The following is a 120,921-nucleotide window of genomic DNA, read 5'->3' on the forward strand; positions in this document are numbered from 1 at the left end:
TTATTTTTCTAATATCCTTAAAAAAGATTTAATGATATTAATTATTTTTCCTAAATGATATCGACTAAGAAATTTAAGATTTTAGCAAGCAGCGTAATTTTAAACATATATTAATCATAACGAAGGAGGGTGTTACGACATTCATAATCTTTTTTTTCACAAGATGGGATAAAAAAAAGTTTGTTTGTTGATATTTTTATTATTCTTTTTATCGTGAAAGTTAGGGTCGAAAAAACAATTATTCATATTTAATTGCGTTATTCTCTCATGACATTAATTACGTGATTTTTATATTGTTTAAAGATGTATCATGATGGTCGCGGTATGGATCGCGAAAGTCACGATGCATTGTGAAAGTCGACCCCACAATGGATCGCGACCTTCACAATGCTAAAAAATTTTACAATCGCGACAGCATCGTGAATCGTGCGCGACGCACATGATACGCGATCCACGATGTTAGGTGTCCTGATTCCAGTACTGTAGGCCGATAATTAGGGATCGTCTCCACGATCGTTTCAAAAATAATTTTTTCAATTCGTAAAATTTTTTTTTGAAACAATCTCTTTACGGATTTGAAACGATTTTTGCGGAGAGTAGCGGAGTGCGCGCTAGCGCACGGAGCGTAGCGAAGCCCATCATCTCATTAAATAAGCCAAATATAAGTGAAAAGTAAGCACGGTGGAGAGCATATAGGATTTCTATACGATTTCGTCCCTATACATCAAATTTATAAAAATTTCTGCCATTTTATCAGTGTTGCCCAGTAATTTTATCTGGTCATTTGTTGGTAAATTTTCGTAAATATCTGATTGAGCGAGACAACGTGTTTTTAGCACGGCGATGGAGTTTTTGTTGTGTTTTAAAGATGGTGCTAAACGTAGTCAGCCAGCTAGAAGCGAAATGATGAGATTTTTCAAGAAAGAAGTGGAGGTTATGATCACTGTTTTTTAAAGGTTGTGAATACCCCTTACATACACCTAAAGCTATCTAGCACAACAGTAGCAGCTAAGCTAGCATAAAACTACTGTAAATAATGACGCCATTATTATTTTTTCGGGGTTTCCCCGCATTCTTCTTTTTTGTTGTACAATTTTTCTAGAGAGTATAGTTGAGAAAGATAACGAGTAGAGTACACGAGGTACTTGATTTTGATATTTTATGAATCTTTAAATGGCGCTCGATTGATGGACTTTTGATATTATTTTTGGATATTTACTTGAATTGGTGGACTTGTGATGTTGTGTGGATATTATTTGCTCGAATTGGTGGATTTATGTTATGAACTTTAACTTAGCTTAGACAGTGTTTGTTATTCTGAAATCGTCTTATTGTGTACTGCACGTCAAATTTCAAAAACTTTCATTTTTCATGCTTCCAGTTTCATTGGTTTTATTTTTTGCATTACATTAAATTTCATTATGTCTACTGCGACTACGAGGAAGAGTGCAAGGCGAAAGGGGTTGCGGTCTATTGCGAGCACTTTGCGCGAGCGAATTGATGTCATAGTTAAGGACTTTTCGGAGGAGAAACGAGCAGAAATTATTTCTTTACAGACCAATTTAATTGACACTGTTAAACAGTTAAAGGAGTTAGATGAAGAGCTATACGGTGTTTTATCGGCTGAAGAGATCGAAACCGACGTTATGGAGGCTACAGAATTTTATCTATTAGTGAACATGAGTCTCGCGACTATTACTACCGCTACCGGACCACATGTTTCAACCACAGAATCGACACGGTCTGTTGAAAAGAAATCGATGAGACTACCCAAAATAGAACTGAGCAAATTTAATGGGAACCCTTTGAATTGGCCCTCGTTTTGGGACCAGTTTAATTCAGCCATTAATGACAATGACAGTTTGAATGCAATTGATAAATTTAATTATTTGAAGAGATACGTCGAAGGAACCGCTTTATCAACTATTTCTGGGTTAGAATTGACGAACAGTAACTACGAAAATGCTATAGAGTTGCTTAGAAACCGTTTTGGCAACGAACAGGTGCTCATTAACGCGCACATGGAAGCCCTGTTGAAGATTGAGTCAGTACGATCAATGGATAACACCCAACAATTGAGAAAACTTTATAATGATGTTGAGAACTGTATTCGAAATTTGAAAAATTTGAAGTATAATAGCGAAATGCTGAGTTTATTGATTCCGGTTCTGAACGAAAGAATTCCCAACGAATTACGAATGATTATTTCTAGAAATTTTGGAGAGGAGAAGTGGTCCGTTGAAAAGATGCTGTTTTTTATCAATAACGAACTGCAAGCTCGAGAGAGGTGCACTGTAACCGCGAAAGGCAAGGGACAAACTCCCAATGAAAATTACAAGAGAGGAGGAATTTCTACCACAGACTGCTTATTGACTTTGGACAGAAAAAAATGTGTTTTCTGTCACGATTCTCACTCTCCGTCGAGGTGTTCAAAAGTTACCAACGTACAAACACGTTCGCAAATTATGAAAAAGGAAGGGCGTTGCTTTTTATGCTTGCAGCATGGACACATTTCAAAGAACTGTTGTTCAAATTACATATGCAATAGATGTGGAAGACGTCACCACATCTCTTTGTGTATGAAAGAAAAACGTGCCGAAAGAAAAGATAAAGACAACAATGGCTCGGAGGAAAACCCTTCTAACGAAACCAACGCGAATCACATCAGCCAAGGAAACAAAGGAATTCTTTTGCAGACGGCTAAAGCTTTTGTTTCGAAAGAAAGGGAGAGCAGGAACATACAAACGAGATTCATGTTTGATTCAGGTAGCCAGAGAACATATGTCACAATTGAACTGAAAGAAAAACTGAATTTAGAAACAATTCGAAAGGAAAAATTAATTATTAACACTTTGAACCATAGCAACAGCCAATCGAGAGAGCTACCCGTTGTTAAGTTGTATGTAAAAACCGCTGACCGCTCATCTACCGTACCCATCGAAGCCATTGCCGTACCAAACATTTGCGCTCCTCTCTCAAATCAGAATGCGAAATATTACGCTGATAATTACGAACACTTGAAGCGGTTGAAATTAGCAGATTTTTCAAATGGTGAAACGAGACTGAATGTTCACGTTCTGATTGGTTTAGACCATTATTATTCATTCATTACCGGCGAAGTTGTTCGAGATCCGAGAGGCGGTCCTATCGCTATCAATTCCAAACTTGGCTGGATTTTGTCCGGAGGTGAACAGTCGAAAGCGAACGAATCAAGCTGCATGGAAGTACACGCCTGCCGTGTTGATACCGAAAACACAATTCTTCGTGACGAGTTGAACAAGTTTTGGCAAATTGAGTCGATCGGTGACGGAGAAAACGAAAACGTATTATCTTCTTTTAAACAAACTCTTGAATTCAACGGTGAACGCTACGTGACCGAATTACCATTTCGTCCTGATCATGATAAACTTTCCGATAATTTTGCAGTTTTGAAACAACGCTTAGATTCTCTTGTTAACAAACGATTACGAAATGAACCTGATTTAGCTGTGCAATACAACGACATTTTTGCAGACTACGAATCGAAACAGATTATAGAAAAAGTTCCAGAAAGTGAGATAGCTTGCGAAAATGCTCACTACCTTCCGCATCATCCGGTTGTACGCCAAGATAAAAGTACAACGAAAGTTCGTCCTGTTTTTGATGGATCTTGTGCCGTTCACAAACCATCCCTCAATGACATTTTGAACTCTGGTCCTAATTTACTTGCTAAGGTGTTTGACATTCTGCTGAGATTCCGTACGAACTACGTCGCTTTAGTTGCTGATATTCAACAAGCCTTCTTGAATATTGAAATCGCTGAGAAAGACCGTAATTATCTTCGTTTTTTGTGGAAAGAAAACCCTACCGAGAACGATTCAAAGCTCATTATCTATCGATTTCTGCGTGTCGTGTTTGGGTTAACGTGCAGTCCGTTTTTGCGAAGCAATTGAGCTTTGCGAGCGAAGCGAGCGAAGCGAAATTGTGGAGCACGTTTGCTACACGCGAGGTATACCAAGAGAATTATTGAGATTCTCAAAATTTCGATAGAAAAAAAATCATATAAAATCAGCGTAAAGAAATAGGACTGATATTTTTGCACATAAAGCTAGGGTATTTTTTTTTCTAATAAAACAAATAAGTTTGGACCGAGGGGTTAAAGTATAAGTTTAGTAAAAAATGCAATAAGTACGGCTCGTACCCCCCCCACCCCCGGATTTTGACCCCCCCCCGTCTTTTGGTCCGGATTATACGTCCGCCGAACTTGAACACACAAAGAGGAATATGCCGTGAACAAGAAACGGTAGTCGGCATTTTAGACACGTATATTTTACAGACCCAAAATATGCCTTATTTCTTTGTATTATAGCTAATTATGGTATAAATAATTAATTAATTACTTTGCAATTTTGCTTCTAATACTATTATAGTTGTATTTTAATGAAATATAATAGTATTAAAACGGTTTTCTTCTTTTGAAAAAATTTATTGCTAGTCCTGTTTCTAATCGACTTTACTTGTGTATTTTAAGCTTTTTTGTTGCTGTGCTTTTTCTGGAGATTTTATTTGGATTGGAAAGCTCCTGTGTAAGGTACCCTTTCCTAAAGAAAAATTGAAGTAATTTGTACAATTATAACGCACCGAGCTGTGTTTTATTTTATTGTTTCTAAGAAGATGTAAGAATACAATATTATCAATTTTAATTGGTTTTATCCAAATCAAGGTAAGGCTTAATCACACGAAAGGTAGCTAGCTAGCTAGAGCTCAGTTTTGTATAAAAGAATTGAAAGTAATTTGTAGAATACATATGGAGAAGCTGTATTACTACCTAACTGATAGCCAGATATAGGAAAACCTGTAGCTAGGGCGCAGACAAAACAAATAGCTCTGGGTGCTAGAGTGAGCTGACCAACCGTTTTTTATCATTTTTTATTTATTATATAAGTAACCTGTTACAGTAATTAAAAAAATATCCACTTTTGCTATCAAACCAACAGCAATGTAATAGTCAATAGGAATTAGTTTTCCGTACACCCTCCCTGAGAACAAGGTTTAAAACGACATTAAAACATTAAAACTGTCATTAAACAGAACTTCAAGGATGCCCAAGCCGCACCACGTCCTCTAAAAACGGCGTGGGCATCTTCGAAACTGCTTGTAATTTTAGAACAAGGGTGCTGATAAGCTGCATACGCCGTATAACGTGCAGGCGTTTTTGGGCAAGTTTAGCGTTTTGCAAAAAAATTGAAGTATTCACCCGAAAAAACCTGCATAGACCATAAAGTAAACTATGTGGTAGTAAAGTTCTTAAAAGAACTGTTTTTGATGGTTTTTGATAAAATTTACTTGATAAATAACTTTTAATTTTTATTAACTTCTTTCTCTTAAAGCATCTTTTTCCAACTATCGTCCACAAGGTATGTTACAAGGAATTGAATTTTGAAAATGCTCCAGGCAAGTTCGGGAAAGTGCGGGCGGTTTTGGAAGACAATCACTAATTTAATTGGAAAAGTTGCCCGAACTTGCCCTTATATATGTGGCTGTTTGCAGCTTATTGACACCCTCTTATTTTAGAATATTCTCAGGAATAATAGACCAAGAGAAATTACATCACAGTTTTTTGTCCACCGCCCACGTGTGTTTGAGAACAACCCACATAACAAAGTTCATTATTTTTTAAATTATTTGTGTAAAAATTACTATTTCATTCACGATAAACCATTTGTCAGTCATTTTATTCGCCCAACAAAGAATCCTATCCAAGGTGCTTTTCTATTAGTGCTGAATTTAATAATTGACATGGTTCAGCATAGTTTTTAAAAGGGTCTGATTGCAAAATATGATTGCCAAAGTTCAGCACTTGTAATATTTGTGTATTTGTGTACTCAGCTTCTAAAACACACACAAGAGACATTATAATTTCCTCTGGGTGATTACATTAATGTTGGTTGAAAAAAAACTGAATGATGAGAAGCATATGTTTTTAAATGGGTCTAGGACAATAAACTTATTTAATTTCCCTTGGCCTTGCATCAATCAAATTCTGAAAAAATAAACACTTCTAAAATGATTTTGTCAGATTTGGAAACTGTTGGTATGGTTGGAACTTTGCGTATAAAATTAGTAAAGTTGCCAAATTGTTTAGTTTTTTTCTTTTATACTTTTCCGAATTGCCTTAATTATTTATAAGATGAAAAACAGTGCTTTTAATTCCATTGACTTGGCCATTCCTTAAAGGCACTGGAAGCTTCACTATATGAAAATGTTTTCTTTTTCTTTTAGATTGTGTACAATGGGAGTGAGTGATGTAATCTTCTAATGCGTGTGGTGAAAAGAAGGCGAATCCGTTATTGTTTTTCTGCCCAAATTTGAAGCTATTTAATAAATCTTGATAAAGTTAAAAAACTGTTTTGATTTGTTTGTTTTTGTTTTAATTGTTTCCCGTGAGTTTTCGAAATTCGTTCCAGCAGATTCTGTGGCTTCTACTGCCGGTATTTTTACGTGAAAAAAATACTGTTTTGTTGTGAGGTCATTTACGAAATCGTTACGTTAGGACCAACTTCTGCGGGTTGTACAACTCGATGTATCACATATCTTTCGGAATACTGCTAAAAGTGTAATTTTGTATTGCGCTCTTTACTTTTACCAATCTGTGGGAAAAGGCGGTACAAAATTTTAACACGCGTTATTCGTTTTTGTTAGTTTCGCGTAATCTAATTTTCTCGCACATTTTGAAAAGAATATCCCACGCACATCAAATACTCGCGCAGTCTATTCGCAAAAACAACTGTTTTTGAGCAACGAATTGTTCCGCAGAGCGTTCATTTTCCTACCTCGTCCCCAGGGTTCTTCTATATGATATTCAATTTTGATGTATTTCGGAAGATGTTAGCGCCAAAGAAACAAGAAGCGCTAGGGACAAAGTATTGGATAGTTTAATTTTGCTTGCAACTTGCGAAATGCTTCGCAACCTTTTTTTTAATTTCTAGTTACTCAATGGGACAATCCAACACCACTTGGAGACTTACGAAATTATCTGCCCCGAAATTACTGATGTTTTGAAGGATGACTTGTACGTCGATGACCTAACAACCGGTACCGATACCGTAACTGAAGGCAAGAAACTTTACGAAATTAGTAAACAAATCATGAAAGAAGGAGGGTTCAATTTGCGAAAATGGGCTACTAATAACAATGAATTACAAACTTTTATCGATAAAATTGAGAACGTGAATTCTGAACCGAATAGCGACAAAACTGTTAACCCCAAAGTATTAGGGGTCGAGTGGGACATCGACAGAGATATTCTAGTGTACCGATTTGACGAGTTATTGAAACGAGCGAAAGAACTGTTTCCAACAAAAAGAAACATTTTACGTATATCTGCTTCATTTTATGACCCGTTGGGCCTGATCGCACCAATCACCACCAAAGTAAAGGTTCTTTTCCAGAAATGTTGTCAACACAAGTCCGACTGGGATGATCCACTGCAAGGGGAACTGTTTAAACAATGGAGAGATATATTGAACGATTTTGCGAATTTACAAACTTTTGAGATACCACGTTATTTATTCTGTGAACCGCGTCATGAAATTCAATCAATTGAACTGCATGGATTTTGTGATAGCTCGACGATTGCCTACGCTGCTGTGATTTATGCAAAAATACGAACTAACCTCGGCGTAAGTGTTTCGCTAGTGACTGCTAAAACGAAAGTTGCGCCCCTAAAGCCGCATTCTGTTCCACGTTTAGAATTGCTAGGATGTGCTCTCTTAGCAAAGTTGATGAGCCATGTGCTTAATGCGATCAATGGTAGATTGAAAGTTGATCGTTTTTTCGGTTGGTCAGATTCGGAAGTTGCCCTTTGTTGGCTAAAAGGCAAATTGAAGCAGTGGAAGCCATGGGTAGAAAACAGAGTTGTTTATGTTCGATCAGTCATTCCATCGGAATCATGGTTTCACGTTTCCACCATTTATAACCCCAGTGATATACCTACCAGACCAGACAAAATTGGTGACTTCAATCCAAATTTGTGGTTAAACGGTCCTGAATTTCTGTCTGATTCCAGCTTTGTTCCACCTGAGTTTCATGTCAACAAACATTCATTCGATGTTTTGTCAGAAGAGAAGAAAAGTCATGTCACTACTAACATTAGTCATTCCACTCATCATTGTCATTCGCAGTTACATGATATTATAGACGAGACTAAGTTTAGCTCACTGAAAAAGCTTATAACTACCATTGGATATGTTTACAGATTTGCGAATAAATTGTTAAATCGAATTCGAAAAAGAGACTTATCAGTATGCAACGATCGTGAACTGTCGACTCAAGAATACAAAAGTGCATTTGATATTTTGATTACAAACAATCAACGAAAACTTCGAAACAACCAAAACTACTTCAACAAACTTTCGTCCGCCCTGAAGTTGTTTGAAGATGAGAAAGGAGATTTACGTGTTAAAGGACGTTTTGGTGAGAATAAAAAGCTTTCATATGACGAAAGGTATCCGTTGATTCTTTCGAGTGATTCACATTTTACAAAACTTCTGGTTGAAGATGCCCACGAAAAACATTTCATCAAGGCGTAGAAGCGACACTCAACATGTTACGAATGAAGTTTTGGATTCCGAAAGGTAGACGCACAATCAAATCTATTTTACGACAGTGCATTGTTTGTCGACGATACCAAGGCAAACCTATTAAATCACCACCGACTCCAGATCTACCAGAATACAGGTATTGCGCTTCGAGAGCTTTTGAACACGTTGGGTTCGATCATGCTGGTCCACTCTACATTCGTACCGAGAACCGAAACACGACAAAGGTATACGTATTAATACTTACATGTGCTACTACTAGAGCTGTGCACTTTGAGCTTTCACCCGATTTAAAGACGCCAGCGTTCATTAGAGCTTTCAAAAGATTTCAATCCAGAAGAGGAACGCCTGCTACGGTTGTGCATGATAACTTTAAAACGTTTAAATCTAACCATGTAAAAAGATTTATGAGACATGAGTCTATTGAAACTAACCCGATTCTCCCCAAGAGTCCTTGGTGGGGAGGATTTTATGAAAGGATCGTCAGATCAATGAAAACCGCCTTGCGTAAGACCATTGGGAAGGCACTATTGACTTTCGAAGAGCTCGAGACAGTTCTGTGCCAAGTTGAAGCATCGATTAACTCAAGACCACTTACATATCAGAGTGAGGACGATCTTGGACAGACTATCACACCTTTGCATTTGATTTACGGCTCGAACATTGTTGGTGCTGAATGTGTCCCAATGAATGATACCGACCAGTGCTCGAAACGATTACTTTATGTACAACGAGTGCTTGACGATCAGTGGCGACGATTTTATCGAACGTATTTGAACGAATTACGGCAACATCACTTCTACAGAAAGGATGGCAGAGAAACACCTGATTTAAAGTTGAACGACGTCGTGGTGGTGAAAGATGATAACCAACTGCCAAGAAGTAGATGGCCATTGGGTAAAGTTACGGAACTGATCTATGGAAAGGACGGATTTATTCGTGGTGCGAAGATTCGGGTTAACACCAAGAAAGGACTTGTTTCTACGATAACGCGTCCTATTCAAAAACTGATTCCACTTGAAATAGCAAATGAGACTGAAAACGAAGTTGAAAAAGTTGAAAAAAGTGGACTTGAAAAACCCGCTGAAGACACTCTCAATGAAGATGAGCAACAACGAAGGCCGACGAGAAAGGCTGCGGTTGAAGGACAGTTGATGCGTAAACTCCGCGAAGAGTATTTATAGTTTTTTTTGACATATATATATATTTAGGATTTCTTTATGTTTAGTCATACCGTGTTGACATCGGACATGTCAACGGGGGGAGTATGTAAATAATGACGCCATTATTATTTTTTCGGGGTTTCCCCGCATTCTTCTTTTTTGTTGTACAATTTTTCTAGAGAGTATAGTTGAGAAAGATAACGAGTAGAGTACACGAGGTACTTGATTTTGATATTTTATGAATCTTTAAAACTACCAATTTAACTAGCATAAAAATGCCTATTAAGTTTTCTCTTATGCTAGATGATTAGAAGATAGCATCATAAGAGAATTCTCAAAAATCCGTCCTAAGACTTTAGGACGGATTTTTGAGCTAGCTAGCTGCTACTGCACACAGTGAGTGATGTCCATCACATAACTACTTTGTAGTTTTATCCAGCTCCACAAAATGTGTTGGCTCTTGACAAATTTTTTAAATGTATATAAAGAATGACTAAAAAAACTTAGCAAAATCAACAAAAGAACATCGCTATTTTTCCACATATAATACTTCCTGTCAATGTTTATATAGACATTGACATGGTCACATGTTACCGACACCAAAGGTAATTTTTTTCAAGATTGAATGACAGAGAAGTGTTGGGGAGAGGGCAGGGGGAGGAGAGTCATATGATTGTGGAGCTAGCTAGAAATTAAGAGGCATCACCAATCACCCAGAGGAGTAAATATTTAGCTACCGCTGGGGCATCACGGTGCTGGATGCAATTTTTGTTTAACATGTAAATTTGTAGTCGTCGGATTCTAAACAAAATGTAGACCCATAGACTATTTGGCGTTCCAAACAGACTACTCTTTCGCTAATACAGCAACAGGATCATGTGTCTTCAAATTAATTTTATACACTAGTGCGAGTCATGTTATAGAAAATGAAATTATTTCTATATATATATATCAGGATTAACACCAACATCCATATTTTCTAGTAACAATGTTTTTTAATTTCTAAGGAGTGGTTCTTGTGCAATCATTAACATGTCCTGAAAATCTTCAAACATCTATATATTAACAGAAAAAATAACATAGAAACATAGAAAATCTTCAAATATATATAAACATTGAACAACATTGAGCTTTCATTTGAATTTATAGTTATGCATTTTATTGAGTATATATATACATCTTTTTTTTTTGAATTAAGACTTCTTTTGTTATTTTTTCTATGTTAGGATAAAACTTTGTTAGGATGTATATTTACATGAAAAAAGAACCTTGTTTCTACTTTTCTGTTAAGCAAACTTTTCGAAGCAAAATAACACAAATAAAAATGTGCATGCTCAGATACATTTCGCCTGCAAATTTGCCATCCAATTCGCATTAGAAAAATCCTTCGTAACGTTTTGTAGCATCTTCTGATTTGTTTTGTTCTAAATAAAATGTGTCACTGACCCATATAGAATATTGTGTCCAGAATAGACTGTGTTTTTGCTAATAAAGAAGCCCCATGACATATAAAAATTTGTGAGTAAAAATTCTCCATATATAAAGCCTCAGAAAACAGTATAGTCACTGTAGTTTGATCTAACCCTCATCCTCCTCTCTCTAGAGATGAAGTAGAAGAAGAGGAAGAAGTGACTGACGTCGGTCGTCCACAACAGGCGTGAAGCTACAACTTCAAAAGTTAACATAAGTAACATGTGGTGTGCAGAGAGTACAAAGTTTTGACTCATTTTGGTTATATATTTTTATATTTTTATTTTTATTTTTGCTGTTGTGGTTAATATTGCAGTTCTGAGACACTTGTATAAAGAAAACTAAATTTTGATGTTCTTATATATCAGACTTTCTGTACATGTGTGGCTATAATGTGCAACTATAAAAGTATATATGCATTCATGCCCTGTTGGTCTAATGGCTATGACACTCTTATAAATGAGAGATGTGGCGCCGTAGATTAGTGGTTATAGCTCTCGTACTCTGTGCTGGAGACCGGGGTTCGATTCCTCTTGACGGCGATTCAACATGGGCGAATGAATGTTACCATAGCCCCGGGTTAACCCAAGCCATGTGAGGGAAATTGGGAAGATGCCGGGAGTTGTCTAGTAGAGCGCGGGCTCTAATTGGGTCTGCGTAGCTCAAAATGAGCATTAAATACTCTAGGACTCTCCATCTACGCCATGGCCCCTCCTGGAAATAATAGACAGGGTATATCCCTCGATATTTGTGAGGCTAGCCATGTAAAATATGCACATCTATCTATCTATCCAAGTTCGAATCCTGGACAGGGCTTGGAAAAACATTAATTATGTTGCACATATAGCTATATATTGCAGTATTAAGGATATTATATTTCGTATACTATGATGTATATATATATATTCTGATTTTACCCTGACTTTTTACCTTTGCCGCAGGGATCTGTGTTGGGCCCCTGCTTTTTCTTTTGTATATTGATGACTTAAAATCTGTCATCAATTCAAACCACCACCACCTATATGCAGATAATACAATAATTATTTCATCCCATAAAAACTTGGATACCCTTGTCTCGCAGGTCGAGTTAGAACCTTCGCAAGTCGACCTCTGGCTGAATAATAACAAAATTAGAGCCAGTGAACTTTTATAAAAAATGAAAAATTTTAACTGTGATTGGACAATATGGATCACGTGGTTTACGCCGTCGAAATATACTTTTTGGCGCTACTTATTCTGAAACCCTCTGGAAATTTACTGGAGCGTGTTGCGTTTGTTTGCTCAAACTTTATTGATACTTTTTGGATTATTGGATAAGTATTATTTAATAATTTTAAGTATTGTTTAATAATCTACAGCTAGGTACATCTTTTAGTAGATTTACCTACCGTTATATCTGATTTAAGTGCTATCTTAAGTAGATTTACTTTACTATTTATCTGATTTTTAGTCCCCTGCTGTGTCCTGTATTTACTTTCTGTTTCGAAGCACTGAAGCAATCGCAGGTTGACTTTGAAGACCAAATTCATCATGATATCGGTCCAGGCATATCGTGCTACTATTGGGTCGTTTTATAATGTAGCTGCCAGTCACTCCAATAATATTAGGAATGAAACAAAAAATTTTCACAGCAATTCTGGAATGTTTTTTGATCAGATAGATAATAACAACAACTTCCATTTTTTAAAACTTTTTATTTCGTAATTTTCATGTGTTGTCTAAGCTGTAATATCAGTCTTGCATCTTTGAAATTACTGTTAGTGTTATCTGGCGATATTGAAAGCAATCCTGGCCCCTTTAATAATAATAATGATATCGACTTCCAAGTAGCACTACAGGAATCCTTTGCCACCCATCTTCTAAACAAATCAAACTCTGCCAATCAAATAGTCGCTTATGCTAGAAGTATTGGTTTGTCAAATATCACGTATCGAGAAGTGACGATAGGGGATGGCAACTGCTTTTATAGAGCAGTAGCACAGCAACTTGATCTCCCTGAGATAAGACAAATTGTGCCCCCTAGACTACGTTTCCAGAATCACCTCCAACTACGAGCAGCTGTAGTTCAATTTGTTCGTGAAAATAGTAATTTAGAAATTTTTCAAAATAACAGAGACTTTTTATCCATAAGCCCTGAAGAGTGGGAATGTGACTTACAAACTCAGTCAAGACCTACTGTTGATGTTGTAGAGATTTTCATACGGGCTGCTGCAATAATGCTGGGTGTCAGCATTTTAATAACATCAGATACCAGCACTGCCATGCACCCATATACCCTTATTAGTCCTACACATGACGAAACACATGATATGGCTGGTGAACAACAAGTGGCACATCTATTGACAGATGGTACAACTTCAGGTGCTTTTATTTTGCTTGGCAGGGTTAATCAAAATCACTACCAATCGCTGATCTTTGATGACAATGTGAGCATTCCTTCTGTTACATCATCCACACCACTCAGTCCACCCAAAAAGATTCCTTGTTTGCCATCAATAACTTCAGTCTAACTTAAAAATATAACCAAACAAAAACCTGTTGAAAAGGAGGCTACTACTTTGAAGGAAAAGCAAGATCTTCTAGTAGAAAAACTAATGACATCTTATGTGTCTGCTGCTAAAATACCAAAAGGAATCAAAAAAGATATATTATCAAAAAAAGAACCTGCTTTGCAGCAAAAGTGTCTTCAGTTGAATATTGAATATGAAAAACCTAAAGTTAATGAAACAAGTATCGAAACAAAAAAAAGACACCTGTGAATAAATTATAAATGCAAAAAGGCACTTTCCAAATCAGCTGCAGCTGAGGAGAAAAAATCTGCTTTGAAAAAACTATCTACCTCTAAATGTACAAATCTGTCGTTGCCAGGTACACTGCCAGTTACTACACACAATCAGGAAAATATTTTATCAACAAATTTACAAACGACCAAACCAGTGACCAAGGTGATATTTACAGAAATGAAACTTCCACCATTCATCAAAATCCTGATGTTGTGGCTGCTGTAGAACAGTTTGAGAAAGGTGAAAAGTTACATAGCTTGGCAACCTGTAAAACTTGTTGTGAAACCCGACCAGTATTTCATGCTACCCTTCCTATCACTCCTCTGCAGCAAATAAAACAAAACCAATTACCGTTAAGCCTTGGAAAATTTTCAGCGATGGAAGGTGTGACAGGTGTCATAGGGAGAGTCTTAGTCGTTTCAAAAAGAGTGTCAAGACACCTGCTAGATTTTCAGGTATACTCTCAGCCGATGATGACGATTTGGGCCCACTACACGATAACATCCGCCATAATGATATGCATTTTTTACAAGTGCCGCCATATCTCCAAAATTTGACCATACTGGAAGTAGCGTTGATTCGTCGTATCACTGTTATCATGAATATACACCTCCTAAGATATGGCATGCTTGCATCAAAAGGACATTGTATCAGTTTCCTTCAAAGAATGCAAATTGCTAAAGAATTGCCATCGTTACCATCGGATGTTGGAATAGTGGTTATTAGAAAGAAGGGAAGTCAAAATTCGGTTCAACAGTATACCGTGCAAAGGGTTAAAGTTGAAAATGCATTACGAGGGCTGTGTTTTGGATACCCAGAAGGGGGTGTTGAATGTCAAGATACTAAAAATAAACATCAATACAATGGCTCTGATCACATTGACAAACCTCTTAAAGGACGCTACTTCCAGTTCCTGCCAAATGAATACTATAAGGATGTCTCAATAAAATATGACCGCATTCAAAATTTACCAGAGATACGTTCTGAACTACCTGATTTGCCAGTTGTGGAATTACCAAATATAAGGGTCCTGCTGAAAATCAATTTCAACAAAACCTACCTGAAGATGATAACCCGTTCTGGTTTAGTGTGCCCTGTTGAACCTAAAGATGCTGACAAAGAGTTACGAACACTACTTGAAAAGCTCTTGGGTTCCGAAGATGCTGTTAATCAAGCTCTTCAACATGGCAATGTTGCAAATGCAAATTTGGAATATACAAGAGAACAGCCTATTCGGGAATTAAAAACTCCTGGTTTTTTTACTATGGCATACCCAACTGTTTTTATTAATGGAAATTGTGACTTAACTGTTCCAAGGTTGAATAAAATTAACTTTGAAGAATACATCGAACATATATATTATTGTTCTGATAATCGTGTAGCACGTCATCCGTACTTAAAATTTTTCTTATTGAACATGCGTTTGCGAATGCAAGCATTGCAGCAGGGTAGCTTTCTGGTTTCGCAACAATTAAATGATGCTCACCTCACAATCGCTGAACTGAGAGATAATTTACAAAATGATGATGATTCAGTTCCACGAAAAATTATTAGTATTGGAAAAAAACCTGGTAAATACCGATCCGTACTGGAGAGACCAAAAAAAAAATTGGATGCCATGTTGTTTTTTAGACGAAATGAATTTGGCGATTTACCAGCATATTTTGATACCAACAGTTGTGCAGAATGTCATTGGAAACCATTGCATGAACTACTTATTAAGTATCATGCGCTAATAAACAATTTAAACGAAGATGATGTACGGCAGCAAATGAAGAGCGACAATAAATTCAAACGGGAAATGATTTTACAAAATCTTCATATCGTCACGCAGTATTTTGATGCAAGGACTATAAATTACTTTGCCACAGTCAGCAAGGAAGTATTTCAATATGATGACTATTGGTTGCGATATGAATTTGCTAAAAGTCGAGGTGAGATACATGGACATGCGATAATATCGTCATCTAAACATGCCCAAAAAGTAAAAACTATCATGGATGGGTTTTCTGATAACGTTGCAGACTCACAAGCATACAAAACTGCAGCGCAGGAACTTCAAAGTTGATTGCAAACAACAAACGAAGACGGTGATGACATTTTTTCACCCATGTTCACTTCACTGCATCCTGCCGGTGGAAATGAAATTATAAATACTTCTGGAATTAGAGATTGGGTTCCTAACAAAGATCAATGGGCAAGACCGGAAGGGACTCAAGCTCCTCCAGACCATAACCCATTGGCGCAAGAACTTGCAGATGTCGCTAACCATGAAGGTGGTATTGGAGAGCAACATACTTATCTTGTTAATAGAATAGGTCTCCATAATTGTAATTCCAGTTGTTTGCGTTATCGTCGTAAGAATAATAAGGAAAAGGATACCGCTCCAAAAAAGTACTGTCGCTTTCATTTTGGCGATCTTGATCCACAAACCAAAAAAACAAGTGGTAAAGTGATTCATCCTTTTAATGCTGCCATAACAGAAGGGGAACATCCTAGATATGAGGGACCACGCGATCATCCTCGCTTGATGATGCATGTAAAAACACGCCTACTTAGTTGGCTAGCAAATTGTGATAGTCAACCCATTATCGATCAGGACCTTCTCGCTCTACAAAAATACATTGCCAGTTATGCTTGCAAAGGGGCTGCTTCAACCGAAGATTTGGTACATGTTTATCGGCATCTCATTGAAAACACTACTGACGGAAGCACTGTTAAAAATTTGGCTCAACGACTGCTTCGAAAAATTGCTGGTCTAGTAGACGTACCAGGTGCTGCGGCAGATTTCATTAATAGTGGTGGCCGTTTGACTAGATCTACCAGGAATTTTCGATACATTGGTATCAGTGGCTTCCGAGCCTTGGATACGTCTGGTGAAGATGGAACCGTTACAAAGAGTAGCACATTGGCTAAATACTTGAGCGATAAGCGTAGAGAAACAGAGCCAGAAATATCATTATGGAAGGGAGCAAGAAATGTAATTGTACCTGCAAAGTAGATCACATCCCAGTTTTTACTGGAATATCAACAAAACCTGTTTAGCCTGTTACTGAGGACTATGCAAAAGCTATGCTCATTATATTTTCTGTGGGAACGTGGCATAATACTGAAGAATTGAAAGGACAACATGAGTCATTTGCTGCAGCTTTGGCTTCCCTTGTTCAAACTGAAGAATGTCCATCAATATTAATTGATTCATTGTAAGAGGCTAAACAATTTTTCGATAAAAAGAGCAAGAGAATACGAAGTCACACTAGTGTAATCAATATTCAAACCGATACTCAGTCTTCAGATCAATCATCACAATACACAGATGCAAGTTCCCAATGTTCCCGAAATTCTGCCATTGCAGAAATTAACATAGGTAGAGCAATGATGAGAGATATTGCTAAGCACCATGTTGCTGAAATGAATGAGCCAAATGTACAACAGGTTCTTCCCAATGTGGGGGCTATGTTTGATTGGAATAATTATGCAATTCAAAGTTTTGGTAGTCAATGGCCAATTAATGCTGACACATGGTTACAATCTATATCTGAAGAAGCTGAAAGAAATGAATTGCAGCATGCTGAAGATTGTACCTTACCCCAAATAAACATCTTAAATGCTAATGAATTACAAAGAACAGTCATTGGTATAAATCTTCAGCATTTATTACAAGTAGCAAAAGGAACTTTGCCAACAGGTACCCAGCCATTACGTTTATTAATACAAGGAACAGCTGGTGTTGGGAAAACATTCATCATTACCGCACTCACTAGAATTGTTCGCCGTATTTTTAAGCGAAATTCTGCTGTTATGAACTTGGCCCCAACTGGTGCAGCATCAGTCCTCATACCTAATGGTCGGACTATACATTCAATGACTCCACCACCACACAAACTGAAAAAAGATAATTCTGTCCAGCTTTCTGACTATCCGTTGGGTGATGTATCTCTAAGAAAGCTCAGAAAATATACAGGCATGCATGAAAACAATGAACTGAAATTATTTCAACTTAATATTGATGAACGTAGCATGCAGTCAAAGCTTCTTGTGGCCTGGTGCAGCCAAAGATTATGTGAGGCAACAGGAGACTTTGACAATTATTATGGAGGTGTACCAACTGTCAATTTCTTTGGGGACCTTGGTAAACTTGGACCAATTCGTGCTTTCGATCTACATCAGCCACCAAAGTACGATGATTCCACAATCAACTTTGCTGGTTATGCAATCTATCGCTCGTTTCAACATGTTATCGTTCTTACAGAGACCATGCGCCAAGGCCAAGATCAGTTGGATCTTTTACAACGACTTCTTAGAATACGTAATGGTTCGATCACTCAACAAGATTGGCAGGATATAAATAGTCGTTACGAAAATGCTTTGCCCCATACCGAAAAATGTAACTTTCTTCATGGTTGCGTCCTGACATTAATGGAAACATGGAATGAAGTTAATGAAGAAAACCAACATAAATTAGCCAGCCTTGGTGTACCAGTTGCTGTTATTCCATCAAGAGGCCGTGGTAAACATCACTCTTTGACCGATAAGCAAATGGGTCAAATACCTCTGAGATCTTTAATGGCAGTTGGTGCAACTGTAATACTCACCAAAAACCAAAAAGGTCTTACAGGCCTCGGTCTTAATAATGGTGCCATGGGAAAAGTAATTGCAATCCTTTATTTACCAAATACGTCACCACCTGAATTTCCAATAGCTGTTGTTGTCAATTTCCCAAATTATAAAGGCCCACTATGCATTCCAGAACATCCAACATGGATACCAATTACTGCTATTGAAGGACGATGTGAGTCTAATTGTTGTAGCAGAAATGGCCTGCCATTGATGCCAGGATATGCGATAACAATTGCCAAAAGTCAGGGTATGTCGATTGGAGATGGTAAAACTGCCACCCACATGCGTATCAAGTTACAACAATCAATTCAGATGGAAAAAATAACCTTGGTACAGCTTACACTGCATTCTCCAGATGCGAAAAAGAAAGAAATTGGGCACTTGTCGAACCAATTACTCAAGAACGACTCTTGTACATTAATACACATCCCCGTATGAAAGCCAGACAAGAGGAAGAGAAACGCCTGAAGACATTATCGAATGAAACCGTCAAAAAATTCAATATCACTATGGAAAAGTATATTAACTTGTTGAAAGAACTTGACGAGTTTTGTGATGATGGTATTGAAGATGCAGTTTGTCCTTCACCATCTCTAAACTGCACATGTATAATATGCATATCTCACTCCTAATTTTATTTACTACCTAAATTCATCTATTTTGGAGACAATCACAATCTTGACCTGTTACAATAACCATATCTACACTTGATATCCAGTCCCATATCTATTTTATCCTTACCCCCATCGATCATCATTCCCCAATTACAGTACCGTTTTGACTTATAGCAATCAACATATCATCTGTACCCTACCGAACATACCACAATTATCATACCGTTTCGACTTGTCGCAATCAACATATCGTCTCTACCCTACCGATCATCATACCACAATTACCATACCATTTCGACTTATCACAACCAACAAGGATTCCGCCCCCCCCTGACGTTTTTTTTTTAATAACTCCTGATTGCTTTGTTATATGGCTATGATACTTACTGAGTTTCAACATTTATCTATTAGACACCTGCATGCTAATTTTTTAGGTCCCATAACTTTCAGAAGCTTTGATATTGGCCATTACTCGAAACTACCCCTAAAAATCTCTATGAAATCCTTATAATGGGGAAAATATAATAACTCCTGTTAGGATTATCCTTAGAACTTGAAACTTGCAACACAACTTTATTTCCTCAAGAAAAATCATTTTGAATAATTTGAACACGTGACTAGTCCGATTTCCCGATTTTGTCGGATTTCACCCGAAAATCGGAAAAAAACGGATTTTCGGGCAATTTTTGGCAATTTTTTATCCGATCCATGTAAAAACCGGAAGATATGTTAAATAAATTTTATTTAGCTTTCAGAAACTTCAAACAGAATGTAAAAATTCGCTCTAGAACGAAAGTAATTATATTTTAAGTAGATAGTGGCATTTTTGACAATTTTCAAGCTTCTGATGACGTCACAGAAAATGTGCTGACGCAAGCAAAAATTTATTGGTGCCATTTTGTTCCTTTTATGACGTACTATAAGTGTGCCAAGTTTGATTCAATTTGAACAATCCTATCAAAAGTTATTGAGGGGGGGCGGAATCCGCTCCCGCCCCCCCATGGTCATAGTATGTTCGAAAAACCCCGGACCGAATAGGGTTAATGGCGTTGCTGGAGGTGGAGGTGGAGGGTCATAACACAGCCTAACAAAGGTCTGTGATTGTTACATTAACCACCGATGCATTTAATATCCAGTTGCATATCTATTTTATCTGTATCACATCGATCGTCATACCACAATTACCGTACCATTTTGACTTATCGCAATCAACATATCGTCTGTACCCTACCGATTATCATACCACAATTACCATGCCGCATGACCGAATGCAACCTGAACAAGGTGCATTTATATTACAGCTTTGTGCTGATTATTAATGGCGTTGTAAGCCAATTGCAACCTGAACAAGGTGCATTAACATTACAGCTTTGTGCTGATTATTAATGGCGTTGTAAGCCAATTGCAACCTAAACTAGGTGCATTAATATTACAGCTTTGTGCTGCTTATTAATGGCGTTGTAAGCCAATTGCAACCTAAACAAGGTGCATTTATATTACAGCTTTGTGCTGATTATTAATGGCGTTGTAAGCCAATTGCAACCGAAACGAGGTGCATTAACATTACAGCTTTGTGCTGATTATTAATGGCGTTTAAAAATGGAAAGTGAGCTGATGGTAAATGTAAGTATTTTCATAGTTCGGTTTTTACCTTTTCAATACTAAAATTGCATTTCTTTAATGCAAAATTTTGCATTCATGTAAGGTTTTTTTTTATTAAAATTTAATACTGAGGATGGTGTTCATGTTTCTGTATTATATCTTTAAAATAATTGCTAAAGTTTTGCCACATAAAGGCGGTCTTACATAGACTAGCTGTTGTTATTGGCTTGGTATCCTGACTGCCATAGATTGTATTATGTATATGAACTCATTGTCATCTCATTATACGAATGAGATAAAGGCTACCTATACTACTTTTAGCAGCCAAATAAGATAATATAATACTTAGTTGGATTAGCATACAAGAATTAGCATATGAAAGTATTCAATTAATTTGAGGGATATCTTTATGTAGGAGTTAAAAAGCAGAGAATTGATACCCTGGAGGGGAAAATTGAGGCTTTAGACGAGAAAGTTAAAGTAAGTTATGCACTAGAAATAATTGCTTTGAAGTGTAGAATGTGATAAAACAGTAACAGTAACTTAGTGAACGATTAGAAGTTTAGAATGTGGCATTTCCACAATTGTCTTATTTTTTAGGAGTTATCAGCAAAGAAATTGGATTTGTCGTGGGACGCCTTCCGGGACTTTTGTTCCCAAAATAAGACTTTGGGAGCATTTATAAGCTCCCAAAATTGCAAATCCTGGAAGGCGTCTGGTGGCTCACGCACCTTTACACAGGAGGATGATATGCGGGAGCGGGCGAAGTTGAAGAGGAAGAACGGTGAAAGAGGGAGAGGAGGAGGATATAGGTGGTAAAAAAAAATGCAAAATCTTGCTGTTCTTAATTCATTCCTCTCAACCCATCCCCAGACTTTTCTTCTTTTAAAAATTTTCTTTTGCACAACAGTATGTGCTTTTAATATTTTGACGTAGTATATAGTTATATAGACATCTATAGTTATATAGACAGTCAGCAAGCATAACTTTAGGTTATAAAATTCTTTATTAAGCTATTATAAAACAATTTGCGTTTTGTCATATTATTTGTGTCTTGCCTTTTTGTTCCAAGATTCTGCATATAATGTGCGTAATTACCTTATTCCATGAAATTACCCAGTTATGATTTTACACGCTTTTTATAAGAATATAATTATAAGAATATCGAGGCTGAGAAATGGGTTAAAATTAGAAATATCCTAAGAATATACCCAGGCTCAACTTCTTGTTTTAGATATGAAAATTTGTGTGATGCGCAGATTTTGATTAGAGGTTTATTTCTTATACTGTATGTTTATTTTCTTGTCGGATCACCTGTCGTTTTCACTTTGTTTAACGACTTTCCACCATTTTTTTAAACATCTTTAAGCATATTAAGGGTAATACATACTTTCCGGTGAAGAATATTTTTAAGAATATTTGAGGCTGAGATTTGTCAAAAAGCAAAGGATACTGAGGCTGAAACGAAAAAACAATATTCTTATAAAAAAAGCGTGTAAACCGGTTTTTCAAAATTCGTGTTAATTTAAAGACTTTTAATTTTATGACTCGTTGATTAAACTTACTTAGTTTCACCTCAAACTTCGGGATTAAGCCTGAAACACACGATCCTTTAATACGAAAGGTCAAAAACTGATGGATAATGATCAATATTACTTACTTTATTAGACACAAGTGTAAATATTTAAGTATATTTAATTAACAAAATTACATAATTATTACGCCTTGTTAGTCTAATGGCTATGACACTCGTAAACGAGAGATCCAGGTTCGAATCCTGGACAGGGCATGAAAAACATTATCTTGCACCTACAACAACCCCGTTGTATTATATTGATAAAATTCTGTATATTGACCTTATAATACCTTAATTAAATATACGTAATCTTCGAGTTGTAGAAGGGGAAGGAGTGTATATTTAAATGCCTGGCCCTGCCTTGCCGTTCCTTTGCCATTGCCTACCCTTTCTATGTCTTTTTTGTTGCCTGCTTACTATGCCCTTGTCTGTGCCTCCCATGCCTTGCCTACCCCTGCCTTGCTGATTCCTCTTCCTGTTTTCTTGCCTGCCTTTGTCGCTCCCTTTCCTTGCCGTTCTTAATAAATCCCTTCCTTTCCTATGCCTTTTCTGGTGCCTGCCTGCTGTGCCCTTGCCTGTGCCTCCCATGGCTTGCCTACCCCTGTCTTGCCTACCCCTGCCTTGCTTATTCCTCTTCCTGTTCCCTTGCCTGCCTTTGCCCTTTCCTTGCCGTGCTTAATGTCTTTGCCTTGGCAACCTCTCCGCAACACTTTCTATATTGATTAATTATTTTTTTGCGGAGAGTAGCGGAGCCTATTTCCTCATTATTACGATGGCCCCTATGGCTCACTTCTCTTCCAAATCAAAATCACTTCTCTTCTATATAACGAAACACTTCTCTTCTGTATTTTGACACTTCTCTTCAGTATTTTGACACTTCTCTTCTGCACTTACACTTCTCTGCATGTGGCTCTTTACAACTTGAATTCTAAAATCTGGTCCGCAATTTTACATCATTGGTCCGTAGCTTTAACCTTTTGTGAGGTTTATTACACGGGATCAGTCCCCGCCATGTGACATATTTTTTCGGAAGATGCTTTATCCAAAATGCCATTCCGTGGTTTAAAATTAACTCTTATTCAAAATACTTCGGAATTAAATATGGCTTCCTTTAGCCGCACTTATTACCCAGATCCCCGATTTACCCAGATTTTATTGCGGAAGTAGATATTTGGGTAAAACAGGAAAGAAATGTTGAATGATGATGTGTTTTTTTTAAAGAAATTTATTTACATTTTTTACAAAACCATTTTCTTCGTGACAAAGCTTGGACATTCGCAATGTTTGCACATTTATCGTGAAACCACTCCATGCACTTTGAACATTCCACCATTTCATCGTCCGTATTGTATGGCATACGGCAATCGCAATATATTTCTACCAAATTTTTTTTTCGGCCTTAAAGTTCTCTTTCTTGCGCGTAGCTTACTTTGAAAGGGAGTCATTTGACCAGCATCTAGACATGACAGAAGGTGTGGACGAAGAGAATCATTGCCATATATCTTATCGCATGCGTTTTCACCGAATGCTAATGAAGTAGCAAAAGCAATCGAAAACAGGCCGCAGTCAATTCAATTTTTCTGTTGCTGAACAGGCATAACATCGATAACAAGTTCTTCTGATTGGCAGTAAGAAAAGGCGGCAATTTGATTTGCAACATCTACGGAAACGTTTCCACTTGTCAAGCTATCAAAAATTTAGCAATACCTGTTGTCAATTTTGTTGTTGTTGACATTTGCCACGCATATCCAGTGCAAAGAACCAGCATGAAGCAACTGGATGTAATTTTCTTCGTATTTCACGATGTCAAAACTTTGCGTCTTCCCTACAACCGTGTCTTGAAATCCTCCTATGGTTGGGAATTGTGACAACAAAAGACTCTGTGCGATGTTAATTGACTCGTCAGTTATCATTTGTTTGTTAACAATGGCGCTTCTTTCTTCTTTAGAGAAAAGTAACTTCCTTCGTTTCGGCAAAGGAGTGTCACACTCAGACACATGTGTTATCATAACTTCGTCATCTTCAGGAGTGTCTTCGTCCTGTGGTAGTTAGATAGATGAGCAGAAAATGGTCAGACTAAAACGGCAAAACGAGTAATGGAAAAATAAATGCGCTTACTTTGAAGTCTGGGAAAAAGGCGATGTCACGAATTATGATTTTTGCTGGACAACCAAGTTTTTTCGAATTTTGAACCATAAACCGAGCCGTACTGTATACCTTGCGATGTGTTTGAGAATCCTATAGATAAGAAAAAGGTTATTATTTTTCCTTTCTTTTTCCTTTTCAGATTTCAAAGCAAAGGTAAAACATACTTTTCCTTTGATTTTTTCATCCTGTATTTTCTTCTTTTTTAATATGCCATGATCTACGCCGTGCGTGCAATCTAGCGACTTTTTTCCAACAATCAGAAAAGGAGTTCCGGACCAAAGGATTTGTTGGGGTGACTCCTTGTTCTTGATATCTTCGAAGAGAATCTTGTGATTTTTTAAATTAATATCTAAAAAATTAAGTTGGTAACACACACAAAGATTTTCTTTTTTAAAGAAGACTACTGCTTTTTGTTTCTCTATGGTCTAAAGATCAATTTTTTTTATTATAACTTAAAACTCACCAGCAACTCCGAATGATTTATCTTTTTGATAAACAGAGAAATGGGATAATGATTTTATCTCGAGATTTCTAACTGCTACATCGACATCTTCCATGGATTCAAATATATATTTCTGTTTTTCTTTACAATCTACAAAGTATCCGGTGGAAAAAAATTTTCGATTTTGATTTATTTCTAGCTTTTATTTTTTCTTTATAATATCCAAGAATAATAAAAAAAAAAAACTTTGACAACTTTCCATCTAGATTTTCATTATTCGTTTTATTTATTTCCATTATTGAACGATGATTACAGTTCGAAAGGTTTTATTTTAGTTGAAAACTTCAACGGTATACAAAATCTCAAAAACACGTGCGTGTGCCTCCAGCAGGCTTTTTCCGCGAACTCCTGCTAAATGCGCACCCAATGCATTTCGGTGTATTACGCAACAATACGTCATATTTGAATGACGTAATTCTAATAATAATTTAAATATAAAACCACGGAATGGCATTTTGGATAAAGCATCTTCCTATTTTTTCAACAAGAAAAAGGTCTGATGATGGTACTGAAAACTGTATTTTGGAAGCTGTTGAGATTGCATTAAGATCTCAGCACAATGACGAATATTTATTGTTGGTACATTCCCAGCTAATCAAAGAATCGAATCTTTTTGGTCACAACTTTCAAAAGACAGACCAAGTTGGTGGAGGTTATTTTTTAGAGAACTTGCAGACTTAGGATTTTTGCTGGTGATGCACTCATTGCTGAATGTGTACGCCACTGCTTTATGGATTTGTTCAGAAAGAGCCTTAATGAATTTGCGATTCGTTGGAATTAACATCTGTTAGCACCAAGCAAAGGTGCTCCCCGTAGAAGGCCTGATACATTGTACTTTGTTCCAGAATTATATGGTTGCGAGTCTTTTAAAAAAACTTTAGATCTTAATGAGCTAGAAGAATTTAGCCAACTATCTGTACCAGATCACGATAATGAGCCTGAATTTATTGAATTTGCGGAAACAGTTCTTCCAATGGAGGGTTTCTCCAAACTTAAGCCAGATACAGCTCATGAAGCTATTGATTATTATATCGCCTTGATTTGTGCAGTCAAAAGATATATATAATATAAAATATAAAAGTTCAAAGTTAGTGGAAACTAGATAAAAAAGCAATCTCGTATTACGCTTCTGGGACCGTACAAGAATATAGCTTGAAATTCCCGCGAAAAATCTAATTTTGTAGAAACGTTAATTTACCCCCGTAAGAATTTATGCAAACTTTACTGGGTACAAAATTTCCTATGCGCAGAACCCGGGGTGTGCCATTTATTCATAAACAAGATCTGGATAAATTTATATATTAAGGACCAGATTCAGTCTGGGAAATTTTCGAGCTTATAGAAGAGAAGTGTTTCGCACTTGGAAGAGAAGTGTTTCGAACGGAAGAGAACTTTGGGTATCAAAGTAGAGAAGTTTTTATACAGAAGTGTTTTTATACAGAGAAGAAGTGTTGTTATACAGAAGAGAAGTGTTTTGACTAAGAAGAGAAGTGTTTTTATTGCGAAGAGAAGTGAGCCATAGGGGCCATCGTACATTATATAAGCCAAATATAAGAGAAAAGAAGTACGATGGAGAGTATATAGCATTTCTATACGATTTCGTCCCTATACATCCGAATTATAAAAATTCAAACAAAAAATCACAGTAATCCAGCAATTTAATGTGGTCATTCTTTAGTACAGTTTATAGTAAGCGAGACAACGTGCTTATCAAAGAGCAAAGCGATGGAGTGTTTGTTGTTTTTTAAAGATGGTGCCAAGCGGAAAATGGGGACGAACTGATATTTCAAGAAAACGAAAGAGGGAAGTATGAATAGCTAGCTAGTATATCACTATTTTTTACATGTAATGAACCTCTTCTCACCCACACCTAACTAGCAAATAACTACCAACATATAGATAGATAGATAGATGTGCATATTTTACATGGCTAAACGAAAGAGGGAAGTATGAATAGCTAGCTAGTATATCACTATTTTTTACATGTAATGAACCTCTTCTCACCCACACCTAACTAGCAAATAACTACCAACATATGTGGCAAAATAAGCTGGTATAACACTACCAAATTGGCTAGCTAGCAGCATAAACTAGGTAGTTAACCAGCACAAAACTGTTTTCTCACTAGCTACTTATCTGACATAAACCTGGCTACTTGGCCGGCATAAAATTAGCTATGTAGCTAGATTTAAATGATCCTTAAGACATATTTTCTAGTCATACACATACTGCACAATGAGTTAATTATGCTCTAATTAGGAAAGTACCATCAAATATCTACAATTATCCACAAAATATGTTGGTTCTAACAATTTTAGACAAAAAACTAAGAACCAAAAGTTTAGCCAAATCAGCAAAAGAACATTGGTATAGACATATATTCTTTTTAGCAGAAGAGCCTGGACTTTTTTTATAAATAAAAGAATAAATGCAACCTCCATAATGTGTTTTTTGCAAACTTGTCCATAGTATTTATTTTGAAAAATATAGTGAAAATGGAAGGTTATGTAGAGCTATCACTATTTTTCACTTTTAGGTCATTCACACCCCTAAAAAGCTCCCTAACTAAAGCATAAAACATAATTTAGTGGCTCAGATTTTCTAGCTAAATAAAGAGGGTGCCGATAAGCCGCAAACGCCCGCATATATACGGGCGAGTTCGGGCGACTTTTCGAATTAAATTGACGGTTATCGGCCGAAACCGCCCGCACTTTCCCGAACACGCCCGAACTCGCCTGGAACATTCCCAAAATGCAACACCTTGTAACATAAACATGGCGGACGACAGTTAAAAGAATGCGTTTGAAGAGAAAGGAGTTAATAAAGTTTATATATAAGTTATTTATCAAGTAAATCTTATCACAAATCATAAAAAACAGTTCTTTTAAGAACTTCGCTATCACATAGTTAGTTCATTTTAATTTTTATACTTTTTTAAATAATTCTTCGAGAGTCATTTGTAGTGAATCTTTTTTTTTTCGGGCATTGTTCGGGACTATGCGGGTTTTTTCAGGCAAATACCTGACCTTTTTTCAAAAAGCCGAACTCGCCCGAAAACGCCCGCACTTTTTACGGCGTATGCGGCTTATCAGCACCCTCGTGCTAAATATACCAAACTAGGTGCCATATTTTTTAGTAAAAAGACTGTCAGCATATATAAGATGCACATGTAAAGTTTTTCATATATATATAATCATGCCCTGTTGGTCTAATGGCTATGACACTCATGCAAATGAGAGATCCAGGTTCAAATCCTGGACAGGGCCAGGAAAAACATAATTATCTTGCACTTACAACAACCAGGTAAATGTTTCGCCTTTTTCGTGGACTTCTCTAATTATTTCTATATCTTGACTTTTTAATGTTGTTGTCATTGGAACCAAGTTAACTTTTAATCTCAGATTTATTAAAAATTGATAGTTTTTTGGCGTTATGACCGATTGTTCAAATATTTGTATTGGCACATAATTCTGCTAACATGATTCACTGTATATATATTGACCGGATATAAATTTGAGAGCTTTGTTTGAGCTACTGAATTTGAAATATTTGCATCTCAATATTTTCTATACTCCTGGATTAATATGATACATATCTTAGATATATCGAGTCTTTGAGTTGTAGGGGGATTCTCTATTAAGGTGCCTGCCCCTGCCTTGCCGTTCCCTTGCCTTGCCTAACCCTGCCTTGCTGATTCCTCTTCCTGTTTCCTTGCCTGCCTTTGCCTACCCTTCCTATGCCTTTTCTGGTGCCTGGCTTCTATGCCCTTGCCTGTGCCTCTATGCCTTGTCTACCCCTGCCTTGCTGATTCCTCTTCCTGTTTCCTTGCCTGCCTTTGCCTACCCTTCCTATGCCTTTTCTGGTGCCTGGCTTCTATGCCCTTGCCTGTGCCTCTATGCCTTGCCTACCCCTGCCTTGCTGATTCCTCTTCTTGTTTCCTTGCCTGCCTTTGCCGTGCCCTTTCCTTGCCGTGCTTTGCCTTGGCAACCTCTCCGCAACACTTTCTATATTGATTGCCAAAAAAATCGTTTCAAATCGTTTCAAAATAGTTTAAAATCATTTTGTTGAAGCGAAAATTGTTTTGCAATTGTTTCGCATTCGTTTCATGATCTTATCACAATATCAACATCAATTCGTTTCAACAGTTTGTTAAATTCGTTTCAGTTCAAATCGTTTCAAAATCGCTTCAAATTTAACACCATTATTATTATTATGTTTATCACACGCACCGATTTCTAAAGAAATTTTATTATTAAATTATTTGAAATAACTATATACATCGATCTACGGCGATGTTTTAGCTTCCTACAAATCTGTTTTTATAATTTGTAAACGATCTACGGCAATGTTTTAGTTTCATACGGTCGTGTTTTGATGGTTTTTAAATGATCAACGGCGATGTTTTAGCTTTCTACGATCCCGTTTTTAGTAAATAAAGATTTGTTGAAAAGACTTGATAAATAAATACTTAAAACTGACAAACCTGCTTTTAGCAGTCGTGAACCAATTCCGTCCAAGCCTGTAGCTTTATTAAGTGTTAGTGAACTAATTATTTTTTCGACGCTTTTGGTCTCAATAGGAGCCCACCGAAAATCGTGTCTGCTAATAGGTGGATTAACATTAGTAGTGCTAGAAGAAAATTTTGAGGCTAGTTTGGCACCAACACTCACAAAAAATGAATTGAATGTCTTTAAAATTTCTTTTGGGTGAGATTTTTCTGTATCATAGTTTTGGACTACTCATTTTATTAAGTTAGTATTGCCTCACTTATCAGGTACCAGTTTTTTTAGGGTTTTTTCCAAAGTTGTTTTGGCTATTTTTGAAAGTCCTGCAAAACGTTATAGTACTCGTTTTTGAGTCGATTTTTGAGACCTATTACCTGGTTCCTTTTTTGTTTGAAAGCTTCCCAGTCTATGATGGATTTTGATTCTTTGATGGCTATTATTAAATCATCAGTGACCCATGCCTCAACATGGCGGAAAATCTATGTGTTTTAAAAGGGGCATGTTTGTCAGCCACTGTTTTAATATTTTTATTCAGTTTCTCACATGCTTCATCAAGGTCATCATATAATTAATAAAATATGACCTTATACATGACACCAGTTTTAGAAATACAAGAACTGTTAGAAAGAATCAAGTCAATACGAGTACTACTATATTTTATGTAACACAAGTTGGGTCCATAATAATGTTGTTTTAAGAAAAGAGTGGAGCATAATTTCTTTATTTTGAAGGAAAGAGCGTATTTTGAAAGCATGTTACAGTTAAAATCTCCCAAGATAACTTCTTTTTCTTTTGGGAGTTTATTAGAACATTGTTTAAAATGAGTACACAGGTTTTCAGCACTCTGCAAATCACTACCTCCAGGTGGCCTGTAAACCCCACACACGTAAGTAGGTTTAGGTTTTTTCAGGCACACTTTCACCCATACTGATTCAACATTTTCGCCGTAAGGGTGCTTCAAAAGGTGGCTATCCAAGTTTTCATTTACAAAAATCAAAACACCCCCACCTCATCTATTCCGATCATTCCTATAACAAACATAGACATCAATTTTAAAGTCAAATGGAGAATACATCAAGTTTTGTTTGATGTAGCAGAAGTATAATTTTTAAGCCCTTCCCATTTCTGATTGCCTCAAAGTTTTCATCAATAGTAATATTAATATTGTCCGGAATTTCGTTGTCAAATGAATCCTCAATAGCAAAGGGCAAATTACAAGAAAGACAGGGACTGCACACCAAAAACAGTTTTATCTTCAGGAGTCTTCAAAAATTGTTGATATTTTTTATCCGAAATACACCCACATTTTTTATGAGCCCATAATCCACACTCGTCACATGAAAGTGCTTTCTGTGTTTTTGCCACAGGTTTTAAGTATGAAGAACGGGGATACCTAATAAGACCTGGGTTGAGGCAGATGACCCCTGACAAGAGGATTAAAAAATAGAAATACTTGTGCCTGCTTGGCTTAAGTTTTGATAAAGCCATTAATTTTAATTGGAGAGTGAGCTAGCTTTCAAAAATTTTATTGCAGGCAGCAAGTGAAGAGATAGAAAAAAAACTCCTATCTAGTCGACTCATTTCGTTGTTGTTGGGTGAGCTACTTTTGAAAGAACGTTTTGTATTGCTCAAAAATACAACGAACACAAAAATCAGTTTTAGTGTAAATGTGCGGTTTCCTACCTGAGTAAAGTTATTTTTAAGTCGTAGGGAGATCATTATACGATTATGTGCTCTTCCAAAACTGTATTTGAAAGATCTGAGGCAAGCCCATTTCCTTACTATGTTACAAAGCAGGAGCAGTAGGAACCCACGACACAGCAAAGCTACCATATTAGATGATAGATGAATAAAAAACTGACTGGGATAAAAACAATTTATTAAGAAAAACAAAAATTTAAAAACTAAGAAAACAACAATTTAAAGAAATGAAAGAGATATATATAAATGAAGTAAAGAAGACAGTATATACAATATATAATAAACCAGCCGTTTCTGCAGGAAGTTCTACAGCGTATTACTGATTTATTACGATCATCTACGGGGAGTATTTGCTAATTCAAAATGATTTATTTGTAAAAATAATAGTTTTTTGTACCTTTTGTACCTTTCAACAGAGTAGTTCTGTTTTTAACACTCAAAAACTAATAATTTACGCACTGCTACACTAGACTGGTACCCTTCCGTGTTTCGCTAGTCTCAATAGTAAAAACGGCGACAAAAAAAGAAGCCCATTTTAAAGTTGTACTGGCTAAAGCCATAGAACAATAAATTAAAAAGGACTTAGCTGTCAAAGCAGAAGCTCTTCAAGCTTTAGTCTTCTTTCTTCTCTCTTCAACTTAGCGCGCCAAGCCCGGATCGTTTTAGATACAGTACAGTCTGAATGTAATCTATCGCATACACGCTAATATCACACCTTTGCGTAGAGAACGGCAGTCGTTTGTCTTTTGTTATGATTAAATCCCTTAAGGGTTTTGCAAGTTTACATTTGCGTATTAAAAAACAATGTGGTCATGAAGAAATATCGGAGCAATTATATTTCTTGTAATAACGAGATTCATTGTGTAAATGTATTGATAAACTATTCCCTTAAGTATTAGTGAAGTAATTAAATAATAAAAATCTTTCGCGAAGTACTATAGCGAACTAATATAAACTTACCATATATTTTATTTTATTATTTTGTAACTTATTTATATATTATGTAATATAAACTCACAATATGTTTTATCTTATTATTTTGTAAAACTAACTTTTTATTATTTAACATAAACTCACGATACATTTTATCTATTATTTTGTAAAACTAACTTTTTTATTTAAAATATATATGATTTGTTGCTACAAGATTTCGTTGTCAATCCCAATAATAAATTCCATCATGACTGAATTTGTAAATAAGACTCTTCCGTTTGTTTGCACATTTAATCGTTTTAATTTTATTTGTAAACAATTTTCTTATCACCATATGCCAGTCTTGAACATAATTGCTGCAAAGGGGCTGAATAATCTGAAAGTGGTTGAAAATGTCAAATTATTATTCTATATTACCTAAATCAAAAAACAAAGCATTATTCGCATATCACAGATAACATATTCAAGAAACCATCGGTCATCGCTGTTCCCGTTTTTATTCCTATCTTTTTTTCTGGCAACAGAGTACGACCAAATTTTAAATATTGTTTGGCAAATGAGATGGCAAGGGTTTACATATACAATTTATATTTATCGAAGTAACTTTATATTAAAATACTATTTCTAATTGAACTCCTATGACTAATTTTATAATGTAACGCAAACAACTAAACTTTTACATTTAATTACTGCAATTAAAAGTTTCAGAAGAGTTCGCGCAGCATAGATTGCTAAAATTGATCTTGCAACCTATTGTGATTAAACAATCGATCGCGTGGGGTCATTGCTTATCAGCAAGGCAATTATTTTCTTAAAAAAACAAAAGTTATCGCAATGTTACTGTTCTGTGTAACTATTCATGAGTTTCACATCTGTGGCAGATTACATTCAGACTGTACTGTGCGTCCGACCTCGGATCGTTTCAGATACGTCCAACCTCCTTTTGTTTTTTATCTTTTCGTTTGTTTTCATTTATTGATGTTGGTAAACGACTGATAACATTTTCTGTGATAACACAGAGGCGAGAATTCCTTGTTTTCTAGTTTCTTTTCTTCATTCTTGGAAAATACATCTTAACTCTGATGCTTAACTCTGTACACGCAGAATTAACTCCTGAATGTATTAAGCTCAAAATTACTTACAGTCGTAATGAAGGAAACTTCTCCCAAGTTGTTTAAACAAAAACTCATGCAACTATTATTCCAAAACTACAGTAGCATACAGTAATACCCTAAACCCTCTTTCTATTTTTATACACAAATAAATGACAGAATTATTACTTTTGCTTCTTATTCTTTTTTCGTACAGTAGGCGTGCTGAGTCTTTTTTCTTTCTCTCTGTGGCTCTCCTGACATATCCTTCTAACTTAGGTAGCCACATTTTTTAGTTTATCTACTAGTGGTTAACCTTGTGTAACTCCCTAACAGCAATTCAAAATAGGTATATAACTATGTATATACTTGGTATATATATTCATATATTTATTTTATATTTCATATATCATGTTGATTGATTGATTGTAAGAAGTTTGGGAAATTACACACTTTATGCTATTTAATTTAATCCACTCTTTTCTAAATTCTATAATTCTACTCAATCCTGCTCTAGTACAACGTACAAGGGTTTCATTTACTACACAACCTGAATGAATAAAACAAACAATTTCCCTTTTCATATCTCTAATTTAAGTTTGTTGTACTTTGTAAATCTCGTGCTTAGCATTTTTGTTCAAAATGATATTTTACAAACTGAATATCGCAGTGGGCATAAAAGTTTTTTGGCCATTCCGTATTGTAGCAGGTGGTTCTTAGATGAAAACAAACTGCTAAATAGGGCAAAGAAAGGCGTGGCAGATTGTCAAAAAAACTTGTCATTATAGTTGTATTTTTTTTAAAAACTGCGGGTTTACAGAGTTGGTAACATCATTTTTTCTTATATAGAACATTTTTTCTCTGAACTTTTGAAGAAAGTATCAGCCACCAAATTTGGACAACGAAACTGAACGATATTGTTGCATAGCCTATGGCCTAAATGTTTTATGAAAATTCTGATGTGAATTCTTTAATAACATATAGTAAAGACTTATTTGAAATAAACTTTTAAAAGCATTGTAGGTAACCTTCAAAGAGACTAGTAGATAAGCCCATGGAAAAATCCACTTCTTCTTAGACAGGAGAACAATATCGAAAAAAGAACTATCACTTTAATTTTGATGACGTCAGCAAGGACTCACCAAGAGGCAAATCTTTTTGTTTACTTGTTGCATCTATTGTGTAGACGCTTGAATAGCTGATTAAAATGATGCATAGGATGATATGGTTTGGAGGAACACCTAAGAAGTTATCAGGAGGTGTCACGGTTTTGCTGATTTGCTGATGTCACTAAAACAAACCAATATACAAAAATGCCGGGTTAAGCCACAAATAACTGTGCGGTCTGCTGTTGAACGCTCTGTAGAACGCTTAATAGGAACAGCAAACTGTATCAAACATTCAGGTGGAGAGCTTTAATACAGGTATGCAGTATGTCGTGAATCGAGTAAAGTGCACACATCATTCAAGTGTTTTAGGTGTAATGTATTTTTTTTAAATATAACTCTACTGCAACTTTAGCCGAAATAAGGACACAGTGTACAACCCCTTGTTGCCCCGTCATAGCAATTGGTTAATATTATTTTATTTTGTGTGATAAGTTTCAGTAAACGTCAACAAATTAATCATGACACTGGACTGAGCGCTTAGTACAGGTAAACTGTGTCGCACATGCGTAAGGCTTAATACCCTTTTAAAAAAACTGTACAGACTTGGTTTAAAAAACACAGGATAACTCTGTTGAAACGCTGGGTTAAGTCACAAGTAACTGTGTTACCCGGTGTTGAACACCCGAATGAGTGATTAGTGAGAACCGTCAACTGTGCCTCACATTCAGGTAAAGCTCTTTAGTACAGGTATATAGTATGTAGTAAATCAAGTGAAGTGCACACAATTTTGGTGTTTCCGGCGTAATAACGTTTTCAAAAATTAACTTTCCACATTTTGAGCTGAAATAAAAACAGATTATTATTACCCAGGCCTATTAATAAGGGGAGAGCGATTGCTTTTGCTCACGCAAAGACTCACCCAATTCTAAGGAATGAGCAGCCAGCTGAGCCATAAATTGCTCCGCCAATTTCTCAAAATTTTGCCCGGCTGAGCAATATCAATTTATCTCACATGGAAATCAATGTCATCTTTCTTATTATTTGCATTAAAGCTAAAATATATCAAAAAGACAAGATAAAATAGATAAAATAAATAAAAAAGATTTTGTAATAAAATATGCCTCTATAAACTTATTCTATTTATTCAGATTTCTCACCCAGTCTAAATTATTGTAACTTTGGGGGAGCGATTTATTGCTCAGGTGTTATTTTCTTATTGATAGGCTTGATTACCCTGTCATAGCAAAAACAGCTGGCCAACTTTGTTTATTTTTTGGAAAATGTTCCCGGTGAAATTTCGAAAAAAATGTCAAGGTGAGTGCTTAGTACAGGTAAACCATGTGGTACATGAGTATAGGCGTAACACCATTTTTAAAAAACTTAATTGCACAGACAGACAGACAGACAACGGTTATTATTAAAGAGACTAGTCGTTCACGGAAAAATCCACTGGGTTGCCCCTCCTTATATGTCGCATTTCGTGTTTCTGTAACACGACGCGTCTTTCGCGGACAGACAAACGGCAGCTATTATTAAAGAGACTAGTCGATAAGGCACGTGGAAAAATCCACTTAGGCAGGATAACAGAGAAAAACAACCGTCATTAAAATTTTGATGACGTCAGCAGAGACATGTCAGAACACAAAATGTTTTTTTTTAAAAAAGGTGTATGCCTGTTGCCTTTATCGTATAGATCTTGAAAGGCTGAGCAAGAAAATGTATAGGATCATGTACTTTTGACAAACGGTTGCAGAGATATTAGGGTTTAAAGGTTTTTTAATGACGTCACCAACCCGTCCATTCCGAAACGGATTCGGGGATCCGGGTTTGGGAAAATTACCCAAATTGATTCTAGGTGGTCCCTAGTTACCCACGCGGTGAAAAAAACATTGACGTCACCACCTCGTTTCCAAGTTATTTGGCCTCAAAGTTTTAAGTGCATTGTAATGGCTTCACTAATCTTAATTAACTTTCCTTTGACGTCAATACTATTTTATCGGTAAAGTTTGGTAAATTACAGAACAATTTTATAGGCGATGTTTTATAGAATTTGTTAAAGAAAATTTTGAAGAATGTAATCCACTTTGCAAAAGTGACAGACAGACACACGGAACTGGCGTATTATTGTTCTGCCCAGATTGCGAAAACGACCTGTTTACAACCGGGACAGCCGGATTATGTACGCACGGTCCGATTATGTTTTTTTGCACTGTTATGTCGTGGTGACCGGATTATGAACGCTGATATAAATAGCTGGGAGACAGGCTGTGATTGGCATTTTCTTCAAGCTTTTGTAAATTAAACATTCTCTGGAAGATAGAACACCCCTAAAAACTAGACATGGCGAAACAAAAAAGTGTCGACGTAATTCTTAGTATAAACTACCCTTGTAGTAAATACATTTCAACATAATATACTTTGAAGCAACTAAATTTCACGGAACCTAAATTATTCTTTTTGCGGGAATTAATTTTGGTGAAAAGTTATTAAACTTGCGAATCCCAAAATTTAGTATTTGCCACGAATGATATAAAAGCAGTCAGCCCCAATTATATTTGTTTTATTTAAGTCCTATAATTGTCGAATAATATTTGACTGTCATAAGTCGGCCTGCCCCAATTATGTTCGTTCTATAATAAGTGAGAAATAATATTACACTGTCGTATATAAACTGCCCTGATTATGTTCCTTTTATAAGTGCCAAATAATATTTTTTGAGTAATAAGCCGGCCTGTCCTGATTATGTTGCCCTGATTATGTATTTTCTGCCCTGTTCTTAACCGGGGCAAGCTGCCGTACTTAATCAGGCCAATGTTCATTATCCGGGCAGAACATTATTATATAGATGTAGATGTACAACATTGAAGTAAGTGTAGGTAAAACAGCTGGCAAGATTTGCACCAAATTGTCTTACCTTTTAGGTTCATATTACAATCGACCTTTGGTTAGCATTATATCTATTTTTGAAACATGTACCAGGATATAGAGTCTAAGGTTCATTCTGTTGAAGTTTATAATGAAAGTTCAAATCCAAATGGATCTTACTTCAAGGACGTATTATATCCCAGAAGAATCCCTGTTGTGCTGAAGGGATTCAACATTGGTGATATGACAACATGGACTGCAGAATATTTAACTCGGACCATAGGAGAAACACCTGTCAAAGTTCATGTCTGTCCTGAATCCAGAATGGATTTCTTAAAGAAAAACTTTCTTTACAAAACATTGCCATTTAATCAATTCATTAAACGGGTTATAAAAGAAAAGCAACATGAATACTTCATAAGTCCTTTAGAAAAATATTACCTTCGTTCGCTAGGTTCAGATGCAAGAAAAGATGTTTCTGATATCAGTAAACAATTCCCTGATCTTTCGAAAAACTTGATCATACCAGAATTGTTTGACAAGGACAAGTTTTTTTCAAGTGTTTTTCGTATCAGTTCATCCAACATACAGTTGTGGACCCATTATGACGTCATGGACAATATACTCATTCATCTTACAGGGCAGAAAAAAGTTGTTTTATTCCCGCCAAATGAACTACTAAATTTATATATGAATGGTGATAAATCAGAAATCATCGATATAGATAAAGCTGATTTGACAAAGTATCCAAGATATAAAAATGTCAAAAGATATGAGTGTATTTTACAGCCTGGTGATATTCTATTTATACCAGCGCTGTGGTTCCACAATGTTAGATCATTGGACTTTTCAGTATCTGTAAATGTGTTTTGGAAACATTTGGATAACTTATCCTATGACATAAAAGATGTGTATGGCAATAAAGACCCTGTTGTTGCACAAAGAGCATTGCAAGGTGTTGATAAAGCACTAAAATTGTTAGAAACCCTACCAGAGGAATATAAAGACTTTTATAAAATGAGATTAATATCGAAGATTGAAAACAAACCTTAGAAAATCGAAGTATATTTGGAGTTACCTGTATTTGCTTTGTGCTTGTTTTTTTCCATTGTGTTATTGTACCAAACTGTTGCCTGTTGTACCACAACCTCTTTTAAGCTCTTTTATTATATTGTTTTTTTAGTTATATACTTACAGTACAATCTGGAATTGCCATTTTTGTTTTTTCTATCTCTTTCTGTAACACGTAACTTTATAATAAAAAGATACAGTTCATTATACTATCACTATTTGGTACACCTTTTTTCCACATAAAAATGGTTAGTAAAAATAGTGGAATAGCAAAACCTAAAAAATTGGGGAAAGTGGATTGAACAGGCGACAAAACTTAAAAAAAAAACTTTGAGAAATTTCATACTCACAATTATTAGATCAGATAAGATATATACATTTTTTAAATGCAAGTCTTGACACCATCAACATGTTCAGTCAAAGTATTTGGAAAAGATAAGAACTGTAAAATATTAATAATCACTTTTCATAACAATTTGAATTTTCTTTGAGTATAATATGGTATGTCCCCACATGCGAAATAGGGTCAAATTTACATTTTTTTTAAAGTTTAATCTGTTTACCTTCTACCACTTTTTACTATCTTGTTCTTAGCACACACAAAACTGGGCTAATAATTTAGTTTGCGTTAATTATTTGTTACATAGATACACTGCTTGGTAAAATTTTTGAAATATTAACACTTTTTGACTACCTTGATTGTTTTATTTCTTTTTTTTTGGCATATGGATTTGTTTATAGTAGCCAAAAGTTTTCTCAACTTTTATAACAATTATCAGTCTGCCCTAATATGCTTTTATTAATAGGAGATAAAAAAAATTCAAAATCATGTCCAACCTGTTTCAACAGGCTAAAAGTTTTGTTGTTTAATGTGCATGAAGTATGCATGTTTCTTTTCCCAAAAAACTAACATTCTGGTATATAAAATTACATGTGTTATGCACAAGTGTGAATCAGGCTAAACATCCTAAATCCATCAACAGTTAGGCATGTTGTAGCGAAAAACTGACCTTACGGCAAGGCAATCTAACATTTGACTTCCTATGATGTAGGATTATCATTTGGGTAGAATCAATTAGAGCTCAACACTAATGCAAAACTTCAGTAAACATTTTGTACCTGCTTCGTACACAATAAAACAATCCTTGTGAAGTTGCTGTTGTTAAGTCGATACACAGATTATTGCTTGGCAGCATTTTTTGTACAGGAAGGTTGATGATAGAGGAAATAACATCTTGTCTGTTCGTCAACAAATTTACAATACGTTTCATCTCAATACCTCAAACATTTCTTACCAGCTTTCATCAATGTCTTTAAGTAGGGTATGAAATTCATATATCTTTGTTCAACATGCAACATGTTTAAAAGAAGCACATGCCATTTGAGTTTGTGCGTTGGCACAGAGATCATATAATATTTTGTCACATTGGTTCCAATCAAAAAAGATTTACAATTTTTGATGAATGTGTCTTGATCTTCTTCAACTACACCTGCCAAATCTAATATAGAAGCAAAATCCTATTGTGTATTATCAGCTACAGCAAGTCATAAATTGCAGTTCTTTTTGGAAGTTTTTATCATAGCATTGGGTGATTAGTTAATAAATTATAAAAGTTATATACAAAATAATAAACTCTTGTTATGCAGCATTAACTTTGTTGAAAGTTGACATGGAATATTTGTATTTCTTCAATTATAATATTATGTGAACAAACAGCCTTATTTTAATTTTATAATAAGCACTAAATTCCCTAGTAAACATTTTTGAATAGCAATTCAAAAACTAGTAAGTGCAAAGAAATACTTAATTGGCCATTGTGTTCACGGATTTAGCATAATAAAAATAACATTCCTGATTTTTTTGGTTTTTTGGTGCACAAAGTGAAGAATTTATAGTTTTTAACTTGTCAGTTTGTTACTTGTGTAGCAAAACTATTTTCCGTGTATAAATGATTTACTAACAGTACGAAATGAAAGCAAACTTTGTGTTTGAATGTTAACACTTCTTGAATGAATATTATTTCCTGTGTTTTGTTAACTTAAAATTTAAAAGTTTCTCTTCATTTTGTTAGACAAAAAATATCACATTACCATGACGTCACTACGCATGTTACCCGCGATGGATGTTCATCAATACAATGAAGAACATGAGCAGCAGTATTATATTTCTAAAAACAAGTGAGTCTTCTTTTCTTCTGCTAGCCAAGGAGCTTTCTTGACTTTTGTACATTGGCATTAGCCACTAGCAGTTGGTTTTACCTATAATGTGATTTTCCCTTTACACAAAATAGTAATCTGTGCAAGTATACTATACTGGATGTTTTTGAGAATACCCATCATTTGTGTAAATGTTATGTTGTGCAGAGTGCAATTTGCAATTAATTTTTAATGAGTGGTTTATAAAAGTGAAAAATTTTCTGGCCATATAAAATAAGAAAAAAAATTGATTTACAAAATATGAATTATGATTAGGAGTGAACCAGTAGCAATTAGTTTTAAAGAACCTCTAAAAACCTAAATTTCATCATCCACTTGCTGTTTGTCTGTGAACCAATTTAAGAACTTAAAGTTTTGTAATAGAAAATGCTATTATAATCGCACTTATAATCATAGTAAGAAATCATCTCCAAGCAAATTTCATTACTTCATGTTAACAGGCAGGCAAGGGTCACAAAATATTGATACAGAAAATATATGTACAGTACTGTGAAAAGGTTTGTTAACATTGTGGTTCGTGTTTATTTCATGTTACGCACGAACCACGATAGCCCACAATGCATATTTTTTTAACAATCGTGGACCTCACGATCATGTTTTGTGGACTACACAAACAAAAATTAAACATTACACAGTTGCGTCCACGATAAATAACTTCTATTGTAAAACAACAAAGACCGTATTCGTTCATCAATTAAATCAAAAACTGACGGCAAAAATAAATAAATTAACACTCATAAAGCTAGCTAAATAATAGATTTTAATCGTTCGTAAATCAACATGCGATGTAAAAAAACATTTCTATCGCCGCTTTTTGTTTATAAACTTTTAAAATGCAATCTAAAAAAACATTTATATCGCCGCTTTTCGTTTATAAACTTTTATAATGCGATCTAAGAAACATTTCTATCGCCGTTCTTCGTTTTTAAACTTTTAAAACGCGATCTAAGAAAACATTTCTATCGTCGTTTTCGTTTATGAACTTTTAAAATGCGATCATAGAAACATTTCTATCACCCTTTTTCGTTCTTAAACTTTTAAAACGCGATCTAAAACAGCATTTCTATCACCGCTTTTCGTTCTTGAACTTTTAAAATGCGATCTTTAAAAACATTTCTATCACAGCTTTTCGTTTTTAATAGTTTAAAATGCAATCTAAAAAAGCATTTCTATCGCCCCAGACAAATTTAACTTTTCTAGATAAATGACATTTCCTAAAAATACAATCGCGTCCATGACGAAAAAGTATACACCAAGCAAAAAAATGAATATGCTGTTGTAACTTGATAAAACCTGAAAAAAAAAATTATACTGGCTATAAAAATCGTGGAGCTCACGAAAATAATCGTGGGACACACGATCCTTCGTGGAGATAATAATATTAGCGTGGTGGCCACGTTAGAATGTTTGAATGTTTGTTATACATAAAGACCACGATTTTGTCGTGGTTTGTGTGCACCACGCTCGTTACACGAACACAATCCTAACAAACCTCTTCACAGTACTGTATGCTGAGCAGTCCTCCATCAAATTTCCCACGGATAAAGACTAGTTCTCCTAAATTGTCCGAAAAAGGTCCTGATTATTTATCTGAAAAATCGATTTTATCCGTAAATAACTGCAAATATATTTTTTGCCTTTCTGTTTTTTTTTACAAGTTATACATTAATTTTTTCGCAAACCAAAAAAACTTGGTACTAGTCCTGGGTATAGTCTTGATATGTGTGCAAGGCAGATGTTTTTCAAAATATGCAAACTGAAACTTATTGACATTCTTCAATTCCCTTTAGTGGACTGCAACAGATCTAACTGGTATGCAGAGGGTGGGTTGGCACAAAACTTGTATCAGGTGTTATGTGCATTGTTTTTTAAGATTTACGAGTGTTATAATTAAAACAGGTTCATGTTTTAATTACCTTCATCCAGGTTTCAGAGAAAACCCTATATACAGCCTATAAACAACACAAAGAATATTTATGTGAGTTATACTCTCTTTTCATAGAAGCATATTCTAAATTTTTATCAGCCTCAGTAGGCTTCAGAAACTGCTATTTCAGCTGCAAACTGTGCTTACAATATCTAGTATTATCTAGTATATCTCATTATCTATTCTAATTATCTAATTATCTTATCTAATATCTAGTACAATATCTGCTTACAATATTTAGTAATGTTGTTCAACCTTGTTTATGTTTGTACCATTTTCACACAATAGCAACAATGTTTTGTAAATTTGTAAAAAGATGTTTGGACATTTTTAGAATATGTACAATGTATGTGGAATATGAATATGCAGAATTCCTATTCGTCTGTGCAGTCAAACCTGCTATAGCGATCACCTGTATAGGACGGTAACCTGTCTTGATCACCACATTTGGGTCCCCCAATGTGTTTTTAGGTCATTTGCTACTCTTTAAGACGACCACCTGCCTAATGCGACTAACAACCGCTATTTTTAATTCCTTTTTTTTCAAAAGCAGCAAACCTTGCCCATTTTTCTACTGCAATATAAGTATATATGTGTAGTAAAGCATTTACATTTACATTCAATTTTTCATAACTTGGAGGTCACAGCTCTTGCATAAATTCAAATAATCTCTTCTTTCCACAAGTTGTGATAAAAGACTAAAAGGAAAAATGTGTCCACAGAGGAGGTGTTTTTTATGAGGCAACTACTTTAAGTCCCCAGAATGGCCGTCTTTCACAGGTTTGACTGCATGTTTTCAGTTTCGACAGCTGATATTATGCTTTACATACTTATTATGCTTTAAGTTGGTTTTTCCCAATACAACTGATTTTAACTAGCTATACAGTTCAATTTAGCAGGACCCAATTTGCTAATCGAAATGCCAATCACTCTACGATGAATATTAAAATGGTGAATTAACTATTTTCATTATTGTGTCTTTCCCTATCTTTATTTGTGATAGTGATGTTAATTAGCAGTAATCGTTCCTTCTTTTTGTTAGTTGTTTTTCTTTTTGTTACTTTTTTTTGCTTGATTATTATTTTATGTTGGGAGCGAAAATAATATATTTTTTTTGTTAGCGTATTTCAGTTATTACATATTTAATAAACCATTAATGAAATCAAACTAGGCTCATTGCAGTATTTCCTTTTAAAAACCTCCTTTTAATTCTTCAATTGAAGTTTTTATTAAAATCTTATTATCAAATGCAGCTCACTATAAATAAGTGTATAAAAATATTTACTAAGCTTTTAATTTAGAGTCGAAATATATTTTTTCAAATTTCTGTTATCAATATTCGAAAGTACTTCAATTGTTATTATTAAATTCTTATAGGTAAAGTAGTGTACATTAAGGAAAAAGTTAAAATTAAATAAATTTCCTAGATTGAAAGTGTTTTTAAAATCTCATAACGTTTTAGGACCCTTCATAGTGGACAGAGATTGGGGCAATAATAACAATGTAACGTTTTATGATATCCAAGTAAATATTTTATTCATAACATAAATCAAAATTACCTTGTCTTCAATTGAACATTATTTTAGGACATGTTCAAAAAACATAGGCAGGATTTTGGCCAATTGTGAACATTGGTATGCCATGTTACATTTTTATCTCTGTAGCTGATTTGGTATTTCCAATAAAAATCTTGAATACATTTTAAGAAATAGAATAAAAAATCTTTGAACAGTGAAGTTTCCATCCTTGTAGTTTGTGTACACTATGAGATATATATTTACAAACTCAAACAAGAGAAATGATAAAAAAGTAACAAGTGTATTTTTTTAAAAATGATAAAAAGCTCCATAATGTTTGAAAATTTATTTTTATGACTTGAAACTTGGTACAGGCATAGTTTTGATAAATACGAGCACAATTTCTCGGTTATTTTTTATGAAGCAAGCAAAATGATAAATCTGTAACAGAAAACATATTAAGATGTTAGGTTTTTATCTGAAGATTTCAATGTTTATTTTTTTCATTTAGAACATAAATCAATAAAAAACAACAGTTTCAACATTATGCTACAACATGAAATAAAAATTATTCAGATTTGAACACAAAAAAATGATAAATATTTAACTAAAATAAAGTTATTGTTCTATACCCTGCGTTAAATATATGTTACTTTATTGATCAATAATTTAATGAAGAAATGGTTCTAGAAAATTATCCTTTTAAGAAATTAACTGGGTAAGCTTTATAAAAGGTTTTTAAGAATAAATAATGGTGCCAAACCTGTAACATTGTGTGTAATTGATAAAAATGTAACCTTGATTGCATTCTCAGTTACTTATTTTGTATATTGATACAGATGAAGATTTACAAAAAATCTTCTTTCTTACTAAGTTGCTGAACCTAAAAGACAATCCTGGGTGTTAATGGTCTTTATCATTTGCAAACTTGTGTGATAAAAAAGTAACATAACTTAAGTATACTTGCCTGTCGATTTTTATGAAAAGGATTGGAAAATCAGCTGTCAGAATTTGTTGCGTCTGTTATATATTTCTTATGCATTCGTTATGTTACTCTTTTATCCCAATACAATTGTCTAGTTTTCTTCTGATTTAAAAAAGTTTGGTAGCACAAGAAATAGAATTAAAATATGTTTTTACCTTTAATGACAAATCCAGATAAGAAGATTGAATTGGCTGGGGTGCTTGGAAAGAATAGAGGGGGATAATCGGGTAAGAAAGTGTAGAGACTTGATAGTTTCTGGGGCAAAGCCCAGAGGCAGACCGAGAAAGACTTGGCAGGAGGTTATAAGGACAGACTTGATACAGAGGAAGTTGAGTTTAGATCTAACACAGTCTAGATCAGATTGGAAGAGGGTCATTAATATACCACGTCCAACCCATGCTAGCATGGAAAACGGACGTTAAGCCGTTGATGATGGTGATGATGATGGTGATGGTGATGGTGATGGTGATGGTGATGGTGATGGTGATGGTGATGGTGATGATGACAAATAATTTATTTAAAATCCTAAAAAAATTTACCCTGCATGTTATGTTTTTATCCCTAATTTGAATGAAATTTACCTAAAATAATTATTACAATGTAGTTTTTCCATAAATTACTAACCAAATTATGACTATTTATTAGATTATAACTACAGATTTTGAGTCCAAAAAGTAACACACTCATAATATTGCCCTTGTTACTTTGTTATCATGTATCTTTCCGGGAATAGTGTTACTTTCCTTGTCTGATGCTATTTTTAGCTTCGAATAGGATCAAAACAACCAGTTTTGGATGTTATAGTGTTACAAATCATCTCAAAACAACAAAAGAGATATTTAAGTAACAAAGTTACTTTTTTGTCAATTTCCTTGTGTAGCTTAGGTTTCAAAAGAAACAAAATAGTGAGTCAGACTTGTTACATGATTATCAATTTTTCTACAAAGTTTCATGGAAATCAAGGAAATAATTTTTAAGTTATAGCTGAAAGATCAAATTTGGCATTTTTTGAATGTTCACATCCTTGCCTATGTTTTTTGAACATGTTCTTTAACTATTAGAGAAAAGGACGTTAAAAATAACAGAGTTGCAAGCTCCCAAACTCAGTTCTCGTGTTTGGGGTTCACAAAAAACCTCCACTTCTCACTAGCACAATTTAAAAGCACCTCAGAAAAAAGTATATATATTAAAGTATATTTTTCAATTCTCTCCAATAAGAGAACATCCTATCCGACAGCAACAGGTTAGTGATTTTAAAAGTATACGTAGATGTAGATGTGCAATGAAACAATTAAGACCTGTAACAAGTATTGGATAACCATTAAAATTGTCATCAGTGAATTTATTTTAAAAAAAGGACAATCACAAACATGTATTGGTAAGCATTGCTTTTTTTAAAAAACTTTTTTATAGATATCCAACCGACAGCAGCAATGATCCATTCGAATTGTTTATTTGTCCATATGATCCAAATCATAAAATTACTGCTAAGAAATGGAATAAACATTTAAACGGTGATAGAAAAGTATGCCTGCCCTTTTGTTGATACTGTAGATCTTTTCATAAATTTGTATTATTTGCGTTATTTATTTCAATTTTTAGAAATATGGCGGTAACTTCAAAACTTGTATGTTTAACGCAAGCCATCACATTCCTGAACCTGCATATGAGTACCATATGACCACTTGTCCAGACCAGGTAGACTGTATTTTTAGAAATCTATGCTGTCTTGAATGATCACTTTTGTAATAATATTGTTTAACAAACTTGCCATCTTAAATAATTTTTTGTTTCCTGCAACCTGACCTACTGTAACAAAATATTGCCAATCCTAAAAATTTTAGATAAAAAAATGTAGCCATGAGCAATACAAAAATATATAAACAAAGAATAAAATCAATCTATATTAAAATACCCATATACGTCTGTCCGTCACGCAAAATGGTAACTTAGCTGCACAAGTAGCGAGACGCAAGCAATGCGGTATAAAAAGGACGGGCTAACGACTAGTTTATTAAAACCAAGCTTTTCGTACTTCTATGTACATTTTTAAGGTACATGAAATGTACATGAAGTACGAAAAGCTTTTATTTTAAAAATTCTACTTCCATAAAATAGGGAGAGAAAAAAATTAAATAAAACTTACCTCATAAATTTAGTGTTTATATTTGCATGTTGTTCTTTTATCTTTATATTTTCAGTACATAATACAAAAAGGCAACTGCTAATCGAACTGCAAAAAAATACTACTAATTTGATTGGTTATTACATGTGCACGTATATACACTCTGCTCTCGTTTTTTCATGCAAACAATGAAGACATTGTAGGGAATTAAATGTAACAATATATACAAATTATGCAGTATTCGAATTTTACCTGCTTCAAAAAAGTTTGGTAAATTGGAGAAACCATATTAAATTTGAGCAAGTGATATAATTTAAAAAGAGCAATAAGATTAAAGGGATCATTGATGAGGTTTTATGCACTGGAAACATGGGATGATTTCTCGAAAAGGGCTTTAACTGGAGCAATTTATGGTACAGAATATTGTTCGATTTCAATTTTTCATCAATCAAAAAAATCAGTGAAGAGGAGGTGTCTGTGTTAAAACTAAATATTGTTGACAAGGATTTGGACTTTGACCCCAAGTTAAAGTATGCGAATACAAAAGTTTTTGAAAATGATATGTCAAAAAAAAAATTTTCTTAGGTATTTCCAGCACTAATGAGGCATGAATTACGTTGCTATTTATTAATATGGTTAAACTGCAAATTTGTGCAGAAGTCCAATTATTTAGGGAAGAAAAAGCTTTAAATCTTGTCAGCCACTTCAGAGAATGGGAAGTTAAGGCTATGATTGCAAATTGCCTTTGGTATCTTGATAGCACCAATAAAAATATACAGGCTCATGCTAAAAACGATCCTAATTGAGTTTTGTTTACTTTACGGGTAGAAAGTTTCGCTCAGAGAAGGTTTAGCGCTTTCACGATTTTTAGCCATATTGCGAAAATAAGTACCCGCAGCTAATGTACCATCTATCGTTCCATTCCTTTGCTGCCTTCGATCAGGAAATTGGAAGAAAGTGTTACAATGATCACTATACCAGCCCATCAAAATGGAGAAAACAAGATTGATGATGAAAATGCCTCGTCAAGTGATCAGGACTCCAAAACGAAAGATTATTTTACACAAAATTGATTTATTCACTCGTTCATGAAGTAAATCCCTAAAATTTTGTGTTTTCTTCCTTGCGAAACTTTCTCTACGTAAAGTATAATATATTACATAAACTTAAACACACTCATCAACAGCTTGTCTCTTTTTTGCTTTAAAAATAAATTGATGCGGAAATAAGATGCAATTTGGTTTTGTTCCAGGGCGTGGCACTACAGATGCAATATTTTTACTCAGACAGCTTCAGGAAAAGTATTTAGGAAAGAGAAAGAATCTCTATTTTGCCTTTGTAGATTTAGAGAAAGCTTTTGATAGAGTGCCACGTAAAGTTATTTGGTGGGCTATGAGAAAATTAGGTGTGGATGAGTGGCTAGTTACGATGGTTCAGTCTATGTACAGCAATGCTAGAAGTCGTGTCAGGATTAACGATTCACTTAGTGATGAATTTAGTGTAAATGTTGGTGTACATCAGGGTTCTGTACTTAGTCCTTTGTTGTTTATTCTAGTCTTAGAAGCGCTGTCGATGGAGTTCAGAACAGGTTGTCCATGGGAGTTATTGTATGCAGATGATTTGGTTCTCATAGCAGAGTCGATGGAAGAATTAGTTGAAAAGTTTGAGAAGTGGAAGAAAGGACTAGAAGAGAAAGGGCTGAAGGTAAACACAGCAAAGTCTAAAGTCATGATAAGTAGCATTGCAGCCAAGTGTGACCTTGTAGTTGGAAAGTGGCCTTGTGGAGTTTGCAGGAAAGGGGTTGGTAGTAACTCAATTTTTTGTCAGACCTGCAAGCATTGGGTACATAAGAAGTGCAGTAGTATTAGTGGAAGGTTAAGAGCTGACATACAGTTTGTATGCAAGCGTTGCAAAGGTGAGACTATAGAGAATGAAGTATTTCCAGCTTTAATGATGTACAACAGTGGCTCGTTAAAGATAGTTAAGAACTTCTGTTACTTAGGTGATATGTTGGGCAGTGAAGGGGGTGTTGAAAGAAGTGTTACTTGCAGGATAGGTTCTGCTTGGAAAAAGTTTAGAGAGTTACTTCCTTTATTGACTAGCAGAGTCCTGTCAATTGAGGTAAAAGGTAGGTTGTATGAGGCCTGTGTAAGAAGTGTTATGTTGTACGGTAGTGAGACATGGGCAGTGAAGCAGGAAGATCTTGACTGTTTAGAAAGGAATGATATGAGAAGGGTTAGGTGGATGTGTAATGCCAGTCTGAGAGACAGAAAGAGTTCAGATGAGCTAAGAAGCAGGCTAAGTCTCCGTAGAATTAAAGTTGTTATTCAGATAAGAAGATTGAATTGGCTGGGGCACTTGGAAAGAATGGAGGAGGATAATTGGGTAAGAAAGTGTAGAGACTTGATAGTTCCTGGGGCAAAGCCCAGAGGCAGACCGAGAAAGACTTGGCAGGAGGTTATAAGGACAGACTTGATAGAGAGGAAGTTGAGTTTAGATCTAACACAGTCTAGATCAGATTGGAAGAGGGTCATTAATATACCCCGTCCAACCCATGCTAGCATGGAAAACGGACGTTAAGCCGAGAATGATGATGATGATGATGATGAAACATAAAACACAAAGGCATTAATCTCAAGAGAATAAGGTGTGCTTCAATGAGTGTTGCAAAAATATAATTACGGCTCGCTCTGGCTTGTTAAACACCAATAAAAGTAAATTTTGAAATATTTATTTTATTGGTTGTTAATAGGCTTTATATTCTACACTAAAATTGTTGGCTGTCATACAATTTGTATCATTTAAAATCTTATACATTATGTTAGACTAACGCTTTAATGTGACCCATTAATAGTGTCCTAAAAATAAACTTCCGTCTTTCATTCTCCTTAACGTTTACATAATCACTAGTTTAAGAACAGGGATCAGTAAATATGTGGATGAATTATATGCTAAGGGAGCATCAGCCGCAAAATTATAGTTCTTTCGGAATCCATGAAAGCAGGTTCTTCCTGCTTTCATGGATTATGTTACAATTTAAGGGTCTGCTTGCTGAGACTTTATTCAGCAGCAGCAACAACCGGCTCGACATTCAGTGAATATAAAGTCTTCAGATATAGTGATCATTTCATATATCTCATTTTTTATTCTAATTCTTGCATAACTATGATTGTCAGGGACAGGAACAGACAGTTGTATTAGCCTTGGCGTTTCAAACGAAACACACTGCTAAAAATAGCATCCAATATAGCATTTGTATATAACAAACATAATGTAACATTTTTTATAACTCAAGGTAGCCTGTGGTACTGAAAAGAGTTTGCTTATTATTGACATATTTCCTCCCCCTTACGCTTGAAAATAATATATATATTTTTCGTTTCTAAGATGGACCTACCCTAACCGATGGAGCTACCCTAATCCTTTTTTGCAGCTTGAGTTACAGCAAACAAGCAATTATTTAAGGAGAGTCTAATTTTTGGTACTACAACATATCATTAACCTTACCTTCCTAACCCATTGTTTATTGCTTGTCCACCTTTGGTGGGTCGCACTCACGCAAAGTTAAGGAATAAAGATGTGCTTTTTTAAAGCTACATCTTCTTCTTGTTCAATGTTGATAATAATCAACTAATTTAGTTTTTATTCTAACAGATAAGGAATTCTTTTTTTCCTGAAAGAATAAAACAGACTTCTCGTGTCATTTTTAATTTTGAATGGTCACTATGGTAACTCATAGCAAAGTTAACATTATATATATCTTGTGTTGCAGCACATCATTCGCAAAGGCCTAGAAGAGAGTAAGTCCTTAATTTGTATTAATTTTATTCTACTTCCAATAAGGATCTAATTTTGGTTGCTTTGCTCGAATTTAATTAATATTCTCACAAAATTTATTTAACTTTCCTAATGTGAGATAGGAGGATAGAAAAAAATAAACTAAAGAAACTATATCTTTTGTACTGTCTGTGTAGGCAAAGCAAGTGCTTTTATATACATTAGCTTGTAAAAAATGCATAGCTTTGTTTAATAAAAAATCATTATTTAATCTGATTGATTGAGATTTTGAATAAGAATTTTTAGAAGGAACTCCCGTAAGAAATTTGTTCTGTATTTTTATGAAACTGTTGTTTACATTTTTAATTGGCTAGAGTTGGCTGGGAATTGTATTGTATGCTAATTTAAATTTACCGCTTGACTTCCGCTTCAACCTTCTTCTTCATTAAAGAATTTCAAACTAGCTCCTGTCTTTTTTGTTGCATGTGGCCCTATTACATAAGATTTATTTTATTTGTTCAAATTAATGACTTCCATCCTATAAAATTAATGTCATAGGGAAAAACAATTAATATCCCTTCGCACCAAAGTTAAAAAAAGTTCTAGGACTTTCCAACATCGATATCTGTACAAATGTGTTTTAAAACATGTGTTTTAAAACATGATATACTCACATAGCTAAGCTATATGTGAGTATATCATGTTGATAAGGAAATATTTAATTAACAGCAGGTGTGTCCATAATTTCTTTTGTTTCGAATTGAAAAGGATTTATTTAATGAAACAGGTTGTTAACAACATGGTGACCACAGTCCTAGAAATTCCTGAAAAATCTTGGGAAAATTAACTTGTCCTGGAAATTCCTAAAAAATCCTGGAATTTTGACAAAAAATTGAAGATGTCCTGGAATTGTCCTGGAAAGTAATCATGTTAAGAAAAATGTTAATTCCAAATGTTTAAATCCGTTTACAAACGTTACAGAAGGGATTTTCTCAAGTAGTGGTTAAAACCTTTAAGCTAGATGTTTGGATTGTTTGCACAGTGAAGAAGCTTTTACTTGCGATGTGTCTCTTTCAACAATTACAAATTGTGATTCCTTTCACTATCGCAACTTGCAAGCGAATAAAATGTTACAGTATATATATCTAAAGAAAATGAATTCCCTAATGGAGTTAAAGCTCGTTTTTTACATAATGATATATTCTAAATATAAATCAACTTAATGGCTCCTTAAGGGAGTCATTAACGTAAAGGAATAATCAAATTCAGGACAACAGGACAAATTCTTATATACCCCTCCCCTTGACGAAGTTAATTAAACTCTAGACGTCGGAGTTTCGCCATGGGTCGAAGATATGTACCATTTTTTGTTTTAATTTCTGCCATTCTCACTTTTCCATCTCTTCCTGCAATTCCTTTTACCACAATTCCTAGCGGCCACTGTCCTCTCGGCGAGTCTGTTTCAATCAGAACCAATTCGTCAATTTCCATGTTTCGATTTTCATCTTGCCATTTTAATTGTTTCGATAGTGTTGGCAAGTATTTCTTTCTCCAACGGATCCAGAAATGGTTTACGAGTACTTGAATATGCTTCCATCGTCTTCTGAAACTTTGTGGAATATCAGCATTTTTGTCTAAAGACAGTGAAGAATTGGGACTTCCAAACCTTTTCAGGAGATGGTTTGGAGTCAAAGCTTGAAAATCGCTAGGATCGTCACTAACTTGTGTTAGTGGTCGACTGTTGACGATATTTTCCGTCTCCGCCAACAGAGTCATCAGCTGGAAATCGGTCAACACTAGATTCTTAGTCAGAAATTTCATTGTGGTTTTCACTGTTCGTACAAGTCGCTCCCAAGTGCCACCCATGTGGGGAACAGATGGTGGGTTAAATCTCCATTCAACTTGTAGGCCGAAACAATAATTTTCAACCTTTTGATGACCCAGTTTTTTCAGCTCTTGCTTAAGTTTGTTCGAGGCACCCTTAAAATTTGTGCCGCAATCGAAAATTATCAATTTTGGCTTTTACCAGTTCGAGATGTACCCAACGAATTGTCATGCATGTAAACGACGACACCCATTGCTTGAGTCTCTTTCTCCCCTGCTCTATCAATAGTGGTTCAAAAAAGTCTACTCCTGTATTTGTAAAGGGAGGCTCTTCCAAGTCGATTCTATGTCTTGGGAGATCCGCCATCACTGGGATTTGAGCCTTTGACCTAAACTTCTGGCAGTCGATGCATTTTTGGAATCACGCGTTTTACTGCTACGTGACCATTCAAAATCGAATCGAAAATCGAATGAAGAATAATTTTCGTAACTGACTACCATTTTTTTTCTGTCAACCGCAATAATTTAAACTGTTTTCCCCTTGATGTCTTTGTCATCAGGATCCAATGGGAGTATTTCTATGAATGGCCAAATGTTTTCGTTGCCCTGCAAGAAATTCGGGCCAGACTTCCAAGATCTTTTGCTGTCTGCAAGTTCTAGCTTGTGCATATTGTAGACCCCTCTTGTGATGACATCAGCTGGATTTTCATCGCCAGGTATGTGATACCACTGCGAGGGATTTGTTACTTCTCGGATTTCAGAAACTCGATTTGCAATAAAGGTTTTATATCGACTTTTCTCATTTTTAATATACTGAAGTGTCAATGTCGAATCACTCCAGAAATAAACTTCTTCAATTGGTATTTTCGATTTCTTTTATGATGAATCTGTACAGCCTTACTGCAAGTGTGGCAGCATTAAGTTCAAGTCTTCGAAGGTTTTGTGGCTTCGTTGATGCAACTCTTCCCTTTGACATCACGAGGCTTATTTTACTGGTGATACCAATTCCTCCGGTAATACATTTAGCACGTCTTTATCATTACTAACAAACTTTGTCAGTCTAAATCCACCAAGCTTCATAGATTCAATCAAATGAAGACACAGACTTTTTCCATTTTCCACATTATTGACAGATTTTAGTAGATCATCCACGTAAAAGGACTTCAGGATGCTTTCAACTGCTGCGGCATTCTCTTTGTCAAAATTGTCTCTTCCAGATCGTTTTAATGCATAGTTTGCACATGTCGGTGAATCCTTGGCGCCAAAAATGTGTACCGTCATTATGTCCTCCTTCCACAGAAATCTCAAGGAGTCTTTATAGGTCATCCACTTTCACTTGGAGAAACATTTCTTCTATATCAGCAGAAATTGCAATTGGGTACAGACGAAACCTCATTAAAACTCCAGTGAGGTTGAAGTCTGGACCACGTAGCAGAGCATCATGTAGACTGCGATCGTTGTGTTTTGATGCAGCATCGAATACCACTCTAATTTTTCTAGGCTTGTTTGGGTTGAAAACCGGATGATGAGGTAAATACCAGGTCTTATTGGTAGTATGACATATTTCCTCTAGAGTCATCTTTCTTGCGTATTCTTTTCTAATATATTTATTGAAGGTATCTTTATACAATTTATGCAGATTTGGGTTCTTCCTTAGTCTTTGAAGTAGGTGTCCAAACCTCTTTTCTGCTGTTGCACGATTGTTAGGAAGGATAACGCTCTCCTTCCAAAGCATAGGGACTTCGTACTTTCCGCAGTCAAATTTGGTCTGTAGATCAAGTTTATGCAGACAGATTTTATCTTCAATAGATGGCGCAGGATCCCTGTCGTTCACATTTTTAATTGAATCTTGTTCCTACATCCTTTGTACAGCGTCATGAATACTTTCCTTTGATTCCAGATGCAATTTATTTACGAAAGGATTGCCAATGCGGCCATGTGGTCCGAAAAGCGTCCAGCCAAATGCGGTTTTTATGGCTGATAACTTTGATCCAATTCCGGTTCTCACATCAAGCGGAAGTTTAATTACTTTAATGTGCTCGAAACGAGAGATATCCTCAGGATATATTTGTGCAGGCATGTGAAAGTGTGTTTTTGGAGCGATGTAGCATTGATCAATCTTTTCGTTTAAATCGTCTAGTGTAGATTTTGCATTCAGCATTGTCTCCTTTACTTTAATCTCATTACCAGTATCATTTATCGTACTGATTGATATTATTTTGCTTTTCGTCTTTAATTTCAGTTTTTCAGCAACATCTCGACTGAGAAGGGTACTTTGACTGCCAGAATCGAGAAGAGCGTACGTTGTTGTCCTAGTTGAGTCCAAACCAATTTACTTGACAGGTACTACAGCAAGAAAAACGGTTTCCTTTAATTGACTAGAGATCTGGGTTTCCCCTTGAAATGTTGGCTGATCTTTCTTCGGAGGTTCATTATCTTTCTTTTCACCAACAAAGTATTTATGCAGCGTTGTGTGGTGTCTTTCTGAGCATCCGGATTCGAAGCAGCTGTTTTTTGATGTGCATTTCGAGGTGAAATGGTCTTGTTTTAAACAGTTCTAGCACATCTTAAGTTTCTTTGCAGCCTGAAATCGTTTCTCTGGATCCATTTCCTTGTATGTTGGACATTTGAAAAATGGATGTTTTTCCTTGCATATCCGACAAACATTGTAGTCATTAGCCTTGCGATGGAGAGTTCCAGTCCATTGATTATCGTTTTGATCTTCTCCATCCCTTCTCCTATTACTTCGCTCCTTCTTCTGATCTTGGTCTGGAATTGTGTACAAGCTTCTACCAGGGAAGTCGTCAGGAAGGTATGATTCCTTCGATGCAAGGATTCTTTCTTGCAGCCAGGACTCTAAGTGAGTAAGGTTTGGTTCTTGACTTCTGCGGATTTTGAGACAATATTCCGCCCACTTCGGATGCAGGTATTGAGGTAGACGTTTACAAGCTTGGTGGAGAACGTCGGTGCTGTATAGGTCGGAGACATTTTTCAGCTTCTGCAACGTTATTAAACATTCACTTATGGTATAATACAAATCTGTTAAACCAACGGAATCTCTATTTACAATGGGTTTTCCATTGGTCATCTTTGATAGGACAGCATGAGCAATTCGTGATCTTTGCCCAAACATGTATTTTATTCTTTTCAGGGACATGACGTATCCCTCATAATCCTTTTTGAATCCCTGAATTGCGCGTCGTACTTCACCTTTTACATGTTGATTAAGGTAAACACATTTCTGTATTGTTGACAAATACTCTTGACTGTGAACTAATTCTTTGAAACTGGTGACAAAATCGACGTATTGCTGAGGGGATCCGTCAAACCAAGGTATTCTGATGCAAGGTAGTCCTTGTTGGACAAACCATGACGACAGCGAATCTTCTACCTTTGCGTCGGATGGTAATGGTGGTATCTTTACGTCTAGAAAATCAATCCATGAGTCCACCTGATTGTTTTCCAATGGCCATTGTCTTACTTGTGTTAAAACATTGGCAGTGTGGTATTAGGCTGAAAATTGGTCTTTATTTTGTATATTTAACAAAAGTGTAGTGTATTAAGGGCAATGCAGTCCAGGGTAAAGGTATGCATAATCCTAAGTACCCTTAAATCTTGATTTTGTGAGAAATTATGACCTGTAAGAAAGTCTATATTTAAAACTACAGATGTTTTTTTTCAAAATTTTAAAAATCGTATCATGTATATTTAGGTAGCTATTTAGATAATATTAATTCTATAAGTAAGGGTAAAAAAATTGGTGTCTATTGGTAGTCATTTGTTTGTGCCTAAAACAAAGTCCAATAAAACTTGTGAAAATAAATGTGACAGGCTGCTTTTAGGCAAATCTAATGGCATTAACATAAAATAAAATTTGTATTACAGTACTGGAAAAATGTTGTTTAACATCGCGCTTCGCGTATCGCGACGGTATTCTCGATCCACTATAGACGTAGACGTGTTTTTACTTTCAAATTGTATCTAGAGGGCTTCGCGATGCATTCGTCTCGATATCATTCTCGATGCTATCAAGGTCATCAACACTTTCTTATAATAGAACTACTTTAAAAATAAGAGTGTATTCAACAATGATCGCAGAGATTTAAATATAATTATACTTCCTTTGTGTTACATTTTTTTAACTTATGCAAACAATCTAGGGTAAATTTAAGAACGAAGAACGGCGATAGAAAATCTTCGTTAGATCGCATTTTAAAAGTTTTGGAACGAAAAACAGCGATAGAAAAGCATCGTTAGATCGCATTTTAAAAGTTTAAGAACGAAAAGCGGCGATAAAAATGCTTTTTTAGATCGTGTTTAAAAAATTTAAAAACAAAAACGGTGAGAGAAAAAAAAAACGTTAAAAAAGTAATGCACTAGAATTACTTTAATGAATACGAAAGTTAAAAATTTTATTATAATATACACTTATTTAAAATAAAAAAAAAGATAAAGCAGAGATGTGTTTGGAATAAAAAAAAACTTTCTCTTTATTCTCATTATCACCTACCATCGCGACACATCGATTTCATTTAGGACTGGACCTGATTAAAAATAATGACATCACATCGTGCAGAAAGTTTAGGCGAGCGCAGAGAACATTCATGTTAAGACCTATAGCTTACATTGAATCGCTTTTTGTATGTAATTTACGGTTAAATCTTTAAAAGATGGTTAGTTGCCTTGCGTTTCGATGTACCAATCGACCAGAGAAGTGTAAAGAAGTAAGTTTTCACAGAATCCCGTCTGTGAAAAAGAAAGAACTCAAACTAAAATGGCTAAACAGAATACGTCGTGCAGGTGATCTACCAAGCGATCAAAGTTTTTATATTTGGTTGGCGCACTTCACAGATAGTTCCATATTAAAATATTGCCACTTTGTAAAAATGCCATTTTAGCTGGTGAACGCGATCAAAGTTTTTCATTTCTTCTCATTTCATTATTTGTACTTTTATCCACAGAACGCAACCAAATAACGTTTTGTACATTTTTATATTAAATAAAAGAACATTATACCAATTTCCAATACAATCACCAACAAAAAAGTTTTATATCTTTCGTAGCGCTCAAGTTTCTATTCTTTGTTTTTCAAAAAAGAAGCTTTTTGATGGCAGGACTTGCCGAATATTTTCAGGGGGTAAATGTACCCATTTTCTTCAATCTTTGTTACTGTTTAAGGCTCCATGTAATGCTGATAATGCAGTTTCTAAAAAAGCTTTGTCAAAACAACCATTTATAAATCAGTAGCTTCTGCAACGCATTTATGACCTACCATAATCATAAGAATGATTTTTATTTATACTATATTAATACCCCCATTTTACCAACTTATCACGACCAGAACATTATTCGATCTTTCGATCACACATTTCAATGGTCCTCCATCACGGAGAAAATTCCAACGTTACATAAAATTTGTTTGCATTTGTGCCCAAAAAAGCGCGTGCGGAGGAAAAATATTGCTGAACTGTGAAATAAAAATAAATTGGCTTGTAAAGTAGGAAAGATTTTTTACTGAAGCGAATGATAAAGTTTTTTTGACGAAACGAGTGTTAAAAAAAGCGATTAAATATATTTTTTATTTCTTTAAAAAGAAAATATTTTGCTAAGAACGTTGCTTTGAGTCAGTAAAAGACAGCTCGTCACTTTGCATCATTATTAATTTCTCCCTTGTGAGACTCAAGAGGTTCGAAGTCGTGCGGCTGTAGCTTTGTAAAGTCTTTTTCATGAAGAGAATTATCCAATTCTATGTTTTCTAAGTTATAATCTTCGTCATTATTACAAGACGTCTTATCAACGAACAATGTAAACAGTACGTAAACAAATGTTTAGAAGGTGTGCTGCTGAGGTCACGGACTTTCTGCACGATGTGATGTATGCTCATTTATTCGAACCTAGTCCCCTCGACTTTACGCGACCTTACAAATTTATTTAAAATTGAAGATGTTTACAGACCGGATTAAGGTATAAATAAAGATTTTTAACGATTGTAAAAGGTTTTTTCTGACATTTATGCATTGTCTTATCAAAATAACATTTTTTTCACTGGAGTGCCCCTAAGAACCTTAAATCTAATTTTTTGAGAAAAAAAAGCTGAGCTACAACACCTAATAAATGTTTTTACAGTTTGATGTAAATGTGTGAACTGTGGAAACATTTTTGTAAAAACAGCATCATGTTTAACGTATGAATGTTTTTTCACCTTCTGAAAGAAGCTTCTAGACAGCTATCTGAGTTTGATTTATGCCAGAACTGTTACGAATAAACAATGCGATTACTAAGTACACTTGTTGAGCCAAAAATATGCTTATAATTAATGTATACTAAACAGTAAGATAAAAGCATATTAGTAGGGGAGTGTGATAATAACAAAACATGGCTTGGCAGCACATCATTTCTGCTTGAATAGCATATCTAGCTATAATATCTGGTATAATATCTAGTTATAACAAAAAACTGTCTAACCTTTAGCCACTAAATTTCAGTAATTTATTACATATTAGATTTTACAGTGGCGCCCTGTAAGCCAACACCTTTTAACGCTCTTTGATGCTCAGCACAGCTTAAAAATCAACTCCTGAACTTGTCGTTGTTAGACTGCATAACTTGTTATTTGTATTTCAAGTCACGTAAATTTTACTTTTTTTGTAGAACTTAGAACAAGAATTAAAAACATCAGGTTTTCTTGTTGTTTTTTCTCAACAAAATCGTTTTGAGTTTCTTCATCGCCGTGTATAGTACATGCATATTTGTTACCACTGTCCTCAAGTTTTGTCATTGCAGCTAAAAATAAAATAAACCCTGAATGTGACCTGCAAGCGTTTGCAGCATTTTCAAAACAAAAAACTAACAAAAATGCGAAATCAGAGTTAAAGAAGAAAACAAGCAGCATTGTTTATCAAGTTAGTCACAGGTAATTTTGCTACTGCATTGGTTTTTAAACCAATTAGCTTGATTTTGCAAGAATTTAAAAAATCAAGATATTTTGAAAATTGTAACAAACATTTTTTTTAATATGCGAGGTGAATTAAACTTTTATTGAAAATCCAAAACTTTAGAACTTTATTCTGGTATAAAAGGTGTTAAAAGACTATACAAAAATTTAAAGCCTGCTGCCGTTAAAAATGTCTATATTTTTTACAGCTTTTTGCTAAAGAAATGTAAGAAATTTTGTGGATAGTTGTTAACATAAAAGTTAAAAAATAGCTTAACAAAAAATTGCCACTTGGATATAGCTAAATTCGCCTGAAATTTACGAAGAATTTCTCTTTACAATCCATTTTACCCCTGTCTTTATATTTATTTTACTTGTCTTTCAATTTCCAAATATATTGATAGCTACCGACACTTCTATAACTAGCTGCATACACATTGGAATATTCATCACAACTCAACAACAAAATCTGAAGATAAAAAACTATGATATAAAAATATTGCAAATTACAAATCCTGTTGAGCTATGTACGCCGTGTGACGTCACAAAGCAACAAAGTATGTACGAACCGAGTTGGCTTTTGTTTGATAATGGCGACCACCGTTAATGTAATTATCGATTTTGGGGGACAAAATGTGGACACATAAAAATAAAAAATAAAAATTTTTTAATGCCATATTGTTTTCGTGATGCGTAAGATTGTATTAATTATAAAAACATTAGGTTTTTTCGTTAGTTCTCCTTTAACAGAAAAATTTAATTGAGGAACATTTCGAAAATCTCGCATGATAAAGTACTGTTTCAACTGCATTTAACTTTCCAACAATAGCTTCATGGAAATTGGCGACAAGTGTCAATCATAATCCTGATTGGCAACAACCTGATACTGGTGACAACTGGGAGGATGGTATGTCTTGTTGTTTTGTTTCTTTGAGTTGTTTCATTGTTTGTTTTTAAAAGTGAAGAATCTGGATCCACCGTGTTTCTAGGGCATTGCCTTTGATGATGAATATACTGCTCTGTAATAACGATTTGGGGACCAAGAAACCCTGGGAATAAGGATGTAATCTGGATATCAAATCCAATATGTAAGGTCTGTTTCGAGTTTTTATCAGCAAGGTTTAGAAACCCTGCGCTGTAAAGCAAACCAAAAACGTCTGTTATACTTGCTGCATGCTTGGTTGGTCCAAGTAGGTCTTTTTTGAATAAAAAAATAAGTTTTTTAATTAAAGAAACACGTAAAAGTAAAAACAAGCAATTTTTGTGAAGTTTTACAATAGCTTTCTAGGCAAACAAAGAACAAATAAACTACACACAAACAATTATTTTATTATGTCCTGATGAAAAATTTCTCTATTTCGAGTACAACTGTGGTCCATATGGACCATATGCAATAAATAAGTAAATACAGAGTTGTTTACTGGTGATTTTGTTATAGTTTGCTATGTGCGGGTTTCTGAATGTCTACCCTTTAAGCCTGTTTGAGTCTTGTATATGCATTCTTTTACATATATTGTGGGATAATCAATAGTAAACAAATTGATGAGGCTGCTCCTAGGAAAACACTGTCTCTGAAAAAGAAGTTGTGAAGAATATCTTGGCCTCTGATGATGATGAATATAGTTCTGCAAGTGATTGAAACTATGAAAAGAAAGAAAATGAGACCACGATGGCAGTAATATTTGTTGTTGACTTGAGTATGTCCACTTTAGCTACCACCGCTGATGAGCTTGCTAGCTACCCAGATGAAGATAATCAACTAGATTCCCCTTCATAAACGGACGAGTGTAGCAGTGTACTTATATTTAGAACGTTGAATCACTTTCCAATAAATCAATTTTTAGATAAGAGATAGGTTTATGAACTTAATAAACTAAAAAGTGTAATAGTTGGTTTCCGCACAGAAATCAAAAAAGCAAGTATCTGATATGGTGGAAGTTACTGTGTGATCTCTGTCAAACAATGTGGAGCATTTTGTTCTTACCAATACTTACCAATGATAGTCTAATCATTGTGATTCTTCTTATTGTATTTTGTATTCTTTCAGAAATAGATCACAATGCTCAAGAGTTCAGCATTAATGTAAGCAAAGGCATGCCATTGGCAATGTTGCCAAAATATGGTGCTGTTGCGACTGAGGGGGAGGAGGACTTCTGCGACCATGTAGATGATGAAAATGAATCAGAAGAAATAGAAGAAGTATATGAAGAATATGTAAATATTGACAGTACATTGTCATCTTCTGTGTTGAGAGAGGAGTTAATCCCTGAAAAACCATTAAACTGGAACGAGTAAGGTCATGTTATTGTTACTGTGGAAGAACTGGGTTAAAAGCCAACTCTTAATAGATGACCATATTTTTTCCGGAAAGTTTCGGTTGCAATGATTATTGGTTTACAAATTTTATTTTATTTTAGTATGAGCAAGACCCAGAAGAAGAATCATAAGAGAAAGTACGAGCGCCAGCAGCAAAGGATGGCAGAAGAGGGGGTCACTGAAGAACATTTTCAACCGTAATTTGTTTTGCATAATTTATTAACTCTGTGGTTGCTTCCTTTTAAGTTAAAAGATAGAAAATAAGACCTGGCTATACTTGGTTTGCAAAAAACAATTGATTTTTTTAAAGGGGATGTTTTAACAGGGACTACAAAACTAGCTGTCGATTTTTGACTTTAGTGACTTGCACTTGCACGAAAGTCGAGCTTATGGTGAGGAAAAAGTTCATGAGCAATGAAGACAAAAACAACATCTTAAAACATTTTGAATATCGCATACCCAAATACAACTGAAAAAGACAGAAAAGTACCTTCCAAATATTTGATATCAATAATTTATTTTATATAAAAACTATACCTTGCTTTTAAACCTTAGCTTTTAAATAAAAACATATTCAATTGATTAAATTTATTGAAATAAAAAGCCTTTTATCCAACTAAACACTCAGGTTCCCACAAGAGACATTTATGTACTACATTGTTACTTAGTCCAAAGATGAAATTGCTAAAGCAATGTGGAATAACTTTGGCATTAGTCGCAGACTTTTCCAAGGCTTTTCATACCGTCAATTATCCAAATCTTCTTAATTTATTAAACTACTTTGGTCTAGCCAACGAATTTTTACGTGCTATTCACAGTTATCTTGCTGAACGCGTACAATACGTCCAAATCAACCCCGAAGTCAATCTTCTTTGTAGTACCACAAGGCAGTACATTAGGCCATTCAACGTCTATGTATCTGACAGGTCTACCATTTTACAGAATCATACCCTACAATTCGCTGATGATACAACTATTTATATCTATTGTAAAGTGAAGTCAATAATGTCTCTGACAGAAAAACTTAAAAATGATCTCAATGTCATGAGAACTTGGTGACATGATAAAAACCTTCATTAAATCCATCCGTAACATCAAGGAGGTGTTAAAAAGAAGGAGAGAGAACTCTTTTATTTCTATTGAAATCATCCGTGGCTCATGTTTACTTTTCTCTATTGTTCTTACATCGAATTGTTAATCAGAATTTGAAATCTCACGCTTAAATTAATAAATTAGCCGTTATCTGTTGTTATTATTTGCATAAATTATGAGCTCGCGGCTATTTTTCTCTCAGTGATGCTTGTTAGTTGATAATTTTGTCGTTTTTGCATATCATAAACAAGCAAGAAGCGAAATGGTAGGCAAAGACGTTAGAAATATAATAGAATTGGAAGAAAAATCAAAAACATTATTGGAAAAGTTTTGAATTTAAACATGTTGAAAAAATATAAAGGAGAAGATATACAAAACCTTTCTGTAATTGAGCTTATGAGAGACACTTTAATTGATCAAGCCGGATCATACTTTCACGACATCTTGGAAATGAGAACTTATCAAAAATTCTCAAAGCTCAGATTATAAAAAAATAGTGTGACATCAAAGCAAAAGCATACGTCACTGCGATTATACAAGTAGTATAAAAAATTGCTTAAAACTTTTACCCAAATATACATAATTAGAACTAATAATTATTTTTTCCATGACAATGGAAAACATCACCGACATCACAGAGGGCTGCGACACCCTACCGAGAATTCGTCTACTTTGAGAGTTGAAAACACAATTTTATAAATAACTCCTCTTGACGAAACTGTACAAAAACGTTAATCAACCCTTTAACTAACATTTTCCCAGGAGGGGACATACGAAATAGTTTTTAAGTTGTAAAACTTTCCGAACTTCCAAGGCAGTTTTTCACACTTTGAAGGCACTTCACTCTTTCCGCGTCCTTATGAAAGTGGAAAAACAAACTTCACCCCCATTGAATCTTTTAGTTTAACTAAGCCACATGTTTTCCTCCTCTTCTGCATTGCTGTAAGTGTGATTTTAAGATTTATCTTTTCTCGTTAAAACACTCGTTTTCAATGCTGGTAGGTAAATATTGGGCCCAATCAGAGCCACGGATCGGTTGAAAGGGGCACCGACACAATAAAAAATTGAATAGAAAATTTAAAGGGACGCGGCAAGTTCTCTCTCCTTCTTTTCAAAACCTCCTTGGTAACATCCAGGTCAGTACATCACAAATGATCAATGAACACACACTTAAAAAACAAAATACATAATAAATTCAATGTAATTGAACGAAAAGAAACAAACTATTTGGGATAAAATTTAATAAAACATTTTATGGAAACCGCATATAAATGAAATTATAACTTAAGATTTGTTTGTCTGAGTTAAGACAACTGAAAAGATTGCTCCTTTCTGTGTAAGAAAAAGGAGAATGTATGGTTATGTCAAAAATAGATTATGGTTTTGTTATTTTTAAAAACTCTCCACAAATTTAGTAGCACGATAACAGAAACTCCAAAATACTGCTGCTTCTTTTGTTATCGGTGGCTGCTGTCGAGAGGAGCACGTGATTACGAGATTGCTGTGGATACCAATTAAAGAACCTTAGTACTAAACTCTACCAAAAGACAAACGTGGACAACTAAACAAAAGCTCGAGAAGGATACGTTTAAATTTCTGTCAGCTGAAACCTTCAACGAACTCTCCGTAATAATTTGAAAGAAAAAAAGTTTAATTATAATTAGCAATTCATAATAGTTTAATAAAGCACTTTCTAAACTTCTCCAAGACAAGTAGTTTTTCCTATTTTAAATTTGTCACCTTTTTTTACCTAGCTAGCTAGCTAGCTAGCTATTTTCTTTGGAAATTTTGTGCAGAAACATGCTAAATATTGCATATAGTTAAGGCAACACAATGATTCAACTTACATGTTTAAGAAATACAGTCCCTTGTCTCATCTCATCTCATCAAAACAAGCTTTTGATTTTACAATTATGTATTATATTTTGCAGACCGTCCGCCAAAAAAGAATCCTGAAAAATACTGAAGGATAATGTATTTATATTAAAAGAAAGACCATTTAAAAAGGTAGCAAACCATAAAAAATTATTGGCAGGTTGTCTGTTATGGTTACAATAAAGCGGGTATAATTTCTTGTGTCTCTCAACCTTCTGAGTGATCTAATTATTACACAATGTTATTTAGAATGTGCAAGAATGGAGAGTTACATCAATGACAGTGATCTTATTTGAGCCGTTCTATAATTCTTTTAATTTCTCCAGTGAATCGCAAGTTTCTTAAGGCTCAGGAAATCTCAGAAAAAATTCAATTTTTAGAATCAAACTACAGAAATGTAATTGCCCTTTTTCGATATAAAAATGATATTTTGTTTGTTTGTATATTTGTTTTGTTGTTAACGTGTACATCGTTACCTTTATAGGGAGACTGATCCTACGAAGTGGACAGAGGAGAAGAGAAAGGCGAAATTGAATGCCGTTAAGGCTGCCTATCCGGTATCTGTCAACAAAATGATGGGTTGGTTAAGTTTTTTTTAACTAGTCATTGTTTGAATAAAAAACATTCGTTTGTACACTGATTTGTGATAAAAAAAAAATATAAATTGGCATAATTTTTAAAGAGCTATCATGTTGTTGTTAATGCATGGCTGAACTCAATTCGTTTATTGACCATTTATAAACCCTAAACAAACCAATTTTAAGATTTTGGTTACAAATTTAGATCCTGATGGAGCAGAGCCTAGCCAGCTGTGTTTATCCTATTCTGTTTAGGTTTTTACTCAGCTGAGTGATTTTCATCCCAGCTAACATTATTGTTTGTTTTTGTGTTATCTTCACCAATCTGATATAGGTATTATTTCTTACAGTTAATTTTGTAACGACAGGCTGTAACTAGGCTGTGTTCGTGTTTAAACTGGCAGTTAACTTTAACTTATTTCGCACAATCCCTCTGTAAATATTGTAGCAAAATGGGTAAACAATAGGCATAGTCTGTGTTTTTTATTTAAGTTAAAGTTGGGATACAGTTATTTTTCGAAATGGAAATAACGCCTGAGAGGGCGTACTGCTGTAAGCACTTAACATGACTTTTCAACATGGTTTACCTGTACCAAGAAGTTTATTTTTTAACTTTTGCAGGAACTTATTATGCAAAATAAAAAACACTGGCGAACTGTTTTTTGTTATGAAAAGGTTAAACAGGTTGTAGCCTGTTTTTTCTTTAATTTAGCCAAAATTTGTAGAACGGTTTTTTCGGGAAAAACTGTCTTTGTGTATCGTTCTAAGCGCTCTGTTGGATTTGCGACAGACCCTATGATTTTATTTAAATGGAAAGGCTTAAGTTTGCTTATTCCGTAAAATAGATAATGGGTGAATGTTTTTGCTAGGATGGGGTTACAATAGACTATTTTTTATTGAAGAATACATGAAACACCTATTACCCAATTGTTTAAGTTCTATATGATAGCGGTTTGCTGGATTTAAATAGAATACGGTGTTGTTTATGATCGCGTTTTGATGATTTTAGGACAAAATACCATTTCGTTTAAGCTCCATATTATCGCGTTTAAATAAATAAAGAAACGTCCGGTTATTGAAATATAGTGATCGATAGCGCTTTTAAACAATCTGTTACATGTGACAACAAAAGTTACAATTGTATCTATCACCTGTTGCGTATTTTTCATAAAGAAACGTGTGAAACATCAAGATTAAAATTTATGCGCAAGTTTCCGTCTGCGAATTTTATGTTTAGTAGGTAAATTTGATATGCGAAAAATAGGAAATAACCTGCGAATAGCGATTCGCGATCCGTTAATTTGAACGGTATGGCCTATGTTAAGATTACTAGCTATATTTTTTAAACTACAAAAAAAAATTAAATAATTCTCTAAAAGTTTCCAAGTTGCTGCCTCTACAGGTACAGGGATTTAATGCTTATCATATAAAGTACCCCGAGTTAAATTCTGCTCCACTTGACTATTAAAACGTTGTCTTGGTTCTGCTGTTCCGAATCTGTGTCACAAAGTTACTTTTCATGCATGTAAAAGCAAAATAGTTGAACAGCGGTTCTACTTTTTACTTTCACACTGTGATAAAAATATTACCAATTCATTTTTAAGAAAAAAACAGACATTGTTGAAGAGCTCAGCATATCCAAATCATTAATATTTTAGTTTTGTCTTCATATTCATAAATCTTGTACCTTTTAACCTAAAATGCAGAGATGTAGTAAGCAAAAATTATAAACAAATTTCAATGAAATATGATTTTACTAAGCGCTCCACACAGTTTACCTGCACTAAGCGCTCCACACCTGTACTGAGCGATCCACACAGTTTACCTGTACTTAGCACTCCACACAGTTTACCTGTACTAAGCCCCCTTACACAGTTTTCCTGTACTGAACCGCTCAACCTAGCGTTCAACGCCAAGTTACGGATCTAGTCTGTATAATAATAGCCGTATTTTGTCTTGTGTTCAAAATGGTTGTACAACAGGCAAATTCCTGTGGCTTTTTCCGTGGGCTAGTCTCTTTGTAATGATGGAGAAGTTAAACATTACATTTAAGTTTTTGTTTCAGTAAATATTGTACTTACGATACTTATAGTTATTTCTTCTCTATGGCGCAGTCCGAAAAAGGCCTAATTTTAAGGGGAAAACGCAGCCATAGAAAATATCCAGGTAAAATGAAGTTTGGCAATACAAAAGGAGTAACTTGAAGGCTTATAAATAAACGTATAAATAACCCATTAATTTTAATTAATCTAAAGACAAATTTGAGCGTCTTTTATTTTTATTTCCACAATGAATGCCTAACGCAAAACAATTCTTAACAAAATATCAACCCTTAGTACGCATTGTTTGATGTTTAGCTACACAATTTGATTTCACAAGTCTGCTCAACATAGTTTGCCAGAAGACACGGTTAAATTTGCCAACCTACAAAGAGTGTGCACCAGGAAGCCAAGGCGGATTTGCATACGAGTGTCGGATTCGAGATAAAACGTATGTTGGATTGGACTACTGTTCCACAAAGAAGGACGCCAAACACTCATGCGCCAAATGGGCGTTGCTTTCGATGGATATTTCAGGATTGGGTAGGATGGCTATTTCTTAGTGTGTCTTTTAATACATATGTCGGAATTATTAATAAAACTTAATGGTCTGTAGTAAATAATTATCTGTGAGCTCCATAAGGGGTATCAACATAGTCGAAGCCATATGGCAATATTCAGAACAGATCTCACAGTTTGATTTCCACCCTTTTTTATTCAAAATGTGAAGTTGGTAAAAGTCTCGCAACATATTTTAATTATTTCAATAATCGAGGCAAATTTTGGTATAGATCTGGTTATCCAAAACTAACTGTGTTAAGCATGGCCTTTAAAACTTTAAAACATCACCTGTTAAAATTTAACTTTTTAAAGTAGCTAGCTTTTTAAACACCTGTATTGGAGCAAGGCCACAGTTCAATCTATGACCGGGTAATGATAGACTTGTCCAGTTCGTGGAGTTTGTAAACAAATCCTAGAGGTTTTTTAGATACAAAATTGTTTGAATGTGAGGTGACATCTGCAACCAGGTTTCACTTTTTTATTTACGATTAATGCACCAGCATATTCTGTGAAATAAAAAGGCTGGATGACTGTTTTAACTACACCCTATCCAAAGGCGTTATATTCAGGGCAGAAATGAACTTGCTTTCAATATCTTGGCAACCACTTGACCTAAGCGAACAAAATGATCTTGTACAACGTTAAAACAGAGAAAAAAATAACAATCTGCAAGTGCCAAAAGACAGCGGTTTAAAAAAAAGGAATTTTTGTTTAAAACGGTATGTTTTACATAAAACACAACTCATTGTAAATTCAATAATAATTTAATGACTTGAAACTTTTATAAAATGGAAAATGAAATCGAAACTTTTCTACTATTATCACAGTTCCGGAGTTCCTGATTATGGCCGTTTTGAAAACGCCGATAAACAATTTTTGACTGTATATCAATTTTAATAAAAATACATGCACAGAAAACATTAAGAGCAATTCTCATGATTAAAATAAGTCACATGAGGTCTAAATAGAATTTGTGTCATCCTATTTGTTAAAGGGGCTACGGAACGGCTGTTGGTTTTCGACATTAGTGACTTACACGAAATTCGAGCTATTGGCGGCGAGAAACAAAAATGGCTTTTTTTCCGGCATGTATGTAATTTACTCAAACATATAGATATATCTAGAATTTTTATCTTCTCCAGTTTTGTGGCGCCGTAGATTAGTGGTTATAGCTCTCGTACTCTGTGCGGGAGACCGGGGTTCGATTCCTCTTGACGGCGATTTAACATGGGCGAGTGAATGTTACCATAGCCCCCGGTTAACCCAAGCCATGTGAGGGAAATTAGGGAGATGGCTCCATGTGTGGGCCGTTGTATGTTGCCAGGAATTGTCTAGTAGAGCGCGGGCCCTTATTGGGTCTGCGTAGCGCAAAATGAGCATTAAATACTCTAGGACTCTCCATCTAAGCCATGGTCCCTCCTGGAAATAATAGACAGGGTATATCCCTCGATATTAGTGAGGCTAGCCATGTAAAATATCACATCTATCTATCTATCGATCTAAAAAGCTGCTGCAACATCAACCATATTTTTATATCTTTTTCAGATATTTTGATTAGGTTTTTATGAAATTTTCTAACTCAAAATTTGCATTAATTTTCCATGAAACTCAACGTTTGCATTGTTTCAAATCCCAGAATAAAAATAGATAATTTAATGGGGCGCCAGTTAGTATTAAAACATTAATGCTGTGGTAAAGTAGCTGGTTCACCTTTGTTATTCGTGAAAATATCTTGGTTGATTCGCGATAAATTTATGCTTGCGTTAGCCACAAAGTGACCACAATTTTTTGCTGCAATATCTCTTGCTTATTTGTACTTTTGATTTTTCGCAATTTTGCCGTGATTATAATCTTTCCATTTGCACTCATATTTTCAGATTTTCGTTCAAATTCAAAAGTTTCGTGTTTTCTAAAAACATTTTTATACTTTCTGTATTTTATTTATAGATGGATCGAGTCACACTAGAGCAAAGCCTATTCATCCATCGCTACGCGCTCATTCTGCAAAATTACGCGAAGACGATGAACTTGGTCGACTAATGACTGCGGGAACGTATTCTCAGAAGAAAGCAACCGTTTCTCCATTACGAAGACCCCAAATCCAAAACCAGGCAAGTTGTAACTATATTTTTGCACTATGCTTTTCAACTTACTATCAATAAGGCCTGTGGAAAAAATTCACTTGGAGAACAATGAAAAAGAGAACCATCAGTTGAATTTTGATGCAAGGACCCGTCAAGACACAAAAAAATCTTTTTTCAGAAATTTGTTTACCTGTTGCCTCTATTGCCAGACCTTGAAATGCTGATCAAAATGATGTATATGAACATGTACATTTAACGAACAGATGAGGGGATATGAGAGTTTAAAAAAGACCCGCCAAACCCCCCCCCCCAAAAAAAAAAAAAAAATTTTTTACAAAATTTGTATACCTGTTGCTTTCATTGTATAGGTCTTAAAATGTTGATCAAGAAAATGTATAGGATCATGTACTTATGACAAACGGTTACGGAAATATTGTGGTTTAAAGGTTTTTTGATGACATCATAAACCCGTCCATTCCGAAACGGATTCAGGGACCCAGGTTAAGGAAACTTACCCAAATTGGTCCCAGGTGGTCTTTAGTTACCTACGCGGTTGAAAATGACTGGCGTCACCACCTCGTTTCCAAGTTATTTGATCTGAAAGTTTTAAGTGCACTGTATTCATCATAACCATAAAATGAATTTACATACCTTATTCCATAAAATTAACAAATCATGAAATTAACACGGTTTTTCAAAATTCGCGTTAATTTAATGACTGTTAATTAAATGCAGTGTTAATTTAACGACTGTTAATTTCATGACTCTTTAATTATAATACTGTTAATTTGGTAACTTTTTTACAATATAAAGAAGCCTAAAAAACATAAAAATTTTTTTACTATTTCCTCCTCGTCGGACGATAGCTCAACGGTGTTCTGTTTTTCAGCGATCTTTTTTAAAATAGCTTTTGTATAATCGTCATACTCTGATCCAAGTGGAAAATTAACTAAAAGCACCTTTTCTTTAAATTTTTAACATTGTCTTTCCAAACAACGAAAACTTTTATTTCGATTTCCAAACCGCCTTGTAATAGAGAAGGCCGCTTCACCACCGTGGATTCAACTGTTGCCGTAATTTTTGCTTTGTGTGATTCGCATATTCTCAAATTTGCGCTTATTAAATGCATTTTTGAAACCAACCTTGCTCAACCGCGTTAATTAAATGCCTTTTTTAAAATAATTTCATTAAACCGCGTTAATTTTATGACCGTTAATTTAATTCGCGTTAATGTCTCGACTCGTTAATTTCATGGAATAAGGTAATGCGTGCACAAAATCAATATGTTTTGTCATATATATATATATATATATATTTCTGCCTTACGTCTTGGTCAATAGCCAATGTGCATGTTTCTTTCCAAGGAAGGCCATGCTCTTCCCTAATTTGTTTCTTCATCATGAAAAGCCATGTCGAAATAGGTCTTCTACGTGGTCTTTCATAATGTTCTTCAGCATAGGCAAGGGCTATTTTGACAGGCGTGTTGTCCGGAAATATAGTAAAAATTAACACACACTTTAAATTTTACAAAAATCGTTCATCTTGTTATATTACATGTGACTACCTTGTAATGTTTACAGAAAATGTGAGAAAAGTGATACTCTATGCTGGGTATAAAAATGTCCTTACACTATCCTAAAAGTTCAATAAGCCGTTTCGGCAAGAAGTTATACGGCGCATTACGGAATGATTACAATCCTCTACGGAGGAGTATTTGCCTTAGTTCTCCAATTGTGCAGGAAATTTGCGTACGATATTAATAATTAATTATTTTCAACTGGAACAGCAAAAGACAAAAAAGAAAAATATGAAAGTAGAAAAATGAGTTTATGTTTGTAAACACTGATTTTATGAAATCTGAATGAAACCAAAAAATCGATAAAAACAATTATCTTTGATTTATTTTATTTTTTAAAAAGAATTTTAGCCTGTTGGAACTCTTGGTGAGCAAATAGTTCTCAACACTGAAAAACTTATAACTCTTACGTACCGCTACACTAGACTGGTATCCTTCCGTGCTTCACTAGTCTCGGTAGTAAAAACGGCGACAAAATAGCCAGTTTTAAAGTTCTTACATAATTCGTGCTCAAAACAATTTGACTACTAAGGTAGCTATAAATAGCTATAAATAGCTCAAAAAAAAAAAGAATAACAACATAGCTCATACGTTAGCAGCTAGCTAATAGAGCTTGAAGCTAACATTAGCTACAGTAGCTAGGACACCCAGTTAAATATAGTTAAACTGGGGAGACGTATAGCTAGGTATACATATAAAAAGAAACAATAGTAATGTAAAAATTATGACATTTGCAGATTTCAACAAACCAAAATTTCCTCTTTCTCTAGCAATTTTTTGGTATCCAGCTAACAGCTTAGTGCAGCATTTTGAATTTTAGGTTAAATATATTAGTTACGCACCAGGGGACACATTAATTATGCAAAAAAATAGAAACGAAAATACTAGCTTTTTATTTTTTAAAAAACGCGGTGAAATATAAAACTTTAAGAATTAAAGTTACAATAGATTTTTTTGAGAATGCGATTCTCTTTGACAATTTTAGGTGTGCTACATAAAAAAGTAACACGTAGCTCCGACTTTTCTTTCTTTCTCATATATTATTTTTTGAACTACTTTACCTTTTCATTTTTGCACTTTCTGCAAGATGAATGGACCGTTCTTTTGTTGTTTTTTGTGTGTCGATGGTAACCCTGTTCAATATTATATGCTTTTTTAAATCATTTTACTTTTTTTACTTAGAATTTTCTGGCTTTTAATATCTTCACTTTAATGACTAAGGGATCGTCGAAAAAAAGGCATTTTTATGCGCTTTTATAGTTCGCCTTTTTTTTCTAGAACTTTGTCGAGATATTGTTATGTTTGTTTGTGTTTACGCCAAGGGAACTTTCTATTTGTATGCCGTCCTGTTTGAAAGTGCATATTTGAGCGAATTATGTCGCTTATTTTGTATCACGTGGTTTATATGACAGCTGCGAAACAAATGTAAACAAAACAAACAAACTCGAAAAACTCGCGCATTTGTGTGGTAAAAATATCACCTTTGTAAAAGTCACAGACAGACAAACAGTGCTGGTGGTTCCCATATGCCGTACGGACGGACTTTATTTTGCGGCTCGTTATTTTGTACGACCACGACTTGCATTGCAAACAGATAGACTAACGACTGCTCGTGGAAAAATTCCACCGAATTTCGCCGGCCACAACAAAAAAGTTAATAAAAGTATATTGCATTTGCTGTTTCTGTGTGTGTTGTTAATCACCTGTAAAAGCGTATTGTTTAGAATTTTGTATAACTTCAGACTCAGACGCAATCATCTTCAAATCTAACTTATGAACAAACTGGACAACCTCAACAACAGCAGTGGCAGCAGCATTCACCACTACCACCACCACAACAACAACAACAACAACAAAATGGAGTGCAACCATGGCAACAATCTGGCGTAGTTGGAAACAGAGTCACTGGAGCTTCCATACTGAGTAACAACATGCAGTATATGAATTTGGATAATATTAAGGTTAATGTCCTTCCTTCCTTTCTTCCTTCAAATCATCACGTTTTGAAGTTATGTGGTTAATATAGCGAACCAACCGATCATAGCTCAGTTAGTATAAATCTATTCTTTCACGATTTTAGGAATTCCAAGGTTTAGAAGCATGGACGACTGTAACAAAGAAAGGTATGGGATGTTTTTGAAGTCTAGCTAGTTTAGAAAATCTAAAATAATGATACTACCAGCCGAATTCCCGTGGAAGAATCCACTGTATTTCTCATTTAATCCATGTAATAGATATACATGCATCAAAAACAAACTATACGGCAGTGTGAATCTAACAATCTGCATTATTATATAAGTGGCTAACAAAATTGAAGGTGTCTAACAACTGCAGTATATTTGTGACCTTTAAACAATAAAGCTACTGAAATACTCCCTATATATATATATATATATATATATATATATATATATATATATATATATATATATATATATATATTATATATATATATATATATATATATAAATCAAAGTTTGCAAAATTTAATTATTTTGGTATATCTATTCCATATGCCCTCTAAAAGAATATTTTAATCCAAAATGTCAAAGAAAAACAGTTTGCAACAAAAATCAGTTACTTCGATTATGCATACACTCTTTCCCCCACAAAAGCTTCACAAAGTGTAAAAAAAGAATATTTATAGGGAGTACTTCTGATTCAACAAAAATCAGTTCTTTTGACATTTTGTATGTTGTCCTTACCCATTAAATCTTACACACAATTTCAAAAAGCTCTTATTTGGAATGCATTAAATTTAAATCAAGAAGAATCACTCATTTCTCTATGTTGCACACAGTCCTCCCCTGGTAAAAATTTATACAAAATATAGAAAAACACAGCTTTCAAGATGTAAAATCTAATTCTTCTTCTGTGTATGGTCCTTCCTCACAAAATTAACATGAAATGTCAGAAAAAGTTAAAACGACAAAAATCAGTTTTATCAGTATATGTCATGTCATTGTCTTTCACAAAATGTTCACCTTAAAGTTTCACTGGCCACAGCCTTTAAATTAAAAGCGACTAAGATCAGGTATTTCGGTCTATTTCATACCATCCTGTCCCAAAGAAGTGTATATAAAATGTGAAAATTGAGCGTTAAACCATAGATTTGCAAAATTCTGTTATTTTAATATGCATATTCTATATGCCTTCTACAACAATAAGTTAATCCAAAATGTCAAAAAGAAAAAATAGCTTACGAAGAGTATAAAATCAAAATCAACAAAGTAGCTCTTTTAGTGTATCAAATATAAGCCATACGCACAAAAGTTTACACTAAATGTAAAGAAAATGTAATTCTAAATGAACAAAAGTCAGTTCTTTCAGCATGCTGATTATATCTTTTCCCACAACCTGTTAAAACTTTAAACTTTAAAATGCCCGCCACAAGTCAAAGAATTGATACCCTTTAAAAACGACTTACTAGAGATGATCAAAAACGTTAAGGTCTAGTACGTACGTAACAACTTCCAAGATAGACTAAACAATGATTTGAAAAAAATCCGTAGGTCTAATAAAACACTAACAGCCGCAGATAAAACTTCAAACATGTATAGGCTAACCAACAAAAAAACAAACAGCAATATTCACAAGCAGGTCATAAACAAAGGCAAAGTTATTCTAAAAGGAGACAATGTTATCGACAGATTAAAAATAAATTCTAAAACTAACTGTTTTATCACTTTGAAAGATCACAAAGAGAATTTTGAAAATAACACGACTGTACGGTTAATTAATCCGTCGAAAAATGAACTTGGACGTATAAGCAAGGAAATCCTTGAAATCATTAACAAGAAATTGGCCACAACGTTACTTGTGGTGAAAGTGCTGCTCCGAATGATGTGATGCAAATGATGTGATGCAAATGATGTTATACAAGATGTTTCATCAACATAATTTTTGCAAGAATCACAATTTTTGTTGCACTTTATATAACCAGATGACGTATTTGCGGTAAGATCAGGTTTCATATTGTATGGATCGCTACGTAGTAAAAGATATCTCAGGTTTCGTTCCCTTTTATTCGCCACTATTATTGAGCCTTTGGGAAAAAGTTTGTTAAGCTCAGGTTGTTGTTGTAGAAGTGGTAAATTGCGCTTGATTATTGAGCTAATATCTTGTCCCCTTGGATTGAAACAGGCGGTGAAAATGACTGGATTTTTTTCAGAACGTTTCGTCATCTTTTTTCTTGCTTCAGTTCGTGTCATTTGTGAAACCATCTGAAGTGAATGATCCATACATTTACTCTTGTAGCCCCTTTGTTTGAGATACGATGTATATTCCTTAGCCTTTTTCTGATAATTTTCGTCACTACTACATATTCGTCGAAGTCTCAATGCCACACCTTTAGGAATGCCTTTAATAGATGATTTATTATAGCATGATGTAGCATGAAGATACAAGTGTGAATCAGTAGGTTTGCTATACACAGTGGTAGAAATAAGATTATTGCTCAACTTTAATTGTAGATCCAAGAAACACAAGTCATTACGGCCTATTTCCATGGTAAATTTTGAATCTTCATTATATGAATTTAAAAACGTAAAAAATTCATTTAACCTTTCTTTTGAGCCACACCGGAGTGACAAACAGTCATCACGATACCGACCATAGTGTAACATTTCAGGATAAGTAGATTTCATGGATTCAAAAACTGCATCATCATGTTTGGCTGGACATAGCGAATGCAGCATGAGCGTCAAGTCTAAAGCATTTTTATTCAAAATTTACTCTTGGCTATTCCAGTTTAGAAAATCGTGCCTAAAACAAGCAAATAATTTGTGTAAGAAGAAAAAAGTCTAAAATATGAGACAAACATGCAGGGTACCAATTAGTATTAGTAGAACTGCCACCAAGCTTAGTATTAGCTGATAATTCAACGAACCTAATTAATTAATCTTCAAAATTACAAACCGAGTCTCAAAAATTGGTGTTTGTTTACGTGGCAAGATCGTTGTTCACGCGAGTTTTTGGCCCAATAATGGACATGTTGAGCTACAGACAAATTTCCTGTCTAAACCAAAAAAGATAAATTTGGAAAAATGAGGAGACTTTACGAATTGTATGTACATCAAAGTGTGCAAAACGTTCGAAGTTTGTCAGTATAAGTGAAGTTTTGTTGTTGTATGTGGTGTTGCAGTTAACCCAAATCAGAAGGTAATTTTAAATTACATAGCTGATTTGGAAAAAAACTTTCCGGATTCGCTGCACAATTGCAAAAGGGTATGAAAGGTAAAATTCCCGCTAATTTCATTTCTGCTTATCTAAAGAGAAAATTTCCTGATAATATATCATATGGTAAAGAAAGAATCGATATAATGCAAAACGTTACTGTTAAGTTAATTCATTTGATTTGATCCCGATTAAGCCAAAAACTTTGCTGTACTGCCAAACATTTTATGGAAAGAAATTTTAACTTCGTATAATTATAACATATATTCCTGTTGCATATGATGTTTACAATTTGCGTATTTTGTGATGTTAATTTTTATGGCTTCGATTATATTTATTCTAAGCTTTAGAAATTTGTTTTGTATGTTTCTATATGCAATAAAACTAATTTTACAATCAATGCTCACACTCTGCATACTAAGCATGTCACACTACTCCGTACTCTGACCATGTGACACTACTCCGTACTCTGACCATGTGACACTCCGTATACTAAGTCTGACACACTCCGTATACTAAGCATGTCACACTTCGTATAGTATACTTCGTATATGAAGCATGTCACACTTCGTATAGTATACTTCGTATATGAAGCATATCACACTCCGTATGGCATACACCTTATACCACATTTTGCATACTCTGCATAGCAAACTCTACATAACATGCTCTCAGTATCTCACAATCTGTTGCCATAATCCGTTTGCTGCAATCAAAAACTAATGTTCACACGCTTCGTATAGCTACAATATACTTCGTATGTTTACGATGGATAAAAAAATAGGACAAAGATGTGTTTGTCTTTTTAATTTGATCTTCATGGTGATTATTTTTTATTTTTTTCGGAAGTAGTTTTAAAAAAGTCATATATTGCAATATTTCACTTTGAGAACATTCGTTGGCAGACTCCGTATAGCTAAACCAAACTCCGTATAGCAGCTATACGGAGTATTACTCTGTATAGAAACCACGCTCCGTACGTCACATATGTATATACATATAAGACACAGAAATTGGAGAGGCAATGCACAACTGCGTAGACAATGAATAAAAAATGTTTATTTTAATAAATAAAATAAATCTTAAATTTTCGTTCGTCAGAAAATAAATAAATGATTAAAAACCCATGTAAATGCTGCAACAAAATCAGGAAATGTGAAAAAGCTACGTAAATTTTTACCATAATGCTAAAAACCTCTGTAAAGTAAGAGTTAAAAAAAAACACAGGATTTTCGGTGTTAAAAAGTTTTAACTTTTCTTAAATAACACGTAATGTCATAAAAAAACATTTGAGTCAGAACATCTAGAACACCAAAAATCACTACACTTAAGCTACCAGACTTCCCACCTGTTAAATAAGAATCCTTTTGTCATATTGCATGCAACCGATGTAATTTTAGTCACAGGTTAGCCAGGTACTGGGGAGCTTTAGTTTAAAGGTAACAGCAGGTAATAGCTGGTTAGTTAAATATAAACTGGAGACTTAGTATAAAAAAAATGGCTACATATATATAAATTAGATAGCAATTGTACTTCCTAGCTAGCTAGTTGTTGTTGGTGGCTGGCTTTATGGTGCTAGCTAAGAAACCTGTCTCGCATCAATAATATCGAGAAAAACATAAACAAACCTTACAGTAACCTTGCTATGACTAATTTATATAACTATGCTCTTCTTCAAATGTTTTCCTAAAAAATTATTTTGAAGGAAAGAGTAGAAAATACTCAAAAAGAACAGCCATCTTTTTTGTGAACACAATTTCCGTTTCTTTATGCTGGGAACTTCATTAACAATCCGTGTAGTCTGAGAATATCTAAGCCCGTTATTTCATATGTAGCATATACCTCTATATGTATTCCTGTATAGGTATTTTGTCATATGGTATATATATTTATATCGTACATTGTGACGCTTATATAATTATAACTTATGTGATTTCTATGAAGTAACAGTCTATATTTACCATAACTATTATGGTAAGCTTTTAACGTAACGCCACGCTTTAGGGGGGCAATGCATGAGCCGTAAGAAAGTTACAGGTAATTTTTTGTCCTTGGCCTCCCTGTGCACACACACGCACACACACACACACACACAAGGCGTATTAATATATAGACTAGCCGAATTCCCGTGGAAGAATCCATTGTATTCCTCATTTAATTTATAGAACAGATATACCCTCAAAAAGCAAAGAAGACAGCAGTGCGAATTTTACAATCTGCATGATTATATAAATGACCAAAAAATTGAAGGTGTCCAACAACTGCAGTATATATGAGAAATTTAAAATCTAAATCTACTAAAATACTTGCTCTGACCCTCTGACAATGCGAAAATTATTCGGAAAGAAGTTTACCAAAGCATTTCAAAATACATCTCACTAAATGTCGACATGAAATGCGTGTAATGGATACCAAACAAAAACATAGAGCATGGTAATTTGATTTTTTAAAACTCACAACCCAACCTCGGCCCTTCGTCTCTTTTTTATAACGGCACGGAAAAAGAAAGAAAAAGCCCTGGGATCGAGGTTGCTCACAGTCTGCGTGGCTTTATATTTATACTCGTTGAAGCCAAACCGTTGAAAATATAAGCAGGTGCAACAAAAAAAAAAGAAAAATGCAAAATAACAAAATCAAAGGCGTCTAACAACCGTTACTTAGAAAGCGAAATCTGCTTAAAATTATACTTGCCTTGCCAACCAGGGAAAAAAGTATATCAGACATTTAAAAACCGACATATTTTGCCAAGTTATACAAAAAAAGTTATTACAAAATTTCCACACTGTACAGTTTGTAACACGTCATACAAAATCAGCTATTCAGTCTATTGCATACGGTAAACCTTCCAAAGCTATACTCAAAATATAAGAACTTGATAGTTGGAAACTCATAAAAGAGAAATATAAAAACTTGAATCATTTGGTACATTGTATATCTACGGAAATATTTCAATCCAAAGTATTAAAAGTACAGTTTGCCTTACAGACCAAAACTTTTAATCAAGAAAATCACGCATAAAATCAAAGATAACAATGTAGCGTTTTCGAATTTAAGAATCGTAACGTAACAGATGTAAACAATGATTTAAATGTTTTAAGTCCAGGTTTTTTATAACGACATCAACACTGTATTACACTGTTGAAAACAGTAACAACGGAAAAGTTACTTTTTACAGTTTATGTATATTCTTCACACGCTGTTTTTATAAGAATAGTGTGTTTTAGTTTCAGCCTCGATGTTCTTAACTTTTTTGACAAATGCTATCCTAATTATTCTCAATATGTTCTTAGCATGATTATGGCCTCAAAATATATAATGCCTTAATAAAATAAAGCATGCTATAAGTTACTATAGCTAGCTAATAGAAATTCTACTACCTGTAACGGCTTATTGCTTGGACATAAGAAAGTTCAGTTCGTTTGATATACAATAAAAAAAGTAAACTTTTAATTTTGTGCGTCGTACAAATGTTCATATGTAAAACAAACTATCAAGCTTAGACATATTTTTAGGACATTCTAAACTTCTGACCTATTTTTCAGAGTATATTCTTTATAAAATAAGTGATTTAAGAAAATATTTTCCTAGCTAGCTAGTTAGCTGGTGGTGGTTGGCTTTTATGATGCTAGCTATAAAACATGTCTGGCGCCAATAATATCATCAAAACTAAAAATAAAACATGAAAAAACCTTACAGAACCTTGCTATGATTAATTTGCAAAACCATGCTCTTCTTCAAATGTTTTTTTAAAGATTTATTTTGAATGAAAGAGTGAAGAATACTAAAAAATAACAGCCATCTTTTTCGTAAACAAAATTTCCGTTTTATGCTAGGAACTTCATTTAACAGTCCGTATGCTTTCTGAATATCTAATACCGTTTCATATGTAACGATACCTATATGTATATATATATGCTCATATAGATTTTTGGCATAAGGGTATATATATTTATATCGTTATTAGCAGCGGGTTATATATTTACACCTTATGTGCGATGTCTATGAAGTACATCCCTAATTATTTTAGTCAAATTTTAGCGTACAGCCACGTCATAAGAAAGTGACCCGTGATTTCTGTGTCGTGGACTTACAGTTTTACTCACGCAAGGGATTTAATATATAAGACTAGTCAGTAAAGCCCGTGGAAAATCCACTGAGACAGGATAAAAATGAAACAGAAGCGTCTTTTGAATTTTGATTACGTCAGCAACCCATCTACAAAAAAATAATAATTTAAAACCTTGTTTTCACGTTGCCCCTATTCTGTAAAATAAGTGATTTAAGAAAATATTTTCCTAGCTAGCTAGTTAGCTGGTGGTGGTTGGCTTTTATGATGCTAGCTATAAAACATGTCTGGCGCCAATAATATCATCAAAACTAAAAATAAAACATGAAAAAACCTTACAGAACCTTGCTATGATTAATTTGCAAAACCATGCTCTTCTTCAAATGTTTTTTTAAAGATTTATTTTGAATGAAAGAGTGGAGAATACTAAAAAATAACAGCCATCTTTTTCGTAAACAATATTTCCGTTTTATGCTAGGAACTTCATTTAACAGTCCGTATGCTTTCTGAATATCTAATACCGTTTCATATGTAACGATACCTATATGTATATATATATGCTCATATAGATTTTTGGCATAAGGGTATATATATTTATATCGTTATTAGCAGCGGGTTATATATTTACACCTTATGTGCGATGTCTATGAAGTACATCCCTAATTATTTTAGTCAAATTTTAGCGTACAGCCACGTCATAAGAAAGTGACCCGTGATTTCTGTGTCGTGGACTCACAGTTTTACTCACGCAAGGGATTTAATATATAAGACTAGTCAGTAAAGCCCGTGGAAAATCCACTGAGACAGGATAAAAATGAAACAGAAGCGTCTTTTGAATTTTGATTACGTCAGCAACCCATCTACAAAAAAATAATAATTTAAAACCTTGTTTTCACGTTGCCCCTATTCTGTGGAGCTTAAATTGCTGATCAAGAAAATGCATGGGATGGGATGTTTTTGAGGAACGCAAAAGGAGATATAAGGGTTTAAAAATTGTGTTGACGTCAGCAATGGCCCGTGAAAACACAAAAATTTTTTTTTAGAAGTTCATATACCTGTTGCCTTCCTCGTATAGATCTTGAAACGCTGATCAAGGAAATGTATCGGATCATGTACTGTTGACAAACGGTTGCGAGATATTAGAGTTTGAAGGTTTTTTGATGACGTCAACAACCCGTCCATTCCGAAACGGATTCGGAGACCCAGGTTTGGGAAACTTACCCAAATTGGTCCAAGGTCACGACCTCGTTTCCAAGTTATTTGGCCTCAAAGTTTTAAGTGCACTGTAACGGCTTCATTAGTTTAATATAGGATATTGACGTTGAGGTGGTGTTATTGAAGTCGCGCCGTAACGGCAGAAAATTTAACATATTAGACATGCATTTTTCGGTTACTTCAGAGAAAATTTCGGTAAGATCAAAGGAAAATGAACATATCCACTTTGCCTGTTACAGACACACGGAACTGGCGTATTATTATATAGACTAGTCGATAAATCTCGTGGAAAAATCCACTTTTGCAGGAGGACAATGTAAAAATTGGTTATTTTAGACTTTTTGCTGATGTCAGCAGTGCATATACAAAAACAAATTGACGAAATTCAGTTTATTCATTGCGTCTATTGTGTAGAGCTTAAACTGCTGATCAAGAAAATGTATATGATCATGTACTTTTGATGAGCGGTAATGAGATATAAGGGTTTAGAAATTTTGCTGACGTCAGCAATTGTCGTCAAAACCCCGAACAATTTTTTCAGAAATTTGTATACCTGTGACCTTCATCCTATACATCTTGAAATGTTGATCAAGAAAATGTATAGGATCGTGAACTTTTGATAAACGTTTGCAGAGATATTAGAGTTTGAAGATTTTTTGATGACGTCATCAACCCGTCCAGTCCGAAACAGATTTGGGGACCTAGGTTTGGGAAACTTACCCAAATTGGTCCCAGGTGGTCCCTAGTTACCCACGCGGTGAAAAATCATTGACGTCACCAACTGGTTTCCAAGTTATTTAGCCTCAAAGTTTTAAGTGCACTGTAATGGCTTCATTAATTTAATATAGGATATTGACGTTAAAGTAGTGTTATTTTCGTCGCGCCGTAACGTCTGAATATTTACCATATTAGACATGCATTTTTCGGCAACATCAAAGGAAAATGAAGACATCCACTTTGCCTGTCACAGAGACACGGAACTGGCGTATTATTATATAGACTAGTTATTTAAACCCGTGGAATAATCCACTTAAATTTATTATGCTTCTTATAACAAAAAGGTTTGTCGATAATTTTATTAAGACGGCTGAAAAAGAAACGTTTTAAAAGAAATCCTGTGGAGATATAAAAGGTTAAAAACATTTAAAATTTATTCTATGTTTCCTATCACAAAATCATTTGTTGTCAGTTTCATTTGAAAGACGCAAACAATTAAAACTTTTGAACGAAATTGACAACTATAATAATAACGTTAATTGCCTATGACTTTACTCGTATAACAATTTATAGCAAAGCTCCCGTTACGGTAAATTTAAATTCACATGGAATAAAATTCCTAACTAATGAAATCACTTTTTTCTATCACGTGATTTGTTTTAGCCAAACAGCGAAATTCATTGCTCTTTTCATCAAAAAGTTTTGTTGTTAATTCCATTCAAGCGGGAATAGATAAAACCAATATTAACCCTATTCGGTCCGGGGGGGGGGCGGATTCCGCCCCCCCTGACGGTTTTTTTTTAATAACTCCTGATTGCTTTGTTATATGGCTATGATACTTACTGAGTTTCAACATTTATCTATTAGACACCTGCATGCTAATTTTTTAGGTCCCATACCTTTCAGAGGCTTTGATATTGGCCATTACTCGAAACTACCCCTAAAAATCTCTATGAAGTCCTTATAATGGGGAAAATATAATAACTCCTGTTAGGATTATCCTTAGAACTTGAAACTTGCAACACAACTTCATTTCATCAAGAAGAATCATTCTGAATAATTTGAACACGTGACTAATCCGATTTCCCGATTTTGTCGGATTTCACCCGAAAATTGGAAAAGCGGATTTTCGGGCAATTTTTGGCAATTTTTTATCCGATCCATGTAAAAACCGGAAGGTATGTTAAATAACTTTTATTTAGCTTTCAGAAACTTCAAACAGAATGTAAAAATTCGCTCTAGAACGAAAGTAATTATATTTTTAGCAGATAGTGGCATTTTTGACAATTTTCAAGCTTCTGATGACGTCACAGAAAATGTGCTGACGCAAGCAAAAGTTTATTGGCGCCATTTTGTTCCTTTTATGACGTACTATAAGTGTGCCAAGTTTGATTCAATTTGAACAATCCTATGAAAAGTTATTGAGGGGGGGCGGAATCCGCCCCCCCCCCCCCGGTCATAGTATGTTCGAAAAACCCCGGACCGAATAGGGTTAAGGGAGAAATAAAAAATTAATTACCTGTGACTTTTGTGTAATAAAGTTTACATCATTACTCAAAATTTTTTATGAGAACAATAAAATAAATTAACCATGACTTTTTTAAAACAAAAATTTGAAATCAATTTGAAAAAGCACACAAAAGGCAGAATAAAAAATTAAGGTTTAGCAAAAGTGACAGGCCCGTGGAAAAATCCACTTAGGCAAAAGCCCAATGAAAAAATAGGTTGCTTTAGATGTTTTGCTGACGTCAGCAGTGCATATACAAAAAAAATGTTCTTAAAATCTTACACCAAATATCAAATAGCATTAAATCCTCCACACAAATCTTACACAAAATAAAAAAGAACAGCATGCAAGGTGCAAAATCTAGTTGATAAAAAGTTACAACAACGACACTCACAACATCAACACTCACAGCACCAATACTCACAAAGCCGACAGTAAGGACACTGGCAGTTACAACACCGACAGTCACAACACGGATAATAACAATGTTAGAAATAACGCATCTCAAATATGTACATCTTATAAGTGATTATGTTGAAAATCCTCAGTATTTTATTCTGAAATGTCAAAAAGGAGGCCTGCAAAGAGTTAGCACAAATCAACAAAAATAAGTTCTTTACACATTTTAAATATTGTCTTTCCCTTAAAAGCTTATACAAAAATATGAAAAAGCCATAGTTTGGAAAACATCAAATTTAAATCTAGAAAAATCAGTCACTTCGGTTGCATACCATCCTCTCCCGCAAAGTTACAAAAAATGTAAAAATCAACCAGTTAAGAACACAAAAAATTTCTTTTTTAGTATAATGATCCATACTGCCCTTTACCAACAATTTTAAACCTAAATGTTAAAAAATCAATAAGCAAAGAATAAACTTGAATCAACAAACATTGTATATATACGGTTCATAAACAAACGTTTACACAAAATGTAAAACAGATCGGTTGTTCAACAAAAATAAGTTAATTCAGCATGTCGTATATTCCTATTACCCATTAATCTTCCACAAAAAGGTTATGAACCACATCAAAATTTAAAAAAATCCGTGATTTCAGTGCATACAGTCCACCCGTTTAGATTACAAAATATAAAAAACAAAAACAGTTTCAGTCAAAACAATAAGTAATTTTTTTATCATCAGCAAACATTTATCCCTACAAAATTTTGTAAAATTCTCAAGAAAAACAAAAACGTGAAACCATGGAATTTTCTTCCACCAACAATGTTCTCCCCAACAATAGTTTATATTACGAAATATAAAGACATCAGCTTATACAACAGCTTACAGTGAAGTCTGATTCTACAAAAATTTGTTCTTTCAGTATATATTGCATGTGGTTTATTTCCACAAAAATTTACACAAAATTTTAAAAAACAGCATTTTGCAACACAAACAATTATAAACTGACTTAATCATACCATCCTCTCATAATTTTTTTTAACCCAAAGTCATCATAAACACACGTAAATTTCCAATCAAATATAGAAAAACCCTGTAAAAAACCTGGCATATTACATATACTCTATGGGCATAACAATGAGTCACACCATCCTAAAAGAAAGATTTTGTAGCTAGCTTGTTTCATCATAATTCGTGTTCAAAAAAGAAGAAATAGGTTAGAGCTAGCTAAGCTTGGGATGGGAGCCTTAAAGCTAACATTAGCTATCAGATAACAGTAGCTAAGACACCCAGTTAAATATACTTAAACTGGGGAGACTTAACTGGGTCTATAGCTAGCTATTCATGCTTAGTAAAAGACATTATAACGAGAAACAATAGTAATGTAAAACAAACCAAAGTTTTCTGTTTGTCCAGCAAATTAGTTTGTTAGCCAGCTAACAGCTTTATTTAGCATTTTGAATTTTAGTTCAAATACGTTAGTTACGCTCCAGGGGACACATTAATCATGCAAAAAAATTGTAAACAAATATGGCTAGCTTTTTTATTTTTAAAAAAACGCGGTAAAAACTTTAAGAATTTGGAGCTTTAATGGATTTTTTTTGAGAATGCGATTTTGCTGGACAATTTTAAGTGTACTACATAAAAAAGTAACACGCAGTTTCAGCGACATAAAATCGGAACGTCTAAATATATCAAAGTTCTTACTTTTTCTGAATTCCAATCCACTTGAAACTCTAGCATACATCACTGAATCACTTTTTGCACTTTTTTCAAGACGAAGGGACCTTTCTTTTGTGTTTTTTTCGGTGTCGAGGGACACCATTTTTGGAAAGTTAGCCGTTAAATTTGTTTCAGCAAATCAAATTGAGTCATTTTCATCGCGTGACGTAAACAAAGTAAACCCGCTAACAAAATAGACATTTTTTTTCGGTAACATCAAAGATTTTTACGGCAACATCAAAGGAAAATAACGATATCAACTTTGCCTGTCACAGACACACGGAACTGGCGTATTATTATATACGGTTATATTTCAGCTCCATAATTGTACAAAATGGCTCTTCTCCTGAAATAACATATGATATTCGTATGTGCATGAAGGTTAATATATAAATACAAAACAAAAAATCAACAAAAAACGAAAGCCAGTTCATAATATAGTATGTTTCACAAAAGTATTAGAAAGAGAATTTATAAGATGACAAACGTCAATGTAAACTTTGAAATTTATAGGAAAGTGTCAAATGTGATGCATGGTATAATAAAGCCTTTTATAATTTTTGACAACCTTTCCTACAGGACCTTTTGGATTTCATCTGTAGATTTCGTTGCTGCTAAACATATCAAATATAACCTGCTTTTTTCAGGTGTGGCTACAGCTAGCCCTAGAAGTCGTGGGCGAGGCCGTGGTAGAGCGACAGCTATGAAGCTGTGAAAAGTATATCTGTGTCGGGAGGATTTGGTGCTCTCGATGTAAAAGAGTTCATGATTGATTGGTACTTTAAACAAACATGATCTAGTCACCGTATTTTCTATGATAATCATAGCTTGTTAAGGAAACGCGCAACCAAGATTTGCCAACTATTGAGTGAAACCCAGAACTCATTATCCAGGACAACAAATCTTATAAAACAAAAAGAAAAAAACTTTGTTGTATTTTATATGTGTAAATAGAATAAAAGTTTTAAAACCACAACTTGTCTTAAATCAAACCGTAAAAAGTATACGCTCGTTAAGTCGGACCCCGAATAAGTAGGACGCCCGCTAAGTATTACTTTTTTCGGTTCCTTGGAGAATAAACTCGGCCTCAGTAGGACATCCACTGCAATGACTTCATAATTCTTCTCGAAGGAGAAGACATCGAATTGATTGTAGGACAAACTTTTAACTTCTTTAAACATTCTCTCTTTTTTCTACGTGTGCGAAGTGACCATGTCTCTACTAGGCCAATAAGGAAATCGACACCAAGCACAAAAATGTATGAGGTAATCAAAGAGATAGAGAAAGGAAAACTCATCGCTGTGTTGCTTTTAAAAATGGTATAGCCAAACAGACTGTTTTTACATCGATTTAGAGCATACGAACATGTTGATGAGGCTTGCTTAAAATGGCTAGTAAATGCAAGGCCTCGGAACATTCCTGTATCCGCCTCCGTTTTGAAAACAAAGGTTTTCAAAGGCTTTGCACTAAACAAAGGTTTAGTGCAAAGAAACTGGCATTGACGGACATGGCTTGCTCATCATACATTTAAAACATGTATGTATTCTGTCCCTCAAGAATTAATAAACATGGAACTTCCAGGCCTTTTTCGTCTCCTGATATACACGATATTGGCAAAATGCCATATTGGCATTTTTCTCTCTGTGAGCTGAAATAGCATATTCAACCTTTTTTTTCGTTAGTTTTACATGTGCGTGCAAAACATAATTTTCCTTCAGTGTTCAAATATTCCTGTACTCGTCTCAAATGATTTCATTTCCATTATTTTCACAATAATATTTACAACGCGGATGAGTTTAGTTTGTTCTGCAATGGATTATCGAACAAAACTCTCAATTTAAAAGATGAAAAATGTTCTGGAGGTAAACACGGTAAAGTCAGAGTAAATGGACTGCCTGCAGCTAAAATCAAGGGCGTAAAGCTCCTAATGTTAGTTATCTCCAAATCACAAAAATAAAGGTGTTTTAGAAATGTAAAACAATTACCTTGTCGTTATCGGAGTCAAAAGTAAAGCCGGATGGATTCCACACTTGTTGAACAATGGGTAAGAGAGTTATAAGACAAGATGAACTTGCAGCAATTGATCTTTTTTTCCTTCCTTCCAACACAACCTCCGCCCTTCAGTCGATGGATTTAGGAGTAATTCGTTCTTTGGAAGCAAGGTACATGCAATAAAAAAACATAAACTTTATATTTTTCATAATTTCGCCACATAAAGTTAGAATTTTACATGTTAATACAACATTGTGTAGATAAAACACAATAAATTATACGACACACAAATTCTTAGCTTGTTTCCTTGTTCGTTTGTTTCGCTGAAAGAAGAAAGAAACATTTCCCCTGCATAAAGTCTCTAAATTCTGGCTAGCTATAAGGAACTTTGCAAGCAGAAAGAAATATTACGTATTGTAACACAGCAACACTTTAAAACATGCGTCCTTTTAAGTCATAAAATTGTTGGTTTTAAAATTATTTTTTTATTTCGCTTTATTTTTCTTGAAACATTTCAGCAACAACAGCTTCTTTCTTTATCTTACCTAAGGTCCATGCTTCAATAAAAACAGCTAAAAGATAAAGATCTTGTTCTTTAACTTTATATCAAGAAAGCAAGACATCAGCTTTCCGTTTATACGCGAGAAAATAGTACAGAATTTTTTTATCCAGTGAAATGAGCAATAACAATGAGTCGAATCCAGCGTGATGAAAATGTCGGTGTCGGTGTTTGTATTTGAAATTGGTATAATGTTCTTTTATTTAATATAAAAATGTACAAAACGTTATTCGGTTGTGTTGTGTGGATAAAGTACAAATAATGAAATGAGAAAAAAAGAGAAACTTCGACCGCGTTGACTAGCTAAAAAAGGCATTTTTACGAAGTGGCAATATTTTATGGAACTTTATTATCTGGGTTCTCTTTTAAAAGAGCTATCTGTGAAATGCTACGAACAAATATACTAACAAAAAAACTTTGATCGCTTGGTAGATCACCTGCACGACGTATTTTGTTAAGCCATTTTTGTCTGAGTTCTTTCTTTTTCAAAGACAGGATTCTGTGAAAACTGAATTCTTTACACTTCTCTGATCAATTGGTACATCCAAACGCAGAACAACTAACCATTCTTTTAAAGATTTACACGTAAAGTACATACAAAATATGGTTGTTTATTTGCAGCAAAATTCAACGATTCCATATTGGGAATGCAACGAACTATTTGGCTATTCAACGACATTATTTTGATATTCAACGACTTATTTAACCATGCAAACACTTATTTGGCTATTTAACGGAATATGCAATCAAATTATTTCGATATTATTTACAGCATTAACAGTAATACTAACCGAGATTATTCGGACATAGTGTAACGATTTCAGTTTTTATATATTCTTTCTTTTAAAAATACATTCAACCAATTAATCTCAAATTAAATGATTAGCAGAACGTCCGCGTCCTTCCATGTCATCCTTTTAACCCCTGGGCGCTAGGAAAAAACGCGGCAAATAAGAGATCGCTTCCAAGGTACCACTGCAGTTACTTTAAGGGATTTAATTTAAGCAAGAACCACTTTTCGGGAAGTTGACAAGTTCTTTTGCGATAACTGAATTTAGCGAAATTAAAGATTTAACAAGAAGCCCGATGGCTTGAATATTTTCGCCATCAGCATAGACTATCCTCAGAGAACAAAAACGCGATGCATGTTATCTGCAACCAAAGTTTAACAAGTTTAAAACAAAAAGAAAACAACCAAGCGTAAATATCTTTCGTTCTGAGGACGAAATTGATTTGAAGTAGCCCTTCTAGAAGATTTCGTAAACAACATGTTAGAGAAAGTTTAAGCCTGACTGCATCATGATCACTGAAATATACATTTTTGACGAGCGTATCGACTTCAAAGGTGTTGAGGACATTCTCATGGACATATATGTGGTCAATAAGTGAACCAGATATATGAGTTGAAAAGGTTACAATTTGTTTATATTCAGTGAGAAAATCAAGGAAGTAGTTTTCGTCACTAAATGCATATACATTAAAATCTCCGAGTATAACATCAACGATTTCGTTTCCCAAAAAATGTTGGATAAGGTATAATGACTCATCTCGATTAAGAGAATTTTTACGATAGAAAACTAACAACATTCTTTTGAAACGTTTTCTTCGTTATTTTAAAAAATATTGCACCTTGAATTTTCACAGTATCAAACAATTCTATAGATTCATTATGGCCAATTAAAAGACTAGAAAATCTAACCACATTGTTGTTTGGAATTAAAGTAAAGTAATATAGTTTTGTATCGCAGTATGAATTAAATGGTATCTGAGTTTTTGTTAGGCATAATAAATCACTTTCCATGAGAACGCGATCGGACTTAATATCATTTTTATGTTTTTTGTAGGATCTTGTATTAAGCAAAGTTACTATTATAGATTTTTCACTAATTACGCCAGTATCTTTTGATGTCAATTTTGAGTGTTCTCGCATATAATTGTATTGCTCGGTTGTTCGTCTGTCTGATTTAATAGCTGATCTGGAAAATAGATTTGTTAAATCAATTTTATTAAATCAAAACAAACAACAATTTTATCAAACGTTTTTCCTTGAACCTTGAGAACAGTAAAGGCCCATGACAGCATTAGTGGGAATTGCATTCGTTTCATAGCAGGTGAAGTTAGATTCTGTTTATTAAATTTGATTTCTTTTTCTATCCTGCTTATTGGAATAACATTTTCTTGTATAGCATATGGATCTGTTCTCATAGCTTTAACTCCTGTACTTTTGTCTTCCATTCTCAAATATATTTTTGTTACTTTTCCTAATCCATCGGTTTTTATACGATGAACAGTCCCAATTTGTCTATTAATAAGTTTATCTAATATGTCGATATTTGGTGTCAACATGACTGGCGTATTAAGAAAATTTGAATATACAGCTGGGGGTCTTGTTTTTTGAAGAATGGTTAGCTAAAGTGAAAACAAATACAAAATTTATTAGTCGTACTGATTTAGCGGAAGTAAAAAGATATTTATTATCATGTCGTGAGGGAGGTGGATATATGCAATCAGTCCAGTTATGAAGAAAAGAATAAATCGAAATCGGTTTACTTTAGCGAACTTCCCAAGCGAAGTAAATTGTGTATACGTTTTAGATAGAGCACAGGTAAGAGTAATTACATTGTACTTGGATTAAAAACAGGACGCAGAACAATAAAATGGAAAAAGATCCTATGATCCAAAAAAATTTAGATGTTTCCCACTTATTTTGCCGATATCTGTGGAAAGCTTTGATGGGACAGGAGAAAAGAACATTCCGCGAGAAATCATCCATCCGGAGGGAGAAAGTTAACTAAAATTGATAGTAAATTTGACAAGTTTGCAAAATTTAATCGACTCTCCATATTTGTTTTACACAAGTCGTTAACTATTTCAGGTATAAGGATGCTATATATAGTTATTTATTTCGAATTTCAGGTATACATGGATGGGCACTACGCTACACCATAGAGGAAGCGTAGCTCACTACACTTCATTGTTGAACATAGACGGCAAAGAACTTTTTTTTATTTCAATTCAAATTTTTTCAATTCAATTTTACAACAATAACTAGAACATTATATGACTACGAGGGACTAACTTACGATTTAACACAACATATTCCTAACTAACGATTTAACAGTTCAACTTTGAAATTTCATGATCAACCACAATATCATCTCCTACATCGAACTTTTTATATAAACTTCTCGAACCTCTTAAACATATTAAACCAGATCTCAACAGAGCAAAACAAGTTTTGTGCGTATATGTGTGACTGCAGTTGAAATGGGTATATTCTTCTTATCCGCTATCATTTCCGAAAGCCGACTGTAAAAAGTGATGCATTCGCGACCCATGCTTCCGTGAATTGAAAATATAAGCGGCGTAAAAACTGCCATTATCAACACTCAAAATTCTACGATTGTAATTTCTTTTCTTCTCGTTCTCGTTTGAAATGAAAGATTGCTGTAAAGTTTGGTTGTTGCACCTCGAGGCAGTGGGGTCAAAAACCCTTACGTCAAAAAATGCCTGTTGGCCGTTTATCCAAAAATCACGAGCACGAATGTCCGGTCTACAATCATTACCGGTTTTTACACTCCTTAAATCGAAACGTTCTCCAGTCAGCGGTAGCAAATTCGGTTCTAACTGTACGTCATGACAAACATCCTTGAGTAACTTTGATGTGAGGTCACGAATGTCGTTGTGACGTCTCGTAACAAAGCCACCCATCTTACACTTCATGCTGTGTTCAACGTCAAACCGAGCTCCACGAACTGCTGGGTAAGTTGGGAATGCTCCAATTGTAGCGTAGATGCATAGCATCCCAAAACTCTTGCTTGTTGAGATAAAAACCTTGCTCAGTTATTGGCAATACATTGAGCCAATTGGAGACTCCTTTTTGTTGGTTAATGTCGTTTACCTTAACTTGCTTCACCGTCATGTTATTTCTACATAGGACCAGATTCTCTTTCTGGATATCCAATTTTAAAGTTCTAACTTGTGCTTTAGCTGTTTTTGTTTTTCTAACATCGTAGATACCGTCAATGTCTTGCTTTTTGATAGAGTCGACAAGACATTTTGTGATCATTCTCGAATTGTTAAATTGTACTTGTGCGTCGTCAGGAAAAATAGTGAGATTCAATCCACCAAGTCGTGTGGGAAGTGATAGCAAAAGCCTTTCGTTTTCGGAGCATAGATGACCACCAGTTATCGCAGGTATGAATTCGTTTCTGACGACTGTCTCTATCGGTTGAAGTAATTTTTTTTATCTCAGGAACGGTCCAGAGAAGAAATGTCAATTTAGCTTTAAAACCGGTTACAAACGCACAATAAGATGATTGAGGTTCTAGTTCAGCAATCTTTGATAGAAATTTTAGCTGTTCAACTAAGCTTGCAACTTTGCTATTAACATATTCAATCTTGTAAGACTGACTACCAATGACTGCACCGAGATGACGTTGACCAGTCGATGTTACCAAAATATTTGAATCTTCAAAGATTTGCTCAGCACTAAGTAGATACATAATTTCACAATTAGATGGGATTTAGTCGCTTTCGGGAAGTAGCCGTATTTCGTTCGGACCGATGTCAATGATTTTCGACCAAAATTCTTTAATTTCGTAAAGTTTTCCAGCAACAGTAAAATCATCAGCGTATGCAACCTCTTTAAGGGTGTGGTCATTCGAACGTGTATTGTTGAAAAGTGCTTTCAACAATGGTATGATTCCAATAGCATACGATTCCAATAGCATACGTATGATTCCAATAGCATCGACGTCGGATCGCCCTGTGTGGTGCCTTCCCTCGAAAGAATCTCCTTTCCGCCTATCACGAATAAACGTGCAGGTACAGCATAACAGTTGTTGATGAACGTAGCAATCATTGGGCATAACTTCGAAATGTCATGCAGCATTACCTTTCTATTAATTGAGTTAAAGGCATTCTCAGCATCGATTAGAAGAACAGCCTCAGTATCATCGTTGTCGAAAATGTTATGCATCGCATGGACGGCTGCTTCAACACTAGCAATGTGACCAGCACAAACTTGTAACGAACCTGCTGCTTTAATTACGTCATTTTTAGATATGTTTATCACAATCTTCCCAACTATTCTACGAAGCACCTCACCAACACCAATTGGTCGTAAACCAGGATTTTTGTTTAACGGTATTAAGCGGCAAGCAACAAAAGCTTCAAGCGGAGATCTATCCGATTCTGGAATAGATTTAATACACAGCTTCTTCGTTAACTCGGCTATGGCTTTACGTAGATCAGTATTGGTTGTACCAAATGTGGACGAGCAAAGTATACGTCTCCATCCGTCAGCATCCAAACCTGACGGACCAGAACCACCTTTGGTATACGTGGCAGCTTTCAATACCATGTCTTCATCAATGATATCAAAAACAATATCATGAATTCGCTGTGACGGTTGATCTATTAACGTATCTTCGGTAAGATTCCCCTTATCTGGATGTTTTTGTTCCAATAATAATAATGTCTCGTCGTTAAGTGGAAGGTTACCTTGCGTCATGTTGTCAGTTAATAATCGCAAAGCACTGTTGATATTTCCCTTCTGCATGAACAATCGAAACTTTTTCGAAATAGATGAAATATCACTTTGCGGAATTGGTGGTTGAAGTCTTTCCTGAATAGCGACAGCTTCATCAAAAAGTTCTAACAATTCGCCATTCTCCCATAGTGTCAAGCGCCGTTCTAAAGCTTTTGTATGGTCTTTTGATTTTGACTTCTTGCTGGGTTTTTGTAACAACTGTGAAGGCATTACATGAAGTGCTTTTAACGAAATAGGTTTCATCGGCGAATCGTCGATCCAAAGATTTATAAGACGTGTCATTTCTCGAATAAACGATTTTCCAGCCGCACCAGAAGGTAGTAAAAACAAATCCTTTTTCCAATAAACTATTCTTTCATATGTATAGTCTAAATCATGTGTAAATTTTGATCCCGGAATACTCTTCCAATAAAATTTTTAATTTACTACAGTTGTTGGAATAATTCGTTCGGCAGCTGGTTGGCTTGAAGAGTTTGTAATTGTCGCTTCATTTGTTTTTCGTAAACATGTTCTAAGATGAATATTCAAACCTTTATATATGGTAAAAGTTCTCGTATTACAGGAGTTGCATCTGAATGATGTAGAAGATGTTGCCAATTGAATTGGTTGCGAGGAACTGCCATTTGCGTTTGAATTTCGATTCGATTCGTTATTCACTAGCGGTCGATTTAAAGTGGCCAGTACCAGTAATTTCGCGGCAAAGTTAATCTGCTTAATACGTTAAGTCACGAACAAAAACTTCACATTTACTGCTTTGTTTCACATTTCCAATTAACCGTTAGCGGAAAAACGTCCGCCATGTTCGAAGTCATTGCAGACGCAAACGTTAAGTAATTTGCAGACGGCAAAGTAAAGTTTTACGATTGCTTGAAGAACGGTCCAATTACGCCAAATTGGAAGAGTTTGTTGAAAGAATTTCAGCCACAACACACTCTTTTTGTACTTGAAATGTAAAATCCTTGTACATATATTTTAGCTTGAAAAATACCTCTTTTTACCTTTAAATGTCTCATTAAACACTTAACCCTATTATGAATCCAATTTAGTCTTTTACCTTATTATCCAGACTTTAATAGATCGGGAGCTTTACCAAGTACAACTTAGTGTAAAAAATAAATAATAACTCGAAATAGTTAACTTGGTTTACTATAACACGCGCAAGACTGCTTGGTTTGAACCAACTTGACTTTTGGTCAACTTGGTTTAAAATTCAACTCGGTTTACAACATGAACATGACGTTTTAAATATAACTTCTGAACAAGTTCAATTCCAATGAATTATTATTCAATTAATTCAGAAATAAATACGTATTAACATTTGAATATTTCAGTTTTTAGGCCTTTAAAATTTACTATTGTTGAAGATTTTTTGAAAATGTTGATTGTGCATGGTTTGATAACAGCTGATCTAAAAAATAAAGTACAAACTGAGAAACATGAATACAATTTTACAATAATAAACACTAGGTTGTTCAATTATTGTCTCCTTAACCTCTCTTTGCCTCTTTGATTTGATGAGGGAATTTATCAAGAAGATACAAATCAATGCCATGTGATGCACAAGGTATATTATATATATACTAGTCGTTAGCCCGTGGTTCGCCCGTCCTTTTTATACCGCATTGCGTGCTTCTCGCTATTGAGCAGCTAAGCTACCATTTTGCATGACAGACAGACAGACAAACAGACAGACGTATACGGGTATTATAATATAGATATAAATATATGTGCATAAACTTAATCAAGCTGGCTTTTGATATCTTTGTTAACTAAGTAAAATATTAAGCAGGTGATACATGACTTTGAAACCTGTGGACGATATATACGCATTTTGTTGAAATCAATTAATATTGAATTAACAAATATTATCGTTTATTATCCAAATTGTCGAATTTGAATTTCTTTTTGGAAAGTCTGATTAGTTGCAGTTTTTCATTTTGAAGAAAATAATTGTAAATTTAAAGTATCATCACAAAGTGTCATTTGAAAGTTATTTTAGCCCTCCTTTTCCGAAAAGAACAGGAGTTGAGTGTACAACCCCTCATGGAAAATTTCGCAGGACAACAGTTTTTTGTTGCTGGCGAAAAAGGCACACTAATCAGAGCATTATTTTGTGTAGCTAGCTAGCTTGATAGTTAGTGAAAGTCAGCACCAATCAAAAAGAGATCCAAATCAGCACCCAAAATTGGGATAGCTAGCTAGCCAGCACACTTTACCCACTTATATAAAAAAAAATTCTCACCTGAAAAAATACATGAATTTAAAAACATAGTATTTAGCCCCCTGGCTAGCTACATCAACAAAGCTACTACGACATAGTTAGTGGTCAGAGCAAGAAAAACGCATAGCTATTATAGAAACAACAAAGATAAACATTAACAACTCACTTCAACGTAATTGCACAACTATACTTCTTTGATTTCACATACGCAGGAAGGCAGTATTCTGCATGACAATTTATTCGGATAAAACCAAAAGTTGTTTTTGCAACACGTCAGTAGATGGCAAAGCGGAATTACATTTAACCTTTTTAATTCATCAACATTTTCGTTTTCGAAAACTAACTTCACACGCTTTCTCAAGCTCTTGCAAGCCATGTTGAGAAAGGAAAGAATCTTCCGTGCCGTACTGATATTTATACCAAAACATACAGAAACTATTTTGACAGGGTTGTTCAAGATTTTCTGACTAAAAATAGGTCAGGCTCACATAGGTTGATTCTGGTCAACGGTGAAAGCCTCACGGTATAACCTAGAGCCAAGACTGGCTATTACAGTTCAGGTCCAACATAGGTTGATCTAATTCGCGTTATGAGATAGTCAATAACGAAGAAAAGTAGCCAAAACAAGGCGGAATTTCAATATTTAGATTCCGGGTAAATTCGACAGAATTCGATTTCGATCCTCGGAATTTTCTTACTAGGTCGCGTGACAGGGTTGACCTAGTTTAAATCCGCGCCTGTTGAGCTAGTCCACCTGTCTCTATTTGAGTGCGGCTATGGAGTTTTTGCACCATTGACACAGGAATATTTTCTGGAATTTTGTCAATGGCCATGATATTTATTTCATCCGATGCTATACTTTTTAGCATCTTTTTGTTGTGTTCAGAGGCAGGTTAGTTTTCAGCAAAGATATGAATCGCATCTTTGGGGCAGTTTGGGTCATTTTAAAAAAAAAAATTTAGATTTTATAAAGTAAATCTTCGTGTTGCGTTTCTAAGTTTCCCACTCTGATATTGTTTAATAATTCAATCAAACGTTGATCACCACGCTACCTCATAACTTCTGTTAGTTCAGCAATCTTAAAATATTTCCAGCAATGTGAAAGATTTAACAGTACATCTTTGTAGTCTGCATAAATTGGTCTTGCTTGAATTGGTGGAAGTTGGTCCCCACATGCTATAACAGATATTCCTGCAAATGGAATGTCATCTGCGCATCCAAATATTTCAGGTAGCCGTTGGTATTGTGCAACAGCAGCTTGTTTAAAACCATTGATATTTCGTCTATTACGATAATGCTTAGCTCTGAAAGCTTATTTCGCAGCATGCATCTCTTTTTATCGCTCAACTTAGAATAGAAATATTTTTAGTAAAACTTCTATCAACTGGCATACCTAAAGCTGAATGTATTGTATTTCCCTCTACATTGATAGCAGCAACACTAGTTGGCGCCAGAATAAGAATCTTATCTTTTTCTAAGTTCCCTGCACGATAAGAAAGTGCTTTATTTAGCATGCCAGAAATTGTTTTTATCAAGTGTGACTTTTCACAACCTGTACTTCCTGTTAGAAAGATGTGAATTGGCTCAATTTTATGGTGTGCGTTACATGCCAAGCTTTTTGTGTACCTTCTAACCTAATCATTTACGACTTCAAAAACTTGCCTTTGAGTTTCGTTTAATGTTCGATTTTTTCATGAAATTCGTCATCAGAAATTCCAGACTTACTAACCGATGAAAAATTGTTCCCAATAACTCTGACGTTTTCGGTTTCATTTTGCTATGGTAATTTATATTGCTCATCTCATCAAAAATATCGTCATTTTCCTGTTCAGCGAAGGAATTAAGATTATTTACATTCGTGTGAAAATTTATCATTGCTTCTTCAACAAGTTCGCCTAATGGTTCGCATATTCTTTTGTTTGTATTTATAATTTCTAATACACCGGAAAGTGAATGTCTCAAAATATCATTCCCTATGTAATATATTAAAAAGGATGGCCACAAGCTTTATCATATTATTTTTGAAGTAATCATATAAAAAGCTTCCTATATTAACAAAAAGCAATTTATAAAGAAGTAGCAATCTTCTTGTGAAACATTCTGTGATGCCACGGATGCTAATTGTTTTGACTTTCGTAGTGCATGAGCATATTTTTAGAAAGTAGCTTTTAGTATGTGAAATACCCAAACACCACTAGATTTCATCAAGACAATCGTTCAATATATATTAACAATTGTTTCACAAAAAACTTCTTCTATATTCTAAAGCATAACAGATTAATCCTTAGCGAAGACGGCGTGATTCATATTTGCCGAAACTTTGTTCCGGTATATGTTAACAAGTTTTAATGTTGTGAAACAAAAAAAGGTTTCTTTCAACCAAGAGATAATCGGCATATACAAAAGTATTCAGGTCTTAATTCATCGAAACAAGACAAGTAGAGTTCGTATATGTGACAATACCTTAGACACATTTCATTTTCCGGCCAAAATTAAGCGAAACGAGAGAAACATGGAGCGCTTAATTGATAATGGCATAGACAAGTGCCGACTTCGGTGATTTTTGTTCTGAAATTTCGTTTTATATTGTCAAAATTGAACGAAACAAGAGAAACATGGAGTGTTTAACTGATATTATCATAGACAAGCGCCAAATTCGGTAACTTTTGTTCTGAAATTTTATATTCCGGCCAAAATTGAATGTCAAAAAGCATTATCTAAAGGGTTATGAAAGGCCCAATTCACCAAAACAACTGAACCTGAGATGTATGGATTGCTTCTAAAACAGGGGCTTTTTTCTAAATTTTTATCAAAGGTCTAATTTACGGAAACAACCGTATCTCTTACGTAATACTGATCACTCGCCTTCTCTAATGGTATTTGGAACATACATTGCTTGTGATGTATTCTGTAAGACTCAAATAAACTGATCATGTCTCCTTGGGTAAGCGCATTAAAACACAAGATGTGAAATTGAAAATGAATATTTAGGCGTGTCTGCTAAATTTGTTTCTTTGTCTCTGATATTATGATGACCACTGGCGAATCGGCCATCATGGCTTGTTTATCTACCAACTACAATTGATGTACTGATAAGAATCTTTTTGCGGGAAGATGTCCAGATAATTTTTCGTTTGTATATAGTGCGAGACCATTATGGCGATGGTAGTCATTTGAACGCCGTTTTCCCCAGTTCACTTTAACTGAAAAGTTAGAATATTTTTTGAAACTATTTGTATGAAGCTTAACTGCTGTAAGCCCCTGCGCTTCTTAACCATAGTGCTCTGTGAATAATTATTTTTCTTGTAAATAGAGTTTGTATAGTGATGAATTGTAATTAGCTTTTTAGTCACATTCTAAATGTGGATGCCTATGTTGCGCAGCACTAGAAAAAGACGCCGTACCACACTCTACTACAGGCTACTACGCTCTACTTCAGCGTACTACGCTGTACTACTACGCTCTACTACAGGCTACTACACTCTACTACAAGCAACTACAGGCTTTCCTCTCTAACGTTATTAAGACAAACATAGATTAAACGTTTAATAAACGTTGTGAAAATAACGTATTTTACACGCCACTAAATGATGAATTTTTAAAGTTATTAGTGTGAAGTTATTAAAACGGTATATGATTAAACGTTTTTGTAACGTTTCCTTTCTAACGTTATTGAGACAAAAATAGATTTAATGTTTAATAAACGTTGTGAAAAAAACGTTTTTTGCACACCACTAAATGACGTATTTTTAACGTTATTAGTGTGACGTTAAAAAAGCAGTATAAGATTAAACGTTTATGTAACATCTGGTTTGTAACGTCATTTACACTAACTCAAATTAAACGTTTTAGAAACGTTCTTAAAATAACGTTTTATAAAAGTCAGTCACGTATTTTTAACGTTATTAGTGTGACGTTATAAAAACGATATACGTTTAGACGTTTTTGTAACTTTTCTTTTGTAACGTTATTTTAAGATTATCTCTATAATAATAGCCGTCGTCTGTCTGTCTCTGCGCGGACCCCCCGCTGAGTTAGAAATGATGTTACGGAAACACGAATATCAAATGCGATATATTTTTATCCACTTTGTTGCCACGGGTAAATATAATGGACGGGCGAACCCGTGGATTTTTCCACGGGCAACGACTAGTTTTAAAGAAACCAAAAGTTACGTTTTAAAATAAATACAATAGCGTCGTTGCATAGTAGTGTTAAAGACGTGCTAATTTTAGCCGACAGGGAGTAACATATTCAACAAAACACGCGTGGTGCGGTAGCCCATTGTTTTAATGCGAGCAACTTGTCTCGTTGTCCCATTCACAACATCGCTTCCAGAACTCTGTCTCTTGTACTCGTGCCTTGGTAGCCAAAGGAGAAAAGGAATCTGGGGACGAGTTTGAAGACCATCAGCCATTGCGAGCTATGAGCGCGAATGGTTTAATCTTCTGGGCATATGGTCTAGTGGGCAATAATGATGGCGAAAAGAGGTAGCGGTGGAAAGTTGTATATATTTTATGTTATGTAAACGTACGTACAGGGTAAGGTAATTTTATAAATAGTTTAGGATAGAAAAATTTCGTTGCAGGAACGATCACAACAAAATAAAGAAACAATTTCTTATTATATATAAGAAGTGTAGCTAGCTATTAGCCAAGGTTTGAATATATATAAAACTGTTTCTTAATTTTTTGAAAATGGCTTGGGGCTTTTCAGTGTTCTAATGACCATAAAAAGAGCTTCTTTCTTGAATTTTTGATGACTTGGCTTTCATGTCAGTGTTGTAACATAATCATAAGAAAAAGAGATAGTCTGGTAATTCCGGGCCGTCCTTAATGTGTTCCTATTGTTCACAAGCAGGTGTGTTTCTTAAATCGGGGTGGCCGGTTTAAGACTGCACGGAATTATCAATAATGGCTGCCCTTGGGGAGGATTTCTTTGGTGGAGATGATTTTGATGCAATCTTGGCTGTTATTGACGAAGATTTATTAGAGAAAAATCGTGATTTAACTAAAGAATTATCCGAAATTGTTGAAGAAATAGTAGACGACCCTTCTGAAAGCTGTTTTTTCCTGTGATATATGCTCCAAAACATGTAAAACACAACGGGGACTCACAAGAAACCGAAATGCGAAAGATCGTCAGCCACAAAACCAGTTAAATGACGACAGCCAGGGGCGTAGCCAGTGTCAGTCAGGCTCTGCGATCGACTGACCTACTTTTTTCATTTCAACACGTCGTTTTTTCCACCGCCACCGCCAACACATGGATGGGCGCACCAATTGTGCATCCGGCACAAATCTTTTTCCGGGCGGCGCACACAAGCTTTGCGCTTCGTACGTCGTTTTCGCAGGATTTAACAGTATCCACTTTGTTTTGCAGGCTGAGGTGTTGAATCTCTACTTTGTTTCGCAGATAGTCTTTTTCGGATTACCTGCGAAAATTATGCCTATGTACGGTCTTGTGTCTTCCATTTATGGTCATTATGGACGCATCCTATTGGCTAGTAAATTTCGCAGAGAGGTTAAAAATTCGCTCTATATATGGCTATAGAACATACGCAAGAAAGTAAAAAAAAAACAACAACAAGGCTTGTGAAAGTTGTGAAGGTGAAGAAAGCAATTAAAGTTCAGGACTATCTACATGAACAGCCAGGGAAAGATTTTACACCACATGAACATAAGTATGCTCTTCACAGGACCTTCCTGAGTTTCCGAATTCCCGGTATAGGAGGTGCCGACGTTGACGGGTATATCGGGATGGTGCGACCCGATGTGCAACCCTGGTTGGGGAACAGGTAGAAGATATGGGGTGAGCGAAGGTACAGCTGTCACTATGGATTATGTGAAAGAAGAAGAAGACGAACCCGGAAGAGGCCAATAATGAGGAGTACATTGAGGTTAAGAAAGTCTTTCATAGCAGTATGGCCTCAGTATTTTAGGGTAACGATGTAGATGACATGCTGGATAGGATGTTTGCCCAGGTTAAAACACATGTGGAAAATCCCGCGTTACCCCAAAGTGGCTTCACAATCTCACAAATACTATACCTCGACGTAGATTTTCACAAATTTAACAAGAGGCTCATCATACCTCGAACTACCCAAATGGGCAGCATCCAAAAAGGCCGTCATTAACCCGATGAATGAGGATGAGGAGTGTTTCAAATGGGCCATTATAGCATCACAGCATCATGGGGATATAGGGAGGAATCCAAATAGAATATCTCAGATGAAACCCTACGTGGACCACTACAATTGGGATGGCATGGAGTTCCCAACCAGTATAAAATCCATATACAAATTCGAGGCGAATAACCCCGACATTGCGGTAAACGTACTCCATATAGATGGAAAGAGGATCAACATCCTACGTCGATCGGTGCACAACGGGCGTACCAAGGTGGTGACCCTGCTGCTTATCTCCAATGATAAAAAGACCCACTATACGGCAGTCAAAAGTCTGTCGAGGCACCTGGGAAAGGAGACTTCGAAGAATAGGAACGCAATGCACTTCTGCCTGAACTGCCTACAGGGTTTTCCAACAATTGAATCGAGGGACAAGCACTATAGGTACTGCACCGACCATGAGGCTGTTAAAATTACAATGCCAACGGAGGCCGAAAAATGGTTATATTATAGGGATGGGCAGCAACAATTCAAGGTACCCTTTGCCATCTATGCAGATTTCGAGAGTCTATTGATACCGATAGAGGATGCCAGGGACACTAAGACGAAAAGGCTAAGTAAGCATGTACCATCCGACTGGTGCACCTATAGTACCTTTGCCTATGGGAATGTACCGGATCCCCTAACAGTATATAGAGGCGAGGACTGTGTAACCCGCTTTGTCAACCACCTGGAGGATGAGGTGAAAAGACTATACAATACATACCCTCAGCAGGACATGAAGCCCCTAACAGAGGTCCTAAAAAGAGAACATGACGAGGCCACGCACTGCCATATCTGCCTAAAACCTTTCGATGACGGCAAGAATAACCGTAAGGTCAGGGACCATTGCCACTATACTGGGCTATATAGGGGTGCGGCGCATAACAGCTGTAACCTCAAATATAAGATACCCAGCCACATCCCTGTCATCTTCCATAACCTTTCGGGGTATGATGCCCATCTCTTCATACGGGAATTGGGCGAGAAGTACGACACCCAGGACATTGGGTGCATCGCCGAGAATACGGAGAAGTACATTAGTTTCAATGTCAAAATCAAGGTACCGCTTGGAGGTATGGTATATGGTGACGGGGAAAAGTACAAGACAATCGAAATTAGGTTCATAGATTCTTGCCGATTCATGGCATCATCGCTAGACAATTTGGCAAGCAACCTCGCCTAGAATGCAGCCCTGAAATTTACGGGGATCAGGCTAGAGCTCCTTACAGACCCCGATATGCTCCTGATGTTCGAGTTCCGGGGAGGTAAAACACAAGCTGTACACCGATATGCAAAAGCTAATAATAATTATATGGGGACCAGTATAACCCGGATGAGGGGTCCTCCTACCTGCAATATCTGGATGCTGACAACCTATATGGCTGGGTGATGCGTCAAGACTTGCCAACGGATGGTTTTAAATGGATGTCAAACGTCGAGGCATTCACTGAAAGGCGGATGATCAGGAAGCTCGTTGAAGAGAACAAGCATGGGTACATTTTGGAGGTTGATATCCTTATCCCGAGGAGCTACACGACAGGCATAATGAGTTGCCGTTCTTACCCGAACGCAGGACGGTCAATAAGGTTGAAAAATTGATACCAAATTTGGAAAACAAGTGTAGATATGTGGTACACATTAGGGGACTTTACGAGGCTATAAAACATGGACTTGAATTGAAAAAAGTGCATAGGGTGATCAGGTTCAATCAAAAGACATGGCTGGCGGGATATATCGATCACAACACAAGGTTGAGAACGGCTGCCAGGAACGAGTTCGAGAAGGACTTTTATAAACTGATGAACCTCTCGGTGTTCGGCAAAACCATGGAGAATATTAGGAACCACCGCAACATCCAACTAGTTACCAATGAGGATAAGTATACGAAATTAGTCATGAAGCCTAATTTCAAGGGTGGTAGCAGGTTCAGCAAAAAACCTACTAGGTGTAGAGATAGGCAAGACCGAGGTCAAGATGAATAAGCCCATATACATCGACCAGGCTATATTGAATATGTCAAAAATGGTGATATACGAGTTTCATTATGACTACATGCAGCCTAAGTACGGTAGCAAGCTCCAACTCTGCTATATGGACACAGACAGCTTCGTTTACCATATACGAACAGAGGACTTTCACAGGGATATAGCCAACGATGTTATACGAGTGTATATAGCAATGATGATAGAAGGCCTCTTCCCATAGGCAAGAACAAGAAGGTGGTGGGCTTGATGAAGGATGAATTAGGTGGCAAAATCATGACAGAGTTCATCACCCTGAGGGCCAAGCTATATGCGTACAAGAGCCTTACCAAAGAAGGCGGTGTTCGCAAAGCCAAGGGCGTAAAGAGGTGTGTGACGGAAAAATCCATCACCTTCGATGACTATCGGCGATGCCTGAAAGAGGAGCATGGAGATATCTATAGGAGCCAGGTGTTGATTCAAAACAAGGGTCATAAGGTATATACCCAAAAAGTGAACAAGTTGGCACTCAACTGGGCGGATGATAGACGGATTGTACAACAGGATCAAATTACGACGCTTGCCAGAGGCTATAGGGAAATAAAATGGAAGCATGTTTGTATGTAGCCATACTCCTACCATATGCCATAATTGCCTACATACTTTTTCGTTATAAACGACTATTAATAAAGATGTGTGGTATTGCACAAGTATTCGACAATGCCTCTGCGGAATATGAAAATATTGAAAAGCCTATTGATAAACGTCAAATTTTAAAGGAAGCCCTACGCAAAGGTAAAGGACACCTTTTGCCAAAGAAGTGCACGGAAGGGTTTGTTGACAAGGCTCCGGAGGAGGCTATCAACAAGATACATACTGAGTATGTACAGCGGGAACTCCAGGAGAAGGGAGAAAAGACGGCTAGGGCCCTGTCAACTCATGTTATCGGTCTCTATGTCAGCATGATTGGTAACTTCGTGGATATCGACAGCGTTGACGAGTTACGCAGGGACATCGAGGAAGATCCCATTATCCGGGATAGTATAACGGACCTTGGTATCCTCGTATACTGAACCATCGGTAGGTGTTTGGCCCCACTACTTGTGGCAGACCATACGGCCCAACATATAGGAAAAAAGAAAGAGAAAGAGACGGTGCTATAAGAATAAATGAGTGAACAGGAACAAAAACAAGAGGAGAGGGTCATAACCATGAAGAACGAAGGTCGTGTTGCCGAAGGCAAAAGACTTGCGGAATGGAACCGGAAGAACAAGGCCGACTTAAAGAAGAACCTGGGTAAAGAACCTTCACAGGATGATCAAGAACCTGCGACAGGTTCCAGCAAGTCCATAGGCAGTGTCCACATCTATGGAGTTGGGGCGATAGCCGTGATTGCCATAGGAGTAGGTGCCTGGTATATGGCCAAGGGTAAAAATGAACCCAACAAGTTGGTGGTCAATCCGGAGCTTCAGCATGGCAAACCCCAACCAAATATCGATTTCTTCAAAATGCAGTAATAATAAATGGCAAGCAAACATGATGAAAACATGGGACCAAAAGAGACCATGATAATCGATGCCTTATGGGAGTCTGTCAGGCTCGTGTCGTACACAATTCTAATCGCCATGGGTGGCAAAAAGGCCTTAGGGGTCACCAGGCCAGGTGCTAAGATAGATATAGAGGATGGTTGGAAACTAGCTGGGTATATGAGTGCGGCGATTCTGTTCGACGAATACGCGATCAAGCAGGGATGGTACAAAAAATCAATAATAGCTCCGAAATAAACCACATGGTAAATTTTTTATATCCCCAAGAGAGATATAAAATATGGAAGAGGCCAAGAAATGTCTCGTGTGTTTAAAATCTCTCCCCTGAGCCTGTTCAAGTCAAAAGGTAAGGGTTTTAAAAAACCTGCATTCCCTGCCTTGATCTTGGGAGGATATCAAAAGGCAATGCGAAACGCCGCATTTATATGCAACCCTTATATGAGTTAATAATCATCCTACAGGATCATATTGCGGCCCAGTTTAATGAGGGGTATACTTGGGAAAATTATGAGAGACATGTCAATAACAAGGTACGATTCAGATACGACGAAACATTTAATAGTCCAACACTTGCCGAGGTTGCCAAGGCATTACACCGGGCACAGTATGCTTTAACAAATGGAGATCAGATGTTGTAGGATCTGCAAAAATATATTATACCTCGATCGATTCAAAATCAGGGGCAATAGCCGAACCAATACATGTATAGACTGCCTAGCTAAGGCCAAGGAGAGGCGGGCTGCAGCAAATAGAGATATTGAGGACGTTGAACACGAGTTGGATCCCCCTGTTATCGATCAGGAAATTCGGGGTATTCAGCAGGATAAGAATTATCTACTTTTGTATACCCTGTTTACATACAACATTATACCCCAGTATACTGAACGTACCAGTTCCCCCATTGCGGGGGAACCGGAGAAGGCAGGGCTCGTTGGAAGGTACCGTAACGTATTGCGATGCCTTGAAATCAAATTAATGTACGCCCCACTACTCATGGAATACAAGACTCGAGGGACTAGGCTCTGCCCAGCTTGTCGGGGGTCCTTGAAAAATGGACATGGAGGTGTACGGATTTGTGGGGCATGTGCCGGGGTATTCCCCAAAATTCATGATCGAAAGTGGAGCAACTATTGAAATAAAATGTTGAATGTCGTAAGAGATCCACATACGGCAATCTTTACAGGCCTGACGTCTTGTGGCAAGACACCTCGAAACCTCCTCGAAAATGAATACAAGGGACACTTCAAAAATATTGTCATCCTATGCCCTACATTGCGGTGGAATGCCACCTATTTGAGGAGGGCATCGCTCTGGCGCGACGACTACGTGTTCCTGATAGACCCAGGAAATGAGATGTTTGAATGGATTTAGAAATTGTCGTCCTTATTCGCGGCCGAGGACAGTCTTTTCATTGTCGATCATGTAATAGCCAACAAGAGCCTCGATAAAAAAGGCAGCCCCTGCTCGAATTGGCTGTTTCAGGTAGGCATCGCAGACATAGTTTGTGGCTACTTACGCAGTCATATACTGCCTCGCCCAAGAATTTGCAGAGGCAAAAGAAAGCCTTGTTTTTGTGGTACCCTTATGAGCGCTCGGATATGAAAATGATAGACGAGGAAACGAATCTCATCCCGGACGAGATCAAAGTTGACCTGAAAAAATCCAGGCATGCTTGCCTGTATGTGAGATTAGAACATCTAGGAATTGGAATATCATGGAATGACCATACAAACGATCTACCTTTTGGGATGACAAGAAAGATGCCATCTCAAAAGGTTGTTATAGTGCTTGCCCCACACGTAGAAATCATATACGACGATTGTGGGGCTCCATGGTTCAAAAGAGCCGATCTTGGTAGGTTTTTGGGTATTGAAAGGCTTAGAACAGGATACAGAAATATTAAAGGACAACGTAGGGATAAACTTTCCCAATCATCCTCATCCCGATTGGGTATGCGAGGAAGAGGTAAAAATGGACATGATATATTTATTTCCACCAAGGCCGTTACGGAAATCTTGGTTCGATGCAAAAGCTTGGATGCCATTAAAATTGCGGGGCTTTGCGGTATGGAAATTCAAACATAAAACTTTTATCCAAAGAGCAAGGCACCCTTTACAACATCTGCACCGCTTTTGATAGTGAAGATATGGTGATGCAGCATCGGATTGATGGATATAGGATCGACCTGTACTTCCCAAGGTACAGATTGGCTATCGAATGTGATGAATTTGGACATGCCGATAGAGATATAGGCTATGAGGTAAAGAGACAAAAACATATCGAGCAATCCTTGGGATGCACCTTTATACGATATAACCCTGATGCCCCTAACTTCTCCATTTTCCATATCATTAACAAGATTTACTGCTATGTGTTTGCGGAAATTAATCTGGAGGACTATGACTTAAACGGGCGCTAATTTTACTACCCACAAAGGAGTAGTAAAAAATTACCGTTTATGCCCACGTTGAAATACTCTGGCCTACGTTGATATATTAGAAAGATGTCGTCGCAAGTTATGTTTAATACAGGAGCCATTGAGACCTTATCCAATAATCAGGATCAATCTATGTTTCAGCGCGCCGACTTGGGACGGTTTCTTGGTATTGAAAAGGTTAAAAATATGACGATACCTTTGGCGTTCCTATCCACCAGGTCGGAAATAGTGGGGTCCAAGGGGGCATCTCAGAGATGCCCTCTTGGTAAGGCGAAAAATGGGCATGACGTCTTTGTCACGCTCGAGGGCGCTCTGGAAATTATGCGTAGATAAAAAAACCCAAAAGCTATTGGGGTCATCAAATGGTTGGCCAGGGCAGGTGTCCAAATCTACAAGATGTAATTAAGGAGCAGCGTCAAGCCCTAGAAGATAGGGATGGGGCCCTTGCCTTACTAAATGATGAAATTGATGATAGGGATAGTCAAATCGTGATGTTGTTAATGAAATTGAGGAGCTACAGCAACATGCCGTGCCACACCTTGAAGATCCCGGAAAAGATAATAGTATGGTCATCATCCAGAAGAATAATGGCGATCCCTTTCAATACCTTGCCATCTGTGATCAACAGGGATATGTGGCACAGAAGATTCGGAATAAACTCGTTGATTACCTTAAGGGTGAGATCGTGGTACTGGCAGAGACCCCTAATGCTATAGTCCATTACAACTGGCTCCGGGAACGTGGATGCATTGAAGTAAACCCGGAGAGGGTTAGACATTTTAGGCTTGGTGAGAATTACACGCATGAACGCCTCCTAGAACTTGCGGAATAGGCATGATTTTTACTACCTGCAGGTAGTGAAAATTGTATGCAAAAATGGGTGGGGTGCCACCCCACCCCTTGGTAAAGCTCGATCCCTATCACCACTCTTTAACATGTTCTGGAGGCACTTCAACGTCCTCGGGAATAAGCATCAACTCTTCCGAGACGAAGCTCCTTTCAGGACCGTCTTTAAGGTAGTACATAGTACGACTATCTTCCACAATATGGTCCAGCCTGTAAGTATTTTTACTCCAGAAGGCATCAGTTGCACGTCGTCTCGCATCACCGTGCTCCTCCCCGGGTTGTAGCAGATACAAGTACAGCCCATCCCCGGGTAGAGGTTTCTCTTCGGGATATTCCTATAAGATAAGTGGTACATCATCCAGTTTGATCGCTTTATTGGATTTCATGCCAATCATGGTAGTTTTGGTATTGTTGAGACCCTTCACTATAGTGTACAAATGTTTGACCCACGTCACTAGTCTCATCGGATGCTAACTCTTGGGCATCTTGGGGCTTAACTAGTCTTTCTGCAAGGACCTTGTTGTAGCTTTCCACAAAGGCCGTGAACGTGTGGTGGTACTTGGTAGTGGTCCGCCTAATTTCAACTCCCTTATCCTCAAGTAGTTTCGTTACATCCGATTTAAACTCGGAACCATTGTCGCATTGAAAAATCTTGGGGTAGTGTAATGGTCCTGCTTTGTAGATATCTTTGATCATGTAGGCGACCTCGCCAGCTCTCTTCGTTCTTAGGGGCCTTGCTACTTTATATCTTGAAGCCACGTCAATACCTGTTAATATCTACTTGTACGTACTACCATACAATCGATCATGTGGCATGTACAACAGATCAAACTGATGCATTTCATTCGGTGCCGTAATGGTGAAATGGGGATAATCGATACGTTTTGGATCCCGAGTGTGTCTTAGAGCAGCTGCCTACTCAACCAATGAATTACTAGCTTTTTGGAGAGACGACTCTCCTTTGCGAGTAATCTAACGGCTTTCCGTCCGGTCCACAGATTCTCCGGAGTGTAGTAGATATTCCTTAGCCTTTCAGCCTCTTCCTCTGTAACGATATGTGGTGATTTTTCTGACATGTCTTTTATTATATATCAGAAAAACGCACGTTGTTACAGATATTTATAAGCCACAAAGCCTAGCAGGGATAAGCAGCCAAGTACGAACGTGAGTTCCCCATCTTGTTGGGTTTTTGAAGGGGTGTAGAAGTCCTTCAATTGCGGGGCCTTTTTATCTGAGGCAATATAGAACCTATACATATCGTTGTCAAGCTCCCCCAAACTCTTACCCGCTTTGATTTGCCGGTCCCGTTCTTTCGCAAACCAGTCGAGCTTGGCCTGCCGGTCCCGTATCCATTGGGCCTGAGCCGTATTGAGCCTTTCAACGGCCTGATCGTGCCGTTTCCTCTCGGCCTCGCCATTTTCTGCAAGCTTGCTAAATAGATAATTCGTTCCAGAAAATGCGAGGGCTTTTATGGCCGCCCCAGCCACGATCACCGCTATTGTAGTCATATTCCTTTATTTCCTCACTATTCCACACGATCTAACCTACCGTCTAGGATTTTAAATTAGGCGTCTTGCAGGAGGTACACGTAGGCCTTGTACTCTCCAATTCCATCAGCTGTTTTAGTGATATGGAGGGTCATGCCATCATTCAATCTTTGTAATGGCCTCCCAGAGCCATGCAAAATATTGTCAGGGGAGGTCCGGAAGTCCACAAATAAGGCATATCTCTCATTAAAGAACTGCCCGATCGTGACACTTGAGTCGTGAGCTCCAAAAATATTGACAACCCCCTCAAAGTGGTCCTTCGGAAGCATAGCATGGCTGTATAGTTCATTAGGTTCCCCCTCCACGGTAACGCTGATTTTTTCAATTTTCAGGCTGTAAAAATTTTCATTGACGCCGGCATAAGGCTTTACTTTTCCAGGGTCTATGAAGTGTAGCAGGACACTCCTGAAGGACTTGGAAGGACTATCAATCTGGAGGTTGTAACTGGTATCGGCCTTTTCCATGGTGATAACCTTCATCCTGAGCACCCTTTCATAGGGCAAGGCTAATCTTGCATACCTCGATAACATAGCACTCGCGAGGCCCTCATGGCTAATCTTATCAAATTCCAGTCTGATGTTTGTAATTTTGTACATTGCATCAGCTGGCTTGGCTGCCGTGCTCCCCGAGGCCGCCGTCCCGGCGTCTGTTATAACATTGCCGTAAGGCGCAAAATTGATGATCAATTGCAATCTGTCATGGAGCCCTGCCGGGTAAAGGGGCAGATCACGGGTCAGTTCAAACATCTTGCCCATGGGGATTGAAAACGTATTCCCATACGCTGCCACAATGGCTTTCTCTTCGCCACAATGGCTTTCTCTTCCCACGTGACCAGTTGCCCCCACCTGCAGGGCTCTGATGGTCCCGTCATTAGGATTAATATCCTCCAGAATAAGATTGTTTTCACGATCGAATTTTGGTAACCAAAGGTCCCTATACAATGCCAGGATGTTGTAGTTGCTTATATTTTGAACCTCTTTATTATTTAGTGTAATACGTAGATTTTTCACCAGACCTTTCCCTATATTGCTGACGATAGTACGTGTTGTATTGGTCCCTGTTATTGCCAAATCAAATAGGAGCTTGAGACTACCCGGAATAATGACATCATTTTGGGGCATGTTGGGAATGTCAACGTACAGATCTTCTTTCTGACCGATGGTTGATGGGGTATGTGAAATTTGGACTCTCTCATTTTTCTACCCTTCATTCCAAGAAGCTGTTTACTTCCTGCGTAAGGGTCCATCAGAATACCATATGCGTTCATAGTTATTTATTATATGGAATGAAAATGCTGTAAATAAAGATGGCTGATAATCCAGGATATGATTTTACAGACGAGAAAGATATAGGTAGAGATGATAAAGGTGATAAGGAGGATGCCCAGCAATCAACGCAACTTCCCGGAACATACGGGACTTCAACATCCGGGCAGCAGCAGGGAGGTGCGCGCACGCACCTGGAGTTGAGTACGGATTCCACCGAGACCCTACTTTTTAAATCGAAGGTTGATAATCTATACACGAACCTTCGAGACAAGCTTGGGCTTATGCCCAATGCAATACATTACGACAGGTTTAGATTAAGAGAGGATGGCCAACTGGTTATTAAAAAAGTTGTGACAGGGAAAAGATCCCTACCGGAGGTAGTACTTACGTTGCAAGATGGTAATTTTCCAACTATTAAACAGCTCCAGAGCAGGCTAGGTAGTACGTGCATGAAAGCGATAGGGTTTGATGATTATCAAACACCCAACAAGGGTAGTAGGACAAAGGACCAGAATCTCATCCGGGATGTTAATGTCCTTGTAAATAGGAATGATGAGAGGACCCCTTTGATAAGGCCTGAAGTGATTGAAATGGAAACGATTAATAGTATTCAAAATTTTGCGCAGGACGTAGAGGGCTATATAGATACTTCATTTCTAGGCGTCCACGATGAGGAGGAGGAGGAGGAGATTATTATAAAGGTATTAACATCCGAAATTGAAAACCTGCAGGAGAATATAAAGGGGGTGAAGGATGAGATTATGAGATATGATACATCAATAAATTCGAAAGAGGGTAGACTGAAAGAACTTAAAAAGCAGAAGGCTGGGGTGCGAAGGCTTGAGGATATTGCCGAGCTTGAGGAGGAGAATAAAAAATTAAAGGAGGATAAGAAGGTTGTACTCGGTATGCATGGTCTGCTTTCCTCCGAGCTTTTTAAGCATTTGAGGAATATTAAGTCCGAGTTAATGAAGATTGCCGGGGATGACATGCCTTTGCTGGAGAAGCTTAAAAACCCTTTTCCTGGAGCAGGGTCTTACCTTGGCCAGCATCGTCTCTGCTGTGGGTCTACTGATTTCCACCATTGTCCTTGCCGTTACAGGAGGAAGTGGTGCGGCCGCAGGAGCTGTGGGGGGAACCGCATAGGGTGGTGAAAAAGGGTTTGTGCAGAAGCAACTTGAGAGACTCGGAAATTTCCTGAAATATATGGCAACTAAAGCAGGTGTCGCATTGCCGGGTATTATCGGTACAGTAGTCTCCTTCATTCTGAGGGTAGCGTCGACCATTGTTACATACGCAGCTAAGCATTTGTACATGGCAGCTGCTGCCGCTGTCGGGTTTGTCGTGCTATACGTGAAATAAGCCCCCATTTTTTTAACCATATATAGGCCAAGATTATACCTACCCCTATAGTGATTAATGAGGCCATGGTATCCTCGTGTTGATTTTGTGGGGGTGATGTAGCATGCTTTGGAGGTATGGATGGTATGGCTTGTATAGTATGATCTGGGGCATGTATGAGAGGTGTTGTATGCTTTGAAGGTATAGTATGTATGGGTGGCGTGGTATGCCTTGGGGATAGGGTATGCCTAGTGAGCGCAGTATGACGCACAATAGGCTTTTTATTTAAGTCAAGTCTGATACCAATCATCGCAATTGCAGGGGCAATCAAAATAATATTATTGTACCCAACAATTTTGCCTATGCGCAGGTTCATATCGGAGGGTAACATGTACACGTGATGCATGACAGCGAAGTTCACCGGGATCCTGGCATACTGCAATACCTTCTGGAACTCCGTAATGTCATGGCTTACATTCATTCTCTGAATCATGGCCTCAAATTTCTGTACTAGAATTTGCCTTGCCGTGTAGTTGTCGGCATTGGAGCCAATCAGGGATGCTTTGGCACCTGCCTGGGACCCCAGCAATAGAACCACGTAAATCCGGATACTTTCTCTTAGCTTGGTCAGGCCCTCCGATGTTAGACCTTGGCTTGTGGGCATAACAAACTTGGCCCAATCCCCATCAACCTGCGGCTACCATCTATTATCTGTTAATGACGACATGACGGCCTTGAATTTGTACAGGGTGTCGGGGTCCGCACCGTACTCCCAGCATACCTGTGCGTATCCGGATGTGGCGTATGGGCTATTATACCTTGGGAATCCATCGTCGTACGGCATGGGGACCTCATTCTGGCCAAGATACGAGGTATGTGGTAATAGACATGGAATTTAAAAATAGAGTTGATGAGGGGTACAGAACCCGTCATATGCTTGGTACATATGCCTAGGGCCGTTGTTGCACAATGAGTAGCAAAATTAACTTGTATATTCCAACAATTTAGTGCCTGTCCTTTCCAATTAACATTAACCGGTTCATCAAGGTGGCGTATTTGGTAAACTCCGGAAATGCCACAGAAATATGAGACTCCGTACTCACGTAGAGGTCCTGATGCTCCAAATTTGTAATACCAGGCGGCCATTCTCCCATGTTGGACCTGTACTTGGCTCTCGGATTGTATTGGTATATGTTCATTCCTTTTCTTGTTAGAAACCTGTACTTGGCTCTCGGATTGTATTGGTATATGTTCATTCCTTTTCTTGTTAGAAGAAAGGAGATGAAACAACTGTATATCACCGATACCGATAAGCCTACTATATTCAAGGACTACCTTGGGCAAGACACTCGTATAGCCCTGAAATCCATCAGTATCAGTCCTGGATGGTTGAAACTATACAGTGACAATGACATTACGATCAGGAAACCAAAGGGTCTCTCGCTTTGAGATTATGAATGGTTTGTATAGGATCGAGGATATCGCGGCTATTGTGAATAGCCGGGCTGAAGGAAATAAACCTGTTTGTTTTGAAAAATGCCTACTGTAGGCTCAGGGTTGCTGACGGCTATACGGTGGTGATCGGTAGGCAATTGCAAGAGCTTTTGGGACTACCATAAGACCCTGCATAAAAATATTACACGAAGGGCGACTACGATGCCATATATAGGACCGATACGTACCGAAAATGAAGACTTGTTTGCCCACAATTGGATAAAGACGTCTGCCTTTTGGATGGCAAAAAATCGAAGGTTCTGGCCTTGCTTCCTACCAAAGAATTGAACGCCTGGGGAGATATGTTAACCTGGACCTTTGACAGTCCTGTATACCTTCCCTTAAAGGGGTCCACCGATCGTCTGGAGTTTATGTTAACAGACGTCTACCATCACGAGAAGAACGTCACGTTTTTTAACATCACAATGTATTTGCTGATAGAATAAAGATGAGCGATATAAGTAAATTATATCCGAGTTTGCCGAGTGCACCTGCGCAAGGCTCTGATCAAGATGTAGGACAAATTTCCAGGTTAAAAAAAATAGAAGAGATAGAACAATATCTCCGGGATAAAATAAAGGAGCAGAATATACTTGGGAAAAAATCCAAAATGCATAATACATGGGTACGCTTCTGCTTCCATGGTCTGCTTGGCGTAAGTGTGATTACCTCAGGGCTTGGCATTGGAGCTATGGCCTCGGCTTTAGGGGTTCCCCTGGCCTGTGCCATGGGAGGACTCGCGATTGCCGCCGGAATAGGGCAGGCTGGTCTCCGAAACGCCTCCAAAAGGTTGCGTGTTAAGTCAAAAAAACATGATAGTATAAGGCTACTCGCGGAGGCGAAACTAAACTCGATTGTAGATCTGATCAGCAAGGCAATGGAAAATGGCGTTATCAGGGACCATGAGTATAGTCTAATTAGCCGTGAAAAAGAAAGGTATATGCTGCTAAAAGAACAGATGTGGCAACGGTTCAATAGGATCGTCAATGCCATCAATGAACAGGAGAGAGCCCAGTTGGTTGCCAAGGGTAGGGAGGAGGGGAAAGACGAAATTTTAAAGAAAGTTCAATCTGTGCAGTATGCAAGCACTATGTAGAGTCCCCACCTGAATATAGGCCTTAATTTTATATATTTTATAAGGTCATATGACCTTATAAAATATGGTTTTCTAGTCCTTACCCAACAGCCATTCCTTTTTAAAGTCCTTGTACCGGCATTCTGTGATGTGTGTCTGGGGGTAGTGGTTTTTACCTTGTACATATACCGATGAAATAGCTAGAATAGCGCTGACTTGGCAGTGCTCATCATACGGTACCAACATACTATGGAATTTGGTGGTAATTGTGTCCTTGTAATATTGGAGTTTAGCATTCACATAACGATCCTTTTTTAGTGGCTCTGTCGTCAATTGTTCGGATATTTGCTCTTCAATCTTGCACCAGATTTGGCGATACTTTGCGATCCAATCCGGATACTCCTCAAAATCGAGGCTCATTGCCGGTGACGCATTGGCATTATACTTAGTCACCCCCATTCAGGGAGAAGATTTTAGGCGTCTTTACCTTAACGCCACCTCAAGGTCCTGTGTATGATATCCCACCAGATATCGTTTGTCCTTGCCCCCATTGGTAGGCATGGGATCTGATACCGTTAGGTATTCTACATTGATATCATTGATATCCGTGAAGGTAGCAGCAAAATTGTAGAATAGATTAGATTTAACAAGCTCATTTTCAAATCTTCGAACGACTTCAGAGAATTGCAAGGCATTGTACATGCACAGCCACCCCCATTATATGTGATATATTCGTGATAGCAGTACCAATATAATATTTTACCGCCTACCACAAACCTACGTCCACAGGTAAATTTGTCATATGCATCGAGTACCCTTTCACAGTCACCGCATTCTTCATTCATTTATTAGCATGTCAAGACGAGCCTCCAAATTATCGAGACGTCCCCATAGGTCTTTAATCCGCCGTTTATTGGACCCCTCCTTCTCCTCCTGTACGCATGCTAGGGTTACAAGTGGTAAGGATAGTCCAATGGCAGTAAGGAAGGTCATGAAAATCATACGTTTCAAGCTATATTGACAGTTAATACACATTTTTATTATAGGTTACACATATTCGAGTACCTCAGGATCCTTTGCAACGGCTTTGTTGCACATGTCCTGCGTTTTGAACCGGTCTGATATATATTGGAGCATGCGTGGATTATTTTCAACAGCCCCATTACACATTTCCTGCGTTTTGAACCGGTCGGGGGCATGTATGAGTGCCCAGTGATCTTTTTCAACAACATTGTTACACATGTCTCGCGTCATGAGTCGGTCCGGCACGTATTGGAGCAGCCAGGGAATTTTTTCGTCGGCTTTGTTACACATGTCTTGCGTCTTGAAACTCATCTTTATTAGTAGTATTATCTTGCAACAATTGCTGTAAGATAATGTTTCAAGCCAACCCCCACAACTTTTCAAGATCTACCTTTTCATTCTCTGAAAAGTACCAATCGATGACCCTATCTGGATGCCATGTTATTGGAGCTAGCTCCTCCTTAATTCTGGCCTTTTCATCTTTCCTTTGATGGTAGGCTTTTCGCCACTCGGCCTGGGTTATATTTTTCATTACATCCCGGGTGATAAACCAGTCCGGTATATACTTCAAAATGTCGGGCCGCCTTATAACAGCCCAGTTACACATGTCCTGCGTTTCGCATTGATCCGGCACATACATGAGCATCCAGGGCTCCTTTGCAACAGCCTTGTTACACATGTCCTGTGTTTTGAACCTATTAGGTATATTTTTATTGCTATCACTTCTATTTTGCATGTTTCTATTGTTATCTATAATTGCGTGTGTTAACAATAATATGCACAAAAACTTTGTTCAAATTTAAGACATGCATGCTATTGTTTAAATGTGTTATATTTTTCATTACATCCCGGGTGATAAACCAGTCCGGTATATACTTCAAAATGTCGGGCCGCCTTATAACAGCCCAGTTACACATGTCCTGCGTTATTTAATATAAGATATTGATTTTTTTAAAAAAAAATAAAAAAAAATAAGGTATATCCTCGAGTTCCAAGGTCTTTGAAAAGGCCTTGATGCACATGTCCCGCGTTTTTATATGATCCGGCACCCGGTAGAGCATGAGGGGCTCCCTTTCAACAATTTTGTTACATATATCCCAAGTCTTGAATCGATCTGGCATCGATATTAATATGAAGGGATTATATTCAGCTCTCCTATTATAAGATTCCCCTCTCTCAATATCATACTCTAATAGGGCAACCAATTCAGCCTTACGTAGTCTATAATACCCTTTAAGTCCACGACCTTTTGCAATATCACGTAATTGTTTGACAGTTTTTGATTCCATTCTCTTTATTATATACAATTTTTAACAAAGTCGGAGGATTTCATTCCGCTCGACTAACACAGTTACTTCCCTCGGGGAATTTCCCTACTCATTTTTGTATGATAGGGAATTTCCCTTATGTGCGTAGAATATTATGGTAAATGTGCTAGAAGATATTGGACCTCTTATTCTACCTTAATGACGTCATTGTAGTGAATACTAGGTCCTTGAATTATGTGGATCAATATGGGATGGGTCTTGGATGGTGCGGTGGGGGGGGGGGAGGGGGGGGGGGGGGTGTTTCAGTGACACGAACGCAACTGTGCTAGAACGAAAATTTTCCTATCTCTACATCCACTCCTGCATTAATGTCAGCTACACGGGTCATGTTTAGGTGCATATGGTACATTTGTTCGTTTGGAGATGCTCCATCACTTGTGACATCAACAACTTTTATGCCACATTTTTCCTCCAGTATGCCAACCGCTTTCCAAAAGAGAGGAAACAATTAAATTGATGTGACATTGGTAGTAGTAAAATTTGCAAATGAAAATTTTAACGGATTTACAATGCTTCTCACAAGAAAAACTAAGACATGAGATGCAATTTCATCAACATTTTTCAACGCAACATAATTTAGATTAATATCACCAAGGTCAACAAAACCGATAAAATCACCATTTTGCTTATCCCACACAAGACTTTCTTGAATTTTCATTTCATCCATTAATAATATTGCATATTTCTCATTTGGTTGGAATTTGGAGACCATATTACACAATTCCTGGATAACGTCTTTGTTAAAACCTTGCTTTGGACGAATATAGTTCTTATAGTCCCTTAAACGACGTCTACTAGGGAGTACCAAGAAACCACTGTCTTTCTTATCGTCAACACGAATCTCATCATAAAAGGCGGGGGATTTTGCACAAATATATATTTTCTTTCTTTGAATTCTATCCCTTAGAGCATGATCAACTTCCCTATCTCTTATCACAACATCAACTAACTTTTCTCTCCATGACTTGTCAAATTGATTCTAACCAGCAGGAACTTTAAAAATAGATAGACCTTTATATTTAGCCCTTCGTGAAACTGTGCAACCGTATAGAGAGCAATTTTCGCCAGGCATGTTGAAAATAATTCTGTTTAAATGCTTGTTAATCCTATGTTTACAGTAACTAATCACTTAAATGCGCCATTTTTCAACACGAGCGTGCAGTCAAAGCGCTGGATACGAGGTATATTCTGCTAACAAAAACATAAAAAATAGAGCTGCGCGATTCACCAGACTATCTCTTTTCCTTATGACTATGGTTGTAATGACCTGCATGTTTAGCTTGTCATACAAAGTGATTTTTTTTTCTTGAAATTTAGATGACTTAGCTTTCATGTCAGTGTTGTAAATGACCTGCATGCTTAGCCTGTCGTACAAACTGATTTTTTTTCTTGAAATTTTGATGAATTGGCTTTCATGTCAGTGTTGTAATGACCTGCATGCTTAGCCTGTCGTACAAAGTGAGTTTTTTCTTGAAACTTTGATGATTTGGCTTTCGTGTCAAAAAAAACAACACGTGATAGAAACCTCAAAGGAGAAAAAAAAATTATTTATTATAATTTATTAATATTTAAGTAATACTGATATCTTTTATGTGTTCCATAATAATTAACGTCGTTTGTATTTCACCGATTTTAATTTTAATAAATTTATATTTCTATTCTGTTTTTTTAATTTTCTTTCCTGCGAAATTCACTTAATGACGTTGTTTAAACGTTTCTTAAATCACCATATAAGGTAACTTAAACGTTACAAATGGAACGTTATTTGAACGCCCTGAAAAAAGTTGTTATTGAATGTGCAAACGGGACGTTATTTGTCCGTTAATTGAACCAACGGAATGACGTTATTTAAACGTTCATTTCGAACGTCATTTGAACGTTACATGCGGAACGTTATTTAAACGTCCTGAAGAAAGAGGTTATTGAATGTGCAAATGGTACGTTATTTGACCGTTAATTGAACGATCAAAATGACGTCTTTTGGACGTTAAAAAAAC

The 120,921-nt window shown here is 36.0% G+C and overlaps 6 protein-coding genes across 8 annotated transcripts; 5 read left to right on the forward strand and 1 right to left on the reverse strand.

Annotated features, from left to right (window-relative positions):
• Positions 1-1,069: 1,069 nt before the first annotated feature.
• On the forward strand, positions 1,070-6,492 carry LOC130614736 (uncharacterized). The gene is made up of 2 exons (XM_057436178.1): positions 1,070-4,702; positions 6,262-6,492. The coding sequence occupies exon 1, from the start codon at positions 1,422-1,424 to the stop codon at positions 3,930-3,932; it is 2,511 nt and encodes an 836-aa protein (XP_057292161.1). The 5' UTR covers positions 1,070-1,421; the 3' UTR covers positions 3,933-4,702; positions 6,262-6,492.
• Positions 6,493-16,105: 9,613 nt separating this feature from the next.
• On the forward strand, positions 16,106-22,139 carry LOC130613469 (uncharacterized). The gene is made up of 4 exons (XM_057434809.1): positions 16,106-16,975; positions 17,041-17,198; positions 17,256-20,852; positions 21,432-22,139. Exons 1-3 carry the CDS (start codon positions 16,106-16,108, stop codon positions 19,051-19,053), a joined length of 2,826 nt encoding a protein of 941 aa, XP_057290792.1. The 3' UTR covers positions 19,054-20,852; positions 21,432-22,139.
• A 157-nt stretch (positions 22,140-22,296) lies between these two features.
• Positions 22,297-26,208, reverse strand: LOC130614741 (uncharacterized). Its single transcript, XM_057436184.1, has 3 exons — positions 25,019-26,208; positions 24,720-24,904; positions 22,297-24,645 (listed from the first exon to the last, which is right to left on the reverse strand). Exons 1-3 carry the CDS (start codon positions 25,110-25,112, stop codon positions 24,484-24,486), a joined length of 441 nt encoding a protein of 146 aa, XP_057292167.1. The 5' UTR covers positions 25,113-26,208; the 3' UTR covers positions 22,297-24,483.
• A 10,322-nt stretch (positions 26,209-36,530) lies between these two features.
• LOC130614739 (tRNA wybutosine-synthesizing protein 5-like) lies at positions 36,531-38,476 on the forward strand. The gene has a single exon (XM_057436183.1). It carries the CDS (start codon positions 37,367-37,369, stop codon positions 38,312-38,314), a length of 948 nt encoding a protein of 315 aa, XP_057292166.1. The 5' UTR covers positions 36,531-37,366; the 3' UTR covers positions 38,315-38,476.
• A 1,928-nt stretch (positions 38,477-40,404) lies between these two features.
• LOC130614738 (uncharacterized) lies at positions 40,405-87,538 on the forward strand. 3 transcript variants are annotated; one of them, XM_057436180.1, is made up of 13 exons: positions 40,405-40,510; positions 46,392-46,503; positions 46,581-46,676; positions 50,876-50,903; positions 60,468-60,545; positions 61,686-61,929; positions 62,056-62,151; positions 65,406-65,500; positions 67,857-68,081; positions 70,047-70,210; positions 73,502-73,720; positions 73,840-73,882; positions 87,210-87,538. In XM_057436180.1, the coding sequence occupies exons 1-13, from the start codon at positions 40,425-40,427 to the stop codon at positions 87,275-87,277; spliced, it is 1,554 nt and encodes a 517-aa protein (XP_057292163.1). In that variant the 5' UTR covers positions 40,405-40,424; the 3' UTR covers positions 87,278-87,538. The 3 variants fall into 3 exon arrangements, with proteins under 3 accessions (XP_057292163.1, XP_057292165.1, XP_057292164.1); XM_057436182.1 differs by lacking the exon at positions 40,405-40,510 and adding an exon at positions 43,975-44,000; XM_057436181.1 differs by lacking the exon at positions 40,405-40,510 and adding an exon at positions 44,659-44,711.
• Positions 87,539-102,770: 15,232 nt separating this feature from the next.
• LOC130613470 (uncharacterized) lies at positions 102,771-104,240 on the forward strand. The gene is made up of 2 exons (XM_057434810.1): positions 102,771-102,830; positions 102,948-104,240. The coding sequence occupies exons 1-2, from the start codon at positions 102,771-102,773 to the stop codon at positions 104,238-104,240; spliced, it is 1,353 nt and encodes a 450-aa protein (XP_057290793.1).
• Positions 104,241-120,921: the final 16,681 nt, after the last annotated feature.

Source organism: Hydractinia symbiolongicarpus, chromosome 11 (genome assembly GCF_029227915.1).
Source record: "Hydractinia symbiolongicarpus strain clone_291-10 chromosome 11, HSymV2.1, whole genome shotgun sequence".
Taxonomy (NCBI): domain Eukaryota; kingdom Metazoa; phylum Cnidaria; class Hydrozoa; order Anthoathecata; family Hydractiniidae; genus Hydractinia; species Hydractinia symbiolongicarpus.

Excerpts from the sequence above, each read along its gene's own strand:
- LOC130614736 (XM_057436178.1), top strand. The coding sequence starts at position 1,422 with ATGTCTACTGCGACTACGAGGAAGAGTGCAAGGCGAAAGGGGTTGCGG.
- LOC130613469 (XM_057434809.1), top strand. The coding sequence starts at position 16,106 with ATGTTCACTTCACTGCATCCTGCCGGTGGAAATGAAATTATAAATACT. Across the intron at positions 16,976-17,040 it reads TATGGAAGGGAGCAAGAAAT|CCTGTTACTGAGGACTATGC; the intron begins GTAATTGTACCT and ends AAACCTGTTTAG. Across the intron at positions 17,199-17,255 it reads TCAATATTAATTGATTCATT|TGTAATCAATATTCAAACCG; the intron begins GTAAGAGGCTAA and ends AAGTCACACTAG.
- LOC130614741 (XM_057436184.1), bottom strand. The coding sequence starts at position 25,112 with ATGGAAGATGTCGATGTAGCAGTTAGAAATCTCGAGATAAAATCATTA. Across the intron at positions 24,905-25,018 it reads TAAATCATTCGGAGTTGCTG|ATATTAATTTAAAAAATCAC; the intron begins GTGAGTTTTAAG and ends TTAATTTTTTAG. Across the intron at positions 24,646-24,719 it reads ATGAAAAAATCAAAGGAAAA|GATTCTCAAACACATCGCAA; the intron begins GTATGTTTTACC and ends TCTTATCTATAG.
- LOC130614739 (XM_057436183.1), top strand. The coding sequence starts at position 37,367 with ATGTACCAGGATATAGAGTCTAAGGTTCATTCTGTTGAAGTTTATAAT.
- LOC130614738 (XM_057436180.1), top strand. The coding sequence starts at position 40,425 with ATGACGTCACTACGCATGTTACCCGCGATGGATGTTCATCAATACAAT. Across the intron at positions 68,082-70,046 it reads GATGGATATTTCAGGATTGG|ATGGATCGAGTCACACTAGA; the intron begins GTAGGATGGCTA and ends TTTTATTTATAG. Across the intron at positions 73,721-73,839 it reads TGAATTTGGATAATATTAAG|GAATTCCAAGGTTTAGAAGC; the intron begins GTTAATGTCCTT and ends TCACGATTTTAG.
- LOC130613470 (XM_057434810.1), top strand. The coding sequence starts at position 102,771 with ATGAGGAGTACATTGAGGTTAAGAAAGTCTTTCATAGCAGTATGGCCT. Across the intron at positions 102,831-102,947 it reads TATGGCCTCAGTATTTTAGG|ATTTTCACAAATTTAACAAG; the intron begins GTAACGATGTAG and ends ACCTCGACGTAG.